Source organism: Melitaea cinxia, chromosome Z (genome assembly GCF_905220565.1).
Source record: "Melitaea cinxia chromosome Z, ilMelCinx1.1, whole genome shotgun sequence".
Classification (NCBI taxonomy): domain Eukaryota; kingdom Metazoa; phylum Arthropoda; class Insecta; order Lepidoptera; family Nymphalidae; genus Melitaea; species Melitaea cinxia.
Genome location: NC_059424.1, coordinates 11891651 through 12035829, shown reverse-complemented (window position 1 = coordinate 12035829; position 144179 = coordinate 11891651). Strand labels below are relative to the sequence as shown.

The following is a 144179-nucleotide window of genomic DNA, read 5'->3' as shown; positions in this document are numbered from 1 at the left end:
CACATTGAGGGGTGTTACCGTATGAACCGGACTCATTACAACCACACGGTTTGCAACCTTGTTTCGAAAACTCGTAGTGATTTGGTGCACACATATCACATTTGTCGCCCGTGACGCCAGGTTTGCATTGGCATTTGCCTTCAGCATTACACTGCAAGTTTCTTGAACCTATTAAAGAATTTTACATTTTTATTAAGTAATGAAATCAAAAATATCTATACGTTTAATGTAATTAAAAATGGGTTGTCTGTAAAGTTGGTTTACGGACGATAGTTTAACGTGACAACGTCGTAATAAAACATCTCCTCGGACGTAGAGGCAAATCAAGTGATAGTATGAATCATTATCACTAAGTGTAACGCAATGAGTCATCCTTTTTCGTGCATGCCGCCGACGTTCCTCGATTTATTAGACGTTGTCCCGTCAAAAGAAAAACATAAAATACACAGTAACAGTAAAAATATTAAGAGAAATCGGATATGGGACACAACGGCAGCTCTATAAATTTTTATACTATAATTAAAAACTCTTCCATACCTATTGGGTTGCAGTTACAAGGCATACAGATGTCTTGTGTTCCTTGGAAAAAGTTTTCTCTGCAACGTTCGCAGTTTGCCCCGTCCCTGTTCTCAGCACAATCGATACAGTGACCGCCATGGCCGGTTCGCTCGTAAAGGTCTTTGTCGAAGTAACATTTGTTCGAGAATCCATTACAATTGCAGGCTGAAGAAGAAAACATATACTGAACATTTTTAAAAATACATTTGTAAATTCATACACTCAAAGTATAGTATAATTACTTAGTTTTTGATTAAAATATTTTATTAACTTTTCTACAAAGCACGCAAAGCAAATTATGCGTATCTCATCCTGATCAGGTCCAGACCAATCATCTGCGTTACATGCCCTAGTCCTGATCAGGCATGCCTGGTCCGGTCCTTCTAAGGAAGACGAAAAAATTTCTACTCGGGGTGGATTCATGCATAACACTTTGCTGAACATCATGACATGATCAAATGCATAGTTTACGATTCTATAAAGGACATACAGACAAACATTCAGTTTTAATACATATAGACCGTATTTGCCTGCCTGCGGTCACCAACCCGCCTGCCCAACGTGGTGACTATGGGCAAAACACATGAGTTCACGCCATTTTCGGAGTGAACTTGTAGAGGCCTATATGCAGTAGTGGACTGCGGGAGGCTGATGGGATGATATGTGATGTGATGAGACCGTATTTCCGTCAACAGTAAGTAATTATTAACATTAACAAAGACAAGAAAAAAAAATATTGAAATTTTTTTTGATGAAAACTGGTTACAGAAATTATTTCATAAATTGTATTACAATCTAGTAGTAGTCTTAACGCGTAGTGTAGATCCGATTAAACTTAATATTAAAGCATTTCTGTATTTAAAGTTATAACCAATTAGTTCCTATTTAACACAACGATATTAATTTTAAATCAGTATACTCACTTACGACTAAAGGTAAAGAAAACATAACATGTTACAGCCCATCATAGTAAAAATAACATCTCGCAGTGCAATTAATGATTAAAACTAAATAATTAATACATTACTGACGGACTATATTGACATAAACGTAACGTTCCACACTCAAAGTTCCTCAATAGGATTTTCTCCGAATGCCCCGACAACGGCAAACTGTATGTGCAATACAAACGTCTGCCGTGAGCGGATCGATCCCGCAACCGCCAGCCCAACAGCCAGTGCTGTGACCGTTGCACAAACGCGTCACATTTGTCGTTATAACCAATTCGCATAGCTTTATTTGAAAACATATTAAACTGGTATAAAATATAACGTTAATCAAAGTTAACAACAGTTTTCTCAAAAATATCGCATTCGCTTTTTAAAATAGTATAGTAGTAGTTTTAAATTCATTTTTATAAAAATATATAATTATTTACCTTTGCACTCGTGCACTTTCGTAGAAGAAGCGCGACTCCACGGTATGTCGTTATAGAAATCTAGACATTTCTCACATTCTCGTCCTGCCGTGTTGTGTTCACATCTACAACATGTATCAAATGTAATTATTTCAAAACTTAATAAATAAAATTATTGTTTATAATTTAAATTTATTTAACTAATATTTTTTATGTTTTACTCTGATAACATGAGCAATATTATGATTTTCTATTTATTACCACATGTAAAATAATTTCCAAGAAGAAAAATATACACTTCATCTGACACAGATGCAAAATAGCCGTAATAAAGAAATACACGTAGCATAAATTCATGAATGACGAATACACAAAATATACAAACCTGCAGTATCTGGTCCTGGTTCCATCAGGAAGCTCCTGCGTGTCACAAATAGACGCGTGTCCGTTGCACTTGCACCGCGCTCCCACAGACACATCAGCTATAGCGTACCAGTACGACTGCAGTACTTGTACATCTCCAAAGATCTCGTCACCAAAAGTATTTAAACGATCGAGTGATATACGCAAGTCGGTAGCCGTCACCCATTGCTACAACCGTAGAACAACAACTATTAAAATATTGTTAAATTAAAAAAAAAATAATTTCGTTGTATTACTAGAGATGCTATGACACTAATCATGGCATCTGAGATGGCCCGCAAATTTAATACATACCTCTAAAATTCCATTACTTATTCTGAATAATAAGTATAGGTACACATAAGTTAATTTAAGTAATAATCTTGGTATAAAATGTAGATCAGTACTGAGTTCTGTTAAATGCGAGTTACTGATAGTTTAATTAACAAAAAGGTTTCTACATGTACCTGTAGTTCAGGACTACTGTCAAAAGTGTAGGCTGACGGTCGTCCCTCCAGCGTAGAAAACAGAACGTTACCGCCAGACAGCGGAGAAATGTCAGAGTATTCGCTTGTACAGAGAGCCCTTGTTTCAGCGCCCAGTTCTGCAGCTCGCTGTTCCAGAACGCCATATGTGTCTCGGCATGATGCACTGATAAAAAAACAACATTAAATAAAACCTTGTAAAATATCGAGTCATATTTCAATCATTCAATAATTGTTCTCATATGTGCACATGGAGGTAAATGTTAATGTTAATGTTCCAAAACTATTTGCATATAATTTTGTTTGCTGCCAAACGAAAAAAAAAAACCGACTTCAATTACATCGATAAGTAATACAACGTAGACGAAACAGTATGGTAGACGAAAAAATAGTCAAGTAAATACGCATTATCAAAGATTACTCCAAAAGATGTAATCAGACCTCGACGAAATTTAAATGTGACCACACGATAAACATCGGCTTTCGATTAAATTAAAAATTATCAAAATCGGTACACCCAGTAAAAAGTTATGCGGATTTTTGAGAGTTTTCCTCGATTTCTCTGGAATCCCATCATCCTGGTTTCCTTATCATGGTACCACACCAACTTTTAACTGAGGTAAGGCACAGCAGGAATTTCCTGCTCAAAATATGGAGCAGCCTGACTGGGGTAGTACCTCGACCTTACAGAAGATCACAGCAAAATAATACTGTTTTCAAGCAGTATTGTGTTCCTGTTGGTGAGTAAGGTGACCAGAGCTCCTGGGGGGATTGGGGATTGGGTCGGCAACGCGCTTGCGATGCTTCTGGTGGTGTAGTGATATCTCCTTTTCAACAAAAAAAAAATTATCAAAATCATAAACGACGGAGTTATCTCCGAACATACATACAATCAATATATGAAAAGTAAATACCTGAAGTACTGATAAGGTTCCCAATCAGATTCTTCACTGGACTTCTTGTAAATTGCGAAACTTTGGGGTCTTGGAGAATAGAAAACAATACGAACGTAAGTAATATCATACGCTTTACCTGTTGAAAAGTATAGTATTCTCTTTATTACATAATTACGTCTTTATTTTTAACGATATATTAAAACATATGTATATCTTACCCAAGTGCAACGTTAAATTGACTTGATTGGGATACTGTATGCCTTCTTTCATGGTTTCTGATTGCCACCATGTTTGATTGTCCTGTTCATAATGTAAGTCCGTTAAGTAGTAGCTTGAGAACATTCCTGGTTTGCAATAATCACAAGACCTAGATGAACAATTATAAGGATAATAAAAAAGAAAATATCAAATAATAATGTGAATAAATCCCAATATACCTAGTTGATGTACCCGCTGAGGTTTGAATACAATACATCTTTTCGCCATTGTCGCCACATGTGTTAGTTGCTTCCATTTGTACCATGAACGCCGCATTTTCGAACTCCGGTATACATCTCTATAAAATATAAGGGAAAATTTTTAAATTTTCTGCACAAGTACATTAATCCTACCACACATGCTGCATAATAAATTGCATGTTGTAATTAATTCTGATCTGTAATATCTGTTTTTTTTGTATTATTTATTATATCATTCTTCTTCTTCTTCTTCTTTAAAGTCTATGGCTCCATCAGCTTTTCGCCGATGATTTTGCCAATGACACGTACCTACTGAAAGTGTATAAGTCCGATATTATATCATTAAATATCAACGGATAAGACAACGCTAAATGATTGATACATGTGTTTTTACTCGAAATGAATAAACTCTTTTATTGCAAATATACGCTTAGTTGTACATATAAAATAAGAATTGGGACGTTATTGAAAAAAGTGCGTACGTAAAAAGTACACATGTCAGAAGTGAAACTTCTTTGGCAAACTAATTTTTAAGTTTGACAAAAACGTCGCCGTTTCATCCGTAACAATTTTACCCTCAGGCGCCTAAAGAAGTTCTACTTCAAAAATAAAGAAATTAATGGTATTATTTAATGATACGAAAACAGGAATAAGCTTATCCCAGATGGCAGTTATGCCGCCCAAAATAGTTACGCTATATATAGAACGTGTGCGACGCAGGACGTTCACATTACATGGTCGTGCAATCCTCCTTGTGTTACGCTACTTGTGTTATGTTATGTTATGTTTATGTATTTTTTGTCACTACACTTATTAAAACTTGACCTTACAAGTAATGACATTGTCATTTACTATTTTTCTATCAACAAACATATTAAAAATCCTTATATATAAAATTCTCGTGTCACGATGTTAGTTACCATACTCCTCCGAAACAGCTGTACGAATTTTTATGAAATTTCGTGGGCATATCGGGTAGATCTGAGAATCGGCCAACATCTGTTTTTATACCCCTTTTAATTTCTTTTTTTTTACGTGGGGAAAATCCATCATGGATACCCTCCGGCGCGGAGGCGCCAGAGGGTTATGTCAGACTCCTACTGACTAAAAACCACCACGTGTGTGCAATCGTCCGCCTAAGGTAGGGCGAGATTGGGTCGCGCTAGCATTCGCCACATCGCCCCGGCCATAATTTTTTATACCCCTCACTTATAGGGGGGGGGGGATTAAGGCGGCTAATAATATATATGGCATAATCACGTTTGCGGGGTCAACTAGTAATTATATAACAGAAATCTAGTTAAAACATTAAGTTACAAATATAAAATCATAGTATGGAATGTGCTAATGATACGTACACAATCCCAGCCTTGTTTGCTGTTATGATCATCAATTAATAAAAATATTTTAATGAGAAAATAAAGTTATTACAAAAAAGGCTCTCAATATAATTATCGATATATTGTATTGTATAAATAATTATTTCGATCTAAAAAACTGGCGTGAAAAAATGATAATGGTAGTTACATTGTTCTAAATATTTTTGTGAGAAAAAAAAATTGTTTATCGTTATATTTATTATATGATATTTTATAAGTCGCTTTCAATGTATTGATTAGTAATTTTTACAATTTAAATTACACTGTACGTCCATACATGCATAAATTTAACTATAACCGCCATCGTAATATGTATATGGTATTATGTATAATATGTATATGGTATATACGACATTTATATAAGGGACCATTTTTTATCAATATAGGAACGTTCTTAAAAGTTTTTTTAGTATGTTATTTTTTTTAATATAGATTTGCTTTGTTCCTCGTCAACGTAGAGTTTTACTTACTAATTTTGTAAGTAAAACTCTACGTAAGCATAGATGTCAAGTTAGGTATTTTATTGATTGTAAAAGGCTTTCGTGATTGGTATTATAAGTATTTGTGTATTTACTTTAGATATAAATATGTTCATAATCAATTTGTTTTAATTACAAAAATATAATATTCTTCTTCATTCATATGTGATATTTCTTTTATCTGTTGTTTTTTTATAATTACTAAAAAAATTAATTTAGCATATAGTATATAAAATTTTGCCTAAATTTATATAGCTAAATTAATTATAATTTTAATAAAAGTTGTAATTTTAAAGATACACAATGTTACTGGGTAGTATATAACGGATGTGGCGATAAGCTCGTTCCGTTGGCCCCTGATAACAAAACATTAGGCTCTGAGAGTAAACGGACTCATTTATAGTACCAATGGTCTTACAACATCTATTTTATTGTACTTCGATAACCTTACGATAATCTGCCAAAACCGAATCTTTACTGATGTCATCGACTCTGTCACTATCGTAGAATACATAGTTACTAGTTTTTGATATTACCAGCAAAATAGCTAGTATAAGATAACACATATAAAATGAAAGGGCCTCCATAAAATATTACCAATATTATTAAAAGTAAATGTTGTTTTTAAATTCAATTGTTGACAACACTATAGACGTACATATATAACGCATAAAATTTCTACAGTCTACTAGTTCATTCGACTCTATAAGAGCTCAGGGCCTAAATCACTCTCTTTAAGAGTATTGGATAATTCTATCTAATTTCATGCGTACGTATCAACAAATCTCACAATTCAACGTTTCTTACTAATTGATAATAATTAAATAAGTAATGTTTTTTTCTAACTGGTAACTATGGTGTAAACTAAGTTTGCGATTTGAATACTACTTTGTAAATTTATTTGTCAAATGAGTTTAAATCTGTTTTGAAATAATAATAATAAGAAAGAAATAATAACACTCATATATAAGATCTATGATTCTCAAACTCAACTGAATTATAAATTGTAATTTATATTCGAACATAGATTAAAACAACTTTACATGTCAAAATTGACACAAACAAAAAGTTTAAAAAGCTCCCCTTAGACATTGTACACTCACTTGTGGCTCTCCGTCGCTGTTGTAGCACGAAGCGAGTTTTTGTGATCCAATCCTGGGTGTGTGGTAAAAATCCTGTGCCAAAATACCAGCTACAAACGTTAGAAAGTATGTATAAATGGTAAGCCGCGCCATTTTGTTGGAGCGCATGAAGCTCGTGTCGACGTGCCTGCTGGTCGGCCGAGCACTGACGCTCCGCTCGTTTCACAACACAACTCCAAAGATGAGGTAAATAGGCATTACCTCGCGCACTACTTTGCCTCACCGAGGACATGAAAATAATTTATGCAGTTTAGTTTAATTTGTCTTAGTTTTTCAAATTTTATGGATAATAGGTAAAATTAAATTAAACTTAAATTTTTTAAAATTTATATATATTAAAATAATATCTAATATATCAAGAGCGATATGCACATGGCATATCGCTCTTGATATTTAAAAAGTACTCTCTGAGATTATACACCTCACGATTGTGGAGATTTTTAACGTTTAAAAAGCCACGACCTCCACATTTTCGTGAGTTGTATAATCTCATCAAAGACGACCGAGGATATATATATAATTATTATTATTATTAAACGAAGAGACCAGGGAGCTTTTACCGAAAACGCAGTCTACAGGAAAGGACGTAATGGTAAAAGTAAACATATTATTTTTTTAAGAATATCTTACTATAACTATTCGAACTTATATAAAAAACGGTACGTACAATGCGTAATTGGAAAGCTACTTAGACGAATACACTATCAACTATTGTTAACGTAAATACTTCAGTTACGTTAAAAATTCACACACATTATCACCATAACTCGCTAACAATAACATTAAACTAGAATATATGTAGTCATTTACTCAATAAATTGTTTTATTTTAAACTAGCGACCCGCCCCGGCTTCGCACGGGTGCAATGCTGATACTAAATATACTACAGTATGTCTTTATTTATAGTGTGAAGCTAGCTTATAGCATGGTTGTTATTAACATAATAACAACAACGTTCAAATATGCGTCGTTAGATTACGCGTTGTTACAGAATGCGTTGAAGGAATAAAGGTTCACTGCTCGTTCCCCGTTGGTTCCCCGTGATAATATGTAGCCTATATATTACCCGACTCCTTAATAATATTCGTGCCAAATTTGAAGTAAACCATGCAGTACTTTTTGATTTTATCCCGGATATACATACAGACAAACAGACAAATAGACAAAAATTCTAAAAACTATATTTTTGGCTTCGGTATCGATTGTAGATCACACCCCAAGTATTCTTTAAAAAAAAATATTCAATGTACAGTTTTGACTTTGTTACCATTTTATTTTATTTTATTTTAAAATCTTAAATTTAAATATTTAAGATAAATTGTTTATATATAGAGCAAATTACAGTCACCTCTGTTAGTGGCACATAATCTTTGCTCAGAGGCGAAACGCATTTCTAAGCACGGTGCGGTGGCCTCATAGCGACCGTTTTTTGTGAACGAACCTGAAAAGGTTTGAGCTTTTGTTTTCTGCTAGAATGCCACCATGTGCGATCATCTAAGCGAGTAAAGTGCAAAAAAAATGACTGAGGTTTTATACAGATTCACTAAACTCTCGAAAAAAAGTTTATTTTAGACTTCTCTGTAATTGTTTGGCACAAATTTATTTTCATTAGAAAAAAATAATTATAACAAATTAGTTTCAGTCAAGTGTGTGTTATTTTTCTATATTGTTTAATAAAGTTTTAATACAAAACTGTTATTATTACTAATACAAATGATTTATGAAAATGTTAACAATATTATATGTGTAGTTGTGTACACAAGATTTTGATTACGACGACCATGCATGCTGACGCAGACGAGTGCATTAGGTCATTGAGTAGCTCTTTCCCTTTCTCTCATCACTTTATTTCACTCGCTTGAAGTCTTGATGACCGCTTCCTTTGATGTTTTCTATCTGACCCTATAGGACAACAAAGTAATCTGTCACAAGCTTTTTAGGATTACTTGACATTTATTACTACAGTTGGTATAATCAAACAAGCAGTTTTAAGCAGATAATAGAATTTAAGACAAATACTCGTATTTCAAAGTTGACCTTTTTATTAAACTTTGTTACGAATCCGAAAACTTTAGTTCGAGATTTTTAATATCAATAGTACAATACTATTCTCCTTCAATTTATTTCCAGCAATATACAATAATTCATAATTATATCAAAGCATTTTTGTTGTTTCTAGTTTATCGCGAAAAAAGAGGATATAGTTTTTAATAATGTAGAAATAATCTATACAAATAAATTAAATTGGAGTGTCTGTTTGTAATATTAATATAACCACTTTTTACTATGTGCATATGAATGTATACACGGTACATATACCAAAATAACATTTTTTACAATTTTTGACTGTCTGTCTACTTGTTCCAGCTAATCTCTGAAACAGCTGGACCGATTTTGACGGGACTTTCACTGGCAGATAGCTGAGGTGATAAGGAGTAACTTAAGCTACTTTTATTTTAGTTTTTTTTTTTAATAACTTTGCGAACTGAACAATATCTTTTTTGTTAAATTCCATGCATTCTGTAATAAAATATACGAATGTAAATTAAAAATTCTTCAAAATTTAAGAGGTCTTGATAAGGTTAGACCAAACGATATTTACAGATGTACATTGTACTCATATATTACAAAAAAATTAAACTATTGCAACGTTTAGTACAACCTCTAAATTTCCAATTAACTTTGTTATCGTTTTTAATTTATTACGGAAAAAATTAAGAATTGGATGATATGATGAACACCAATAATAAAAAATAATAAAATGATGGTAGTTGCTCAGGGTAAAAAGATTTGCGGCACCGAAACTTGTCATCATCGAAACTTTACCATGACGGTTCTTGCTTACTATTATATATTAAAGAGATGATAATAGTGTGATGTGGATCATGTTGTTTGATCACGCTTCGACCAATAGGAGGAAAGAATCAGTGGAAAATGTTGCAAAAACGTGGAACAAACAACGTGGAACAAACGTGGAACAAATTATTCTTATTTGAAGGCTTCCGTTGCGCTGCGTGAACGGTTCAAGTTACCCAAAAAATATGTATGTAAGAATTCCTCTTTAAATGATCTAAAAAAAAATGTACGGGACAGTATATGTATATTTTAAGATTTACTCACTATAACCTTTTTATGGTAATCAAATTTGGTCGAAATTAATGCATTAATGGCAATTATTTGCCAAAGAATTTTATCAACATATGATTACTCTTCAGCCTGTAATATCCCCTACTGGGCATAGGCCTCTTTCCCCATGTAGGAGAAAGGTCGGAGCTTAATCCACCACGCTGCTCCAATGCGGGTTGGCGGATATATTCCTTACTATGAGTAACGATCGCTACCAGGTGTACATGATAACAAGCGGGACCGACGGCTTAACGTGCTCTCCGAGGCACGGTGGGGAGACCCACGAGGACTGCACAAACACCCAGACCACTGCAAACACCTGTATGGCCAATACAAATGTTTGTCATTTGCGGGGATCGAACCCGCACCCAGCAGCGCAACAGGTACAATCCATGACTGTGACCGTTGCGCGGCGTCATACAACATGTTATTAATCCTTATCCAAATAAATGTATTGTTGATTAAGAGTATTTAATTGTAAACAAAATTGTCCTTGACATCACTTAATTTCAATTAACGTCTTAGAAGATAATACAATTTTAAAATCACTCCGCAACAAAATTAACACGCGCGCATGATGCGCAAGTCAAGAAGATGCGCTGGCCGGCGGGCGAGGGGGAGGCAGCAGATATAGTTACCTACACATCTATTGATAATGTAATGGATTAAGAAGATGTGGTCCATTACCCACAGGATTTTCTTAATTCTTTGAACCCGAGTGGCCTTCCCTAACATTCCCTCAAGTTTGCCTCCACTGGTGACAAGAGTGCTGGTGCATTTTTTGCCCAGAGAATCGGCATAGCGATTCAACGGGGAAATGCTGCCAGCATTCTTAGTACAATTCCACGCGGACATGATTTATACCAAAACTATCTGTAAATATTTATTTCTTAAGTTGTGAATTGTAAATATGTATAATGTTTTTTAATAATAGTCAATTTTTATATACAATATGTGGAAATAAAATTTATTTAATCAACTTTAAAAAAAAGTTAAAAATAGGTGCCTCAATAATCTAACTTAGAAATCTTAAACCACCAAATTTATGTAACGAGACCCGACTACGGGTCAAATTTCTGCGCAACAACGTGATCGTAGCAATAGTTTTGACTGGTACAGCAGTTGGTCACACAGTGCTTATACCTCGCATCCCGATGATTCCAAATGATTTACCTTTTAATTTTAAAAGAAACCAATTTCTCGTTAAGTTATCTTTTCCCGTAACAATTAATAAATCATAGGGGCAAGCATTTAAATATGTAGGAATTGTCAATTGTCAAACTATAAGTCGCGTTGTCAAGATCGGGTTGCGGAGAATGTTCTTCCACCACAAGAAAATAAAACTAAAAATATCATTTACGTAGAAGTACTTTAAAATATATTATTTTAAAAACTTCTTCATTGCGATAATAATGACAGAAATTGACGCGGACGAAGTCGCGGGCATCAGCTAGTCTCAGATAAAAATACTTACTGTTATAATATTTTCATTGAACTTATTATAGTAAATATGTAAATATAAATCAAATATATAAATGTAAATTTGTATTTATTGCTTCACATTAAAAATTTGACAGAACCAAGCCTACTCAATAATTTATTAGGAAGCGAAACTCAATGTTATACTAAAATTTATCGGAATCGAAATCTAGATGATTCTAGAATTAATAATTGTGTTTGCAGGCAAACGAAGAAAAACCGACTTCAATTATATCGACAAGTAATACAACGTAGGTAGACGAAAAAGTAGTCAAGTAAATATGCATTATCAAAGATTACTCCAAAAGTTGTAATCAGATCTCGATGAAATTTAAATGTGACCACATGATAAACATCGGCTTTCGATTAAATAAAAAATCATCAAAATTGGTACACCCAGTAAAAAGTTATGCGGATTTTCGAGAGTTTCCCTCGATTTCTCTGGTATCCCATCATCAGATCCTGGTTTTCTTATCATGGTACCAAACTAGGGATATCTCCTTTCCAAAAAAAAAGAATTATCAAAATCGGTTCATAAACGACGGAGTTATCCCCGAACATACATAAAAATATATATATACGGTCGAATTGAGTAACCTCCTCCTTTTGTTGAAGTCGGTTAAAAATAGATATTTTTAAGTAAATTAATTTCATAAAATAATCAAAGATAAATTAAAATAATTTTTTAACTTCTTTTTGGTTATTATAGAAAATGTGAATTGCCTCTTAAAATTGACGCGAAATAAATAATATAAGTCAATACCTTTAACTACAATAATATCTTTAACTGTTTACCAAAATTTTTGCAACTTGACCAATACAACAAACATATACACAAGGAATGAGAACATCGCTATTTCTAAACATTATAATACAAATAACAAAATAGCTTACTTAGTCGTCCCATGTGGCAGACATCTGGAGGATTTTTGTAATGTGTTCAATCTTTCAAATTTTATTGTTTCCAATTACGTAGGTACTTAGAACTTTGATGCGACAAATAATACAATAATTTAGCAATATATATTTTTACACCTGATATAGAGACGAATACTTATCGGCTTGGTTTTATATGCGGATATATTAGTGGAAACATGGCTTAAATCTATATTAAATATAAAAACGTACAACATATTACTGATAAAGCAAAACCTAATTTACTCCCAGGAAGCTGGTTTTGTAATAAAATGTGTAGAGAACATCCAAAATAAAGATAACAGGGTTCAAAGAACTCTACATAACGCACCCAGTGAATTAGATTCATTTTAATCGCCTTCTTTATGATCTTCAAAATAACGTTAAAAAAAATTAAAAGGTTTTAAGTCGTTAGAGAAGAGGCCTAAAATGTGTTTTTTTTGTACCCTGTATGTATGGATGCATACATGAATATGTATATTCGTGAATGTATGAATCTACCCTATTACTACTTGTTCCCAAAAGGTGGAACTGTGACCTGAGTATCGCTACATATGTAAATACAATAAAAATTTAACTAAGGTAAATGACACCCAATTACAAAACAAAATACAACTATAAAAACTTGTATTCATATAGTATGCAACCTATTTTACGGGTTTATCGCATAAATAAATAAACTATATTTGTTTTTAATATCCTGCTCATTCAATGAATTCATTTTTAAAAAGGTCAGGACAATAGTATCAGGATTATTAGGATGAATCTAACCAAAGTTATAATAAAGTAACAATTTTTTAACTAATAACAGTGTTTTCAGTTTTATTTCAGTTAACCTTCAAGCACCGACGTGTAATCTGACAGACACTTGAGATTTCAATAACTCTAGTTGTATATATTATCAAAAAACGGATTCCCCTTCCGCTTTTCTCTACCCTTCGGTCTACCATGTGCCAAAGAAGAACAAAGCTGCTTCTTCTTCTTTCATCGATGAATCACAATGAAGAAGTATATGAAGAAGACAGTAAGTATTTTAAACTATAATTCCACAAAGTGGCGGGAATGGGGTTGATGAAATAAATGAGTGTTCAATTTATACATATAACAATGGAAATATTTTAACCTTAGCGCCATAAATACTTCCATAAATATGACAATTTGATGCCTTGTATTAAACAAAATGGTTGATTATGTATTAATTTGTTTTTTTTTTTTTTGATTAGTTATATAGTTTTTATTCTTTAAGAAAATATCATATTCAAGAAGGAAATACTGTTTAGTAGATAAATAAATATTATTATATTTATTAAGATAACAGTAGTGTTTTCCTCAAATTGTGTGAGACTACAATGCTTTCTATCTTTTATTTATAATAACTATATATAGACATATATATAAAAATTTAAGAAGAATATAAAAAAAAACGTAAAGAAAAATGTGTGCGTATACTTAGTGTACACACGTAAGAAGTGAAACTTCTTCTGATTTATTATGTTTTTGATGATTCACTATTAGAGTTTCCTTCTTTTTCCGAGTTCTATACTCTTGCATTCTCTCTGCAGCTGTTTTTGGATAACCACGGTGGATTGAAGAAAAATCACTCGTTGCTTGAGTTTCATTCCCACAGACATGGCTTGCTGTAGTGATTGATGCACTGAGTTGTGAACGATGCCGATGATGGACATCAACTTGTACAGTAATTGCATTTGAAGATTCCTCAGGATTTGTGGATATTTCCATCGTTGAATCTAAAAAAAATTAGTTAAATTACAAAAAATATATAATATATTTCAGAATTTATATTTCACTAGCGACCCGCTCCGGCTTCGCATGGGTATAAAATATAATTATAGCCTATGTCATTCACTAAAAAAATGATTAAAATCGATCCAGTAGTTTTGATTTATTCATTACTGCCCGTGGCCCGCACGCGTTAACTTTAGGGTAAAAGCCGGCCGGAACCGCCGCAAACGTTACGTACCGCAATTTTTAAATCAGTAATATCTTCGAAAATATTCATTTAAATCAAATGCTATAAAGGGGCATATAGATCTATATTAAATCAACAATGTATTTAAGGTATTTAATTGGATAAGGATTAATGCTGTATTGGTTAAAATCGCTTTGAAAATTAGCCATTATTTGTCGTAAAAAATAAATGACAAAAAAATGTTATAGTGGGATATCCATAAGAGATAGACCATAGCGGAGTTTTCTGTAGACCTTTTCAATGTGTACAATACTTAGTACATTATTTTGATAAATATCGTAGGGTTCAGGCTGCGTTTGCAATGTAAGCGAATTTTTTTTTTATTATTTACGGACATCACATTAGAAACCTCAAAAATAACAATATTTCTCCACTATTTAATGGATGTTATTATACATATAAACCTTCCTCTTCAATCACTCTATCTATTAAAAAAACCGTATCAAAATCCGTTGCGTAGTTTTAAAGATTTTTTTTAAAGTTTTTTAAAGATTTAAGGATACATAGGGACATAGGGACAGAGAAAGCGACTTTGTTTTATACTATGTAGTGATGATGATAATTAATTGATGTTATTAAACTAACAGTCGTATTAGTTAATAATAACTAGTTTTAAAGGAATTATATACATTGACCGATAGTTACAATCTAAACCTGAGGTTAACCTTAAATAACTTGAAAAAAATAAATACCATAACTAAACCCACGTGTGTGTTGAAAAATACAAAACTGAGTTTATATTTAAATAACTTAGAAAAATAAATACCACAATCACACCCAAGTATTAAAAAAAGAGATATAATTACTTACTTTTTTTAGAAATTCACTGGAATTAGAATTAAAATAAACCCTTTGATTTTGCTGATCACTTTAATACCTATAATATATATTATTATCATTAATCACGTCACTATAGAGTGTTAAAAATAAATAAGGATGCAATAGAAAAACGGTCACATGACAAACATTTGTATTGGCCATACAGGTCTTTGCCGTGGTCTGGATGTTTGTGCAGTCCTTGTGGGTCTGCCTACCGTGCCTCGGAGAGCACGTTAAGCCGTCGGTCCCGGTTGTTATTATGTACACCTGATAGCGATCGTTACTCATAGTAGATAATACATCCGTCAACCTGCATTGGAGCAGCGTGGTGGATTAAGCTCTGATCCTTCTCCTACATGAGGAAAGAAACCTATGCTCAGTAGTGGGATATTACAGGCTGAAGCGAGAAAAACGTCAAGTCTAGTGGTGGGAGTAAGTTCGCTTAAACGATATGTTGTCCCTACTCCGATGGAGAAAGTACTCTTCGAATCAACCGTGGTAGGGACAAGAAAAAGATGGCGCGTAACGGAAAAATGTGACGCGTAACCGAAAAATATGATGGTATTTTTTTTCCAACGTCGATAAAGAAGTTTCACTTCAAAAATTCCGTTACTAAAGCTATGGTGGTCTACCAGACCTCAGGTCGCTACGTAAAGGTTGCGTAAAAGTTAAGTTGTGTTAAAACAATAGAAAATTTGGTTAACGGATTAAAGTGTTAAAAAAGTTATTGAAAACTTCATGTAACGAAACGTAAAAGCATAGCAATAAATATAAGCGCGAATAAAACCACAGTCGTTGTCTAATAGGTATTATTAGACGATTAGTCTTAAAAGCTTATCAATATAATGCGTTTCATGATTTGTAGTTAAACAATTGCAAGAAATATTACTAATTCCACATAGAATATTAATCAAATAAAGTGGCCTCATAACACTTACGTAACGCAATGTTTGTTCATTGCACTGCACGTAATTTTATGGGTGTATGAAGTATGTAGTCTATCTACAAATCATTAAGACAATTAGACTCTAGAGAATATAAATATACGCATTCGTTTTCGATATAGCAACATGTACTAAGCATTTTTTATTTTTAGATTGTAATTATTTTATATGAGTAACAATCTCATATTAAATAAAGGATTTATAACTAGCATGTGCATCAGTTATGAAATGTTGTATTAATGACTTTTATTTGATCAGTTTTGGTTAGTTTTATAGTTGTTGAAAAGAAATAATAGCCATACTAAAATGACTAGCTTATTAGATTTACAGATAAACAAAAAAAATTGCAGTAACGAACTCAACTTTTTTAACCAAATTAAAAACCACTACGAGCATCTACTCATATATATATATATATATATATATATATATATATATATATATGTTATAAATATGTTTTATTTTTGCAGCTAACTAAAGAAAGAACTACTATTAAAAATCACAGTTCCAAAAACTTTCAAATAACATTACCCAACGAGGCATTATCTCAAATTAGCCTGTCTAGTTGTTTATGGGTGTAAGTAGATAGATAGAGGTGTAAAGTGACCTGCGTTGTCTCACCCCTTTTGACAGCCCACCTCTGCGCAGCGTTTCTCTCTAATTAGTAACATACTTACAGTAAAACTGTGCAACCACAGTTTTTATTTTTTTTTATTTATTTTTAATATAAACACTTATAACTTAAAAAGCCGACCGATGACGGGATAACCATCCAACTGCTGGCTTTAAAATACACAGGCCGAAGACGGGCAGCAGCGTCGTCGGTGCGACAAAGCCAGTACTGCGGTCACCAACCCGCCTGCCCAGCGTGGTGACTATGGGCAATACACATGAGTTCACGTTATTTTTGGCGTGAACTTGTGGAGGCCTATGTCCAACACTGGACTGTATAGGCTGTAATGGTGATGATGATTAAAAAAAACATTGCCTGTACCACGTTTTATACAATTTTTAATGTGCAGTTGGCGGGTTCAGCCATACCTACTTAAAAATCTCATGTCACAGTGTTTGTTATCAATCTCTTCAGAAACGGTTTTACCGATTTTATTATTATTTTTGTGTGTATTTGAGAATAGGTTGGCTATTTTTTATACCCCTGGATGCTATTGGTGTCCCATTCGTATAATAGAACAATGTTTGCTGGAGTAGCTAGGAATATGTATTAATACCTAAACGTAAATTCAGAATGCACCTACACTTTAGTTTAAGCTATTTAACCTACCAAACTTTAATATTAACCACAAAAAAAGTTATAATAAACACATTATTTAGTTTTTTATATGTTTCATATTTCTAGGTCAAATATAATGTAATTAATAGCTCTTGAGTTCTCATGTATTTAAATTTAATGAAGCAGCACAATGATGGTAGTAATTTTAATATAAAAGAATGTAAGTAGTAATTACAAGTAGTCATTTAGTGACAGTAATTACAAGACAACAATAATAACACTATCCGACTCAATCATGTAATTGCTATAATAGGTTTTGATATTCAGTAATGAAAATAAAAAGCGTTAGGACATTTTCCCAGTGGACACCCAGGGCACGCAACACTTACAATAACCCCAGTCATTGTCAACCTCTGATGGTGATCGCCGGTACTGAAAACATGGACACAAAGGTAATTTATTGTGCTTTTCATGTAATCTATATTTTATTAAATTACAATTTGAAAATTTAACTCTCTTACAATTTTTTCGTTTTAATTAATTTATTTAGTCATAAACTAAACAAATATTATCACTTATTTTTCAAATTGTCATTATAGTTTGCCTAATAAACAACAAGCTTACTTTGGAAAAGACTAAATGAACTAAGGAATATTTAAATATAGGGTTTTTCAACAAGAACTTTGTTTTGCCAATAATAATAACTAAATAAAAAAAAAAACAAATAAATTTATATGAAAATGATTAAATTTTTTATTACCTTAAAAAGAGTAAGGATTGGTTGGTAATTATGAATAAAAATGATTACTTATAAGAGAAATTAAATGATAAAATTTTATATGCAAACAATTATTATATTACAAAGTTTACAATTTTATTGTCTCATGTAATTCCAGTTTTCAACTACAAAATAAGTCGATTTTTAAAATAAGAGACGGAAAGACTGACGTGCCTACTACAGTACACTATAATTACTTGCACATGTACATAAATCTAGGAACCACTAATGAGCTATGTTCGAAAGAAAAAATATCGACAAAACCTATTTTTATTGAAATTTGAATTAAAACATTTTAGCTTTTAATACCGTTTAATATTATTTAATTTATGAACCGCTCTAGTGTCGTGGTGCGTAGAGACGTCTAAAACAACGGTTGGATATTTGTATTTTTTTTAAATATATATAAACTAGCGCTTGACTGCGATCTCACCTGATGGCAAGTGAAGATGCAGCCTAAGGTGGTGCGCGCTAGCCTAGAAGATGCCTATTCACTCTTGATTTAAAGATACTTGATTTAGATAGTTAGATAGGTATTTGTACAAATATTTCTTTCCGATTTGAATGTCTGTCCTTGTGGGTCTCCCTACCGTGCCGCGGAGAGTACGTTAAGCTAACGGTCCCGGTTGTTATCGTACACACCTGATACCGATCGTCGCTCACAGTAGGGAATATATCCGCCAACCCACAGTGAACGAGCGTGGTGGATTAAGCTCCAATCCTTCTCTATATGGAGAAAGAGGCCTATGCCCAGCATTGAGATATTACAGACTGAATCTATCGTTTGAGTTATTTTTGATTCTTATTAGTCATAGTATATTTGTAGCCTATAAATATATTTACCAAAAAGATTAACTGATATAAAAATGGAATTGAAGTAGACCGAGAACGGTTGAAAGCAACAAACTTCAGTTTTTTCTTCAGTTTCAGAAAAACACATACCTAGCGTTTCTTTTATCAATTTGCGACTGCCGATTTTGAGAAATGACATACATATCTGTCACTTCAAATTATAGTAATCTCCAAATTATTAAAAAAAATACCGGCCAAGTGTGACTTGGACTCGTGCACAGAGGGGTCCGTACCATTATCTATACAAAAGGCCAAAAATCATGTCTGTTATAACCTTAAAATTAACCCCCCTTAAATATTTCTTTTATTTTAAATTTTATTATTTATTTTTAAAGTGAATATATAACTAAATATTCTGTGAACATTTCAAGCGTCTATCTATCTACCGCTGTTGCCGTTATCAATATGTTGTATGGGAATTTTTTCAGTAATTGTTGTTATAGCGGTAACAGAACACTGTCAAGTGATTATCGTGGGTAGTCCAAAACTAGTCAGTAGCATTGATTGGTTAATTGTACTCTTCAACAATGTTGTTTTGAAGGTTAGCGATAAAGTGAAAAATCTAGGAATAACTTTCGATCGTCATCTCTCTTGTTCACCTCAATTAACTGAGCTCAGCCGGAAATTGTTTGCTGCTATCGGTTCACTCCATCAACTCCAGTACTTTCTTCCCTTGCTACCGAAATTGCGTTAGCACAATCACTACTTTTACCAATCCTTGACTATGCAGATACGTGTTTTCTGGATCTCAAAGAGGAGCAACTAAATAAGCTTGAGTGCTTTCAAAATTTCTGTATAAAGTTCATATTTGGTCTTCGCAAATATGACCCGGTCTCCGATTTTCGCAGTAAACTCAAGTGGCTCCCAATTCGTCTTCGCAGGAATACCCACGTACTTACTTTATTCTACTGCGTTCTTTTTAACCCTAATTTATCCTCCCTCATTACCTTAAATAACGGTTTACGTTTCTCTGCAATTCCCATTAACGTCCCCTTAGATCTGAATCAAATTTACTTATGAAAATTCCTCCCCATTCGACTTCCTTCTACTCCAATTCCTTTACTGTTAATGTTACTCGTCTGTGGATTTCTCTCCCGCTTTCAATAAGACAAGCTACAAGGAAAGCTTGTTTTAAGCAACGCCTTAAAAAGCATATGTCGCTCATTAAGTCATAACTGTCGTGATTTGTAGTTTACTTTATATATATATATGTGTGTGTGTGTGTGTGTGTGTGTGTGTGTGTGTATGTATATATCTGTGTCTGTATGTGTGTTTTATATATTAAATACTAAAATATTTACTTATTTATTTATAAGTTTTTTATATTTATGTAAGTCTTGCATATCGTATCTTGTATATCTACGTATGTTTGATAATGCCTCTTATATTTAGTATTGAACATGTAAACAATTTGTTTTTTAACGTTATTGTGCACACTTCTAACCGCTGCTACTGTATCGTGTCCAGTAAATCTAGTCTCTAGATAAAATGCAGAATCTGTCATATATGATCTTAAGATTCAACGAATAAGTTACATATCAAAAAAGTTGAGTCGTATAATGACGAATGTACATTAAATACATAAGCTCTATTCTTTATATAAGACTTATTTAGTACCCCTGTTTTTACGTGGGGAAAATTCATCATCCTCAGGCGCGAGGGTGCCAGAGGGTTATGTCAGACTGACTAAAAAACCACCACCTGTGAGCAGTCGTCCGCCTAAGTGGGGCGATATGGGGTCCCTCTAGCATTCACCAGCTCGCCCCTACGCGGCGGTAGGCCCGGACGAAACTTCCAGGCTCCGGCACAGTGGTTATTTAGCACCCCTGCTTTATGCAAAGCTCTCTTATAAGGAGAATGGATTGATTCCGTCAAACTACATAACCTTTTTATAACAATAACTTCGGTAGGCATCATATGGTAGGTAGGTTGGTTGCTTGGACGCGACAATCTAAATAAAACCAATTATAGACCTCTTGCTACCATAAATGTTTCTACTCTTATTGTCCCTACTGGAAATAGCAGTAATGATAAAAAACGCGATAGTTTGATTCAACCTGTTGTTCTTATATAGGCAGGGAGGCAGCCTTAAGGGCCTTAAAACGAGGACCACTTCAGACATTCATCATTTGCCATAAATCATATCTTAATGCCTTTTAGTCAAGTCCAGTGAAAGTGTTATATCTTTTACAATTTTGTGTTATAAAATGGTAAAAGATATATCACCCAACTTATAGTCTCAATATGATTAAACTAAGATTTTTTGCCTTGGATATGATTTTGAAATTCGATTGCTTTAGTATTTATTAATATTACATTGTATTATATTTAACACCATACTGCATAATCGTGCTCTTCATTCAAATAAGAATATCCACAACGCTGTTTTAATCTGCTTTTTATAAGTCTGTTTGTGGTAGATTTTTTTAAGCATATGACAGATACTTACTTGCATTCAGTCGCATATGTTTTTTTTAACAATTTATTGGAATAAATAAAGAAATAAAATTTCATATTAATATATTAATTTTAACAAATAAAATTAAAGTATAAAAATTAAAAGTAGAATATTGTATTGTCACATTATTGTTACTTTATCAATATTTTTTTCAGGGGAAAGAAAAAGGAATTCTGAAAGTTGAACCACGACAGCGATCTACCGCTGATACCAAATTGGAGTTAACTCCGCAGGTAATCTATTTGCCTACCTATATTTATTTTAAACACTTTATGTCAATGATAGAAACACATGTCAAATATTGTATGCATTGCCGGTAATAAATTATTAATCACTGTAATAACTTATTCTTGAGTGAGAAACTTAAAATATATTTTAGAGCTTCGTTTTTTACCGTTAGTCTACTTGAAGTAGGGTTATAACCGACGTAATTTCTCTAAAATGTAACTTTTTAATGAACAAAGTACATTTTTACATCGGTTCAATAATTTCACGTAATATAAAATATTATATTTACGATATCAAATAAAAAATACCTTCGATCTCGTTAGAAAATATTTTCTATAGAATAAAATGTAAATTTGTTATTTACTAATCGTCAAAGTAAACTCACATACAAAACAAGGATTCGATCATAACATTCATTAATAGAATGGTATAATGGTATCACACGTATTATTCTGCAATTTAGATATATGTTATATATATACAGTGCATGAAAATAAAAGTCAGGTATTCTTTTTTCTCGTTTCGAACACATCAACGAATTACGCAGTTTTCTGTATTGTGTACTTCTTTTAGCAAGTCGTCGGAAATAGTCGCAATTAAAATCTTTTGGTTGTATTGTTTATAACTGGCTGGATTTAATACCTTTGAAAAAGCGACATTTTAAAAATGAAAGTAAAAAACAGTTTCCCGCTACTTTTCATTTGTTTTTTTTTTTTGTGCCAAAATGTGTGAATCCAACGAAGAAATTCGGTACATTTTAAAGTTAACTACTTTAAAGAAGGGAAAATGCGCTCAAAGCGCGAAAAAAATTTTGTGACGTTTATCGATCTATTGCAGTGTCAGTAAGAGTGGCACAAAATTGTTTTAAGCGTTTTCAGTCAGAAAACTTTGATGTCAAAGATGCATTTCGCTCTGGTCGCCCAGTTACCTATAAACGTGACCACATTTTTGAAAAAGTTGACCTAGATCGACATTTGAGTAGTTACGAGGTAGCTGAAGATCTGAGAATTGACTATAAAATAGTTTTGATCTGTTTGAAAAAGACTGGCTATACAAAAATATACACATCAATATATCGATATTGATGTGACATGAACTCACTGAAAGAATTTTAAAGCCTACATAGCCTTGCTAGGCAAATGCTTAGGAAGACTATAGGCTAAATAACATTTTAGAAACTTTTTTCTCAAATTAACGCGGCAAAACCGCGACACAGAAAGTTTTGAAATATATGGGAACACACACAGGAAACAATAAGTTTCTCATTTATATAATTTGTGTGCGATATTTAATTAAGATAATATTTTCATTAATTAATATATTTGCTATCGATCAGAACTGACCTTTTGTTCGTAAAAAATCACTTCTTAATTATTATGCTGTGTGCTATAAAATAAGAGGGTGGGGAGGGGCTAGTTAATGGAACGAGCTACAGGGCTGCGGTTCGAGTTACAAATTTGTTAAGATTTACGTACCTTTTAACTCATTATTTAGTTTTGATTATACGTCTATCATCACTAGTCCATTAACGAAGGCGTTGTCGCACGATATTGTGGTATGAATAATATAGTATTCAACCCATTTTATTGCTAAAATATGCTATTAGTGGTTGGTTTTATGACGTGTAAAAGTGAATTAAAACTATAAAAATATACTGTAACGAACATAATATAAAATAACTAGCAAATAATTTAGCGAATAATTTGCACTAAATCAGTAAAAAATTTATCGACCGTCACTTATTGATGTCAATAATTTGATAATCGTCAATTATCAATATACTAACTGTATGCTACTCGCGTTGCTACGCTTTTTTGTTTTGGTCGTACCACCGCAGAAACCTTTGTGGGCTCATGCATAACACTTTGCTGATGATCATAACACGATTAAATGCATAGATTACAATTCTATAAGGGCCATACAGACAAAAATTCATTTATATATATACAATATTTTACCGTTGACGTTCGCGTTGTTTCAAAATTAAAGCCGTCATATATATAATTTTAATAATTAACCAATTTACAAAAAAAGTATTATAAACTTTTTAGTTGTGAATGCTGGTAGAGCAAGCAATTATCTATAAAATGATATATAATTTATGTGAAGCAAATGTGAGTTCTTTTCTAAAAAGGGAGGTAAACAACCTTAGCGTATTATATATTTGTATATATATAAATGATAACTGAATCAAAATCTCTGATCCTTCTCCTACATGGAGAAAGAGGCCTATGCCCATTAATGGGATATTACAGGCTGAAGCAAATCAAAATATCTACGAGTATATACATATTTAATAGATAATGTGACGTTTTTTTTTTATACCACTAGGTCGACAAACATGCGTACGGCTCACCTGATGGTAAGAGATTACCGTAGCTTACAGCCGCTTGCAACACCAGAAGCATCCCAAGCGCGTTGCCGACCCAATCCCCAATACCCCCAGGAGCTCTGGTCACCTTACTCACCAACAGGAACACAATACTGCTTGAAAACAGTATTATTTAGCTGTGATCTTCTGTAAGGTCGAGGTACTACCCCAGTCGGGCTGCTTCATATTTTGAGCAGGAAATTCCTGCTGTGCCCTACCTCAAACGTGTCGATGTTTCTAAATAATGAAAATTCATAAGAACTTTCAAATACCTAACTTTTATATTTAGTTATAAAAATATTCGTATGTCTGTATATCTACTTGTTTAAACACGAATCACTTGTTATTTTATATCTTAAACGTTATACGCATAGTCATATAATATTTAGTCTTTTATTTGTTTGTAGAGAACTTCAAGTATATAAGAATAATTCACAATACAAAGTATAGAAATAAAATAAAGTGAATTATCTAAGAAGGAACTTCCTCTTGTTATAAACGCATTCATTTTGTATCTATGCACATTGTTGTATCTAGCACATTGTTGTATCTATGCACATTGTTGTATCTAGCACATTGTTGTATCTATGCACATTGTTGTATCTAGCACATTGTTGTATCTATGCACATTGTTGTATCTAGCACATTGTTGTATCTATGCACATTGTTGTATCTAGCACATTTAGTAATCAATTCATAATTTTTAACTGCAGCATTAATACAACCTACATTAATATTTATCTGTGTATCGTCCGAGCCTATTTCACCAGCCCTGAATGAATAGCTAATCAAAACGAGCGATTACCGGTCAGACATTGGTGTTAGAAGACTGACTGTTTTCTGTCACGGCACTCAGGGTGTGTTTCTACTTCGAATCTTTTAATGTGCGTTCTTCTCTACACATTTTTAAAACTAATTCGGCCTTTATGGCTTTTATTACATAGGTACTATCTAACCCCGCGTGATTCATACAACCGTATTTTTTTGTGAATATGTCGATGTTTTTTTTTTCTAATTTTTAATATCATAAGAACAGAAACAAAGTATTGGATAATTTTAGAAAAACAAATTGGCAAGAATCGATCCAGCCATTCTCGAGTCAACACATTTAGTTAGCTATTCGTTTATTTTGCTTTTAGTTAATTTCTTTTATCTAAGAATTATTTATTATTTTCATTTTTATTTATTTATATGGGTATAGAATACGAAATACTATATGTAATAAGTGTAAAGAAAAAATATTAAAATAATATTTGTCTCAGATGTGGAAACGTCCTTAGACTAGTGAGCTAGTGACAAATAGTTAGACTTTCGAAGGACCGGATTTAGAAACAGATACAAAAATAAAGTACTTACCAAAACAACTTAAACTACCTTAAAATAGTAGTACCTTAAGTATAGTACTTTAAATATTGTTTTCAATCAAACTAAAATCTCTGCGATTTGATTAAAAATTTTATACATATGGCAAAAAAATCTATACTTTATATAATTATATAAAATCGTTGAATCATCAAATATAATATATAATATTGAATCATGAAATCTCAAAAACCGCTGGACGTATAAGAAATAGGTTATGGTTAGTAGACGTCCGCTAAGAACGGCGTTTTCAATAAGGCCGGATTAAAGGGATCTAAGAGCTCTCATTGTATGAGTCCTTAAATTTTTTGTGCTTAAAATTAGACAGAAAGATAGTTAATAATTAGTAGACGTCCTCTAAGAACAAATTTTGCGACTAGGGCCGCATTTAAGAGGTCTAAGGGCTGCCATAATATTTTACAAAAGTTCTTAATTTTTTGTGCTATAAACTTAAAATTAGACAGAGAAATAAGCAATAGTTAATAGACATCCCAGCAGTGCGACAAAACCAGCCCTGCGGCCATTAACCCTCCTGCCCAGCGTGGTGGCTATGGGCAACACACTTGGGTTCACGCAATTTTTGGCGCGAACTTGTGGAGGCCTATGTCCAGCAGAGGACTGCGATAGGCTGAAATAATGATGATGAAGATGATAAATACACATCCATCAAGAACGGATTATGTGACAGGGCCATGTAAAGGTGACCACCTTAAATTTTTAAATGCTCTTAATTTTTTTATTAGTGATCTTACTTTTATGTACTACAAACTTGATATTTGGCTAGTTGATAGTTAGTAGACGTCTACTATGGACAAATTTTGCGACAGAGCTGCTTTAAGCTATCTTAGTGCTCTCGAAAGATTTTATAAAAGCCATTAAATCTTTGTGCTACAAACTAGAAAATTATCACTTAGGTAGTTTATAATAAATAAACATCCACTAAGAACGAATTTTGTGACCGGACCAGATTAAGGTGTTCTAAAGGTTCGAGTAAGTTTATATGTAACTCCTAATTTTTTTTTGCCACAAACAAGAAATATGGAGACAATTAATAATTTTTAGCCCACCTAGAATAAATTTTGCGACAGTCCTGAATATGGTGGTCTAAGGGCTTGCACAAATTTGTATGAAACACACACATTCATTTTTTTGTGCTATAAGCTTAAAATTCGGCAGAAATATATAGTAAATAGGTAGTTAGTAGACGTCCTATAAAAACGAATTTATGACTAGGGTCGTATTAAAGAGACTTAAGAGCTCTCACAAGTTTTTACAAAGTCCTTCAGTGTTTGTGCTGTGAGATTAAAATTTGACAATGAGATCATTTCTAATTTGAACACGTCCACTTAGAACAGGTCCACTTTATTTATTTTTTTGTGCTATAACCACTACAAGTTTATAGATCTAGACTTCCACTAAGAAAGATTTTGAAATATACTCTTAAGGGGGTAAAATAGGAAGATTTGCACGACAACTCTATCCCATTTTAAATTAGAAGCATGAAACTTTGTTTTTTGGGACCACTGATTAAAAATGAATTAATAGCTATTTCAACATTTGTGAACAATGGTGAATGTAACCTGTTATGATCCACAAATGGAGACTATAAAATTATACTTTTAAGGTTGAAAGTTTAAATAGAATTAATTACCTTTAAACGGATAAGATAAGAGAAATTTGTATGAGAGTCAGTCAATTCTGTAATTTGAATATTGGACGACTGTTCCTGAAGCGTGATCGAGTGTGAGCCCTGCGAAGATGCAGCCTGGTAGTTCTAGTGCATGAAAGGTAGACTGTAAATGTGGTATACAAAGAGATCTAAAATCTTTATATTAGAACAAATTAGCTGTTGTAATATAATGATTATATAAAACTTTAGCCCTACTTAGCTTTACTCTTAGTAAACATAATAAATTTTTACGCGACCGAAGCCGCGGGCAACTGCTAGTATGAACATTGCTCAAAAGCAGCAATATATATAAAAAGAATTATTTTAAGTAAATATATATAGACTATCAAACTTACATGTTTTGCCCCCCGTTTTCAGCCTTGCTTTTTTTGCTAAATCCGGCTCTGATACTACGCAAAACAACTGAACTTTGCCATAAATCGTCTAATTAATTGTCACGCGACCCTTGTTCCTTCTAACTACACTCGATACAGAACAGTTCGATTGTTAGCCTCTTACCGCGAACGTGCTTGTCCGTAGCTTGGGTAAAACTTTCACTTGATAAAACATAGTTTTTTTTTAATTATTCAAATTTTAAAAGAAAAACAGTAAGTTATGTGACAGTGATAGAAGCAGGATAAATGTGAAATTTTCAATTAGTCCAATATGACCACTCAATTTTATTAACTTAATTATAACCATGTTTAATTTTTTTTTAATGTTTCACACAGGGTTCATATGACCGACCATTGTCTTCGCCGCAGCCGTCCGTAGATCGTTTGTCAGTTACGTGGGCAGACCCCGGTAGTATGACTTCCTCCGGAGTCAACCTCTTCCATCTGCCATCAGAAACAACCAACAACGAAGTGAAATTTTCGCCGTCCACGGGAGGTACGCTTAGTCTTAAAGCGTAATAATGTTTGAAAAAAAAATGTAATAAAGTAACATAGGTGTAAAAACCACTGCTAAATTTATTTTAAGATAGTTAATTGTTCTGTTATTATGCATTGTTACTTAATTTTTTACTTATTTTACCTAATGTAATGAAGATAAAACTCATAACATTTTAAAGAGCCCCAGCCCGTAAAACATATCCATATCGTAAACACATCCATATATCACAAAGCGTATCTTCCTTTAAATATTTTGGTAATTTTTTTTTAAATTTTTTGTGAGCAAAACTAGCTATCACCTAAATCATGTGATAATTTTATCAATAATATTTTCATAGTGACCCATTTAAAGATTATACAAGCTTCGCGTACATTTACATTACCCTCCATGTTTGGGACACTCGTTGATTGCAACGCGATTGATTATACTTCTTGAATTTGCGAATTAAGCACATAAGCTATTATTTGTCTTTATATACATAAAGTCATTTTTCTAAATAAAATACATAGATGGGTCGGAAGATGAAGATTATTCTGCAAGTCTCAGTGCAGTTCTTCGTCAACGTAGAGCAAGTGTAAGGCGGTCTCGCAAGGGACGAGCACGGCGCTCATCATCACCTTTCCTTACGGATGAATCTCGTTCAAGACGGCGTTCTTCGGTATTCACTACAAGTTCTGGCGAGTGAGTCAATTTTAGGTATTGTTTGTGGTGATCAAGTTTATGTTTACATTATTTCAAATAGAATCTATTATTTTTACAGTACCGCTATATCTATTGAGGATCAGCCGATCGTAACACAAGAACAAATATTCGAAAATATTCACTTGCATAAAGAAGTTCTTGGATCTGTGAAACAACAGCCATTAGGAATGAGAAGAAAATTAAAAATCGTGCAGCAGGTTTTTATTTTATATAAAATTAAAATTTTATGCAAAAATAATACTACAAAAATACAGCAGGCATAATTTTTAAACGCACTATTATAAAGAAGCCGGTAGCACATTTATTATTCGATTTATTACGTAATATTATTACGTTATAAAAAAAACTTATAAAAAAATCTTACAGGCTAAGGGCTACATTAAGCGCCATGAAGGACAGTTGCAAGAACGATTGGCACAGTCTAAAAGTACAAGGGATATTTATGCAAGGTTTAATATCTTATTGGCTACAGTAAGTTCGACAACTTTAGAAAAACAAAAAAAAACTAAATTTTAAACTATACTATCGCTAAAATCGTACGATTATTTATAATTTTTGTAAATAAAATTAATTTTTAAGAAATGGCAGCAATTGAAACGTGAAGCGGCAAATACTTCAAATCTTTTTATACCCTGGGAATTACGAATTAAAGAAATTGAATCACACTTCGGATCTGTCGTGGCATCTTACTTTACCTTCTTGAGATGGCTCTTTTGGGTCAATCTAGTTATTGGGTTTATATTACTCGTTTTTGTGATAATACCAGAGGTATACATTTTAATATTTTATTTAATGAAGTATACTTATTATAAGTCATTTTAAATACTAAATTTTGCGTTAAAATATTAAAATTGCATGCAAGAAAATACTTAAACTAGATTTTATAAATTTATTTACTTTTTAAGTATCTGACAGCAAATCCCGCAGAAGATGGAGAAAGAAAAGCCATAATGGATGATGAATCCCTAAATGCTACTAACCTTTTAACACTTTGGGAGTTTGAAGGAGTCCTAAAACAATCGCCGATATTTTATGGTTACTATAGCAACGTCGAACGGCCGGAGTACAGAATGCCTTTGGCCTATTTCCTTACAGGCTTAGCCGTATATATTTACAGCTTTGTAGCAACACTAAGAAAGTAAGTTATATTTAGATTTTATGACAACTCCCGACGTCAGTAAATCGTCTTTATAGATATGTACCTTTTTATTTTTCTTTTTGAATAGTCTAGTTTTTAATTATTATTGAAATGATAATTTTTACGCTATCATTTTTTGCAACCTAGAAAAATAATAAAAGTCAGTAATTTTCAGAATGGCAGAAAATTCACGCATGTCTAAACTATCAGAAAAAGAAGATGAATGTATATTTTCTTGGAAACTCTTCACAGGATGGGATTTCATGATTGGAAATACAGAGACCGCACACAACAGAATTGCTTCCGTAATTTTGGGATTTAAAGAAGCACTACTAGAAGAAGCAGAAAAGAAGAAAAACTTGAGGAAGTGTGTTTGTACTGTTATTAACTTTGCGTATGCAATTTGCGTAGGCAAACTTGCGTAAGCATACAATAGACTTGTGTTGATTTTCTTTTTAATTTAAACTAAAAACTTTCAGTTGGCGCATAATTTCTTCACGTACTTTAGTAAATATCTGCGTTATTATTCTTCTTGCTATGTCAGCCTATGCAGTAGTAACCGTTGTTTCTCGCTCCGATGACAATCTTAAAGTTAGAAGCTGGTGGCGTGAAAACGAGACGACTATAGTAGTTACCGTGATATCAATTATGTTCCCGGTATTGTTCGAACTCCTTGGCTTTTTTGAGCATTATCATCCTAGAAAGCAGCTGAGATTACAACTGGCAAGGTATTTTATTATATAAACAAACAATATCCAAAGATGTTAATATTATTGACTATTTTTTTTTTGTCTTGGTTTTTTAGAATCATGGTACTAAATCTTTTGAATCTGTATTCTCTAATATTTGCTCTATTTAGAAAAATTGAAGGGATGAGTAACGAGCTAGATAGACTACAGCCCAAATTACATATGAATGTAACAATTGTCACCGAGAATACATATAATAATAGTGAACTTTTGGGCCTATATAAAGCATGTTTTGAGACAGCAGTACCGTGTTTGCCATGTGACATGTTAAATGTACAAAAACCCGATAAAGAAAATTCAAGAGTAAACAATAAAAATCAAAGTTTTGATTATGCTTTAAGTAATGTTGGCATCGTGACTGAGAATGTCAAAAATAAAACAATGATTAAAAAAAGAAACCTGCGCTATATCGAAATTGCTGAAAATCTTACACAAAATAACAATAATAATTCATACGCTGAGGAAAAAATATCTCTTTTAAAAGAAATTGAAAGAATTCATAATTTAAGTAAATTGACACAATCAGAAGATTATAATGATACTTTGGAAACAGAAGATACGGAATCATATGATTTTAGTGACGACTTATATCACTCAACTGATACAACTTTAATAACAGAAACAGAACATGATTATAAATCTAGTGTTTCTACATTAGATTCTACTTATTCTGAACCTAACATTAATTCAGAGACTAATAATATATTACCACCTATTACAGAAAGTTTTTATAGTACGCAAACAACAGAACCACAAGTATTTTTGATTCATAGCACGCTAGATACAGAAGTGACTTTTACAGCTACAAATACTGATTTATATCAAGACACTTATACAAATGCAGATACTACTAACACTAATATAGGTAGTAGTAGTAGTAGCAGTAGTAGTAGTATTTTCACAGATTCTTATGATATAACTGAAACAATACAACAAAGAACACCATTCCAAAATTCAGACAATACCTTAACAAATGAGATAGCTTTTTTTGATTCTACAAGCGAAATGAGTTTTACTAATGACAAAATATATGTTTCTACCTCAACATCCATATCAAGCACTTCAAAAAATCTAACCATTTGTCCAGATTTGTCGTTTAACTGTTCAATAAATTGTGGTGACAAAAATATCACCCAAATATTTTATATGTCTAATTGTACAATTATTGATATAAAGTGTTACGTTACTGTATGTAACACTATACAAAATCTCAATCTAGAAGATTTGAAAAAGAATAACACCAACTTTACAATGATTGATACAGTATATTTTGACAAATGTCATAGAAAAATGTACAACTTGACTATTGGTACCAAGAAGAAACTACTAAAGTTATGCTGGGAAACTATGTTTGGCCAAGAATTAGTTAAACTGACTATGATGGATTTAGTTAGTATTACAGATTACACTTGTCATAAATTACTACTAACTTTTATTACCTTACTAACTACTAAGGTTTATTTTTCAGGTTTTTGTGTTACTAGGAACACTTTTTTTGGATTTTTTTCGGGCTTTATTTGTAAGATACATGAATAAATGCTGGTGTTGGGATTTAGAAAAGAAATTTCCTGAATATGGTGATTTTAAAATTGCAGAAAATATTTTACATCTAATTAACAACCAAGGAATGGTTTGGATGGGAATGTTTTTTTCACCCGGTCTTGTAGTTTTAAATATTTTCAAATTGATGATAATGATGTACCTTCGATCGTGGGCTGTAATGACTTGCAATGTACCTCATGAAGTGGTTTTTAGGGTATCTAAAAGCAACAACTTTTATCTGGCGCTTTTATTGACAATGTTATTTCTATGCGTCTTGCCGGTTGGATACACAATTGTATGGGTAACACCGTCATGGCATTGTGGTCCATTTTCTGAATATGAAAAAATTTACAAAATATTAACAAACAAAATGTATGAAGTCTTACCACAAAGTCTTAATTTTGCTTTAGAGTATATAGCTTCACCGGCTATTGTAATACCTTTACTTGTTTTGTTAATACTCATAATATATTATTTAACTTCACTAACGAATTCTCTAAGAGAAGCTAATAATGATTTAAAGGTAAGAATTGTATTTATAAATTTAGATTAGAATTAAAAATAATTTATGTAATACTTTTTACTTAAACGCTGGGTATTTTTTTAGATTCAGTTAAGAAGAGAGCGTACAGAAGAACGAAGGAAAATGTTTCAATTAGCTGATACACGTAGGCGTGCTGGATCATCATCTATCGAAAATACACCATTTACAAGGTGGAAGAAAGCCTTGCCGTATCTTCCATTAACAAAATCTATAGAATCTGATGATCGAAAAACCACGATTAATGACACTATTGAAAACAAAACAATCAAGAAGAAAGGTAATTATAATTTTTGTCATTAAATTAATATACAGCAAAATAGATAATAGCATATTTGTTTTTGATTAACAGGTGGAATTTTTGCAAGAATTGTTGGATTAGCAATAGACCGGAAGTCAAATGGTGAACCTGTATCAGACGGCCACCCTAGTTCACATAATATTGATGAAGAAACAGATACGGACTTTCATGAAACCTTACCAAAAGAAGTTTTAAAAATAAAAGATATTACTTTTAATAAAAATGTCGAAGTAAAGAAAAAACCTAATGTCGAATTCAAAACAGAAGTTAGTACCGAAAGTAAGCCGATAAGTGAGATCATGGCCAAAAATTGTATACCTGAAAAAATAATGAAAAGAAGTCCTGACATAAATGACGTAAAAGACAATATTGCGAGTGATAAATGTGTACTTAAGAAAAAAAAATCAAATGACCACTGTATTCAAAAGAAACAGAGTTCGGAATCAAGTAATCTATCTAAACAAACTGACTCAATCGGATCAGTAATACCAGTTATAACCATTAGTACAACAGAGAGCGATGATGAAATACTACAAACAATTAATAACGAACAAAAAATAATTAATGAAAACCAAAATGAAAAAAATAACGAAAAAGTAGCAGAAAGTGTTACAAATAAAAATCCAAAAAGCAACTTAAAAAGAAACAGAAACTGCTCAGATTTAAAATCTCTTCAACGACAAAGCAGTGTTGACAGTATAAATGAAAACAAAAGTCCTAAGGAATGTGAAGACACGGGGCATAAGTACCAATACTCACTGTAAATTACTATCTGAGAACTTTTAAAATTGAGACTTTTTAAATTGAGTTAATAAATATAAGAAAAACAATAACTTGATTTTTCATTTACTTAAAAAGGGTATACTTTTTGTTAGAATTTAATCAACAGATTACATGTAGGTACTCTGCATGTAGTTTAAATCCTTATAACATGAAAATCATTGAAATATTAAAAAAAAAAATGTTTGTTTTTTAGTAACGACATATATGATGACATATTTGGTTATCCTCTACTTTTATTATTAAACATATCAAAAAACATCAAAATAGTTTATTTAACTGTAAAGATACATATTACATAGAAAGAACAGTGATTCCCACACTTGGCAATACCTGTGTCGTGGGATTCAACAACACAAATAAATAATAATTACCAGGCATAGTGCGGCTTAAGAAGATAATAAGTATATGAACTAATGATAAATTGAATTACAATACTATATTATATTTCTAAATCGTGTTGCTTTATGTAATAATTTTTTTATGTATTCAATTTTAAGCATCATTAGATTTTTGCTGTGTGGTTACGGCAATGAAGAATATAGCCACCCTCTCTCTTCCCGTAGGTGTCGTAAGAGGCGACTAAGAGATAACACAGTTCCACTACCACCTTAGAACTTAAAAAGCAGACTGATGGCGGGATAACCATCCAACTGCTGGCTTTGAAATACACGTAGGCCAAAGACGGGCAGCAACCTCTTCGGAGCGACAAAGTCAGCCCTGCGGTCACCAACCCGCCTGCCCAGCGTGGTGACTATTGGTAACACACATGAGTTCACACCATTTTTGGCGTGAACTTGTGGAGGCCTATGTCCAGCAGTGGACTGTGATAGGCTGAAATGATGATGATGATGATGATGATGAGATTTTTACGCGTAGGTGCTTGCAAATATCGTGCTTGCAAATGAATGTTACGATATTATTTTTCTTATTAGTTGACTAAACTTTTTAAAATATACTTAATGTAAACATCCCCACATGTGTTGATGTAGTTTTTGAAGTGTCTAATCTTATACAATCAACAATAAAAAATCTGAATATAGCTACATACGCATTTAGACTTTCATCTCCTCTCTCCAGGAAATCTTCAAATTTCAGCATAAAAATTATCTAACTAGATAAAAGATAGCACTAGATAGGCCTTGAAGTGTGAACTCAAATTGTGCCCATTTACATTTAAATTCAAACAGAAATTTTTGCAATTAATATATATTCAACTTCAGTCAATCCCTCACACTAATTCGTGCTAAAAATTTCAAAGTAGCTACAATGTACAATGTTGGATCTATAGTTTTATTACAAATATAGATGATAAGAGTATGAGATGATTTTGCGTTTTTAAACAACATCAGTTTTGAAGAATCATAATCAGTTTATTTCGTACTCTAAAATCAGATTCACAATCATCTTCTTGTCAAATAATTTTCCATATAACAAGTCTGCTTGAGAAATGTGCCACACAAAGTCACGTGTTTTTAAATTTTAAGCACAAAGTTAGACAAATTATTTGATTGATTACAAAATCTTTTAAAACTTATTTTGAGCAAATATACTAAAACTAAAACCTTATCTTTGTATTTTTAATGTATCAAAAATATTTGACATTATTATATTCAAGTCACATGAAAATGAAAACTATTGACAAAAGTTGGAGGTACCACCGATTATACTTTATTTTTATAATTTTTATTCCAAATGGGTTATGTTCTTTGTTGTCTAGGTTAAAAAACCGTTACGAATACGTACAACAACAAAACAACGTTTACACATTAACAGATGACTTGTATGATTTTGAATTTACAAGCATTTACTACCGAACATTTGATGCACATTCAGAAAAAAAATACAAAAAATTTGACGAAAAAAATGTCAACTTTAATGTTACCGATGGTTTAAAAAAAAAGGAGTTCAAAAGTTACGACCAAAATGATGAACTTATTAGTGATAATGAAAGGAATAATCTATGGTCTGCTTCTCCTTCATCTCACGTACTTGCATACAGACCTACTATACATTTATCTTTACCTGCTACAGTCACAACTATTAAACGAAGAAAAACATGGGCCACATATTTTACTAGAAAAACTTTACCGGAATCAACAGGTACGTTAAAATATTATTAATATAAATTTAGTAACTACAAGAATTTTATTATTATACATATTTATTATATCTTAACAATTGCTTAGTTAGAAAAGAAGACACCAGGTTTCAAGAATTATAAAAAAATCCATAACTTTTACAGCGAAAGTAATAGCTATAAATGTTAGCATCGAAAATATTTTTTTACCAACACGAACACAGGAAAACGCTGCAAATAATTATTTTGTAAATTTGACAACTGTAAAACATAAAAATCTTAAAACAAAAGCCTATTTTGTCGGAAATGAAAACAAGTATAAGTCTATAAGAACGTCAATTATGTCAATATCTTCAGAGACAAAATACGTTCCATATAAATCGTTAAACGTTACAAACAATGAATTAAATACTACTTTCATAAGACAAACTATAAAAAGACAATCGGTCAAATCCCGGTGTTATAGGTGTGGTCTTAATGAAACAAAAATTCCAATGCCCTACTGTTATAACATATTTACAAGCAGTGACCATAAGCTTAGAAGCCAAAGAAATCACTTTAAAATAAAATGTATTAACAACTCAGAAAGGAAACAAATAAGAAACACATATTATGGACCTTGGTTTAGAGGTGGATGTTTTAAAAGATTTTTAGACGTAGGAACCGAATATACTGAACGAGGCTGTAGAACATTCAAACCAATGAAAGGAAAAAGTTTTGCTTCAAAGCGCTTTGTTAAACTAGAATCATTGCTTAATGAATTTGAAGATGGTTGTGTAATAAGCCCACACGCATCGATAACCCCCTTTAGTCGGGCAATTTCTTTATATGCTCGCTATCACGTATGTGTGTGCAGTCAAAGATATTGTAACTGTGGTAATAAATTACACAACCCACCCATAATTCAGTTTATGTTACAATTAATCAGTATTTTTTGCATATTATGCTATAATTATGTTTTATACCATCGCGCAAATTAATAAAGACATTTTTACATAAATTAGACCATGCTAAATTCACAAGATAAAATCACTTCACTTTCGTTTTGCAAAATAATGAAACTAAAAAACAATATTGATGAAGAATTAGCTGCATTCGCATACAAACAGGTCGCGGCACGCCATCATCCGGCCCAGCGCGTGTATCTTCGAATTTTGTTAAAAAAATTATCTCTACCCGAAGCCGCCGCCACTACATGCTATCTCGGATTCAACTTCATTCTGTGACGGAACGGCGCGCGCGCAACATGGCGCGTATTGTCGCGCTTCTTTTATTGTATATAAGCGTCGCGTGCGCAGAAATATTGACACCCCCATACTTTAACTTGGCGCTCGGTAAGAAGATAACTGCAACCGCAACATGTGGTGATGAAGGGCCTGAATTGTACTGCAAATTAGTTGGCGCTAATGCTGATCACGATGAACGTGTCATCCAAGGACAGGTAATTTTCTTTTTTTAACTTAATTTGTTTTAGAAATTTCAATATTATGAAATATCTTAGTCAGTTTAATATACATTTTAATTTTTAGTTACTTATTAACAGGTAGAGTCTGGTAGTTTATGTCAAAAAACACAACAAAATCTCTAGTATTTTAATGAAAACAATAAGAAATTTTGTGTTGCTTACTAAACAAACCTTGTTAAACCTAAATAAAACTTTCTTCTCTGTTTAGATGTCTGTCCTTGTGGGTCTCCCCGCTGTAGCTCTTAGAGCACGTTAAGCCGGTCGGTCCCGGTTGTAATCATGTTCACCTGATAGAGATCGTTACTCATAGTAGGGAATATATCCGCCAATCCACTGGGGCAGCGTGGTAGATTAAGCTGTTATCCTTCTCCTACATAGGGTAAGAGGGCTATGCCCAGCAGTGTGATCTTACAGGATGTAGCGTTACTAAACAAAAACAAATGAAGTTTTATATAAAAGTTTATATATGAAGATATACTAATCTAATATATAAAATTCTCGTGTCATGGTGTTAAACATTGAATTCCTCCGAAACGGCTCGACCGATTTTAATAAAATTTTGTGGGCATATCGTGTAGGTCTGAGAATCGGCCAACATCAATTTTTCATACCCCTAAGTTATAAGGGGGGGGGGGGGGTTAAGCGGGTTAATAACATATATGGCAAAGAAACGTTTGCGGGGTCAGCTAGTGTACATCTAAAAACTTGACACCGTTTCTAAATCGTAAAAAAATGTTTCTTTAATTATTTAATAAAACAAATGTATCGAATTTAGTATTCGTAGGTACCGTTCCTCTAAAACAACCATATATTAAATGTTGAATGTGTAGGCGGGCCAGATTCAAAAAAAAAAAAATGTACTGAATTATAATAACATTTTATTTATTTAACCTTTGACATCACTACTTTAAATGCTATTCTTATAAGTATGTCAAATATGTTTTGTTTAATTAAAAATAACGTATATGTTCCCATTGAATAAAGCCGACATTTCACATTGGTAGTCTAACTACCTTCCGTGAGATAAATAAAGGGTATGATAGCTTATCGCGTGTCCTGTTGGCTCACCATCCTGCGATAATTTCTTCCACATTTGTGTAACAACATATTAACTGAGTTTTAAAATAAAAAATAAGAGCAAGCATGCTTGGCAATTTTCGGAAAACTCTTATATAGTGTAGCTGTTTTGTTACACTACGTAAATGTCTGCAATTAAGTATTCTGTCATTGAAATTTTATTTCACAGACTCAAAGCTTGTTTAAGTATTGAGTAACTGTATGAGTTTTAGCATACTAGCATCCCGCCCCGGCTTGGCACGGGTATTTAACAAAAATTTCAAAATATTTTTTTCCCTCATTTATTTAATAATTATAACCTATGTTACTCGCGAATAGTGTAGCTTCCTAACAGTGAAAGAATTTTTCAAATCAGTTTAGTACTTTCGGGGCCAATTCAATGCAAACAAACAAAAAATCAAAACTTCACTTTTTGTAATATTAGTATAGACAACAAATATGAGCTTTCATATTAAATTATTTAATATTTTTAATATGTAAAAAATGAAAAAAGCTTGTAAAGTTTGTTTTTAAACAGCTTGGTACGCACAAATATTTACTCTGTATTAATAATATATGGTTCATTCATCGCCACTAGACGATACTAGGTTCATAGGTCACGAGATTATTTTGAGCATACCGTGTAGGTCATTAGTCTTGTTTTATCAAATACGTTGTCGTACATCCGGTATTTTGTAAATATTTTACAACTTTATTGTTACATTAAAAAAACATCGAAAACACGCGAATGCAGTGAGCAACTGTTGAATACAATACCTATTTTTTTTTCGTCAGTTTATTTTAATCTAGTTCAAATTTTCTGATTAATCTACTTTTTTTCTATACTAAAGTTAAGAAAGACGAATAGTGTGTTTATTTATTCCCTTACTTATTGCGAGCTCGTCTTGTCGTTAGAAAGATTTATAACATGCTCAAATTCAATTTCGAAAAATCACTGCTGCTGTTACTTCTTTAGAGAAAATTTGATTTCGTGTATCATAGTCACAAAATGTTTTTTTTTTTTTTTAACGAAGGAGATTGTGCTATCTAGCGGTTTCTTTTTTATACGTACAAACCAGTAAATTAAATGTAGGTATTCCCTTTAAATCCAAAGTATATCAAGGTTTCGCTAAAATATGTTGATGATTTGATTTGATGTTGATAAACTGGACTGTATGAAATATGTACGATCTAAAGGTTATTCTTATGATGTTTATTTCATTGCAAATAAAATATTTTATATTACAATCACGACCAGAAACGAACAACAAAAGTTTGTGTTATTGTAGTACCCGACCCTATTCCTAATAAAGCAAACGTGTAGGAAAATAAACGAATATAAATTATTTTATCTTTATAATTAAATCTTCGTTACATTATTTCACAGTATCCACTACGTTATGCCTGTATATTCTATACTTCTATATCCATACATAACTTACCTACGTATTTTATACTAGAATTTACGTAGCTCAAATCGCTATTGTACATGTACATACATATATATTAAAAAAGTACTGGTTGCTTATTAACATACAATTTTGAATCTTTTGAATCAAAAACAATTGTAATATATATGTACTAAAGCATACGACATGTACATTATAAAATTGTTGTGCAATTTGCAGTAAAAGCATCCAATAAACAACAAAAGCTTTGAAAGAAAGAAATGAAAAAACAGTATTGCGAGCGATACTCTTAATGCAACTTCCAATCCGATTGTAATAAATACAACGTTTGGTCTTTTTTGACTCAAATTGCTTTAAATAAAAATAAAAAATAGTATACGCAAACACCTGGACTGGAAATCACATTAATTATAATTAATAAAGCGCTATATCAGAAAGTTATGTGATATTAGAGTCTCATATTTAATAATATAAAGTTCGTTTCACGTGAAAATATTTTAGAATAAAAATATGACGATAGTCTTTTATCCCTCAATTCATTCACAACTCTTTCATTTCCTGGATATGCAAAGAAATAATCAAATGAATGAAGTCACGTGATCTTACGTTCTCGCAACGACAAATTATTCTTTAAAGCTGTTGTAATTTAGAACCATTTGACTACATCTCGCACAAGTTCGACAAGCTTCGGCTCGCTTCGAGTAGTTTTTATGGACATGTGGTAGCCAAATGCGCATGCGCATCCCGACTCCAGAGCGTTCTTTTGTTTCACATGGATTGTGCACAATGGATTCCAAAAATGAATGTGTTTTTTGTCGGTACAAGCTCTTCGTTTTGCAGATCTAAAAAAATGTTTATGAATGGGCGGATTTATTGGGTGTTTTAAATGAGCCTTTGCTGTTACGAGTTCCATTGAATATTAATTCACGTTCTGCATAAATAATGCGGTTGTAGTTTAAGAGTGGTTTAACTTAATGGGTACTAAAAATAATTAAAATTGCTTGGATTAGGATATAGCCTTACTACTGTTTCTGGAAAGTATAAAATTAACTTTTTTTTTATTGTTTTCATTAGTTTAAAAATGTCAATAAAATAAGTACGTGTAATTAAATAACAAACGCTTCACACTCAACGGATACACCTAGTAGAATGTGGGTCCAGTGATGGGGTTCTGGAAACACACACAGTACACAACTACAAATGCACAGACCACGACAAACACTTGTATGGCCCGAACAAGAATTTGTTTTATGCGAAGATTGAACCTGCGACCTTTAACGCGTCAGCCAGTTGTGCACATTCATCGTTGCATGCGGATGCATTGTGGATCGAATGTCCACAAAGGCTTCACTTGCCTATTGTTAGAGAAATTAAGTTGGTAGTACCAATTTCAAGGCGACCTTGCTTTTGTTTAAGATTCATCTCATTCTTGACGATAACTAGATGGAGAATCTAATCTAATCATATTTCTTTCTCTTGTTACTACTACTTCTACTTGTTATACCAGTACCTGTGTTAGTTGTAGATTTTCCAACTATATATGCGTGTTCCAAAACGTCGCTTTCATGCTCCTCGTTGTCTCCAACTATAATGACCCTTTCTATTTTTTATTTCTTAACATATTACCCGAAAGATAAAGTGGTAATTTTTAACCATTCGAGATCCTCAGATCCGTGTTTTGTAGGGGCGGGATCCCGAGGGAATGCCTAATGTAGATTTCCAAAAAAATCATATGATCTGTATTTTTTACCTGCCCAGAATGAACTACGATGGTGAGTTGAGCCCCGTTAGGACTGGATTGGATCTGCAATTACATGGGTAAATAAAATAATGCAAGGCCTCCACTTTAGCAACCGCCGGTAAAACCATTAAAGTTACATCAACACATCGCATCCGCTGTTACAGATCATATAAGGCATAATATGTAATCATAATCTTTTAATGAAATGGGAACATATAAATGGTATTTCAGATATAACAACTTAACATAGGATTCACTAATACTTAATATACATAATTCTTCTGTACGTGTTTGTCACCTAACTTCTCCTAAGCAGATTTGATTGAGATTTTGTGTGTAAATTTCAATTGGTTCATGGATGGTTTGATGACGCGATTGGACCCGGTAGGTGGCACTGCTTTCTGTATGTCACATTAATGTGAAGATGTTATTCTGAGTAGAAATACGTCTGCCGGCTCCACTAATCTATATATAAAAATCTAGAGGTCATTCACTCATCATTTAATTTAGTTAAAGTTACTAAACGTCCGCTAAGTACGGATTTTGAAAAATCTACCTTTAAATTTGAAGGAGTGAAATAGGACTTAAAAATTTATATGGAACTCCGTTATTTTGCTAGGAAAATAAATTTTATTTTCGGACTACAGATTAGACATAATTAAATATGTATTACAATATTTGTGGAAATTTGTGCGGATAATCCATGAATTTTGAGGTGATTTAAGACGCATAAAATTTTATTTTTAGACTACTGATTAATAAGTAATCTAGCTCTTGCGAAAATTCTGGATATTAGTTTTTACGCGAGCGGAGATGCAGGCAGTAATGCAGCTAATAAATGAATAAATTTCACATGATAACATTAATAAACGTTGTTAGTAAACTATCAGCCGTCCGTAATTGATATTTTGTTGGTTGATAAAGAATTATATTAGTTTCCTAGAAGTATGTTTATCAATAACTTGTATCTTGACGTAATGAATATCTTAATGATTCTTAAAACACTTTTGTCACAGGTCTGCGATTTTTGTGATAGTACAAACGAAGCAAAGAAGCATCCGCCAGAATTTGCCGTAGATGGAATGGAAACGTGGTGGCAGAGCCCGCCTTTGTCCAGGGGCATGAAGTACAATGAAATCAACTTAACCATCGATCTTGGACAGGTAGCCATACTTATTTATCCTAGTTTACAAAGTTTTTTTTTTTGTCAATAGTAAAATTTTTCAGGAACTTGAAAACTTATTGAAATCTTAATATTAACAAATAAAGTTTCTTAATAAAAGAAGTTTTATTTTCACAAAAAAATATATACTTTCGATAAATTGACACATAATATTTATTAAAGATTTCTAAATTTAAAAACTATTAAAATAACGATATCAATGATCGATGTAAATCATAACAGATTTTCAACTGCAACTAATAGCAAAACAATCAAAACAATAACATCGTTTACTGAAATAAATCAAAAAGTATAGTCAATATAAAAAATAATTTATTTTTATAAAAAAATTAAAACACTCAAGTTGGAAAGTTATATAATTATTTTAAATAAAAGCAAACGCAAATTAATGACGACCAATATCAAGCGTAACTAAACTCAATCATGACGTTAGCTTTGAATTCTCAGTCCACATTTTGCGTCTAGCTGGGACTCGATATCCTAGTTCCCGAAATAGTACTATTATGTTACCGAAAGTGCAACGACCTGCACCTTACTGGAAACACGCAAGAGGACATAAAATAATTTTAGATATACTTTAAAGTAAGCGATCATGTCACAGATTGATCTTTATTCAGATTTTAGTGCGATGCGAATTTGTATGTTGCTTTGCAATTTTTATAAGTTACCCATATTGTATAATTATATATTAAAATTTTTAGATATATGTGAACTTAACTAATAAAATATTTTCATATCATATTGCACGTTAGAATCTATTATAAGATTATACATATGCAAGAAGGTTGTTAACATTTTTGAACAATATAATTTTTCATTTGGCAAAAGGTTGTGAATATTTTCGTCACAAATTATAAATTGTAAAAATTTATTATATACTACGTAACACTAATTATGTAAAATGATATAGTGACAGCTCAGCGAAATGTAAGTTGCTCTTGAATATAACTAACTGTGCAAGACTACTTGTTATTGCTATGATAACATTTTGCGAATATAAAAAATGTGATCAACGGTAAATGTGTGTGCTTAATAATAATAAATTTAAATAGTTAAATTTGGTTTCCAATGAACGTTTTATATTGTTGTACTTCAAAAAAAGTATGATTTTTTTTTATTAATATGTGTATTATAATTATTTATTTGCATTGCGAGTTACGCGATTTTGAGATTCGTATGTCTCACAAAATTGCTTAAAATCTGAATAAAGATAACTTCATTGTTTTAAAAATCACATAACTTGTGACGAAAATTACAGAGAAAACAGAAATTACTACCCAATATAGAGGTCAATAATACTATTCAAACAATGAAAAATATCGAATAAAAACAGCAAATAACATAAAACTACAATAAAAATAAAAACTATTCAAAATAATAAAAAACACAAAATAAGAACGATAAATAATATAAGACGATATAAATATATATATATATATATATATATAATATTGTAATATAAAAATTAGAAGTACCAATCCGTTTAAGATAGTATGTCAAACCTCCAGGCTTGTCGCCAAATGATATCCACAGGCCACAGGACAGAGTGGGTGTTGATAGCAGGCGCAGATAATAAAAATTATTCGTGGAACTATGACGAAAGGGCGAGGTCATGACGCCAGTAGCTTAAATAAATGGGCCGAAATAATAGTAGGCATTATAGATATAATAATAGTTATTTTAACAGTTGAAATATACTATAAAGAAATTTTATGATTTTATTTTAAACTATATTCAAAGCTTACATAATTATAATTAGTACAATTTAAATTAAAAAAAAGCCTATCTTATATAAGTTTTGTAGCATTTAAATATAAATTAAAACATTTATATTAGATAAACAAATCATATCTAATACAAAATAATACAGTAACATTAAAATAAGCACTAGAATTTTGTTTGAACCTATATGTAATAACCGATAAATGTTATAATTTGTGTAAATTCATATAAAATACCAATTCGTTTCATGTTTTTGTAGGAATTTCATGTAGCTTATGTCTTCGTCCGTATGGGTAACTCTCCTCGCCCTGGTGTATGGTCACTGGAGAAATCTACTGATTACGGGAAAACATACAAACCTTGGCAACACTTTTCCGACTCTCCACAGTAAGTATTCCAACTAAGTACCACTTTTAAAGCATCCAACATTAACATTATGAAATGGAAACATAATAAAAGATGTCATATAATGAAAACGTCAATTAAATGTAATATACTCGTAATACATAAGGACTTTGCCTTTCACAGAGACTGTGAAAGATATTTTGGAAAAGAGAGTCTACAACCTATTTCAAGAGACGATTCTGTTATATGCAGTATCGAATACTCTAAAATAGTACCATTAGAGGGTGGAGAAGTAAGTTTCCTATCTCTAGCTTTTCCATAAAATTATTGTCAATAAATAATCTCTTTCAAGTACATATTATTATCCATCACGAAAACTAAAATTTTAGTTTGATTTTGTTTTCATGACAAAAGTATTGAATTCAACATTATAAACTTTCTTAAATATAAGGTAATGTGTAATTTGTTACTGTCTAGATACCTATATCACTGTTAAATTACCGTCCCTCGGCCAACAAATATTTTAATTCGTCGGTGCTTCAAGAATGGACAAGGGCAACTAATGTCAGGTTACGCTTAATAAGAACTAAAAACTTACTAGGACATCTCATGTCGGTGGCTAGACAGGATCCCACAGTCACTAGGAGGGTAAGTTAAACCAACTTACTGTATTATACTAATGTAGATAGTCAGATTTTTTTTAATATTTTAAAAGATTAGTGTTTTAATATATACGAGTATACATATAACAGAATAACTAGTAAATCCTTTAAAAGCTCGAAAGATGAAACTTTTTAAATAATGCTCTAAAAGATGCATTAGAATGATGTACTTAGAAAAACGATCAATAACAATCAGGTAGACAATCGATATTAATCATAATATCAATAGAAAGGCAAAAATAAATGCTATTAAACATATGTAATTAAGATAGTTACGATTATGTCATAACCTAATTATTATTTGCTTATGTTACAAAAATGTATACCATCTGCATGAATGATATCATACTATTTTCAAGCATATGATAACGTACATCTGCAGTGTACTAATTTATTAAAATAACATAATATATATTAATTTTCGCAAACGGATTTTTTTTATTACGAAATTGAAAAAAGGTATTTACTCAATACTATTACTTTTCTTGATAGTATTACTACAGTATTAAAGACATCAGTATCGGAGGTCGGTGCATGTGTAATGGTCACGCTGACACGTGTGATCCAGCGGATCCTGAAAGTGACACTAGCATTCTGGTCTGTCGCTGTCAACATAACACTTGTGGCACTCAGTGCGCAGCTTGTTGTCCTGGATTCGAACAAAAGAAGTGGAGAATATCTCAAAACTGGGATAGATTCGAATGTGAACGTATGTTAACAACAATACTTTGAACATAGTTGAAAATTACCAGCTTAGCAAATACGTAATCATATACAATATCGATAATATCTATAACTACAAGTTAATTATTATTAATTTAATTTTTGTTATAAATCTTCAAAAAGAAGGAGTAGTCGTAAAACACGAAAGAAAGCTAATGCGTGCGATTCTTAAAAAAAGAAATGTATACAATTACACATAGTACATAGTAATATATATATATATATATATATATATCTTGTATAATGAACTAATCTTCGTTTCGTCATATTTTAGCCTGCAACTGTCACAACCACGCTACGGAGTGTAATTACGATGCAGATGTTGACGCTAAAAGGCTCTCTCTCGATATTCATGGCAATTACGAGGGTGGAGGTGTTTGTAAAAACTGTCAACATAATACCGAGGGTATAAACTGTAATAAATGTCAAGCTACGTACTATAGACCGTACGGAAAACGCTGGGATGAACTAGACGTATGCCAACGTAAGTATTGGTGCATACGTTATTGTGAAACCACTACCCGTATCTTTCTAAACTTGGACTTTTTGGCTAATCTTAATTTTGCAAACAGGCAGATATACTATAGCTTTAAAAAAAATTTTTTTGGGTTAAATTATATTACTTCAATATTATAATAACAGGTTCTGCAGTTTTATAAACGTGTATAAATATAATACATACTCGGTGTTCGACTCCTTACTGCGTTCCTTCAAATTGGATTTTCTTTAAATAGACGAGCTGATTTGATAGAGTCGTTCCATGATACCTTTCTTGAGCGCATAAGCACGGCTACAATGAAAAGCATTCTACGAGAAAAAAAATTCATTTCCATAATTATTTTGTATGCGACAGTTGGTATATATGTGTATCTTATATATAAAATTCTCGTGTCACGGTTTTAGTTACCATACTCCTCCGAAACGATTTTTATGAAATTTTGTGTGCATATTGGGTAGGTCTGAGAATCGGTCAACATCTATTTTTTATACCTCTAAGTTATAAGGGACCCCCTTTATAACTTAGTGGTATAAAAAAAAGGTTAAGGATGTTAATCTAATATATAAAATTCTCGTGTCACAGTTTTCGTTGCCATACTCCTCCGAAACGGCTTGACCGATTTTGATGAAATTTTTTGTGCTTATCCGGTATCTATGAGAATCGGTCAACATCTATTTTTCATCCCCCTAAATGTTAGGGGTAGTCCACCCCTAATTTTTTTTTTTTTTTTAGACAAAATTGTTAATTTCTATTTTTTATGATACAACATTAAAAAATACATACAACCCTAAATTTTCACCCTTCTACCACCAACCCCTATTTCTTAATAGCGTTTAGCGGCAAGGCAACGTTTGCCGGGTCAGCTAGTAATATATATGGCAATGACGTTGCTAGAGTAGCTTGTATATTAAGACAAAGTAAAACTTTAAAAAGTGCTAGCATTTTATTTTCACTTTGAACGTTATCTATAACACCTGCAGAACCCCAATTTGATGGAGTGTGGAAGAGTTAGGAGTCGAACATCTCTATAATCGACTTCAATAATATTTTTAGATAACTTTTTTGTAGAAAATGTTATAAGATAATTAATTTTACTACAATTTAATATAGCCTGCAATTGCGATCTGCACTACTCGACGGGTAATTGCGAAGAAGAGACTGGTCGTTGTGAATGTCGCGTAGAGTTCAATCCACCTAACTGTGACTCATGTGCATATGGCTATTTCGACTACCCCAACTGTAAACCATGCACTTGCAATCTAAACGGCACAGAGGGACAACACTGCACCCCAACCGATGGAATGGTGAGAATATTTATCTTCATATCATTCTATAGGTATTTCTAGTAACAATACTGTGTATTTATCGGTATTCATAAAAATAATATTTTTTACTTTTTACAAAACCTTTTCAGCGATGTAAAAGACATTATTTGATTATATAAAATTGTGTATAATTTACGTTTACATAAAAAGTATGTTTATGTATAAAATAAATAAATGATCATCTTAAGTTTAACGTACGAGTGCCTATAACTTAATAAGACAAGATCTGTATCACTAATACGGATATCACAGACATGTGTCTACTAAGGACTACTAAGCCACTAACAATACTAACCAACCAACTGATTTTACCCGTGTTGATATTTTATAAACTTAATGATTGAATTTTCATAAACGTCGAAACAGGCATTTCTTTGTTTTTATTGAAAAACGTGAGTAAATTCCTATTCAATAATATTCTTTCACTGGTAGAATTGTCCACTACAGTTAAACGTCATAGAAAATTCAATTTCGAAGTAAAGATTTGAGCTCGATTTCTATATTCAGATACCTATTCTTTTTACTTAAGAAAAACCTTACAATCATGTTATAATTTAATAGTTACTGAGAAAAAAATCGATGTCTGTCTCTAGTAACTTGGTATTAATGAACTAACTCTTTACATGCATGCATTCAGATAGTCTCGAGCTATGTTCGAACCCACAACCATAGACACTTCGCCATCAACTAGCTATGCGCACGACTTTGCCTGCGTGTAATAGTCACTTTGGACAGCATTTTTTTTATATATGTGTGTGTGTGTTTATTTTGGATTATAAACACCGTCGTTTTGATATTTACAAGTTCAACGTGATTCTTTAAATTGGCATAATTTTTTTATTTATGAACCGATGGACATGAAACAAACACTAAATGTTAAAAGTACAGCTTACCACAATATATTAGTGATAATTATAATTGTGTTTGCTCGCAAACGAAAAAAACTGACTGCAATTACATCGACAAGTAATACGACGTAAGTAGACAAAAAAATTAACAAACGCACTAGTCGTCACTACTATTTTCGAGGGATTCCTTCGATATCTGTGGGATTCTATCATCAGATCCTGGTTTCCTTATCACCTGGACTATCTGCTTTCCAATAAAAAAGAATTATCAAAATCGGTTCATAAATGACAAAATTATCCCCCCGGAAATACATTAAAAATATATATATATATGTTAGACCGTATATATATACATATATATATAAACGGTCTAATTGAGTAACCTCCTCCTTTTTTGAAGTTAGTTAAAAACCGCATCAAACCGGATTGTTACAATCGGATACATTTACATTTTTATTATACGTTTTGATTATCTACTTAAAATAAATATATTTTTAATTCTTCAGTGTCCCTGTAAATATAACTACGCCGGTAAATCATGCGAAATTTGTGCAGATGGATATTATTCACCAGAATGTAAAAGTAAGTGAAATTTTATGAATTTTAACTCCAGCTCTATTGTAAGTTTTTTATGATCCTACAACATAATATAATTTAAAATAATGGTAAACGTGTAAACTTGTCTAGTCAATACGTACGTATATTATATTATATATATTAGTAGTTCGTTCATATTAAGTTTACGAGTACTTTTTCCCGCAATTCCAATAAGGTCGCAACTAATGCTATATAACAGAAAAATATACTTTTATGTAATTTAAATTTATAGACAAAGTCTCTTAATATTTTAAATACAATGTATTAATAAATCATTCCCAAGCCTAAGAAATACGATTATAAATTTACTACACTGTATTTGTTTTTTAGACTGCGAATGTAACTCTGTCGGTTCGGTTTCCCAAGTGTGCGATAAAACCAGCGGTAACTGTACGTGTAAAAGCAAGTACAGCGGTCGAACTTGTAATCAATGCGAAGCCGGGTACTACAATTACCCTACCTGTAAACGTAAGTAAAAATAAAAAAAAATCAAAATCTGGATATAAAATATTTTTAGAAATTGTAAATACAAAAAAAATCTATATGTACAGATTGTAATTGCGACACCAGTGGAACTCAACCCAACATCTGTGATGACGTCACGGGTCAATGTATTTGCAAATCAGGCTTTGGAGGTCCTCGATGTGATCAATGTATTTCCGGGTAAGAACCCTTAAATTTTTAAACTATGCAAACCTATTTTCGCCAACTCGCAGTGGAGCAGCGTGGTGGATTAAGCTCTAATCCTTCTCCTACGCGGAGAAAGAGGCCTATGCTCAGCAATGAGATTTTATAGGCTGAATTTTCAAACCTAATTACAAATATATTTTAACAAATCTTAAGCAAAAATTTAAGTGGGTGTCGTAAGAGGCGACTAAGGGATAACACAGTTCCACTACCACACTGGAACTTAAAAAGCCGACCGGTGGCGGGATAACCATCCATCTGCTGGCTTTGAAATACACAGGCCGAAGACGGGCAGCAGCGTCTTCGGTGCGACAAAGCCAGTACTGCGGTCACCAACCCGCCTGCCCAGCGTGGTGACTATGGGCAAAACACATGAGTTCACGTTATTTTTGGCGTAAACTTGTGGAGGCCTATGTCCAGCAGTGGACTGTATAGGCTGTAATGATAATGATGAAGCAAAAATTAGTAAAATCAAATAATATTGTCTAATCGAATTAAATTATTGTTTATCAGATGCATGCATCATTATCAGAGGTTTTTTTGTTATTTTGTTAGTTTTTATATCACAATTCTAACCAATTGCAATTAAAATTAAAATATATTCGACAATCCTGATTTAACTGAGTTATTATTATTATTATTCTATATGTGATACGGGCTGATGTTGCTGTCCACAACTTGTTACTGAATGGACTCCTAATATTCGAATAGATACTACATGGAAGTCCGAGGCCGGGAGAGATCGTGTGTTCCCTGCTCCTGTTCCCCAACGGGTTCAACATCAACCAGCTGCTCTGCTGATGGAAAATGCAATTGTCTCGTTAACTTCGGCGGCAAGCAGTGTGACCAATGCTCACCTGGATACTACAAATACCCCGAATGCTTACGTACGTATAAATTTAAACTGAGCTTAGAAATTTCAAAAGTAAATATAAATCTGTTAATTTAGCAAAATTTAAGCTCAAATTCTACTTCATAAAGATGATAGATAATTATGTACAATTTTTATAGCTTGTAATTGCGACGAATCTGGTACCATCGGTTCGACGTGCGACGATAATGGTCAATGTAACTGCAAGCCTAACTTCGACGGGATCAAGTGCGATAAATGTAGGGAACAGTTCTACAACTATCCAGCATGTGAGGAATGCAACTGCGATCCAAGGGGTGTCATTGCTTCTTTTGCTGGTATGTTTTAAACTTTTATAGATTCTAATATAAAAAACTGTCGTGTTTTAACCAAATTCCTCCGAAACAGCTCGACCGATTTTTACCCATTAATGATAATTGTGGCCCACCCCAAAATTTATTTTTTATTTTTTTGGCAATTTTTTTATCTTATACATACAACCCTGAATTTTCACCCTTTTACAAGCAACCCCTATTTTAATAGCGTTTGGCGGCAAAACAACGTTTGCCAGATCAGTTAATTTTTTATATAAAAATATAATATAGCTAACTAGGTCGGCAAACAAGTGTACGGCTCACCTAATGGTAAGCAGTTGCCGTAGCGGTAGCCGATCCTATTTTTATACATGGGGAAAATCCGGATACCCCTCCAGCTCGAGGGCACCGGAGAGGTTAGAGAGATGGGGACGCGCTAGCATTCGCTACCTCGCCCCGGCGGTAGGCCCGGACGAAATTTTCAGACCCCAGCATAAAGTTGGGGTATCCTCGCTCACAACAAGGCCACCGCTCAGATATGTGGAGTCGTGTCATACAGCTCGTCGAAGTCCCTCGACTGTCGGCCAGCGACCCCATTATTACTAGCGGGGGTGTGGGAGACAAACCGTCTCCTCCTTGCGTCTAACGTCTGCACCGGAGCGGTTCAACAGCGACGTCTTCCTTCCTAGTCCGCTCCGCGGTCTCCTTCTGCGTCATTACCCGCCCGCCACGATCTCTCACTGTCGAGCATAGCCTTTACGACAGCCGTAGCTGACCTTTTTTTTGAACGTGGGGAAAATCTTCACGGACACCCTCCGGCGAGGGGGCACCGGAGGGGAGTCAGATTTTTACTGAATAACAACCATCCACGTGTGAGCAGACCTCCGCCTAAGTGGGGCGAGATGGGGTCGCGTTAGCTTGCACCACCTCGCCCCGGCGGCCAGCCCGAATGAAAACATCCAGGCCCCGGCACCCAGAGAGGGGCGGCACTCACAAGACCACCCCTTCCAACGACGCGTGGGGTCTCAAGCCAGCTGAAGGTCCCCCGACCCTCCAGCCGGCCACCCCACGTAAGGGACGCTCAACTGGACCAGTCTACCGTCTACAGAATAGGGACACATGTCCAGGAGCAAGCCAGGCAACCAAGCAAAGCTCCAGGGAGCCCAGCGCGACCCGGCAACTACCCCACGAGTGAGACGGACTGCACCGACAACCGAGTTAAAAGCTCCAGAGAGCCAGCATAGCCCGGCCCTCATGCAACTGGTCTGCCGGATTGCACCAGCAACTGAGCAAGCTCCAAGGAGCCAGAACAGCCTGGCCAGCACACCGCGCCTTAGCGCTGCAGAGCGGGCAAGCCAAAACCCAAGTCCCTCCCGGCTAGGCAAATGCCACACCTCCAACGCCGGATCACACCGAGCAACCGAGCAAGCTCCAGGGAGCCCAGCGCGACCCGGCAACCACCCCACGGGTCCACCGGACTGCACCGACGCGACTGCTGCAGTGGGATATTACACGCTTCAGCCTGTAATATCCCACTGCTGCGCATGGGCCTCTTTCCCCGTGTAGGAGAAGGATGAGAGCTTAATCCACCATCCTTCTCCAATGCCGGTTGGCGGATATATTCCCTACTATAAGTAACGATTGCTATTAGGTGGACATGATAACAGCCGGGACCGACGGCTTAACGTGGTCTGCGAGGCACGGTGGGAAGACCCTTAAGGACTGCATAAATATCCAGACCGCCGTGGTCGTCTGTATGGCCAATACAAATGTTTGTCATATACGGGGATCGAACCCACAACCGGCAGCACAACAGCCACAAACCAGTGCTGTAACCGTTGCGCCAACGCATCGCATTTTGTAAGTTTAATATTAACGTGTTTTTTTTTTGTTAGTTTCTTGTTCAAAAGTGATTTTTTTTAGTCTACTCCAGTTAAGGTAATTTTAATAATGTGTCAAGTAACATGATGCTGTAACTTAATAAGATACTATGGTTACCTAAAATATTTTTAATAATAATTGTGTTAGCTTGCAAACGAAAAAAACCGACTTCAATTACATTGACCAGTAAATGAAAAAATAATGAAGTAAATGTTTATTATTAGAGATTATTTAAAAAGGTACTTCTCAGATCTCGATTAAATTTAAATAGTTACATCCAGTAATGAGGTATATTACGACATAGGTCAATAAAAAAATTGTCAAGTAAATTAACTTAAAATGTATTTATTTATTTATTTTACACTTTGTTGTTACACCAAACAAGAAATAAAATAAACAAGCAACACAATAATAATACACTTCAACATAATAATAATAATTAGTAGAAAATGTACAAAAGTACTTGTCAGATCTCGATTAAATCGTAATGATAGGTACCACCTTTCGATTAAAAAAAGAATCATCGAAATCAGTCCACCCAGAAACAAGCTAACACACATAACACATACAGTCGTATTATGAGCCTCCTCGTTTAGTGAAGTCGGCTAAAATTTCTATCAACAGGCTGTGGATCCGTACCTGCTGGTGAACTCTGCCAATGTAAGGCTCGTGTCCAAGGAAGAATTTGTAACGACTGTAAACCATTGTTCTGGAATCTCCAAGATTACAATCCACAAGGATGTCAAGGTACCACAAAAAAGCTACGAAGACATATTATAAAGCAAACACTATTTGTAACTTATTTTTTTTTTATAAAGCCTATTATTTTCTTATCATTTTATACTTAGATCTTTAAGCCTTGACTGTAAAGACAAAAGTTTAAATAGCATAAAAATTGTCTCACGTATATTGTAATAATACATAAATAAAGTTTTAATTGATTTTTTACGAAATGTTATAATAATGTACATATATTTTTTTAATAAGTGAACACATATTGGTCAGAGTCCACGAATTATATGTATATTCAATATCTTTGATAATTCATAGAATGTAACTGCGACCTCTCCGGAACCCTCGGTGGTCTCGGCGCTTGTAACACTCGCGATGGTCAGTGTATGTGTAAAATGCACGTCGGCGAGAAACAATGCAACCAATGCCAGGATGGCTTCTACAAGTTGGAGACGTACAATCAGTTTGGATGCACAGGTAAAGGAAACGAATGTAATAATATATGCGTTATGGAACTGTGATTTATAATTTTTAATGTGACTAATATCTATCAAATATTTTACACCAAAAATTTTAATTTTTTTCTTTTGATAAGAAAAATTTTAAATCAGTGTGTCAACAATATCCTCAAAACACAACATTTCTTAATTTCTATCTCCGGAACAAGTCATTATATGTTTATACGTTCATGTCTCAGCCTGCGACTGCGACATCGGCGGTTCTATTGACAACAACTGTGACAAAATCACCGGACAGTGCCGCTGCCACTCACGCGTGGAAGGCCGCCGCTGCGACAGACCCATTCGCGCGCACTACTTTCCAACACTGCACCAATTTCAATACGAAATAGAGGAAGGTCTGACGCAGTCCGGCCCTGTCAGATACAGGAACTCGGAAGAAGTCTTTCCGGGATATTCGTGGAAAGGATATGTCGTGTTCTCGCTACTGCAGGTTCGTCTGCTCAATACTAGGTATATCAAATTACTCGTATTATTTTTACTGGCATCAAAGTATTTAATATTCAATCAATCGTAGGTTTTAATTCTATTGTCCAGTTTTTAAACTACAAAAATTTTAATTAGCTTATATTTCATTTTTAGAATGAAGTAATTAACGTGGTTCATATTGGCAAATCTTCCTTGTACCGTATGGTATTAAAATACGCAAATCCTCTTCGTGATCCAGTTAGTGCAACCATTGTCATAACACCGGAAAGCGTAATTGAAACACAACAAAGGTAACGTTACTACATAATACTGTAGATACACTGTGACTATTTAAACCAAAAATGATTAATATAATATTCACACTACCCGTAGTTTCAATGTATATTTGAGGCCGACAATTCTACCACAACTCCTGACAGTTGTAGTGGATAAAGGGAACGCACCTGCACCGTTCGTCATGAATGCCGGAAATTGGACAGTTACCATCAAAACAACCAAAGAAATTATGATAGTAAGGCTTTAATCAAAACTCTTTTTCTTGTGTCCTATTTTTTTGTAAGTAATGTAACTATTGTGTATTTTATTTCAGGATTACTTTGTTCTCATACCAGAAGCTTATTATGAGGCTACAGTATTAACGAAACTGGTAGATAAACCGTGTCTTATTGGTGATAATAAACTCTGCAGGCACTTTGCATATCCCAGTGTAGAAGGAAGACCCATCTCGAACGTGTCTCAATTGGTAACAGCGGTTACCGAGTTTGTTAACGACCCTGAGGTATGATGGTTATAAAGCTTTTTAAATAAATATTTTTAAGAAATACCGTGGCTTTATTTACGTACAATTGAATCATATGTAAACTCAAACTTCTACTTCTAACTACTTACTTCTTCTAAATTTACAAAGAGACTGGAACAAAAACTTCTAACATGAATACGGTCTACTAAAGTACTAATGGACTCTCAGAGAAAATATTTTCTTATTAATTGTACACAGTTTCAGCTCAGTGATGATAAATAAGTAAATTAATCTTATTTTATAAGTAGTAACAAGTTTGATATAATATTTCTTTAATTTCAGCAATTGAGAGAATACAATGTAGGACCACAAGATATACCAATAATTAATCAAAGCGAACAGAACGAACTGCAATTCAATATGAAAATAGATCCCAACGGACCTTACGTACTCGTGATCGAATACGTCACACCAATTAATATAACTGGTTTGCAAATTAGTGCAACCAGCTCCAATCCTTCCAGTGGGATGTATAACTTATCATCGAAGGGAATAATTATTATAAGATTTCAATCCGGAGACGATTCTGAATCATTCGCTTTAGCTAATCTTAACGACTGTCCATACACGTCGCCCTGCAGACAAGTAGTTATTGACGACTTGTCGAGGATCAATTCTTTCCACGTTCAAGATCCTAACAATGTTATATACATAGATGTAAGTTAATTAATATAGAATACTAAACGTAACTGATATGATTTCTGATAAAACTCTATGTAACAATAACGCATTCAAATATTTGTTACAATTGTTTGTACCTACATACTATTTTTCTTACCTATTCAGGGCGACACGAACACACTCGCTGGTATCAAATCAATTATTGCGATACCTGAATCTGAATGGCACTTGGATTATATAACACCTCGGCCCTACTGCTTAAGGAAGAATGGTCGATGTATTCCTGCCGTTTTTTCAACTGCTGTGGATTCTAAAAAGGTATAAATCGTTTGAAATCAACGAAATTACGTGACACACATTTTTTTAAAAACTAGTTCTAAAACTTTTTGACAAATTAGTAATGGCAATAATAATAGGTAATAAGCAGATAAGTAAGTACATTTAATTGTGTATAAAAAATTCTACTTGTCTAGGTCGAAATAGAGTCTGGTACTGGAGGAAATCGTGATATAAGACCACCGATCCTTGACAACTCCACAATAGTAGTGTATCTGGCCTCAGATTTTGAACCGATCAAAATAGAATCTAAAGTTCCTTCCCCTGGAGACTACATGTTCGTCTTACACTACTACCAACCAAACCATCCGGGTATGTTATTTCAAATTGAAAAATAGTAACTGGGTTTTGTTATTATTAATAATAAATATTGTATTTATATTGCACCATAGAAAGCAGTATTCGTGTTAACCTGACAGCTGACGGTCAGCTTTATGAGACTATAATACCAATCAAACATTGCCCTTCAAATTCTGGATGCAGAGCGTTATTGACACAGGGGGATGGAAATACACAATTTGCTGTGAATGAAAACGTTACGATCGCTTTCAAGGTATAAAATTGTATATAAAAATTGCTAATATTTTAAATATAGATAATTTGATTTTAAATTATAACACAAATTATGGTATTAATATCTCGTTAATTTTTCATGCTCAGGGTGATAAAAGTAAAGGACTCTGGCTGGACTATGTTCTGATTATAGCTAAACCAGACTTTGTTGAATCGGCTCTATCAGAAGTGAATAGAGTTGATTACACTCGTGAATTTATAGATAAATGTGCTGTCAATCATTACTACATAAGTGCTAATGAGACCGGTAAGTTTGGTTTGTCTAAGTACTCTAAGTTAAGCTTTTTATTTATATAAAATTATCGTGTACTTATGAAAACCTTTATTAACAGCATTTTTATTTACAGGCTTCTGTCGCGATGCTATGTTTTCTATCACTTCTGAATATAATAGTGGTGCCTTGAGCTGTTTCTGTGACTTCATGGGATCTACAGAGCTTGAATGCAATACATTCGGAGGACAATGTCCATGCAAAGAAAACGTTATTGGTAGAACATGTACCTCTTGCAGAACAGGATACTATGGTTTTCCTAATTGTAGGCCGTGTCATTGTCCAGCAACTGCAATTTGTGACGAAAATGGTAACAATAAGTCTATAAGAACTTAATTTCTATTGTTCTCAAAAAAATTATTTAATTAATTCTTTCAAACTTTTTTAGGCGAATGTATCTGCCCTAAGAACGTCGAAGGTGAAAATTGTGATCGTTGCAAACCTTACACTTTTAACTTTGACGTGCAACGTGGATGTGATGACTGCAACTGTAATCCGTTAGGAGTAATCAACAACCAGTTACAATGTGAAGCTGACAGCGGAAATTGTCTGTAAGATACACTGTAGTTCATGCTATCATTAACGTTCAACATTTATAGCACATGACAAATTCATTAATTAATATTAATAATTGATTGAAAGATTATTTTAAATATTTTGAATTAAAATTTTTAGAAGTGAGTAATATTATATTTCTCATCATATTCGAAATATATATATATATATATATATATATATATATATATATATATATATATATATATATATATATACGTTATTGATAGAATTTCGTAATTATTGTAAATTATTTTTTTGGCAGATGTAAAGATAACGTTATCGGACGTATTTGCGACCACTGCGTCCCCGGACATTACGCTTTCCCTGATTGTCTTCAATGTACGTGCGATCTCGATGGTACTACAGATGATGTTTGCGACCAAAACACTGCTCAATGTTACTGTAAGAAAAACGTCAGAGGACAGGTACGTAGCAGACTTTTTAGACTTTTTTCTCCATGTAGGAGAAGAGACGAAGCTAAATCGCGGGAAATTAACCAACGGTTTTGATATTACATGGCGCACGCACCACTACACCAGAGCGGCATAAATTTATTTTAATAATAAAGTTAAAAATTTATTTTAATAATAGAGTTTATGTGATTGTTAACTTTATGCTTTGTATGTTGTGTTAGCCCGTGAGTAAGTGTAACTCGCACATGTTTTTGTATTTTCTATTATATATAAAAAACAATGTATTGAATTGTAGGTAAGTAATTAAAAAAAATCACTTACTGTCAATGTAATTGTTGATAGGCTTGCAACGTCTGCAAAGATGAATATTTCAACCTTCAACCGGACAATCCTGATGGCTGCACGAAATGTCATTGTTTCGGTAAAACAACAAGATGTAGCAGTTCGTATTTGTCATGGGCTGAGGTAAGATATAAATACATAGTCTTGCCCTAAATATTGTTACAAAGAAAGAAAAAATGTTTGCTATTGCATATAAACATTTATTTATTATTACAGAATGTTAGTTTAATGCATTAATATAAATACATTAAAAATATATAAAGCTTATTCGAAGTGGTCTTCACTGGCTGCAATACAGTCCTTTAAAAGTTGAGGCCAGTTATCACTAGAAGAAACACGCATTCTTCCCATGGGAAAATTCTTTACCCTCCTCCTTTTGCGTACCGCTCAATGACGTACCTACTGGTGGGCTAGACGGGGCAGTGCCCCGGGCCCCCAACTTCAGGGGGCCCTCGGCCTCTGACTTACAAACTATAAATTGAACTAATAAAAATTTCCAAGAACCAGATTCCATGAACGCGAATTTAATCATCATCACCATCATTTTAGCCTATCGCAGTCCACTGATGGACATATGACCCCCCAAGTTTGCGCCAAAAATAACGCAAACTTATGTGTTTCGCCCGTAGTCATCACACTGAGCAGGCGGGTTGGTGACCGCAGGGCGGGCTTTGTCGCACCGAAAACGCTCTGCCCGTCGCCAGTCTGTGTATTTGAAAGCCAGCAGTTGGATGTTTATCCCACTTTCGGTCGGCATTTTAGGTTCCTAGGTGGTAGTGAAACTGTGTTATCCCTTAGTCGCCTCTTACAATACCCACGGGAAGATAAGGGATGGCTATTCTTTACTGCCGTAAACACACACCAGCGTGATGACTATGGGCAACACACATGAGTTAGGTTAGGAACTAGTGGAGGCCTATGTTCAGTAGTGGACCGTAATAGGCTGAAATGATGATGATGAATCATGAAAAATTTTAACCGACTTTCAAAAAAGGAGAAGGTTCTCAATTCGTCTTTTTATGTATTTTTTTATATACCTTAGAACTTTTGACTAGGTGGAACGAATTCGATGATTTTGTGAGTGATGAGTGCGTGTCATGTGATCCTGTTTAAATTTCATTGCGATCTAACATGTATTGTTCGACTTATATGTAGCTAGCTGACCTAGTGAACTTCGTATTGTCTTATTTTTTTCTTAAATATAATAATTACACATTATATCAAAATAAAATATAGACTATCTTTCAAATTGGATCAATTTGCACACGGTGTGCAAATTTGATTACAATTGGATATGTAGTTTAGGAGTCCATCGCGGACAAACAACGTTACGCGTAATTTATATATTAAGATACTGCATATTTTACTTGACTATTTTTTCGTCGGCCTTGGTTGTATGACCGCGTAAGTATATAATCAGTATACTCAGTGAAAACTTTATATACGATATAACGATATATATTAATGATTCTTGTTTTATTCGAAAGATGATACTTGCCTTTGCTTTTCTTGTATTTTTATTTAAATTTTATTGAGATCTGATCGCTACTTTTTGAGTAATCTTTGATAACACGCATTTACTTGACAATTTTCTCGCCTACCTACGTTGTATTACTTGTCGATATAATTTAAGTCGGCTATTTTTCGTTTGCGAACAAAAACAATTATTACACTGTATGTAGATAAAACCAAAGTATTATTAATTTTGTTAAAGTGTTATTGTTGAGTATTGTATTTAAAGTGTTGTACACTTTATTACAAAAATGTGACCAATTCCAACATAAATATTCTTATATAATAGACCCTAACTTTTCCCTTCAATTTCTTTTCTATAAACCACCTGCTTGTACTTGAATTAACTAAGGTAACATGCAAATATGGAGCGTTGGAATGTGACCTAAAAAAAATATTTACTGCTGTCTGTTCTAAACAATTCCTGTAACTTCTGCACAAGCTGAAAAATCATTTAGCAAATTAAAAATAATAAAAAATTATGTGAGGAATTCTCTGAAAGTTCCAGATAGATCCAACTAAAAAACGATGATTGATGGGAAGTTATTGTAAACTATTGTGTGTTTGAGACAAGGATTCCAAATTCTTTATTCAAATTTGATACGTTAAAATACAATTTTTATTTGAGCATTTTTCGATCCAGATAGATCTATCAGGATCATCAATGAAACTTAACATTTTATATCGGAGTTTTTCAACAGGGATGCTATGGGTCAAGCTAGATTCCGACGTTCGCTGATAACAATTGAAAACAAAGTTGCGTCAAATTTAGATTTAGCCGAAATCACCATAAAACGTATAGTCGGTCAAGAAAGTGGTGTTATTAGTTTAAAAATGTCTACTTAATTAGGATTCCGTAAAAGTAAAGGATGCTCGACGGGACCATATTAACGTACCTCCGCTGTCTGTGTGTCTGTTACAGGACAGTACTGTACTGTTTTGAACAGTTACATAGATATTTTCTTTTATTTTCATAAAATAGTTTCAATTTGTTCATTAAAATAAATTACAATTTGTATTTGTTTTTTTTTTTAAATTTTATTGCGGAGTCGACTGTATTACGACAAATCTGGATTATGTCGTATGTGGAATTCGAATCACGACGACTACGGAAAAAACGATTTTAAATAGTTTAGTTGGTTTTTATATTTTGCTCCTGGGCTTTTGGTTACCTAGCTACGCCAGTGGTACCGCTTTAGTAGTTGTTTTGTTGTTACCAACCTATTTTTTTTAAATTATCAGTTAAAAAACGACTAGTGCGTCTCTTATAGTGCCACTCCTAACTGATCTTTTAAAATACGTGACATGGTTCTAGGTGCTATCTTCATCACCCGAGATAAAATCTTTTTCTTCTTTACTCTTACTGCTTTGATCGCCTTTTTCGTACGAACACTACGGCGATGGCCAGACTTTGTCACAAACAGAGAAGTTTCATTGTATCAATCAATAGCCCGATACACAAACATTTGACTAATACCAAGCATATGGAGAGTTTTAAAAATTGTATTTGACTTCATACCTACTTTTTGTAATGCAATCACAGCAATTCGGTTCTCTTTATCACCATGTCCATGTCACTGCATTTTAATAACACAAAATATTTTAAAATGTATTGGCGCGAAAATGAGAAAACACAATGAACAATCATATGAAAATGACAGATTTCAAATTCAAATGTAATATTTTGTTTATTTTTAATTGTAACAGTATTTATGGCCAGACGATGTAAATAAATTTTATAATAATGTAAATAAATTTTGTAAAATCTCACCTTGAATCTTTATACAAAATACGAAGAAACTTTTGCTAAGAACTAATAATATGTACTTGAACACAGATATATGATAGAATATGGGACAGCACAATTGAGCAATAATCGTTCTAAACGGTATTCGTCAAATTCTGTACAATTTTTTTAAATTTTTTTTTTACAATTCATTTTTTACAATTTTAAGAACAAAATTATATTTACAGATAGTTACAGATGTTACAAATCATGTCCACGTGCAATAGTGCCAAGAATGCTGGCAGCATTTCCCCGTTGAATCGTTACGCCGATTCTATGGGGAGAAAATGCAAAAATAATGTCATTATATATACATTTTCTACCGGAATAATTTGACAAATAATCAAAAATCAGTTAATGATCTACGTTATTTTCAGATAAACGGCATGATTGACTGGTATCTAGCTAATGTAGAAGCTAATCGCTCTTTGAATATTTACCCCATTGCTGTACCTCCTACATTACTAAACGACTCAGTCATTGGAGCTGAACTTGCGAGCAGTGATGATTCTCAAAAAGTTGTGTACTTTGGAGCACCTGAGTATTATCTAGGTAATTATTTAAGTAATGTTATTTATGGAAAAAAAATGGATTAAAAATTATTAAGTATTTAAATTAAATTTTGAATAAATTACTATCTTATTTAAAACATTTTAGGAAAACGTCTCACATCGTATGGTGGTTACCTCACCTACTCTATCTTTTACACCACGCAAGGACACGGACATGCCACTGACGCTGCTGACGTTATCATCGGTGGTCCTAACGGTTTCATTGTTCACAACAGTGTTGAACAACCGCCAGCGCACGAGAACTGGATACACAGTGTTAGAATGTCAGAAGATGAATTCACAAATTTAGATGGTTCCGCCGTTACCAGAGATCAGTTTATGAACATTTTAGTCAACATAACAAGTATTTATATTAGAGCAACTTATTGGCATGAAGCTGTTTCGACAAGGTGCCTTTAATTTTAAATAAAAATTAAACATTACATAGATAAAATATAAGATAATAAAAACATCATTGTTACAGGTTGATGGCGGTAACTTTAGATGTCGGAGTTGAACAATATGCTGAAGGCGATAGAAGGGCTTCGTCTGTGGAAGAATGTCAATGTCCGAAGGCTTACCAAGGACTGTCGTGTGAACAATGTGCAGAAGGCCATTACAGGTTGAGTTCGGGACCTCATGCAGGATTATGTGTACCATGCCAGTGCAACGGACACTCCAGAGAATGCGATGTACACACTGGAATATGTCTGGTAAATATCATAACTGTGTAACATCCTAAAATAATGTCCATATTTGCGTAAATATCGTGTTATACATTTTCTTTTAACCACGCGATAGATTTTAGTGCGCTTTCGAATAACATTTAGATATTTCATATTAGAAGAAACCTTTATGTATCTATGATGCTTTTTTTGAGTTTTGATATTAAAGAGTATATTCTCTAATAAAAACTACTTACGGTTAGTGACCAAAACTTCAAAACTAAAATTTCGAGCATTCACTTGGCTGAAACCAATGGTAGCGGTTCATATAAAATTTTAAGTTAACTTGAAACCTATTTTACTAAAGGTTCAGTATTAACAACTTACGTATTTGACAAGGGTTGTACTGATAATACAATGGGTGACCACTGCGAGCAATGTATTATCGGTTACCACGGCGATGCGACTGTCGGCACACCCAGGGACTGCTTGATTTGTGCTTGTCCTATCCCATATGCTTCTAACAAGTATGTACATCTTTTTTTGTCAATTTTATTAAAAAATGTGGTTTTCAAAGACAATAATATTACATCACACTCAGCCATATAATTAGGTACAATGTATCATAAATAGTCAAAGACAGAAGATTTTTTGTTTCATTTGCATTAAATGTAAATATATCATAACCAAGGTTTATTTTCATAGCTTCGCAGTAGGCTGTGATTTAAGTGAAAATGGATCGCTTATATCGTGCGTTTGTAAACCTGGTTACGGTGGCGCAAGGTGCGAATACTGTACCGCTGGTTATTATGGAATTCCAGAACAAATTGGTAAGTAATTTATATTAATAATTGTCTTTTTAATTATTATTTTTGGAACGAAGTTCCTTACGGCAGGCTTGACATTTGGCTGGGCGACCGAACTGAAAAAAATGTGGTACTAAAACCGTAAGAAAAATATATAACGGAAGTGACGTAATATCAGTCACACGACTGTATAATATAACGTTTGTAAAATTAAAATATTACTAGTAAAGTTTTTTTAAATTATTTATGTAATTTTATACTGTCGACAAAAATAATACATAAGATACATGCATTTATTTCCCTTAATAGTTTGAATTATTATTATTATTATTTTGTTTGATTTATTTTATTTTACGGTATTTGTTATTTTCTAAACTACTAAATTTCTTAAATAATTTTATGTACTTAATTAAAAACCAATCAACAAATTTAAAAAAAATCAAGAACTAGAAAATATATATAAAATTCAACATTTTTTTTTTCAAATTTTGATGCTTCTATACTATCCGAAGGAACTTCGTTCCTACCTGGTGTCCCATGACACCACATAATTTTATTATTATATACTATTTTTGCAGGAAAGAAATATAGGTGTTATTCATATGTATATCTTAAATTCATTATCGTTAAATTAATTGAAATTAGCCTACTAACTTTTTTGAACTTAAGTGTAAATCCATCGTACTACGATGAGGTTTTGAGTATAGAGTAGGATAAACGACCGATAAAAAGAATAAATCATTGACACGTTTAATTATCTAGGTGACTACTGTAAGCCCTGTAACTGCTCTGGAAATATAAACACGAACGACCCTGGCTCCTGCGATAGTATTACTGGCGACTGTCTGAAGTGCGTGAACAACACAGCCGGTGCCGCTTGTAATCTATGCGCTCCTGGTTTCTTCGGAGACGCTATCTTCTCTAAGAACTGTACAGGTGAGCCACAGAATGTCTACTTTTTATCAGAATGTCTTTCTTTTTTTGTAGTTCTTTTATTTATAATAATTGTACACAAAAAATAAAACAACTAAAATAATAAGAGACTATTTTGTGTAATCTAGCTTGCGTCTGTGATGAATACGGTATGGAAAGATGTGATCCAACTACGGGCACATGTATCTGCCGGCCGGGAGTTATCGGCGAAAAATGTGATCGCTGCGCACCTAACCACTACGGACTGAACAGCGGACAAGGATGCACTCCTTGCGACTGTGGAATCGCCTCAGAATCCACCCAGTGTGACGATAACACTGGACATTGCAGGTACTTTATGCATTTACATACATTTCAGGTTCATTATATAGTTTCCTAACATTAGAAAACAAGCTTTACTCTCTATTTCGAACAATTTCTGAGTAATTGTTACTTTTTCATTCTTATATAATTCATTACGCTTATTCATCTCGCTGCACCCTTAAAGAACTAAAACAGTTCTACCTGTAAATTTATCTGTGTTTTTTATATTGTTATTGATTCTTAATACACATATACTAGCGACCTTTGTCCGTCCATACTTTTTACACGATAAGTAAACCTTCTCCGAAACACGCTGCATCTTATGGTATAAGTATTATTCTGATGAGTAGTTGAGTAGTTTCCGTAGTATAACTGAACAAAAAAACCGGTACTCCATTTATTAGTATAGATATAGATATTTGTAATCATGAATATCGTTTAAACCCAATCTACGCGACTTTTTTACGTTATATTTAGGTTAAATTAATCAAAATCAATAAATATATATTTAATTCACCATCAGATGTGCAAAAGGAGTTACTGGAAAACACTGTGATCAGTGTGCTGCTGGATATTGGAACTACACGAAGGAAGGATGTGACCGTAAGTTACAGAAGACGCAAAGTACTAGAATTTTATAATAATATAAATATACAACTTATATAATGACTGCACGCTCTTCTGTTATAGATTGCAATTGCAACAAAGGTTATTCAGTTGGATTTATGTGCAACGCCACTGGGCAATGTGAATGCCTTCCCGGTGTGATCGGTGAAAAATGTGATCGTTGTCCAGAAAGGTTTAGATGAAATCTTTTATTACTTGTTCTTCAAACTATGTACGTCAAAAATATTTGTACATTATTACAAAATATTCATTGCAGATGGGTATTAATTCCACAAGAAGGTTGTTTAGAATGTGATTCCTGTACAGACGCCCTTATATTTACTGTAGAAGATCTAAACGACTTATTAAGAAGTGAAACCCTTGATTTCAAGGTATGGTTTAAGCTCAACTTGTATATTGTATCAAAAAGTACTTTATTTTTTAGCGAACTTACCCTTTTTTTCTTTTAAGGACAAGGCTGATACATTCTTCACCACACAGCGACTTAATTACATTTCAAATCAAACTGAATTACTAAAACCAAGAATCACAGAGTTAAGAAATGTAGATCTACGAGAAGTTACTTCTGCTGTTAAAGGACTTGAAACTAATGCCAAAAATCTCTTACGATCGGTAAAATCAGTAGATATATATATATATATATATATATATATATATATATATACAAATAATATTTAATAGCTTTCTTGAATATCGTGTAGGATATATATAAATCTTATAAAAATTTATAGGCTGAATTTGCTGCAACTGACAGTGATAAACAAATTATAAGAGCTGCAGATTTAAAGAATGCCGCAGATGAAATCCTCACTTCAGTGCGCGAAAATGGACGAAAAGCCAAAGATGTCGTATCACATGTCGCCGAACTTGCTACCGGTCTTGAACTTAGTCAGCAACCGAAAGTCGATAGTGCACTACAAGAAGCGAGACAGATCAAAAACGATATAGCTGGTAAAAATACGATAATATTAAATATTTTTCGAACTCGGTAACCGTTCTCAGTACATTACAAATAATAATTCAACACAATTGTATTTTACATAAATTAATATCAATTTTCAGAAAAAGATTTAAAACCTAAGGAGGAACAGGCATTCAATGCGTATGCAAATGCTTCGGAACAAATAGAAAGAATGAATCTCTTTGTGCAACCTGTGAATGAGCAGATAAAGGTAGTATTTTTTGTAATAAAATATAATATTATTAAAATTAGTATTAAATAAATTTTGAAAATACTACTAATAAAGCTTTGTCTATAATCTTCTAGAAGTTTGAGTCTGTCATTAACGCTACTCGAGAACTAAAAGAGAAACTGCACGAAATGCTTGAATACACTGATGTTGCTCACCATACTGCTTCAGAAGCTGAAAAACTTAACGAAAATAACAGGTATTAAAATCCAAAATTCACATTTCTACTAGCACGTTTTTCTAAATATTAAAATACAAATATATTATTTTATATTCAGAAAATCAAAATTCGGAAATAAAGTTCTGTCAGTTACAAAATTAAATGGAGCCGCTATGAAGGACTTAATTGATGCCGCTATTGATATCAATAATGCAACATTCTTCACTTCAATAGTAGACGGCATTACAAAAAATGCCGTAAATGTTTTAAAAGATTTAAGCTCTGCTAACAACGAGACAGAAGATAGCTTGAAACGAATTGCAGATGATTTACCTAATTTAACTAATCTAACAGATGAAGCTCTAGTACATGCAAGTAACATAAAAAATAGGGTGAGATTTTTTTTAATGAGTTTTTATGTTTAATGTACACGTGTAACATAATAATGTATATCGTTTTTATTTTTCCACTTTAGGCTGATAGTCTAAGAGCTTTAGCTGAACGAGAAAATAATAACACTCGAACTCAAGACGCCTACAGTGCAGCCTCTGCTTATTCATCTATTGTCCAAGAAATTTCAAATGCAAAAAAAGCCAGTGATGAAGCTGAAGCAGCAGTCGCAAATGTAACTACAATTGTAAGTGATTTGATAATAATTTATTCTTCCAAAAATTTTAAAGTCCAAAAGTTTATTATTTTATTAAACGTGCTTTATAATATATATTATTACAGAATAACTTATTAAATGCAAGTGTATCGCCAGCCCGAGAACGCTCTCTTGAACTTTCAGAACGTGCTAATTTAGCACTTACAAACGTGGAACAAAAGCTACGACCCAACCTAACTCAAGCAGAAAAAGGACTACAAAATGCTACTTCTACTCTTGCTTATGCTGATGATGAAAATAATGCTATACAATTGTGAGTTTCGTAGTTATAAATATTGCAAAATTTACTTTTTTTCATTAATTTACAGATAAAAATTACATTGCCAAAAAAGTATTTACTTAATTTCAAAAAATTCGTTCTTTATTCCATAAAAAGTGACCAATGTGGTTTAATTTTAGGTCCTTACCAAACGCTCCACAGACATCGCTCGATAAAGAGAAGGAAAAAGTTAATAAAGTTTCTGAAACCGTAAAATCAACCAAAGAGATTATGTCGCAACTGGGAAAAGATTTAGCCTCTAGCAAGGAATGGGCTCAAACTTTACCGAAACTGGCCGATGATGCCCAGAAAATGACTGCAAACATTGAAAATTTACGTAAGTATACTTTTAAATAGTATTATCGACATAATGTAAAATAACAACCAAATCGTTATTTTTGTAAATGGATAATGGGTGGACTTGATTGATTAACTTTGACTAATCAGTTAAATGATCTATTCAAATATTATTATTATTACTACAATTATATTTGTTTATATTTACTCAATTCAGCCCACTGTTTCATCTAAATTTTACATTTAAATTTTCAGTTAGTAAAATAGGTGAGATGGGACCAAATATAACTTCTATTTATCGTACCGTTAAAATGAAACAAGAAGACCTCGAAAACCGTCGTAAAGTAGCCGACGAAAAACTTCAAAAACTTAAGTCTCTTATTGAGCAAGTAAGGATTTTTTTTTCGTTTTTATATAACTAGGGCGATAAACAAGCGTACGGCTCACCCGATGGTAAGCGATTAACGTAGTATATAGACGTCTGCAACACCATAAGCTTTGCAAGCGCGTTGCCGAACTTATCCCCGATTCTCCACCGCAGCTGTAGTCACCACCAGGAATATAACACTGCTTGAAAACAGTATTATTTAGCTGTAATCTTCTGTAAGGTCGAAGTACTACCGCAGTCGGGCTGCTTCATAATTTGAGCACGAAATTTCTTACTATGCCTACCTCACTTAATTGATAAAATATCATGACTATGAAGGGAAAACTAGATGTTAATAACCTATTGAATTCGTTTCCATAGGCACGCACAGTAACTAATCGTATACCAGTAGGAGTTACATTCGACCGCCTAACAACTCTACAGCCTCGTCTACCTGATACCGTAGATGAAATGTCCACTTCTACGCACGTGTCTGCGTATTTCCGGACAAATGAAAAGAATGGTTTCATTCTATACTTAGGTAATCCGAAAGACACTATGCTCAGAAGAACTAAATCGGTAAGTTATCTTGTATTACTGCTTTTATGCATAATCTGTTACTTTCGTTTTTAAGACATCGTGTCTAATAATATTGTTATTCATTGTAGGATGACTTTATGGTCTTAGGAGTACAAAATGGCTATCCTTACTTAGTGATGGACATCGGTGACAGCGCTGAGTCAGGTCGCGAGCCGGCCCGAATTGGTAGTGAGAAGTTTGTGGCTGATAACAGATGGTACCAAGTTATTGTTGACAGGTAATTAATACAATAAGTAAAGTAAAATACGACAAGCCTTTTGATTATTTTAGTTATTTCTTACTTTAAATATTTTTATATTTGCAGAGTGGGACGCAATGTCAAATTATCGATTCGCGAAAGTCTCGACAATGGTACTGACAAAATACACGATAAAGAAGCAGTTTTACCCGGACAACATACAATATTCAATCTAGATCGAGAAAAATCCAAACTTTATATCGGTGGAGTACCATCAGATGCAAAATTGCAAGGTATTAATTTCCCAGCATTCGAGGGTCAAATTGAAGAATTGATGATAGGCGATACACCCGTAGGACTGTGGAACTTTGTTAATGCTGCTAACTTGAAAGGAGCTAGACAAAGGTGCATTTAATAACTAAATTATTATTATTTTCTTGTAATAGATATGTAAATTATAATTTTACGTGTTTTTATAGGGATAAGTTAATATCGTCTCAATCGGGGCCTCAAGAATACCGATTTAATGGACGTTCTCATATTATAATGCCAGGCCGAGGATATCTTGGATCGCAGAAGAACCAAGTGTTGCTATTTTTTAGAACATACGCTCCAGATGGACTGATATACTTAGTGGGTGATAATAAACACTTTTTCTCTATACAGATGCAAGATGGTCATGTTTATCTGCAGGTCAGTTATTGTAAGTAAATTTATTTATTAATGTAAAATACAAAATACTGTCAATAATTAACTTCCTCAGGTATCACTCGGCAATCCCGATGACATGGTGATTATTGGCACTATGAAGACATACAATGACGGCAAATGGCACAGACTTGATGCCGGCAGATATTTCACTTCTTGTTCATTAAGAGTTGATAACGAAATATTAAAAATGGTATCGACATCAGATGTTAAGGAAATTACTTCGTTAGACACAATGAACTTCGGCGGAAATAATAAGGGCATTATACATGTAACGAGTAAAGGTTTCGATGGATGCTTAAGACAAATAAGTATAGATGGCGTTAATATTGATTTAAGTGATAACGTCGAATCAGTAGGAATAGCTTACGGATGTCAGGTATATCAAAAAATCAAATACTTTAAAAATTGTTTATGTTACAAGTACTGTACCTATGAACATATATATGATTTGAGTTCAACAACTATTTGAATTTTATTTTAGTTTGCATCGCTCGTATCCTTCTCTGGAGAAAATAGTTACCTTCGCTTTGTCGATATAACAACGGAAAATCTACAGTTAACTCTTAAATTCAAAACATCTAGTCCAGACGGTTTGCTATTTGTTTATGTGAGTCGAACTCAAACTATGGCCACACCAGATAGTATTTCACTATCGCTTATCAAAGGTATCATTTATTGCTTTTATACGAACTTTAAATTTTTAGCTATTTTAACAAATCATTTGATTTTACATTGAAATCATTTCAGGAACTCTAGTCTTGATGAGTCAACGTGAAAGTCTAGATACGGGTCTGAGCACCTACAATGACTCTCAATGGCACGTTGTTACCGTAACCCACAGCAGTAAAGCCTTAAGACTTGTCGTCGATGACTTCGACTACTTTAGGTACGCAAATATTGTACATTTTTAACCATTTTCAAATTAACAAACAGAACACCTTAAAACTTTCATAATTATTTTAATACAATGTTTTAACAAGAATTTTTAAAGTAAAATACTTGATACATATTTTTACTTGTTTGTTAATGTCTTCAACAGTACTGATTCCGCCCCAGCACCGCTACATATATTAGACGGAGTGCTATTCGTGGGCGGTGTCCAACCCGGCTACGTGGTAGGCGGTAAGGTAGGATCTAAAACGCCGTTCAAAGGATGCATCGCAGATGCTACCATTAATGGAAGAGTTTTGAACCTACTAGAACCATTCAGTAACCACAGTGTCACCTTTGGACGGTGTGGTAAGACTACAACCACGGGAGGTGTTCCACCTGGTTAGTATGACTTGCGATACTTATCTAGAATTATTTATTTATTTATCTAATACTATTAAACGATTATATATATATATATATATATATATATATATATATATATATATATATATATATATATATAATCTGAATCTCGGAAACGGCTCCAACAATTTTCATGAAATTTAGTATGCAGGGGATTTCGGGGGCAATAAATCGACATAGCTAAGATTTATTTTTAGATAATGTCGTTTTATCCCTGTTTTTAGACAATGAAAAAATGGCTACAATTTCGTTACAATATAAAGGTAAATTTTGCAATTGTTAATAAATTTGTAATAGCTCAGGTGGGAAATCGGCCGGTTGGAATCGACCGACAAGACCGGTTCAACGGACCACGGTGTCGCCAGATCGATTTTTTTTTCCTTTTTTGCTAATTGCACTCATGATTTTTTATTTAAATACCCAGTTCATATTTTTAATTGAACATATTCATATTTTATCAATCAAAAAACCATATTTAAATACGAATTTTATAAAATTCGTATTTAAATATGATTTCCACAAAACACGATTTACTCGGCCACCCAGGTACTAAAATATATTATTCGGTATACAGACGGAATATTGTCTCTCTAAGCTATTTGTTTGGTATCTTATTTTTCCTATCCGACGCAAGAATAGAGTTTACTCCTTCAGATCAACTGTCTAAATAGGCATAAATAAGACTTACTATATATATATATATATATATATATATATATATATATATATATATATATATATATATATATATATATATTATTAATCGGGTTCAGATGGCGTAACATAAACGAGAAACGTAGCGAGGTCATTCGTTCAGTAGGTTTTACGCCTCGTACTTTTTTTTTTCATAGCGAGGGGCCTTATATTGAAAATCGATTGTTAAGGAGTAAACTCCAAAAAGAAAGGGACAGAAACTTTAAATTTTTAGTAACTTCGCTCGTATAATTAATTGATTACGTAGTAATATAATATAACTCCAAGATTAATTAAATTGAAAAACTATAAAAAATTTCAACTAAATATGAATAATATTTTTATTTTCTTTTCAAAACAACAAACATGGCACTCCCGTAATCGTCTGGCCAGATTTAAGAAAGCTGTAGTGAACGACACCGGCGCTGATCCACCAAACGCTCACAAATAACTTTATTGAGTCAATTTTCGCTTGAGGTAGGATTTGACTGCCTCGCCAGGGTTCAGCCATTGCGATGAGCACTTCCGATTATCGTACATGACCCATCTTTGATGACATATATATATAATGATTCTATTTAAAATTTCTTCATTATTGTGCCGGTTGAGTAATGTAAAGCAGCAGTCTAAGCGCGTTTGTCAGTTTGCTTCACTCAATTCATGAAGTACCCACCTTTCAAGCTTTTTTTACCTTCCCAATTTGCTTCAAGTGAATTAAATCAGTATTATCACTAACGGCGCAACCTGCAGCTAACTCGGGCGTGTTTGTAATAGACCCACTTCCACAATAGCCTTCAATTTTTTATTATCAACTTTGGTCTCCGACCGTCCACGGGGGCTTCTGCGTGTCAAAATTTTCAGAACGAAAACGTTGGAACCAAAAATGTACTGTTTTTTTTGAAACACCGTAGCAATACACATCATTAACCCTTCGAGCCATTTCTGCAGCACTGGTGCCACGGTGGAACTTGTACTCGTAAATAACACAATATTTCAAGTTTTCCATTTTGTTAACTGACGCAAATTTGAAAAACAAAAGAGGAAAAAACTAATACGGTTTTCGAAACGCAAATGCATGAGTTAATAGCTGTATAAATTTGAATTTGGAATTCTTAACTAAAGAGGAAATATTTGAGATCAAAGTGGCCAGTAGGACAAAATGCCAATTCATATTCATAAAAGAAAGGTTTTATATGGTTTAATAAGTCAGATTATTTAGAACATTTGGGACTCATCTGCAGAAGATTTATTTAGAATTTACCAAGCTTTTTGTAGAAACGTTGTGCGCCTATGAACAGAGATATGCAAAGACCGCTGGAACGGTCGATTTTTGATATGATTTTAACAAATGTTTAGAATTTCCTAATGTGTGGGTAACACAAAAATAAAATCGCACAAATTCTAAAGATTTTCAAAGCTATTAAAATTTTGCCTAAAAAATTTGTGCGGCTGTTAAGAATAGTAGTCTTGTATATATAGTTCGCGAACAACCTAGGTGAGAAGAGCGCTCCTTTGGTGAACTATGCCAACTAGTTCATCGATAATCTCGCTCTTAGTTCTTTTTATATTTTTTTAGGGTCCGCTTTACTAGACAACAAGTTATTTACTTTCACTGTGCGCGCCTTAATATTTCGATATCACTATTATTGATACTAAACAACGTCACATCCTCATCATAAAAACGGACTTTTCTATAGAGACTAGCTGACCCTGCAAACGTTGTTTTGCCATATACGTTATGTCCATATATGTTATGTCCATATATGTTATGCCCTTATAACTTAGGGGTATAAAAAATAGATGTTTGCCGATTCTCAGACCTACCCGATATGCCCACAAAATTTTATTAAAATCGGTCGAGCCGTTTCGGAGGAGTTCAATGTTTAACACCATGACACGAGAATTTTATATATTAGATTGATAAATTTAAACAAATAGATTCCAATGCATGGCCCGTACCCCAACGGGGCGACGTGCTACCCACGCCCAGCATCGTTGATTCTGATGAAGAAGAAGTCACTAATAAAATTGGTAACTTGATGTTATTATATTTTAAACAAAACCTGCTGTGAAATATCTATCTATATAAATACAAATGAATGTTGCTAAGCGCATAACTCAAGAATGGGTCGATTAATTTGGCTAATTTTTTTTTTGTATGTTCCTTACCCCACGGTAGATTTTAAATGTAATTTTTTTTTTTTATTTAATTTTTACCAGAACGAAGTCTGCCCGGAGAGCTAGTTGTAAATAAATATAAATCATCATATAATCAAAATAAATATTTAACAACAATTTAAGCTCATAAAATTGACTTCAGTACAGTTAACTAAAAACTTTTGACTAGAAGTGTCGTGTTAAAATGTAATCAATTATAGTATTTTTAACAAGCAAAAATTAACTCATAGCATGGTTAAAATTATAAACAATTAAAAATAAACAGATTCGCCGTTCGTATACGGTGAGGAGACAACAGTTACAATCCCATCGACGACTATAGCCAGCGAAGCTCCACCAATTCAAACAACGACGAAGGCACCATTTGTTACTACTACAACGGCAAAACCACCAACTACCACTAAACTGCCACCTCCGCTACCTGAACCTGGCTGTGCACTTGCGTACGACCAACAATACACAATTGGTGATCCTGAAGAAGGATACAGATTTGGTAAGTTCAATTATCGTCCAAAACGTCACACTCGATTTACTTTTAATAAATCTTAAAAGTGACTATTTCATAGTAAATAATATACTTAATTAATTACACAGAGAGCACAAAATTAAATATTACAAAAAAAAAAAACCTGATATACTATTTCTGAATCATATACAAATCATTGTGGTTGAGTCTTCCTTGTAAGAAGTCCAGGACACTGGTTTGGGGAACGGCTCGTTACTTTCTTTTGACAACAAAGGTTTAGAGATTTAACATGATGTAGTTACATATATTAGAAAGAAAATTGTAACATAATTAAATTATTTAAATTTCTTCCCTTCTCGAGTTTAAACGATTTTAAGTGCATATGTTAGTCTACGTGTATGTACTTGTGTGCGTCTGTTGTCTATGTATGTGTGTGTATGTGTTTGTGTGAATGTGCGTGTATTTGCATGAGAGTACACGATTGTATTGTGTGTTATGGAATAACTGTAACCACTGTAATAACTGCTGTAATTATTTAATTTTATAAGTATCTTTTCTACGCAAATAATAAAATGATTGTCACAAACATTTCAGATATATTTTTGTTAATATTAGAAAAAGCGTGACACGATAATTAAATTTTTCTAGGCACGAAAAACGACAGTCGCATCGAGTACGCCAAGCTGCCAGGCCGTCAATTGGAAGGTTTTGACCTAACAATTACACTGCGCACGTTTGACGAACACGGCGGTCTCGTGTTCTACGCGGCAGCGGAGCGTTCACCCGGACAGTTCCTCGCCGTCTATATGAAGGAAGCTAAGGTTTACAAAACTTTGAAAGCGAATCTGAATAATAGTCCAAAAACAATGAAAATAAATAGTTATATATCTTGTATACCTACCCATAACAAAAACTATCTTTAATTTGTTAAGATTTACTTCACATTCAACTGCGGTGGCGAAACTGGTATGGTGGTATCGACCCAAACATATAACGACACAGAGTGGCACACGGCAACGCTGGTACGGAACGGTGGACACGGCAAGCTGACTGTAGATGGCGAGCGGATAGGGGAGACGAGCGTCACGTGCCAAGCTCCCGCCGTGCTCACTCCGCCGTACTACTATGGAGGATTATGGAACATCAGCAATAGTATTAGCGAACACCTTATGGTAATTATCTATACATATTAAAATTACAGGCAAATCTAAAAAAAGGCAACCTATGATAATAAAAACTTTATTTGGAGCGCTCTTTCAATATGATTTGAAAATAAATATAACAATACTCTTTTCACCACCAATCTTCCTCAGGACGTTTTATCTTAAAACATAAAACTGTGTTTTAAAATCAATTTCATGCCTCTCTAGAGGAGCATACTTCAAGTTTGAATATATTCATAACAATTAAAGTAATCTATTTGATTATGTAAACGCTGATAGAAGTGTTTCCGTATTCATTGAGATAAAAACTTTAAACGTTTAACATACTTATATTAATGTAATACCTACCTATACATTAATATTTTTCAGGATTTCTACCAACCATTCAAAGGCTGTCTAAAGGGTCTAATGATGAACGGACAATACGTCACTGACATTTTGAATAGGGTCAACTCACTGCGATGCATTGACAACGTTGAAAATGGAGTTTACTTCGGCCCATCGAACAACGTTCACAGCAACTATTTGAAAGTTAGTCGCTTACCAATTTATTGCACTTTAAAAAACATTTTTTTGCTTTTACAAAGGTTTTCATACTTTGAAAATAACAAACTTCATATGAAAAACCTTAACAGGTTAAACGCCGCCTTGATTTTTTAGTTTTTCTGTTTGGGCCATGGGGGACAACGTGTAGTCGACACACAATTGTACCTTTGGTGCCGCGGGGGACACCTCATAACCGCGAGCCACGGTCAATTTAAAAATATGGCTTAGAAAAATATGTCATATAGTGCAAGGAAAAATTATCATAAATTCTTTGTAAATAAGAACTTTTAAGCTGGCCCCATGGACTTAACAAGTGAGACCCACGGGTTTCCCTCATAGCGTTCAACATGTTAAACATTTTTGACTAATTTAAATTAAGTAATGCGGTATTTGAGAGACTATTAAGTAATAACTTACGTTTTTATTTTTTCAGCTACTCGAAAACTTCAAAGTTGGCTACGAAATTTCCATTTCAATGGAGATCAAACCACGTAACTCTACCGGTTTATTGTTAAGTGTTCACGGCAAAAGAGATTTCATGATCTTGGAGCTTGTGGAGAACGAAGTCATAGCAAACGTAGAGAACGGCAAAGGACCTTTCCACGCCAGCTACAAATTGGGCAATAAATTTTCACTCTGTGATGGAAACTGGCACAGAATACATGGTATTTTTTATTTTATTTTAATTAACGATTTATTTATTATTATTAACGATTGTGCTGTGTGGCTACGGCACAAAAAAAAAAAAAAGAATATAGCCACCCCCTTTCTTCCCGTGGGTGTCGTAAGAGGCGACTAAGAGATAACAAAGTTCCACTACCACCTTGGAACTTAAGAAGCCGACCGATGGCGGGATAACCATCTAACCGCTGGCTTTGAAACAACAGGCCGAAGACGGGCAGCAGCGTCTTAGGTGCGAAAAAGCCAGCCCTGCGGTCACCAACCCGCCTGCCCAGCGTGGTGACTATGGGCAACACACATGAGTTCACGCATTTTTGGCGCGAACTTGTGGAGGCCTATGTCCAGCAGTGGACTGCAATAGGCTGGAATGATGATGATGATGAACGATTTATTTGAAACCGGTTTTTTTTTCTTAGCGAGCAAAGACAATTTTTTTAATGATAAAAAATCAAAAATAATGAGTATCAATCCGTTCGCCATTATTAAATTCCTACAGTATAGATTAACAGAAAAGGCAATTTTTTTACAAGACCTACGTAGTATGTCCTACGTTAAAGTATTTTAATTTATGCATTTTAATTGTATTAGCGGTGAAGTCCCGTCATGTGGTGTCGGTGGGAGTTGACGGACACTTCTCGGACGCGGGTCTTGGCCAATCCGGTTCCACAGACACGCGGTCTGCTCTCTACATTGGGGGCCACGAACGGTCGTTATCACGCGTCAAAGGAGTGCGTTCCCGACGGGGATTCACCGGCTGCATCAGGAACATTGTCATAAAAGATGTCCCCGTGCAAATACCGCTCACAGCCGCGCGCAGGAACACGCATATCGGAGTGTGCCCTAATGATTAAATGCCACGTAGTATTTATTTTGTTTTATATTACATTCAAAATACATAAATAAAAATCAACAAATCTCTTAAATTACACCAAGTTATATCCAATTTAATATCCTTTTCTCTTACAGTATTAATTATAAGGTAAAGGGAATGTGAACCTCAATAAAATATCTTTATTACAAATTAACTTTAAATTACTTAAATAACAAACAATGTACAAATCCCCCAATCATAGAGTAATTACTTTTGTCAATTAGATTTCAATTGACTCTTATGGATACCAAAGAATTTTTATTATTTATTTCCATATAATAAACAATAAAAAGTACAACAAAAATTGTCTTTCTATTCAACCTCAAAATCTTTTTCTATTGTTAATTTTATTTAAAACATTGAAAACCGTACAAATGTAGAGCAACAGTGACTAATAGAGTTTACATCTAAGTAAATTTTCCTTATCACGTATTCGAGAATATTTTATTTATTAGTCTACATTCGATGCCGACTCTATATAATGGCCATAGAGGAGACTCAAAAATTTGCTGAAGATACAACCCTGAAATTTTTGAAAAATCGTATATATCGTGTAAAATATTCGTAATATATACTATCTATAATATTGACGAAATTATAATAATCGGAATCGACGGTCAGTCTGAAAGAACGATCGGAGTACCGTATATCGATAAATAATAGTTTGAAAAAAAACTAAAAAAACACGCTTTTATAAATAAACTAAACTAAAAAGTAGAAAATTCTACCAAATTAGGGTATGGTTATCGGTCCTCGATTGGTCTACTAAGTTTAAATGAAATCTGAACGTTTGAAGTGGGTCAAAATGAAGTCCAAAGGAGTCTGTTAAAACATACAGGTAAAGTTAATATAAAGCGTGTAAAAACCCGAGCAAGACTACGAAAGAGACTATAACATCTCAGAGAAGGATAGGATGGGAAGATTACTCCCCGGGGGCGTGCAACTTGCAACAGAAGGACATCAATATGCAGCAGGAATCTCCGATTAACTGCACAACAACAACACAACAAGGTTAAATAAATAAAACGTCATGTAGGGTTGTATTTTATATTTTCAAAACATACGTACATACGTAATTTCGAAAAAAGATTATTCTCTGTCGTTTTGTGTATTCTTTCCACATAGTGGCCCACTCTTACTGCAGATTTTTTTTTTTATTATTTTCAAATAGCAATTACCTGCCTGCCTGCATAGTGTGAATTGTTTAGTAAAATTTCTGTAATGATGCTCATTTTCTATATTCGAAAATCAATTCGTTTTTATGGTTTTACTCGCACAAAAAGAATTTAAATTTTGAACACATGTTCGAAATCGAATTTGTGTTCAAAATTTAAACTTTGACGGTTTGAAGAACGAATGACGAAAGACGAACGAGAAAACGAATTGTATTTTCAATTTAGGAACAGAGCTTTGAATGGAAATATCAGCCCCAGCTTAATGTAACTTCTATACCATACTTTATACCAATGAGAAGCGACTTAAAATTTAAAAACAAAAATTAAAAAAAAGTGTGTGTGCAATTCATAAACGTCAGAAGTGAAACTTCTGAAGTCATAGGAATGTAGGCCGTTGCGATTTTTTCTAACGACCATGAGGTCTCATTTTGAGCAGTAATGTATTATGTCCCATTCCCTCCTATACATTTATGTTTGTTTCTTTATAGGATTTTCGTTTCATTGAAGTTCAAATCACAACGATTCTAAAGAAGTTTCACTTCAACAATAAATAAAACTAAACTATCCCCCAGATTGATTCAATATTATTAAATGGTAATATCTATTACCTTTAGAAGAACTAAGTACTTTCCAATTGTTTATGAAATTCGTTCTTCAATAAGGAAATAATGAAAAAAGTAGTAAAAAAAACAAGAGCAACTTACACCAATTTAAAATAACATTAAACGAAAGTTAAATAACAAAATGTAACATCGGTTTAACATACGTATCTTTGGATTATTATCAACTACTTATATCCTAATATAATTACATACATAATCCCCTAGTGGGTGACTTTACTTACTCGACTTTCTTTGTTCACTTGTTTACAATACCAATCTTATTATTATAAACACCTACAAAAATGTACATTATAATGTTTTACATTTTAAATACCCTAATGTATAATTAGACAAATAATGGACATTCGCCAGTGTCGGAGTTTCGAAAATTATGGTAAAACATTTGTATATTATTTATTCGAACTTTAAACGTCATTTATTATTAGTGATTGATGAATGACTCAAACACTCGCTTTAAGTTTAACGTAATCAGATTTAGAAGTGGATTAAAATTTTATTAAAAACACTGCATTGAAATATTACTCTTATTTTAGTTTTACTATTGAATACTTAGTTATTTTTACCCGATATAACCTTAACTATCACTATTAATTTTCAACATTTTCATTATACACGGTATTTAAACACGAGTCTACAAAAATAAATAACCTAATTTTATGTATTAATATCTATATTACATTTACACTGAAATATTGATATCAAATAACAAATACATACATATTTATATAAATTACTTTTAAGATAAAATATTAATTTTTACATAGTACAATTATTTAATTCTTTACATAATACAATTATTAAATCCATTTGGATCAGTGTAAATAACAACTTCTGCACGTTTTAGATTTCTTTCAGTTTTGACGTGATAACGTCTTATAAATCGATGAACATCGGCTGCTGCACGTACGAAAAAAGTCACGAACCGCCTGAGCCTGAGCGTGCAAGCGAGAGCGCGGATCAAGCGATCAAGAGGCACGATCGGCCCAAGCGTTGGCTTGTGACATATTTATCTCTCTTATCGCGTGACGTCAAAGCTATCAGTTCGAATAGTTGCTACTGGTACGTTATTGGAGGATCTTAAATATAACACATGTATATAAGTTGTAAATAAATTGTATTAATCTGTATAATTTAAAAAAAAAAATTATAATTAAAAATATTTTAACTCCTTCTTTGTATTATACAAAATAATAATTTTAGTAATAATTAATTCGATTCATAACAGTATGCAATATTTTTTCATCAATGTTCTTTATGACGTTATCACGTAAACTATAGTCCGTAAACAGAGTTATAAAGACAACCATTTTTTTTTTATAAATAAATTAATGTAATATATGATAAGCATTTGAGGAAAACGGCACTCACACTATTTGGAAGCTATTATTTTTTTCTGAACCATACATGCATATAGACAAACTCATTATTAATATATAGTTGTTTTGGTAATATATTCGGTGTAATGTTTTAATTATACTGATTTTAACTAATTAACCTGATATACATTTTAAGAACGTTTTATTACACGGGAATAACAAAATATTTATTCTACGTCTCTAAATTAGTAAACTATTATGTTATTACTTTTAAACTGTTAACAAAAAATTTTAAATATACAATCTACAAAAAATTATTTTATTTTTACACTACAATACTTTAACAAACACTACAATTTACAGTTTAAACATTAAAGGTATCTGTTAGATATAGTAAGCTACAAATAGCATTTTTGGTGTCTCTTAAGGCCACGAAATGCCGTTTAATTGTAGCCATTTTTGTACATTTCATACTACATATTTACTAAATATAACATAGCTACATATTACATACTACGACAGTACAGTCGTACAACGTTTTCCGTTTTTTCAAATAAACCAACATTAACTTCTTAATAATTAAAGGAAATTATTCCCGTTTGTTTTTACACATTATTTACACTTTGCTATTTATTTGTAGACCATCTATAAAGATATCGAAGTACCCGATAAGAAGACTGTTTCATTGCCCATAATTAAATCGCAATATATAAATAATTTCATAACACATAAGTAAATAATCTTTACTTACCTAGTTATGTTGGACCAAAGCATGAGAACAATACAAGTAAATGCTTAATCAGCGGAATAGGAATAACAAATGATATCTCACGTTGCCTCATGCTTTGGGATCATATGTCTTGAGAAAGTTTAATTAGAATTAAATCAACGATTAATCCAGAGCATGTAATTCTGCTCGGACGTGTCCACTGTAATTTTAATTAATTTTTAATTAAATAGTTTTAGTTTAATTAATGTAATATTTTTTTAAAAAAGCCCTTTCGCGCTCCCGTAAACTTGTCTGGCGCAGCCGGTAGGATTGTTTCAAAATAATTACAGCCTTCGTTCTTAAGAATTCGTCTTCAAAATCAGCGAATAATTGGGCTTTCGAAGGTCTGTAAGAAACAATCCCGAACCAAATAAATAAGACAGTGATCGAGGAGTCCAGGAGCTGGCGATGCTGGTGACCGGTTGGTGAGTAGAACTTTTCACCTTCCTTCTGTCTCTTGTTATTTTGGGATAAGACTTCTCCTATTATAACGTTTTCTGGTTTTCTTATGTATTTTTGTTAATAATTAATTTAAATATTAAAAATTGTACTTGTGATAAAAATAATGTGAATAAATTGTTTAATATATTATTAATTTAATATTTCAATTCAAAATCATTGAAATATTATTAACATAATTTGTGTGTAAAATTAATAATTATAATTTTAAAACTTTTATTTTACAAAAATAAAATGGAACAAATAACTCTGATTCCAAACGAAATATTAAAATTAATTCCTCTTTTTGGTGGCGATAAACGTCAATTAAACTTATTTATAAGAAAATGTGAATATGTAATTAATAAATTTAAAGGCAGTGATGTACAAAATGTCTATATTATGCATAGCATAACGAGTCGCTTAGTCGATGACGCTGCCGCGCTTATCAGTGAGCGTGAGGATATTGTTTCATGGAGCGAATTTAAAGATTTATTAATACAACATTTTGGAGATCCGCGAAGCGAAGAATGTATCGCAATAGAATTAGAAAATTTAAAAATAAAATCGGGAGAAAGTTACCTTGATTTTTGTAATAGAATTCAATCAGTGCGTTCTGTTTTATTATCTAAGGTTAATCAAATATTAAACGAGGATATTAGGCAAAGTAAAATAGTCATTTACAATAATACATCCCTTAACGTTTTTCTTTATAATTTACCCGAAAATATGGTTAGAATAGTTAGATTAAAATCACCGACATCATTAGAATCTGCGTTAAGTATTGTTTTAGAAGAATTAAACTTTTACGAACAGTATAATCAACGTAACGAATTTTCAAATTTATTACATTCAAAATTAAATTTTGCTACTAAACCTAATATACCTATGCCATTTAATTCACACAATCAACAACCTCAATATAAATTTGGAATACCTCAAGGAAATCAAAAGGTACATATGCCAATGCTTACAGGCTTTAGTCCAAATTTTTATAAAGGACCACAAATACCAACACCAAGAGTTAATCCTCAGTACGGACATCGTCCTGTACAACAATTAGGGTATCGTCCTTCATTTAATAATAATCATTATAAACCCCCGACACAATTTGGTTATAAGCATAATTTTAGACCAGACGGACAAGGACAAAATGACGTTTCAATGAGAACGGTAACTAATAATAAACCGAGTTTCCCGATTAATAAAACATATATTCATGATTATAACTACAACATGTATGACGTAACATACAATATAGAACAAACAGACGAGCTGACTGACGAAGGAAATTCTAGTGACCTTGATAATGATGAACAGGAAGAAAATTTTTCCATATGTATAAAATTAAATGCAATAGAGTCAGATGATAATACTTCTTTGTCAGTAAGTGTTGATGATAGAGAATCTCAACTTCAAGAACATTTACGTGACGTGACAGAGACAGACACAATGTTAGAATTATCCCCAAAATGTAATACAGACGATTCTAGAACTTTAACTGTAACTGACTCGGAGGCGACAATATCAGCAAGTCCTAGAGATTTATCTGAAATCGAACCTCCAGATCATTCTGATTCTAGCACTAGTATTGAGACAGTCCACTCAAATGTAGAACGTGATTCTTCTAGTATTCCAATTTTACATGAAGCTATCAATACTAAGCCTAATCAGATATTAGTATTTTCGTGGCTTAAAAACGAAATTCAGGTTAAAGATTTAACAAGGTCAAAACAGAAAATTCTCGAAGTTTTCTTACCCTTAAATAATTTACAATTAATAAAACAATTCCTTAAAGAGTATATCCGGCCCAAAATTAAATATTTTATATATTTTGAACATCAGGAACATAGGAAAGATTTCGCAAATATAATAATTTCCTTATTTAAGAAAGGCACTATTAATATAAAAGAATGTATCAAACGTATAATAAATCGTAATTTAGTGCCTGTAAAGATTAGAAAGCGGAGAACTAAGGTTCCATTAAAAAATATAAAACGACCTCCACAGGTGATGCTTAATCGCCCTGGCGATGATGAAGGAGACCCAATCCCTTCAACTTCAAAAGATTGAAGGTAACCCAGGCCTGTTGCCTGTCAAACAAGGTCAGGCCTATAAACAAGAAAATAAGTGGTTAATCATAAAAGTATTAGATTTAAGTTCTATATTTGTCGATTTAGAGTTTAATATAAATAAGTATAGTGATTTTAATAGAGTAATTAATATAGATAAACCTTATATGTATGAATTTAGTAATATGAAAATGCAAGTAGAATATTTAAAAGATATAACTATAGAAAAGGCAAAACAGATAGCACCAACAAAAAGATTTCGAAGAGGTTTGCTTAATCCCGTAGGTTCTATTATAAAATCGATAACTGGTAACTTAGATCACGAAGACGCGCTTTACTATGATAATCTTATTAACAAATTATATAACAAACAAAATTTAATCGATAATAAAATTACCCTGGTTTCCAAAATGTTGGATTATTCTATTAATAGTACAGAAATTTTATATAACAATTCTTTAATTATTAATGAACGTTTAAAACGCGTAGAAAGTATGTTGAAAGACATGGTGACAAAAGAAGAAAACTCAATATATTCCACTTATGTTCTAAGTATGTATAGTACGTTTATTAATAATTTCCGTTCAATATATATAACACTCAATGAAATTGAGACAGCCTTAGCCTTTAGTAAAATTTCTGTGCTACATCAATCAATAATTAATTCTACTGAATTGTTTTACATATTTTCTTCTATAGAAAAATATCATAGTTTATTGTATCCTGTAACAGAAAGTAATATAATTAAAATAGAGCGAACATTGTCTGTTAAGGCGTATGTAAAAGGAAACCAGATAACATTTATAATAGAAGTTCCTCTTACAGATAATAATACGTATAATTATTATAAAATTTATTCATTGCCTATTTTTGATCAAATTAAAAACAAAACTTTCATTATTATTCCCGAATATCCCTTCCTTATGGTGAAAGGTTCGAAGTACTTTCCGGTCGCGTCTCCGTGTCAACATGTGTTCGGCGATAATCAGTACATATGCACTGAACATAATTTTATCCCTTACTCAACGATAACGTGTATGGAACAATTGATGCAATTTCACAATGACTTAACTCAATGTCATAGACGAGTAGTTAATATCGAAGAAGTTAAAGCACAACGTCTTTCTTCTGCCCGTTGGATAATATATTCACGAAATAAGGAAGTAATGTCTTACAAATGTGAAAACGATATAACAAAAACATCTATGATGGGAACTTATCTCGTTCAAATAGATCCTGGCTGCGAGATTCTACTTAATGATCTTCATTTATATTATCTTCAACACACATTGGAAAAATTTGAATACAAGGTGACACCTATTATTAATTTACCTCACCCAAAGAAGGAAATCCATATTCCTGTCGATCCGATTGATATTAAGGGAATTAATTTGGATGACATAAAGTATCTATCTGCGGCCTTAAAAATGAAAAGTTCAAGTGAAAGTGAAAGTGAAAGTGAAATTAAATCAATAATAAAAGTTAACAGTGTCAGTGTAGGAACTCTAATTTTATATCTTATATTAATTACTATTTGTTTAATTTTAGTTATAAAAAGTGTTAAGAATAAAATTTTAAGCAAGGGTCGAAACCTTCAGAAGTCAAATTCTTCCGACGGTTTCGAACTTAAGGGGGGAAGAGTTATGTTGGACCAAAGCATGAGAACAATACAAGTAAATGCTTAATCAGCGGAATAGGAATAACAAATGATATCTCACGTTGCCTCATGCTTTGGGATCATATGTCTTGAGAAAGTTTAATTAGAATTAAATCAACGATTAATCCAGAGCATGTAATTCTGCTCGGACGTGTCCACTGTAATTTTAATTAATTTTTAATTAAATAGTTTTAGTTTAATTAATGTAATATTTTTTTAAAAAAGCCCTTTCGCGCTCCCGTAAACTTGTCTACCTACTTACTACAAAGTTAGATTATTATTATGATTATTATTATTATTCTATTTAAAATTTTAATAATATTTTTAAGAGCTATTTCCTTTAATATTAACTTTCACTCAGTTTTTAATATTAAAATATGATAATTTTCCGAAATCTGGAAAGAAAAAGTGGAAAGAAAAAAGAGGCTTTGCAGTAAAAATAATGTTATTATTGCCGGTTGATTATATTGGGTATTAAATTATTATAAAATATTACCATAACTGTAAAAGGCGGATTTATATTTGACTGACGTGACGACACGTGTGTCATAACGTGATAGCTAGCGTTTACATTATATGTCGTGTTCTAGCACATCAGAACAATATTTTGAATCAATACAGCTGCAGCTGTAGAAAAGGTCAAACGTTTGAAATGTTCTTCTATGAGTCATCGGATTCTGATTCAGATTTTGAAGAAATTATTGAATTTTTGAATGCTGGCACCTCTTTTAAAAAAAAAGGAAGAAAGAGAAGGAGATTTGGATTAATCCAATCATTTTACAATTTACGTAAATAAACAAACGTCGCTGACGCATCATAACACAGCACTGCCGTCCGCGCACATTAATCTGACGTGTCGTGATGGCGCCGTTTCAGCACTCCCGCTAGTCTGACGCGAACCGGGACCGGTTCTGATGCGACACATCAGAAGCCGTCACGACATGTCCCCACACATCACTGTAAACGTTGTTATACAAAATGATATGATATCGATTCTGTTCTGATCGATCGACACGACACGTCAGTCAAATATAAATCCGCCTTAAGTAAAGACAGCAAAATTAGTTTTATGGTTTTACGTAACATTGTAAACTTCAATTCGACTAACACTAAATATTATCAGTGTTTTTGTTAAAAGTTATAAAACCAATGAGCGCAGAAGTTTAATTTACAAGAACAAAAAATATATATATGCTTTTGTCAATAAACGAAATAATTGTGTTTGCGACAAATAATACAACGGAGGTAGATGAAAAAATAGTCAAGTAAATACGCATTATCAAAGATTACTCCAAAAGTTGTAATCAGATCTCGATGAAATTTAAATGTAACCACATGATAAATATTGGCTTTCGTATAAATTAAAAATCATCAAAATGGTACACCCAGTAAAAAGTTATGCGGATTTTCGAGTTTTTCTCGATTTCTCTGGGATCCCATCATCAGATCCTGGTTTCCTTACATGGTACCACACCAGAGATATCTCCTTTCCAACAAAAAAAAGAATTATCAAAATCGATTCATAAACTACGAAGTTATCCCCCCTAACATACATAAAAAAATATATACGGTCGAATTGAGTAACCTCCTCCTTTTTTTGAAGTGGGTTAAAAAAATATACGATCGAATTGAGTAACCTCCTTCTTTGTTAAAGTCGGTTAAAAAAGGGACTAGATTAGTGTAAGTTCAGAGTGGTCGGTCTTCTTATAAAGTATCAAACAAGTTTAAATATTTCTGCATGTGTCAATAAATACGTTCATTAATAACGGATTATTTACAAGATGGACGAAACTTTTTAAGTTTCCGGCTTATAAGTTGTAGCAACCCGTTTCTTCTCGACTTTCACGGCACACCATGCTTGGCGCAGTTGCGAATGCAAAGAGGGATGTTATGAGGCCTTTGCTTCGTTTTAAAGACTTTTAACATAAACCACAATAGCTAGGAAAAATTAGCCGAGAACAGAGACCAATGACGTGTAAGCGTGAAGGATGATCAAAAACATCACGATGAAGCCTGGTTTGGATTCTTATCGGATATGAGAAACAAGAAACATCAAAACAGCGATAATAATGACACTAGCGCATATTTTCCCTGTTCGGTGTGTGATAGAGTCTGCCGCTTCTGTATAGGCATGTTCAAATATCAGAAAAAGTGCATTTCAGGCACCGCTTGAATCGTCTGGAACAGACTTAAAGGACTATGATTGACGAAACTAAGTGTAATATATATAGTTTGCACGGTAGAAACATTATTTCTATATATTTAAATCGGGGGGGTATTTATTTAGAACTTGTTTTTTTAGTACTAATAAACGGTCAACCAAGTGCTTACGTGTGTTTCCTTTGTCCCAGTTAATTAATATAATATACGGCTAGATATTTCTCAGTGGCGACGAGTGGACTTACGCATCTTATAAAATTATTATTAGTGTTATAATATAAAAATGTCGATCGGTAAAATCGCGGAATTTAATGTGCGGTCGGACAATTGGCGGTTATATGTGGAGCGTCTAGAACAGTATTTTATTGTTAATAAGATAGCGAGCGAGCTAAAAGTGCCAACGCTAATCACCGTAGTCGGATTAGAGTGCTACGAATTATTGGTAGATTTGTGTACCCCAGACAAACCGTCATATAAAACATTCGAACAGTTGACTAAAATTCTAAAAAAAACACTTGCAACCCAAGCCGAGTGTTATAGCAGAACGGTTTAGGTTTCGACATACGAAGCAAATGAACGGTGAATCGTTAGCGGAATATGTAGCTGTGTTAAAAAAACTGTCTAAAACCTGTGAGTTCGGGACGTGGTTGGAAAAAATCCTGAGCGATCAATTTGTATATAGTATACAATGTGAAGCGATACGGCAGCGTTTATTTCAAGAGGATCATCTCGATTTTTCGAAGGCGTATCGTTTGGCCGTCAACATGGAAACAAAATTTTTGTGCAAAGAAAATTACATTCGATCATCCAACTAATTCATTTTTTTTTTTTTACAAATTTATTTTTAAAATATGTTGAGTAATCTTCACTTTACTAAAAATGTATGCAACATTTTACCTTCTATTATTATAGAATCTAATGTGTACGTTGCGAAAATGAATTAACAAAGTTCTTAAAGTAATAGAAAGTATCCAACGTTTGATAATTTCACACCCCCCAACACCGTACATTTATTTTTACTTATAATTAAATAATTCACAATAATTTTCATGTGTAGGTAAAAAAATCTACATGGGTGCTACCTACTACCTACCCTACTAGTTTACCTACCAGGTAGTTAGTGTGTATTAGAAATAGGAATTTATAGTTACAGAGCTAGGATAATTATTTTATTCCTTTGTAATATTCTAAAAGCCCAGATCGCCAATTAAAATAAAGAAACCTGACTAACCTCTGACTATTTATGAAATAATGTAACAAAAAAAAAAATTAGCCTTAATGCTAAATTGGTGCTACTAGTGCAATATCCAGTGCATTACTATGTAAGTAATTATATAACCATGATAGAGCTAAGATTAAATTTAAATTGAAATTATAATTTTTAATTCATTATCAGAGAAATAATAGCCATAGCTACTTTTTTTTTTCAAAATTATAAAATTGTATGTATGTAGGATTATAGCAAAGAAATATATATATTTCTATAATTATAATTAAATTTTGCAATAAAGGTATTACGAAATCTTAATACATGCTTTTCATTTAAACGCAGATATTTTTGTCTGATTTAATTATTTCTAGGTGCATAAATGAATCTGAATTTATTAATGTACAAAGATGCACAAAGCGTTTAAAACGGTAATTACTACATACAATAAATGTAGCGCTTCAATCTGTAATATATCACTGCAGGACAAAGGCCTCTTTCCCCATGTAGGAGAAGAATCAGAGCTTAATCCACCACGCTGCTCCAATACGGGTTGGTGGATATATTCCCGGCTATGATGAGTACTACAATCGGTATTAGGTGTACATAACAAATGGGACCGACAGCTTAACATGTTAATTAATTAAATAATTAGCTTAACGTACTCTCTGAGGCACAGTGAGGTGACCCACAATGAATGTAACACTAACAACTAAGGGTCGACCGAGATCTCGGTCTTCTCGCCGAACTTCTCGGTATAGGATAATGGGATTCAAATCTACGGCGCACGTCCACATTCGTCACTTAGTGTCAGTGCGTTAGGGAGCTATCGATTGTGATAAGTCAAACATGGCTGCAACAGATAAATCCAACTTATGGGCAGCTTATGATTTCATAGACTTTGGAGATGACCCAATGACCAGTGATGAAAGCAGTTCAAGTGCTGTGATAGAAATAGCTCTTGATAGCCAAGACTGCAAAGAAATGCTAATATATTTGAGTATTGGTATTCGTCACCATATCAAGTACTTAGGCCTGCAGCAAAAAAGTTTGGACGACGACGTGAGGCGACACTTTCTGAAGGGTGAAAACGGAGAAAAATTGCTTTTTATGTACTACAACATCATGTTGTTTCACCCGTAGTCACCACACTGAGCAGGCGGGTTGGTAACCGCATGGCTGGCTTTGTCGCACCGAAGACCGTCTTCGGTCTGTGCATTTGAAGCCGAAGCCGAGCAGTTGGACGGTTATCCCGCCATCTGTACGCTTCACCAGTTTCATGATGGTAACGAAACTTTGTTATCCCTTTGTCGCCTCTTACGATATCCACGGGAAGAGAGAGGGTGGCTACATTCTAAGCTGCCGTAGCCACACAGCAGCAGCATGTTGTTCAATTTTAACTATTAAAACTATATAAAAAAAATATATTATTACATTCTTAAATATAGTCTCGGTCTCGACCGAGAACGAAAAACCTGTCTCGGTCGACCCTTACTAACAACTATATATACATACATTAGTTATCAGAATGTACTGCAAAATAAAACTTAATCATACATATTTACATTAACAACTAAATTCGGTAACACTCTCGAAATTAACCCAGAAAGTGGGTAATTTTACTATCTTAAAGTTTGCCTAGCTAAATACTAGAAAAAATCACCATTTTACAAATGGTGAAATAAAAAAAATGTATTATAACAATATTATAGTAATAGCTTATTAGTAGCTAAATTTAAATGTCTTTATAACTTCTACAGCGAATTGTCCTTTTCAATGACCGATCTCAATAACCTAACCTACAGGTACAGTTGGGCAGATTTTTTTTTTATTGATGAGCAAAGTAGGCATTAGTCAGCTGCTGATATATCTATATGGCATTTAACAAATTTTTACTTTAATTAAAATATTGTTTGGTTTAATATTTGAAAATTGATTGATAATATTATTATTGCAATGGCAGTCAGAACACAGGTTATTACCGACCATAAAGCACTACAGACATCAAAACAAATAATTCAATTTACAACGAATACTATTTCTTTCGGCTATTACAAGTACCAATCATTTTATCAACACTTGTTGGTGATTTTCACACTTTTCAAAAGTATGTGTGTAGTTTTGATTTAAACTATTTGCATAAAATAGTTTACCTCGAAAGATCTCGTCATATTCTTTTTATCACTGATTCTTGTCGAGAGCTCGCTGGAAAGAGAAATTAATCATATTATTTTTGTACATACAATATAAACAAAAGAATTTCACTGCCATAAGCAATATAAAAATTCAAAGCATACGGTCAACAAAGTATTGTTGCCGACTATGGTTTGCTTTTGCTATTGCTGTCATAATGATTTTAAGATGGTATACTAGTAAAGTAAAAAACTATAATAAAAAAAAAAATTATATCATTGATTTTTGTATTAGCATTACTGGTAGAATTTCACTACCTTTTGTCATTGGAATAATTTTCAAAAAAATATTTTATTGCTTAGAAAGATTTGGATTGACAAAATGAATTTTACAATGTGTACAGTAATGAATAAACTAATACTAAGATCAGTGGTCTAATATTAGTTATGTATTTACTAGCTCACCCCGCAAACGTTGTTTTTCCATATATTAACCCCCTTAACCCCCCTCCACAACTTAGGGGTTTGAAAAATAGATATTGCCCGATTCTTAGACCTACCCGATATGCACACAAAATTTTATAAAAGTCAGTCCAGCCGTTTTGGAGGAGTATGGTAACTAACATTGTGATACGAGAATTTTATATATAAAATTTCTATTTTTAATCCAAAAAAAAATTAAAAATCCTACAATTTTATGATTGTACAGAAGTTTTCAAAGTATAAAAACAATCTGAATGGAAGTAGAAAAATCATACATAGATCATATACAGAATTTAAAGGAATAGTTTCACTTGCTTAAATAATCTTACTTAACTTTACTTTTTTTCTTAAAAAACAAAACCAACTCCTGTTAATGTCCTTTTCTGTAAGGTGTTTCATAACCATTTTTAAAATTACGAGGGAGCGTTTTTATGTTCGCAGAATGAAGGGTAAGGGGTTGAAATAAAAAAACCAAATTATTTTTCCTTTTCAATATATTCACCTGCAAGACGGACACATTTTTCAAATCTTTCAATTAATTTATTTATACCCTCATAAAAAAATGTTTTATCTTTGTCCTCAAAGTACGCTGAAACTGCCTCCTTAACTTCACGATCGGAGGTAAATTTTTTACATCGAAGCTCTTTTTTCATTTTTGGAAACATGTAATAATCACTCGGGGCCAGGTCTGGGCTGTAGGGTGGGTGGTTCAAAATATCGAAGCCCACTTTAAGCAGCCAACGCAACGCGGCTCTCGTGGACGGGCGCATTACCGTGCAAAAGCAGCACACTTTTCGGCAATTTTCCCCGTCTTTTCTATTTATTGGCTTCTTTTAATCGCTCTAATATTGAAGCGTAGTATTTTCCAGTTATAGAAACACCTTTATCTTTATAATCAATCAATAATATTCCTTCTGAGTCCCAAAAGACCGTTGCCATGACTTTCCCAGCTGACTGTGACACCTTTAACTTCTTGGGAGGTGCTGTGACCTTTTTATGCCACTGCATAGAGTCTTGATTCGACTCAGGTTCATAATGATGAACCCAAGTTTCGTCTCCAGTAACAATTCCGACTCAATACACCATCCTTGTCTTCATTGCAGAGGTCCAAAAATACACGTGAACACTCTACCCGTTGTTGTTTTTGCGGCGGCGTGAGCATTCTCGGTACCCATCTTGCGCTGACCTTAGTCATGCCAAGATGATCGTGCAGGATTTTAAAAATGGTTGTATCGGATACGCCAACCATTTCTGCGAGTTGTTTCTTCTTTAGTCGAGCATCGTTGAGTACAAGTTTTTCGACTTTTTGGATAAGTTCTGGCGTGGTCACCTCGATGCTCCTGCCCGGCCTCGGGTCGTCTTCAAGGGATTCCCTTCCTTTTTTAAACAAACTGTGCCACTTGTACACCATGGTTTTTCCTGGACAAGAGTCACCGTAAACCGATGACATCTCATCCATTATGGTCGCAACTGATTTTCCGTGCTTGGTAAGGAACTTTATAACGGCACGATATTCAATTTTTTCCATATTTCACTTTTCACTCCTGATTATGTTGCTTGGTTGGCGATAGCTCAAAGACTAATAGTCTAATAACAATGAAATCTCGTATTATACTAATTATGAGTCACTAAACACGTTACGATCCTTATGAACCTAATCAACCCCCCCCCCCCTTCAACCCTCTCATTCCGCGAACTTAAAAACGCACCCTCGTATGTTAAAACATCAGTTAGTATAATCAATTTATTGATATGCAAAAATAACAAAAATGATACCAACTTGGTAACATAAATGTTAATTAATAATATTTGACCCATTTGATTGTCATTTACAAGAAATATAAGTATGTTTAAAATATAAAACAAAACTTAGCAAACAAAATTATATTTTACCAGGTGCTGAATACTATTGATGTTGACTCTCAACGATGAGCATGATCGACTGGTGTTGTTGTGAATCTGTGTGTATTGTAGGCACAGAACGTAAGCATTCAATCTGGTGAGATGCCCAATCTTTTTTCTGGCAATATGTAGAGCAATATGGTGTCCTTCTACACAGTGAACATTCTGCCGATGCTTCACGGTTGCAATTAGCACACTAAAATTTAAACATTTTTAATTAGTTTTACACATTTTTCTATTTCAAAAACCGGCCAAATGCGAGTCGGACTTGCGCATGAAGGGTTCCTTACCATTGAGTAGGTAAAATATTAAGACAAATTATTTTTGTCTAAATATTTTTTTTTATTATTTATTATTAAAGTAAAATACAACTGAGTATTTTGTAAATATTTCAAGTGCCTACCTGTTGATATCGAGCAAAAAACGACGGACGGACGGACGGATGGATATATTATACATATAATAAAAATGTAACCACACCAGTCCATCTATAGGGATCATTGTTGGGTTTCTTTAGGAAGTAATATCCTTTTTACTGTAAGAACAAATCCAGTTTAACTCCATCCAAAAATAAAAGTCTTATTATGTAAACAAACCCCTTACCGGAAGAAAAATATGCATTCCCTGTGTATTCACACACAATGGCTACTAGACAATTATTGTAGCATCTGGGTAATCACATGAAGTACCATTATTTTTGTAATTATACGTCTATTTTATCGTCAAACTAATATTTTTAGCAGAAAACCGAATTTGCTGCTACCTCAAACTTACAAGTGACATTTATCATTACTGTATTGTCTTTAGTTTTTAATAATAATAATAATAAAATGAATTTATTGCCACATATATACAAGTTAAAATAACACGTTAAGTAAACATACATAAAAGAAACATGAAAACATAACATACATTAAAATTTGACAAAATATAAAATATGAATAGGCAACAGGAAGTGGCTCAGCTTCAGCTGACACAGGACTAAAGTCCCATGCAGCGCTGTTTTTCAGCCACTACCTTCTCCCTGTGATATTGGGTGGGAATAAGCGGTGTGATCCCCGGTTTCCGTACAACTTTGTAAATGTATCCAAAGCAGGACATTGACCAAAAACGATTGTAATATGAACAATAATATTATAACATGTAAAAAGGTTTTAGGGCTGCAACGTTCTTTCATATCGATAAAAAGTCGAGATCAATGATATTCAAACAAAATAACAGCGTTTTAGCTCGAACTTTTTTAAATCTCGTTGTTTATGAACCGATTTTGATAATTCTTTTTTTGTTGGAAAGTAGATATCCTAAGTGTGTTAGCCCACCAGCCCATCACGCAAAAAAGGCGCACCAAGACGTCGAGTTGCGGAAAAGAGCCCGTGAACAACAACAACAACAACAATCCTAAGTGTGGTACCATGATAAGGAAACCAGGATCTGATGATGAGATCCCAGAGAAATCGAGGGAAACCCTCGAAAATCTGCATAACTTTTTACTGAGTGTACCGATTTTGATGATTTTTAATTTAAACGAAAGCCAATATTTATCATGTGGTTACATTTAAATTTCATCGACATCTGATTACAACTTTTGGAGTAATCTTTGATAATGCGTATTTACTTGACTATTTATTCGTCTACCTACGTTGTATTACTGTCGATGTAATTGAAGTCGTTTTTTTTTGCCAGCAAACATAATTATTATCAATAAGAACGTTATGTCTTCATCTGTGGTAACATTTGCTTTTAATCTTATTGAAAATACTTTTAGTGTTTCATGCATATTATTTATTATATTATAAGTTATTATTTCAGTATTTTTAGTTTTTATTTTTATTTTTATGTATTCAGTTTACTATTTTTATTTATTCGCATTGTAAGCAAGATATAAATGAGCATCTGTTGTGAGTCGAATCAAATTAATTATAATAATCAAATTATTTTTTTAATGAAAGGGACTATGTGATTATGCTTTTATTATCTATTTTTATTATTTTTTATTATTATTTCTATGTTTAGTGTGTTCTTATGGCATTTGACATCTGATGTCATCAATGCAGGCTCTGACAAAAGCACAGCGCCTTAGCAGTAAACATTTGCTTCTAAGCAATGCTGAGGCAGAGACCTGGTTGGCCTTCTTGAACTTGTTTTATGTTTTTAAATTTATAATCTTGCCACTGTGTTCGTTTCTTTCTGGTTTTTTATTTTGATTACTTTGTTTTACTGTGCAGGATGTAATTGTTTATAATGAGGCCAATAAATAACTTTTCTTTCTTTCTTTCTTTCTTTGTCATCAAATTGCAAATACTTTTTTTAAAGGAGTTAATATACGATAGTGTGGAGCCCCAGCTAAGGCATAGTGCCCCGAATAGAAATTATACTTTAAATATTGATTTCCCCATTTCCCTGTACTTTCATTAGTTTCTAAGTAGAAAATGTTTTAATGCGATGGCGATGCATGAAAAGGCTGTCACACCACAAGAGTAAAATTTGTCACAACACAGAGTAACCTCAAATAGGTACCGAAAAGTAATTTCAGAAATCTAATTTGAAACGTGCATGCAGACTGCACCCTCTAAATCCAAATGCCAAATCGAAGGAAATGTGGCATGGTAGGAAGAACCAAAGAAGACACCTGTAATGGTAGACTAGCCAAGAAAATTGTCATACATGACAAAGTAATATAGGCCATCAACAGTTTCCTACCAAACAAGTCGGCAGGACTGGATAAGGTATTTCCAGGCCTGCTAAGATGGAGTGATAGGAAACTAATCGACCACTTTGTCTCCATATATAGGAGTTGCCTAGCTTACTGCTACACTCCTAAGGCATGGAGTGAAGTCAAGGTAGTCTTCATACCCAAACCCGGGAAAGGAGACTACTCGCAACCAAAATAATTTAGACCTATTAGCCTTACCTCCTTTCTATTGAAAGTTCTGGAAAGGCTTATAGATCGGGAGCTGTTGAGTTGGACAACCTCTGAATCCCAACCAGCACGCCTACTCAACGGGCAAATCAACAGACTCTGCCATACATAAGGTTATATCCTACATAGAGGGCAATCTCCACCACAAGACATCAACCCTAGGCGCCTTTATCGATATCGAAGGGGCCTTTGATAAAACTAAGTTTACCAGCATAAGCCGGGCCCTTACTATGCATGGAGTCAATAACACAATTGCCAGGTGGATGGACAGCATGCCAAAGTACAAGGCCATCCAATTCACTGTGAATGAAACAACTAGAGGCGTTGTAGCGAGAGGATGTCCGCAGGGAGGGGGGGGGGGTCTTACAACCGTTAAAAATAAGCTCCAGCGGTTTCAGAGAATAGCATGCTCTGCAATAACTGGCTGCATGCGTACCGCCCCCACGGCAGCTCTTGAGGTTATGCTTGATCTGGCACCGCTTGATCTGTTTATACAACAGAAAGCGACTATGTCAGCTATCAGGCTAAAACACTTGGGCTTGTGGTGTAACCAGGAGGGTCCACACAATAAACTGGAGCAGCCTTGTGAGCTATGAGCCACTATTTGCTGCTCCATGTGATAGGATTCCCAAACAACATATTTTATAAGAAAATACCATATACAACTATTTGAGGCTGAAAGACACCAGTCCGGCATACGCGAAGTCTGCATTTACACTCCAAAATGGGGTCTGGGACCCGTGCCGGAGTGTACCACCTTACAAGACCTTAATATCAAATTATCACTAACGCTGGGTCAACACAGCTCCATCTTCCAATGCGAGTGTGTTGCGATAACCCACGCAGCCACCGCCGTCCTGTCAAAAGGCATTAAGGATTGCAACATCCATATTCTGTCGCACAGCATGGCTGTATTTAAAGCACTAGGGAGCAATTCGATTAACTCTAGTCTTATATACGAATGTCATCAAACCCTGGAAGTATTGGCCACACATAAAGAGTATCCTCCAGTGGATAAAAGAACATAGCGGATCACACGGAAAGGATGCCGCCGATGAGCTTGCAAGACAGGGGTCCAATACAAAGGTTGCCGGCCCAACCATCTTAATGCCGCTACCATTTGGACAACTGTGCTCGTGAGTAAGACAACGCACACATGCAACTCACCCCTTTGGACAAACCAAACCAGCTGTAGACAGTCCAAAATGATACTCACGGAAGTATCACCGCACTTATCGTGCCGACTGCTCAGTCTAAACTGTCTGGACAACAGAATAGTTGTTGGCACGATTACCGGCCACATGGCAATCACTCACCAACTATTTATTATTAATGGAACGGACAGTCCTCTTTGCAAGGGATGTCTGGCTGCTGAAGAAACAGCCGCCCACGTGATCCTGGAATGCGAGGAAGTGGCCGCACAACGGGCGACCATCCTTAGGGAAATAAGAACGTTCCGAGAAGCTTGTGAATGCCCCAAGAGGCTTCTGAGCTTCTGGAAGAAGCTGGGCTGGCTGAACTACTCAACACTTTTTTCACGCATAATGGACCACCTTTGTGTCTAAATGCGGAAAACCGAGGCCACAACATAACATAATATAGTCTTATATTGTTCATTTTATCAAAAACTATTTGTATATAAAATTACCGACATCTACATTTATCAACATATATCACAGTACTATAGTAGTCTATGGTTACCATTACCCATGGACCAACCGACGGTATAGATAGTGTATAACAAAATAAGGCGTAGACCCCAAGGGCAATGAGACCCTGGCCCAATAGGGACAAAATGATGTGACCCCGGAGGTGAAGCCCCGGTGAAGATAGCCCGGGTAAAGAGGGCAACCTCGAGGCCTGTACCTGGACAGACCCTCAGGCCTGTCAGGAAGACCCACACACACACACACACTATGGTTACCCATTCCGCCATATTTGTTTACAAAATAAGACTTTTATTTTTGGATGACTTTAAAAAGTTTATCTATTAGTCCAGCAACCGCTGAATCTTTGTGAATAGTACTGTCACTAAAAAAAAGTTTGGCTACTGCTGGACTATCTTTTGGTGTGCAAACAGTAATTAATAAATAAAGATATCTAATTTCTATCTCCACATATAAACAGTATGGAGTTAAAGCTAGTTACATACTTAAAGTAATATATAATTTACCTTTTTGGACTCAGATTCATCAACATTATGCAGTGAGACTTGCTCAGCTTCTACTTGAGCGTCCACACTTGCTGCAAGTATAGCAGAAGCACGTTCTTGTTCGAGACGCTCAAGATGCCTGGTACTCACTAGTCTAACATCTTCAACACATTGCTTAAATTCACTAGAAAGTCGTGATAAATTCTGTCCAATATCCTCCAGGCGTTTCAAAACTTTACTCATATCCGGAACGACTAAAAAGTTAAAGGGATGCTTTCGTAAGGCACATATAGCTTCACAAAATTATATTCATATGAACAGAAAAATACAAATAGAAATACTATTAATTGTACACTATCAGAGAAAAAAAATTACATCAAAAGAAAGAAAATATAGACATGTACAAAAGGCAGTCTTATCGCTAAGAGCGATCTCTTCCAGACAACCTCTAGCATGAAAAGGGCATGGCAAAAGAATTATACGGCATGGAGGTGTACGTACAAAATATATACATATCAATCATACACGTATGCTTTTTGCGAAACTCAGAAATATGATCATATTTTTTAAGTCCAAATATGAAGAGAATAAAGTTCGTAGTTTATGCATTGTTATTTGTTTAAAGCAGATCGCATTGCAAAAATGTCACATGCCAAACTTTCATTTTGGGGACAAATGTACCTTTAACAGCAACAGCTTTGCATTCAGTTTTGGCTAGATGCAATGTAATGCAAATATTCTGTATTTGTACACATATCTATCAGTCTAAGTATTTATTAGACTCTAAGAATTAAAGTTTCTATATAATTAGGTTATAAATATTAGTTTTCCTTTAGTGACCATATATCACAATTATGCTATAGATAATGATGATATACAACTATTAATATTTAAGTTTTATAATAATCATTAGTTCTTATAGAATAAAAAAAGATTTTTTTATTTTATTTCAGAAAACAAAGAATATTTTAACTTCCTATGTTTGACAATTCGCATGGCAACATAACACAAGCCACAAAAATAGTACAAAATATACAATTTAATAGTTTTGATATAAATTTGTATTTTTGCATGATTATAATGTCGACGTTTTAAAAAGTGCAGTATAATATATGTCAAAAAGTACAAAAATACACATATGTTCTCCATATTCAACAGTGTGGGACTTCTTATTAAATTTGAATAACTAACAGTGATTGAATTAAGAATAATTTTAAAATGAAAGTAGGTAAACTTTTTTTAAAAACAAGGTATTTGTACATCATTATTAGATTTTATAAAACAAAGTCGCTTCCCGTTTAGATATTTAAAAATATGCAATGTATTTTGATGGTGGTTTTCTTTAGTAAAAGGTAATTCCAGAGGAAGGTTATATGTATAATACATCTATAATATAAAAATGAGTCGCTGAATGTGTTGCTAAGCGCAAAACTCGAGAACGGTTGGACCGATTTCGCTAATTATTTTTTTAAAATATTCCTTGAAGTACGAGGATGGTTCTTACGGAAAGAAAAATTCTAAAAAAAAAAATTTTAAATTTCCTGAAAAAGTCTAAAAACAACACTTTTCTATACTCCCATACAAAAGATTTGTGATAATACTTAAAAGTCAATTTGAACTTTAATACCATAAGATAAAGTTTGTGTTAGGCGATACGAAGTTCGCCGGGTCAGCTAGTTTATAATATAGCAGAGGAACACTGATTGTTTTTGCAACTGTGAGATCCAGAGCAGGTCGCCAGTATATAATATTGCACAACATCTTAGAAGCCAATACATGTCACATAGCTCAACATAGATATTGTATTTTATAGATTAACCCAAACCTAAATAAAAAAAATAATACACTTCTTTGCCAAATTAAATCAGAGACTATGTCTTAGATTTTCTTACATATTTAATTATTAATGCTTAGCCTACATTATAAATTCATAAACAAACAGAATTACAATGTTTAAAAAACAAGTTAAATCGCAAAACTTAGCATGTAAGCAATTTCTTTACATTTTATTTATCACACTATGGAGTTCATCAAAGTGTAGTAAAAAATTATAAAAAATATTCTAGACTTTTTTAATGCAGCTGCACATATGACCCTTACAGAACAAATATTACATATAATTTTTAGATATAGTTTTGAGAATAAGTTATCGAACTAGTGCTTCTAAGTTTAAAACAGCATATTTATATTCCTAAATTTATCATAACATGATGTATTTATGTTTTGTGAAATAATGAACATTAATTTGTATATACTACCTGCAGTAGAATCTTGATTAGTTTCAGGACTAGCCAACAAATGATAATCAGAGTTAGTCTCCAGGCCTTCGGCAATTGTCTGCCATGCTTCTTTAGAGTGGCTGTTACTACTTGTTTGATGGATATTGTCAACTTCAGCATCGCTAATACTTTCTAATTTGACTTTTGCTTTCTTTTCATCTGTTCCTACAAAATATTATTTTTTATACAAAAAAAGTTTATATCACTTTTAATTAATATATATGTCCACAATCATACCATCTTGGTTATTTCTTCTTTTCCTCTTGTAAGGCGTAAAAAGCCTCACAGGACCCATTGCTGAAAAATATCACAAAAGTTAATTATTTACAATTTCTTAAATATGGATACTATTGTACTGTAAAACTAATTACCCGTCTGATCATCACAGCATGCTCCACACGTACAACTTGTTGCATGGGGAGTTAATATACCTTCATCAATTAATGCCTGTATACTTCTGCCTCCAAATCTTATTGACCTTTTCCAGTCTTTACTTGAAGCTCGACCACAGAGCGCTTCAAACTCACTAGGTGTATACCATTCCATTCCATATCTAATACATCTGCCACGACCACCAGAACCTAACCTTTGTTTATGAAGCTCCGCTGATGTATTTTTACATCTTATGGGGAGAACAGGCATATTCGCAGTTTCAACCCACGACCGATTGCTAGTAGATCTTGATGAAGAGGAATTGGATCCTGTATGATCTTTCTGTTCACGAATGGGTGGCGGGGATGGAGTGTTTTGGATAACTATATGAGTTGGTTTTATGTCTTCTGGTACGGATCCGCCTGATATAAACCCATTGTCGACGCATATCATAGGCTTAAAATGCTGCAGCTGGTCGGAAGTGATAACATTAAAGGCCGTGCCCGTAATAAGGGTGCCGACTGGTAACGACACGGGCACAGTAACAACTCCATTGGTATCACTGGAACGTCGAACCGTTTTTATTCCTCCAGACAAAACAGAACTGCCTTCAGAACAATCGGCATCGCGCTCGGCTGCTGTCGCCAGAGGATCGGCGTCGTGTACTTCGGTAATGTCCGGCATAACGACGTTGTCCGAACTTCTATTCTCCGCCATCGCTTTTTTCCGCCCACCCCTATGAACCCCGTTGCGTAGTGACCGAATTTTGAAACAATTACATTAATATTATGAAATCAAACTTTATTAAGAATGTTGAAAATAATCTTCATTTTACTTCGTTCCGCCATGATGAGAGTGACGCGAGATAATGGCGGCCAGTTTAAAAGTTAGATTTTATTGTAAGTAATAATACAATTGGCAATAATAATAAAGATGTCGTTAATAATTATATTTTTATACCATTTAACTCTATGTTTTAGATCGTTATTGAAAATAGTATTTATTTACATTTTAATTTTTAAATTTAAACTTGGATTACATGTTTTACATGTAAAGTATAATCTCTTTAATTTATGTATATGTAGCCAACCCATTATCTATTTTTTTTTTTTTTAAATAATTTTAGATAAATTTATAACTTTAAAATATTTCAAATTATTTATATTTTACATCATAAACCTTAAGCTTTTATCATTCTAAAAATTTATTAAATTGAAATATTTATTAATTATAATTATGGCCAACATCAAAAGACATTCAGTTAATATCTTTTTTTTAAAGTAATTTTAAATGATACGTACACTAACCACTTCGTAATAACCAAACTTTGGCAATTATTAGTTTTCACTATTTTGACTGAATTTTTTACCTTTCTTTTTTGTTAGTTCAGTTGGTTGAGTTGGTTGTGTTACTTTATCAAACACCGATTTATAGTATGTACTATTTTGACTGAATTTTTTACCTTTCTTTTTTGTTGGTTGTTTTACTACTTACTTTATCAACCACCAATTTATAGTATGTAAACCATATTTATATTACTACGTTATACAAAAATTATATAATAAACGGCTTGAATGCAGGCATTTTAATTATTAATTAGCAAGTTTTACATTTATTTTAATGAACTTTAATTAAAGTATTATTTTGAAATACCAAATTATTCGAACTCAAGACTTGATTATTGGTTTAATGTTGAATGAAAAAAAAAGATTTTTTTTTTTTTTAAATTTTTTGATGCGTCGCAATTTTTTTTCCAGTACGATTTTAAAAACATCGTAAACAACTTTGTTATTTTGCTTTTAAATTTTAATGCGTAGTATAATTTTAATTTATACTATTTGGTTACTAATAATAGTAAACCAAAATAAATAAATAAACTGTACATAACATGTTTAAAATATGATTAATCAAAGTATCAAACTGAGCTAAATTGCCATTAAATAGTGTTGTCCTGAATGAATGTCCTGGTGCTTTTGTGTCAAACAAAAATAAAGTGTTCTAAAAAAGTCTTGTTATTATTTACAAAATATATTTAAGGAACTAAAATGGTTTAAATATATAGTTCAGAATATATGCATACAACAATAATATATTTGCGCTTAGGCGCTTAGTGTATACAACGCTTTATTTATTGATTTTTTTGTTTCTATTACGCAATATTACACGGCCAAATTGAAAATCACATCAACACGCACTCATATAAGGCTTTGTACGTATCATTTATATTAATATAGTTCTTATTTGCACACATTTCTGTCGTGGTTGCTTGCTAATTGTGTTTTGTGTTTCAATACTGTACTAAATTAGGAGGGAAATATCAAAATTATTCACATTTTAATATTTTTAACTGCTGAGTGTTTTACATTTATGTGTACTATTAAATGTTAATTAAGTGTATTGTTAAGTTGTTTAAGTGTTATTGTCTTATTTTTCCTCTAAGTTATTAACTAAAATTTTTTTTAAATAAATCCAAGGAATAAAAGAATGGAAGAAATATGGTCTAAACATAAGTCCATACAAAATGCAGCTCATCACATCGCTTTAGATTGTATTCACCCACAGGTTTGTAATTTTATAAATTAAAATGAAGAGAAGTTGCTATTATATGGGTGTTGTTTCGGTTGTACAAAATAAAATAAATTATAATTTTATTAAATTATCTTGTTCGTTACTCTTAGTAATCTTGAAACGAAATGATGGTTTGAATTTTAACCTGTATAAATTTGTTTGTTTTTTGCAATAAAGAGAATGTCAAGCACCGGCACTTGTTCACAGTGTGGTTTGTTTATCTATGTCTGTACCATTGGATTGCACAGTCGGCGCACGGCTCGCCATACCACGTACACCCATATCCCTCTCCTGTACGCCTGCAACATGCCTTTCAAGCTCAACAGAGCCCTCAAATGTTTTATCCCAAAGGGCTCAAGCCTCATATTGTAAGTATCATATTTTTTAATTACTTTAAATGTGTTGTTGACAACATATTTTTGTATGGTAACTATATAATCTTTTCTACTATCAAATAATACTAAAATTTCTAATTTATAGGATCCTAGAGCCTATGCGACTCCGAGTGAAAGTCCTATTTTGGGGAGAGCTCTCTGCCTTACACCTCGAGGCAGCCCTTTGCCTGGTCAAGTTTCTCATCTCAATGAAAAGTTTCAAGATTCTCTCACATTGAACTCTGATACAGATGTTCTTGTTTCCAAAATAAGTGCAATGTTTCCAACAGTTAGTGAAACACACATCAAGATTTTATTGAAAAAGTAGGTATATAATTTTAGTTTAACAATTTTTTTTATAAAAGTGTGTATTTGTAGTACATCGTGTCAGATTTGACTTACAGTTTATAGAAATATAAGAAAAATAATGTAAAAATATTAGATACATGATAAGGCAGTTTTTACTTGTATTAATGTAATTATTAGGTATTATAATCGTGAAGCTGTTGTAATAAGTGCTTTACAAGTAGAAAAGCATCCTATCACTACCCCTGGACCACTTACATTGTCACCTTCAACAACACGTTTACAAAAGGGAGCCCTTGGAGTATATTCAGCATTGCAGTTGGCTAAAGGTGTTTCAGCATCCATGCATAGTTCTAATCATTTAACACCTATGACAGGAACTCCACAGGGTAAGATGCATCATAAATAAAATGTAAAATTCTTAAATGTTATATTTAGACAAATCAACTTATAAGCAACTTTGTTTAAGGCTCGCCATTGTTACTTCGACCTGCATCAGGGGCTTCAAGTTATTATGTTACTGTGAAATCAATGGATGCCCAAACTTCCTCAGCACCAAGACATCAGTCGCCCAAAATGAAACTAAAGTAATCATAATTAACATTGCAGAACTGTTTATAAAACATGTTTAATAGTAAATAAATAAATTTATGTTGATGTTGTGTTCATCATCATCATCATCATCATCATTTCAGCCTATCACAGTCCACTGTTGGACATAGGCCTCCAAAAGTTCATGCCAAAAATAGAGTGAACTCATGTGTTTTGCCCATAGTCACCACGCTGGGCAGGCGGGTTGGTGACCGCAGGGCTAGCTTTGTCGCACCGAAGACGCTGCAACGCCCATCTTCGGCCTGTGTATTTCAAAACCAGCGGTAGGATGTTTATCCTGCCATCGGTCAGCTTTTTAAGTTCCAAGTTGGTAATGGAACTGTGTTATCCCTTAATCGCCTCTTACGACACCCACGGGAAGAGAGGGAGTAGCTATATTCTTTAATGCTGTAGCCACACAGCATGTTGTGTTTATTGTGATTCATTTTTTATACTTTACAGGTACTTAAAAAGTGTGTTTCCTAAAGCTGAAGAAACTTTAATACTGGATGTTTTAGCAAATAAAGATAATAATGTGCAAAAGGCAAGCGAAGAACTGATTTCTATGGGATTTACTAAAAAGGAAACGTTAATTAAACAACAAAAAAAGAAAGATAAGGAAACTCCACCTCTGCCTAAAAAAGTGGTAATCGTGAAAACTTTAGAGGAAAAAAATGATTGTAAGTAAAACAATATAATACGAAAGATGTTATAAAATAAATAAAGAGTGAACTAAATAGTATAAATAAATGTGGATGACATATTTTTTTCAAATTAACATTATAAAGACAGAAAATTTATAACTAATTTATCAAATGTATCTTTTATAGTGAAACAAAAACTCCAGAAGAGATATGACAAACTGGCTGAAAGAGTTGTATCTATAGCATTAGAAAGTGTGGACTACAATGAAGAGCGGGCTGAACAGATATTAGATGCCGTTGTGCAAGAAGAGGAGGCACCTAAATTAACAAAACCAACAGAATTAAAGGACATGAGAAGACCAGATACCATGGACGTGAAAAAAGGGTAAGGATCACGTATACTTTAGCTCTAAATTATTTATTATCGTTCAGTAATATAAAGTAGCATTCAAATAAATTTCTTAATGTTACTTAATAATGATTGAGTGTTAGTATTTGTATTATGTTATGAGAAAATTTGACTTTACACACAGTATAATATGTAATAAAAATAAAACAACTTCAATGATTTTATTACAAAAATTTAATAATTTGAATTAACTGAATATGAAAAAGAAATTTAGTAATCCTAAAATTATAATAAATTTGTAATTAAAATAAAAAATTCTTAACTGAAATTACAAAATAATAAAATACCTAAAAAATTATTATGGGTAAGTGTGTTTTTTTAAGAATCCTAAATATAGAAAATTCGCATCGTAAATTAAAACTGACCCACTGCTTTTTAGCTTCTCATATATCAAGAGCGGCAGAACTATTTTAAAGCATATTCACAATTATAAAAATATTTAATAACTATGTCAATAAAAAGTAATGTATAATTGTTTTTAAGAATATTTTTGCAGCTCTTATTTAATATTATAGTGAGATTGGTTATGCTATTATTTGTGATACATCTTCTGATGTAACTATTTTGAAACTGTGTGATAAAATTAATATAAAACTGTAGGATAAACAGTAATTGTTACATACAGTTGGTATTATTTACCTTATCATTAAATTTTAAAATGTTTTTTTTTTTTTTTTTTGTATATTATTTTCCTTTTATACTACAAATACATATTGGTTTTCTAAATATTATAGTTTAAGTTACGGGCTATTTATTTATTCCTTATATTGTTTCTGAAGTACAGTATAATGTGAATAGATAAAAAATGGATAAATTTATTTAATAAAAGGAAAACAAAGTTAGCCAATCCAAACATCGCCCTTACCCACTTCATTTGTAACTATATATATATATATATATATATATATATATATATATATATATATATATATATATATATATATATATATATATATATATATATTATAGATTTATATAAAATGGGGCACTAAAAATCATTAAGTAATGTATTTATATTAATATCATACGTCATGACCAATCTCACTGACCAACATCAGTCATACTCACAAACATTAAACGCCAGCGCCGTCAGCCCCGTGGAGCCAGCACGAGCACCAGCCGCCGTCGCGCGTCGGCTCAAGACTTGGACGGAGCATTTGAAGTACGTGCTCCTTTTTTTCTATTTTGATTTAGGATTTTTTACAGCAAGGCTGAAATTGACAGCCACATTATACCTTAATCACAATGGACACGCAACAAAGTGCGTGCTTGCATGCTTCTACTTCTTTAGACGTAGATTTTAATTGAATAAATTACTACGTTAAATTTATTTATATCAATTATTTTTTTTTTTTTTTTTTTTGGTGACGAGTCTCTTAATAAAGTATTTTTAGAATTACTTACTATGGCAGAAAATTTCCGATTAATTGAGTTTGCTAGCAAACGAAAAAAGAACCGACTTCAATTACATCGACAAGTAATATAACTTATATAGTGTATATATATATATATAATACTAGCTGACCGAAGTCATGACAAAATAAAAATTAGGGGTGGACTACCCTTAACATTTAGGGGGATGAAAAATAGATGTTGTTCGATTCTTAGACCTAACCAATATCTACACAAAATTTCATGAGAATCGGTCAAGCCGTTTCGGAGGAGTTTAACTACAAACACCGCGACACGAGAATTTTATATATTAGACTAGCTGACTCGGCAAACGTTGTCTTGCCGCTAAACGCTATTTAAAAATAGGGGTTGGTGGTAGAAGGGTGAAAATTTAGGGTTGTATGTATTTTTCAACGCCAAATCATAATAAAATAAAAAATAAATAATTTATCTAAAAATTAAAAAAAATTAGGGTGGACTACCCTTAACATTTAGGGGGGTGAAAAATAGATGTTGTTCGATTATCAGACCTACCCAATATGAACACAAAATTTCATGAGAATCGGTCAAGCCGTTTCGGAGAAGTTTAACTACATACACCGCGACACGAGAATTTTATATTTTAGATATACATACGGTCGAATTAGTAACCTCCACATTTTTTTTGAAGTCGGTTAAAAAAGTAAAAGAAAATTTATCTTTAAAAAAGTCGCTTCGAATAAAGCCTCAGAAGACAAAAATTGGCCTGCAGCCAACGTTGAGAAGACCTGGTTTTATGGGAAGTGACCTGTTGGACGCCGCGTTAGCGCAACGGTTACAGCCATTGTACCTGTTGCGCTGGCGGTTGCGAGTTCGATCCTCGCACATGACAAACATTTGTATTGGCCATACAGGTGTTTGTTTGTGCAGTCCTTGTGGGTCCCCCCACCGTGCCTCGGAGAGCACGTTAAGCCGTCGGTCCCGGTTGTTATCATGTACACCTGATAGCGATCGTTACTCATAGTAGGGAATATATCCGCCAACCCGCATTAGAGCAGCGTGGTGGATTAAGTTCTGATCCTTCTCCTACATGGGGAAAGAGGCCCATGCCCAGTAGTGGGATATTACAGGCTGAAGCGACCTGTTGGAAAACCCAATAGATTTCGGCGAATAGCGTATTGTTTATTGTTTGCGTCACCGCTACCAATATAAAATTAAGATTATTATGTGCCTACATCTTGATACCTTACAAGCAAGAGTGAAACGAAGTCATCCCCTTATAAGAAATACCCCAGCCAACAGTCATACTTCGGAATAGTTATGATGACGAAGTTATGATGACGACGAAGTTATCCCCGAACATACATTAAATATATATATCGACTGTCCCTATGTAAGTATCGAAACTGAAAATCTTCGTTTTTTTATTGCATGAAAAAAACTACTTGTTATGTATATTTTCATAGAAAAAAGGGAAAAAGCTATAAAATACACTCGAGAGCAAAGAATTCGCACACCCCTACATTTTCATTTTGACCGCAAGTATTTTTTAAATTTAATGTTGTTTGCAAATACAACTTGAATGAAATTAAAGTACACATTGTTAGCTTTCTAAAAACCCATTATGTGTAGCTTTGACCTTCGAAATCATTACAATAGCAACAAAACAATAGAATTACCCAAATTCACTCGGTAGTGCGGTTTGTAAGATTTTGAGAAGTATAAAGGGTTAAGGGGTGATTGAAATGACATCATTTACATTTCAACTCGCATTCAGAAAGGACTTTTACCGAATACGTCATCATTCTGAACAAGAAAATGAATACCAAGTCAAGTGGCTCATCACTTAAATTTGAGCAGATATGCTGTTCGACGTGTATACAAGCGATATTAACATACTGGTAGCTTTACCAGGCGACCAGGAACAGGCCGAAAACGTGCGACAACTCAGCGCGATGATCGTTATCTTGTGACGATATCACTGCAAAATCGCCGGTTAAATTCAGTTCAACTCGGACAGCAACTCCAGAAAGTTAGAGAAGTGGAAGTTAGTCGATGGACGGTAAGAAGAAGACCAGCCGAAGGAGGCCTGACAGCCCACAGAGCAGCAACTGGGCCAAAATTGACCTCAGTGCTGTGCAGTTTGCACGAAATCACCTAAATTGGACAATGGAAAACAATACTGTTCTTTGATGAAACCAGGATTTGTCTCCATGGTAACGACGGACGGGGTAGAGTCTATCGAAGATCTGGTGGGCGTTTTGCTCAGTGATGCATCTCCGAACGGGTCTCATATGGCTGTGGTTCGTGCATGTTTTGGGGAGGCATGTCACTGGAAGCGAAAACCGAACTCGTGTTCATCACAGGAGCCGATACCGACCGTCGATCGGGAGGATTGACTTCCGTCCGTGATTGCCGCTACATCGAGAAAATCCTGAAAGAACATGTTGTTCCTTTTTCCGGATTTACCGGCGCAAATTTCTTTTATATGCATGATAACGCAAGACCACACACCGCCGCTATAGTACGCCAGTACTTGGAGGAGGTTGAAATACCCGTTATGGCGTGGCCTGCTCGAAGCCCTGATCTCAATCCTATTGAGCACTTATGGGATGAACTAAAGAAAAGAGCAAGAAGGGCAAGAAACGCACCGCCTACAGGTCTAAGAGAACTCCAAACCGCAATCAAAGAAGAATGGGACAGCATACCGCAAGAGTTTGTAATTTTTTTTATTTCTACAATGAAAAATCGAATGGAAGCGGTTATTCAGACTAGAGGGGAGGGGGGTGTGCAATACCTCGTATTAACAAATCATTGTCTTCGAAAAAATAATTTTTAACAAAAAAAAAACGACTTCAAACAGGAAACTAAAAAGTGAAAAATAAATTTACTTAGTACAAAGTAATTCGTATTTTGATTTGGTTAATCAGAACACGGATGACGACGAAGGACGGACGGATAACAAGGATGCTTTTTCTCTTGTGTCCGGGGTCCGGAAACATACACAATACGCAAGCACAAACACTCAGATCATGACAAACATCTATATGGCCAATACAAAAGGTAACTGCTGTAAATTGTTGAGAAATTCCCTCGAATGTTTATTGGCTCCATCATCAAACCTGGTCCTGCGACACAGATGACCACACAGCAGGTAATTGCTATAAATCGTTGAAGAGTTCCCTCGACTATCTTTCGTCTCCATCATCAGACTGAAATGGCACTTATAACTCATATATATGCAAAGTTCTCATTAATAGAAACGAATTAAGATCAAACAGCAGGTAATTGCTATAAATCGTTAAAGAGTTCCCTCGACTATCTTTTGTCTCCATCATCAGACTGTAATGGCACTTATAACTCAAACAGGTGCAAAGTTCTTATCAACAGAAATAAATTAAGTTCAAAAAGCAGGTAATTGCTATAAATTCTTGAAGAGTTCCCTCGACTATCTTTCTTCTCCATCATCAGATCGACTCCAGACCTTTATAGTAGTGCTTTATAGTACTTAATGAAAACATGAGTAAATTTACTAGTCACCCGTACGATTATTGAAAGTTTCCCTCGATTTGAATTGTATTTTTTGAAATTTAAATGTGATCACATGATAAACATTGGTTTTCGATTAAATTAAAAGTAATCAAAATCGGTACACCCAGTAAAAAATTATGCGAATTTTCGTGTTTCCTTCGATTTCTCTGGGATTACATCATCAGATCCTGATTTCCTTATCATGGTACCACACCAGGGATAGCTCCTTTCCAACAAAAGAAAGACTTATCGAAATCGGTTCATAAACGACGAAGTGATCCCCGAACATACACAATATATATATATATATATATATATATATATATATATATATATATATATATATATATATATAATTATCTCGACTGTCCCTACGTACAGTATCGAAACTGAAAATTTCCGATTTTTTTTTTATTGCATGAAAAAACTACTTTTTTATGTATATTTTCATAGAAAAAAGAGAAAAAGCTATAAAATACATATAAACCACATTTTTCATGAGCTTATACTCAATATCGATATTTAACAAATCAATCAGCGTAAAAAATCTAATGTTTAATTTCGGTACTATACACGGTTACAAGGAGCGTGCAAGCAGGACGAAATTACCGCTTTCTTGCGTCTTCTTCCGTCGCGTTTCTACCGTCTTTGTTTTATTTAAAATCGTTCAAGAATATCATTATTTTTCTTACCTAATAGTTCAGAATTTACAGGCCAAGTATCAAAACGTGTATAGTACCCGGCACTAAATATTGCACGGCTTTGGCATTCGGCTTCGTACAGCGTTATCTCTGTCACACGAAATACAAACAGTCCGGTATCTATTAGGAGCTGTTAAAACAATTATGAGTTGCTTCTTTTGATATTTTTTTTTAATCTTTGTATGTATTAAATACACCATTTTTTTTAAGTGTTGGCTTTAGGTTGGGGTAAAATAAAACTAAAATAAAATAAATGTTCACATTATGTTTAAAATAACAGCTGTAGTGTATATAATAATAACAACCATTATACCTATTGTTAAAATGAGACATAGACATTGTAATAAAAATAATAATAATAATTCTAATTCTCTATTACTTCCATTTCACTATATGTGCTCTCAAAGAGGTCTATATCACTGTCACTGTCAGCCGTATTTATCACTAGTCTATCAGTGTAATTGTCGAAACCGTGTTAAATGCTTCTATATTCATTCTCACATTTGATTGCATGATCGCAAACCTTTTTCCACTCTTCAGCCCCAATCATGTTTACTTTTTCAGTCAAAAATGTTTTTACTGTAGTTAAATTCATACCCACATTTCTAGAGGCTACATAGCCTTTCAGTTGAGACCATATATTTTCAATTGGATTGAATTCCGGATGATATGATGGCAATCGCAAGACAGTGTGCCCATGTTCGGCAAGTATTTTGTCCACGGAAAACTCTGTATACCTCTCCTTGTGCTGACATATAATAGCTTAAATCTGGGCTTTTGTTAATTTTGGATCAACTGGAATTTCGTGTCTGTTTAACCAGTTGATCATTTCCTGTTTAATGGTGTTTGAGTGACTTTCAACATATTTGTTGTTGTTGTTTGTGATAAGGTGCGTTGTCGATAACTAGAACAGAATCTCTAGGTATATTTGGAATTAATTGATTAACCAACCATTTTACGTAGTTATCATTATTCATTTCATTGTGATAGTCACCTGTAGTGTCCGTGGATTTATACGTTAAAAAGGCACCGGGTACAAAGCCTTTTTCATTTCCCGCATGAACTAATATCAAACGTTGACCTTTTGGAATTGGCTTTTTTACTCCTTTTTTCTTATCATCACTCCAAGATTTCCCTTTAGTGTGGGATGTGTGTATGTAGGACTCATCCATGTAGACGATATTTTTTCCTGATTCGTGATTTTTGCGTATTTTATCAAGGTATTCCATTCGTTTAAGACTTACATTGTGCTTTTCCATTAGAACTTTTCGATTATCTTCCATTTTAGTGAACCGAGATCCCATCTCGTGAAGTACTTTTCTCAACGTCTTTTCAGACCCATTGTAACTAATAGCTTCAGATAATTTAGCTTTTAATGATTTTATTGTTGGCAGTTCATTAAATTTTAAGTGAAAATCATACACCATTCTTCGAACAACATCATAATCAAAATCGTCCATACCCAAACGAAATTGCTTTTTTGGTCTCCCTATTTTTGGAGTACTGAAATTAATTTCAGCAGAATGTGTTTCAGTACTAACTTCATTTAATATATTGTTCAAAGTTCTTCTTGAAATTCCAGTGGCAATTGCAACTCGCTCTTAAATCTTCTTAAAATAACAACTTACATTTTTATCTTCATTTTTTTTAAATCTGTCAGCTTCGGTTACAAAATATTTATAAACATTGTAGATAATTTCGCGTGACTGACCTCATAAAGGTTTCCCTCTTTTTCCTAAAGATGCCATAATACAACTTTAAATTATTTAAATTTGGGGGTGTTAACAACTCTAAATATATATTATGAATTGGACGCGACCGCACTCTATCGCACTTGAACAACGACTGACAGTGATGTTTTGTCAGTCATATAGGTAGTGTGCGACAGAGATAACGCTCTACGAAGCCGAAATTAGCCGATTGTCTCTTTCCAAAGGTCGGTGTGCAATATTTATTGCCGGGTACTGTAAAATACTTTGACGTACTGTATCGAAAGTGACACTTCCGATAATTTACTAAGTAATATATATATGTGTCGAAAGAGTCACATTCGATAAACTTTGATAAAATTATTCCCAAGTAAATAATCGAAACTGTCTGTTTCGATTGTTGATGAACATAGTAAAGTATTGAAACTAACAGTTCTCAAAAACTGAAGAATTTTGGATAAAATGACATTACATTTAATTGTCGATAAAAGTTTAGCATATATCTGAAATTATTTGCAGATAGCATAGTAAATGACAATTTGGTACAAAAAATTAACTTCATAGTGCTCTCCTGTAAAGTGCCTTTTTTCAATTTCGATATTATACGTAGGGACAGTCGATATATAGGTCGAATTGAGTAACCTCCTCCTTTTTCCAAGTCGTTTAACCAAAAAAAAAATATTGAACATAAAGTAACTTGTCACTTTGATTTTAAAAAAGATGAAGATGCTTTTAAAAGAAGCATAAAAGAAATTGGAAGATTAAATTGTTTCACATATTCTTCATTGTTTAAGGCTTAAAGGTATGTATTTCATAATATACATTTTCCAATAAATAAAGCATTTCTATTTTTTCCCTTCGTTTACAGTCAGAAATTACGATCCAATTCAATTAACTGATTCATTAAAATTTTATTTACATTGTGAATATTTATTGAATATTTTGAAATATAATTCCTATAAAAAATAACAACATTTAAATAAAATTGAATAAATATGCATAACAAATGCAAAAAATAATGTTAAAAAATATTATTAATGTTATTTATTTTATATCACTAGTCATGATGAATTGACAGGTGTCAGAAACGCATTCATGATTGATTGATTGGTTTAATAGCTTTCAATTGTCCCAAAGGAGCAAGGTTGATTCCGCAAATGTCACATAGAGTGAAGAATGCGCGAAGGAGATTGATTGGTCGGTGCAGTTGAGATAAAAGACTCAATTTAATTTTGAAAACAGGCAAAATAGACTTACATTGCTACACCATAACCTAAAACAACACAAACATTTAATGTTGAACTAAGACTACAGCTGTTAATAACTAAACTATTACAAACTAATTACACTAGGACAGACACATGATTTATTTACAACTTAATTTTATTTATTTCAAAGTATTTACACAAAAATCTACAATAGGGACTAAACACCAACATTAACAAACATTGAACATTTATAGGGCGGGGAATATTACAGGGAAAGATGTCGTATATAGGACGGAGGAGTTTGGGACAGGAAGAAAAGATGTGGGAAACCGTGCCTTCGTCAAGGTCACATTCACACAATGAGTGGTTACGAACTCTGATTTTGGCCAGATGAACAGATACACGCATGGCCAAGACGTAAGCGACATATGCTGGATCTGACCCAGCTACTAGCATGTCTATGAAGAGAATACCAAGGGCGTCTTGGGATGTCTGTTTGTATATTTGAGTAAAATTTACCTTTTACCAATTTTGATGAACTCCAAGATAAATTCTATGACTTGTCCATATGGATTTTGGCTAGGGAATGAACGTCTTGGCAGGAGTTTTTGTAATGATCAAGGAATGCGTTTGATTGCAGCTTTAGCACATGAATCTGCTGTCTCATTGCCTACAATGCCTGAATGGCCTGGAATCTAGACGAGCAGAATATGCAGACCCTTTTGACTGCAAGAGAGCAAAGCCTCTCTAATCTTAAAAACAATAGAAATTTTCAATTTGATACGAAAGAGACTTTCCTTAATGGCTAAGAGACAACTTAGTGAATCCGTTAATATTACCGGCGGTCCTAAGTCATGGGCAAGGGCAAAGAGGATGGCTTTCAGTATAGCAACAGCTTCACCGGAAAACACAGATGTTTCAGGGGGACACTTAAATTGGAGAATGATTTTAAATTTAGGGATCCAGCAGGCAGCACCAACACTGCTGGACAGGGAAAGTTTTGTTGCATCAGTATATATATGATGATGATTTAACCAATTTTGATGAAGAATTTCTTGAAATTTTAACTTTATACCAGGATCTCCTTATTTCAGACCCAAATCTGTGATGATAGGAACATTGTAGGTGAGGGCTTTGAAAGAAGTAGAGAATAAGGCATTGATACAAAAGGTTGAGAGAGGATTTGGGAGGTTTGAAAATTTGGTGTAGCTGATTAAAATGTAGGAACGTGGCCGGTTTGGGTTGCAGAGTTAGGAGAGCTTGTTGAGTTTAGGCCAAAGAGGATGGAAAGACAGCTGTAATGATTTTATGACAAAACGATCGCTTAAAAATTGTCTTCTGATTTGCAAAGGAGAGTCAACACACTCAACCTGTAGGGCATTAGTAGGCGAAGATTTCATGGCACCTAGAATAATCCGTAGGCTTTTGTATTGGTTTTTATTTAACTTTTGTGATAGCGACTTACTAACAGGGTCTAAATCAAACAGACAATAATCCATATGACTACGTACAAGGACATGATAAATTAATTTTAAGCAGTAGGGATGTGCACCCCACTATACACTTGATACTGCTCTTAATACATTAAGTGAATTTTCACACTTTTTGGAAACATATTCTATGTGGGAAAATTCGTTTAGTTTGCTGTCGAGTATTATACCAAGAAATTTTACCTTGTCCACCAGGTTGTTGCGCTCACCCTCATAAACCAAATCATAGACAGGGGCTACTCTTTTTCTGGTAAAGGTGACAGCCTGGCATTTGTTTATCGATAAGGACAAACCGTTGTCACACAGCCACTGGCCTAGGTAATGCAAAGCAGAGTTGAGTCGAAAAGATAAATTTTCTACGGAATCTGAACTATGATATAAACCTATGTCATCTGCATACTGCAAAATGTTACAAAAGTTATCAACAGGCATATCGAGATCATGTGTATAAATACTATAGAGCAAGGGACTGAGGACAGAGCCTTGAGGGAGACCCTTCTAGATAAATCTGGGAGGACGCACAAATAGTGAATGCCTCACAGATATTGTTCTGCAAGATAGCATACTACATAAAAAATGAACCATTCTCGGCGGAACACTCAGCTGGTGCATTTTCTGCCTGAGTACCGGAAGAAAGGCACTATCGTATGCAGACGCTATGTCCAGAAAAATGCCTACAAGATATTCTCCCTTAGCAAAAGCTAATCGAATGTCTGTTGTGAGTAAACTTAAACTATTAGTTCTACTGAAACCCTTCCGAAAGCTAAATTGGGAGGGAGACAGAATGTTTCTACTTTCCACTATCCATTCCATTTTTCAAAAGGTGCTCAGTAATTTTTGCCAGAGTAAACGATAAAGCAATAGGACGATAAGAATTACTGTCTAGGGGATTTTTACCTTGTTTTAATATTGGGATAATAATTTGAGACTTCCATGATTGCAGGACGATTACTGTCATAAACAAGGTGTTAATTATGTTAAGATAGCAATGTTTTGCTTTATCATTTAAATTTTGGATGAGAGAGTATGGAATGCCATCTTCCCCAGGTGTTGAATCTTTCAATCCATTGAGAGCACACTGAAGCTCAGAAAAAGAAAAGGGGGCATCCATTTCCTCCGAGATAGATGCTGGCATTGAAGTAAAGATGTTTTCCTCACTAGGGACAAAGGGAGGGGCGAGTTTGTCAGCAAAATCATTAAGCCATACAGAAGGATCATTAGAGGATAGGCTATCAGAGGCTAGGAAGCGGCGAAATTTTTTTAAGTTGGTTCTAAGCTAGACGGGGAGAAGAGCGGAGAGTAAGGGATTCACAGAAACGAATCCAACCAAATTTGTTCTTTTTTGACACCAAGTGTTTAAACTTGGCATTCAATTTTTGATACCTGATAAAGTTTTCAGGGCGCATGCTCAGAGAGTTTGTTTTTTCTACTTCCGATCTTAGTTCAGCCAGGCGTTTGCAATCCTCATCCCACGGGGGGTGGAAAGCAAACGTGTTTTTGAGAGGCGCTTTTTAGGAAAATGGGTATTAGCAGAATTTAAAATAGCATTAAGAAAAAGATTATAACAAATTAAAATATTTCCATCATCTTGAGAATCAGGGAGGGTGTCAATCATGCTATCAACAGATTCGGCATAAGGAGAGAAATTAGCAAATTTCAATTTAAATTTAAGAATAGGGATAGGATTAGAAAGCAGGGAGGGTCGTAAGTGCATAACAAGGATAATGGGAAAGTGATCACTGCCAAAAGTGGATGGGAGGACTTTCCAGGACAACATAGAAGCTAAGGAAGGGGAGGCTAAGGAAAGGTCTACAGCAGATTTGGGGTTCTGATTAGTATAAGCTCTCCGAGTTGGTGAACCATCATTGAGAATGCAAAAGTTGTATTCGTCAGAGACGTCCAACAACAGGAGAGCAAAACCACCAGTAAGGTGGGATCCCCGGGAGGCGTCATGGGAGTTAAAATCTCCTATGACGAGAATAGGGTTAGGAAGAGAAGAAAAGATAGAACGGAGTTCAGGGATAAGGGAAGGACTAGGATGGGGAATATACAGAGATAAAAAGGAAATGTCACAGGATCTAACAGCAACAGCATTGATGTACTGGCTGTGGGAGGATATGGAGATTTGGGAGAAGGGGATTTTGTGCCGAATGAGGATGGCACTACCCGCATACCCATCACTTCTGTCATCTCTCAAACAGAAGAAGCCCAGAACCCGAAAATGAGAACCTGGAACTAACCATGTTTCAGAGATGGCAATAATGGCAGGATTTTGCAGGTTGATGAAGGATAGGATTTCATGTTTCTTTGGGCGGATGCGATTACAGTTCCATTGGAGGAAGCTGAGTGGGGCCATTTTTAAGAATAGAAAATAGTTGAGAAAATGATGCGGCAACGTTTGGCGGTAAGGACATATCATTATATGTAGTAACAATACTGAGGATCATTTCGACGAGGTTTTCTAATAGGTTATTACTATAACGGGTTAAGGGACTATGAGGGTTGTTTAGTGCACAACCATTAGGGAGAGAGGAAGGAATGTCACCAACAATAGACTGTTGGGCTTGTTTATCATACCCTTTGCCTAGAGCGGCTACAAGACGAGGATTGTGTGTTACCCTTTTACGATAGGACTTATTAGGTGAAGAAGGAGGTTGTGTTGAGGAGGTGGAAATATATACGGGGGGAGTGAACTTTTCCTTTGTCATCTCTGCATATGACCGACGAACAGAAGGATAGCGAGAGGATGCTTCTATATAGGATACTAGCTGATCCGGCGAAGTTCGTATCGCCTAACACAAACTTTATCGTATGGTATTAAATTTAAAATTGACTTTTAAGTATTATCACAAATCTTTTGTATGGGAGTATAGAAAAGTGTTGTTTTTAGACCTTTTCAGGAAATTTAATTTTTTTTTTTTTTTGAATTTTTCCCTCCGTAAGAACCATACTCGTACTTCAAGGAATATTTTAAAAAAGAATTAGCGAAATCGGTCCAACCGTTCTCGAGTTTTGCGCTTAGCAACACATTCAGCGTCTCATTTTTATATTATAGATGTTATCCGTGGACATATCAGTTTTAATTTTAATTTGACGGAGGTATTCAGGACAGTCCTTCTCGGTTGTAAAATGCCTACCAGAGCAATGTAAGCATGTCGCATTTTCTGTAGATACGTCGCAACACTTACCTATAGTAAAAATGTTACTTTAACCACTAATCCCACAATAATCTACTATTTACACTGTAAACAATAAGAAAAAATACACCAAGATCACTAAAACACGTGTGTTGCCCACAGATAATGCAAGCGGATACAAACGCATTCTTATTTGAATTTGAAGTTACGTTATACCAATTTTGTTGATGTTTAATTATGTCATATTTTTTATTTAATACATAGAATTCAAAACTATATCTAATTGATTTAATTGTTATTGGAACGAAGCTCCTTACGCCAGGCTTGACATTTAGCTGGGCGACCGAACTGAAAAAAATGTGATACTAAAACCGTAAGAAAAATATATAGCGGAAGTGACGTAATATCAGTCACATGACTGTATAATATGACGTTTATAAAACTTAAAATATTACTAGTAAACTTATTTTTAAATTATTTATGTAATTTTATACTGTCGACAAAAATAAATAAAGACATATGTTTTTTATTTCACTAGTTTGAATTATTATTATTATTATTTTGTTTGATTTATTTTATTTTACGGTATTTGTTATTTTCTAAAATACTAAATTTCCTAAATTCTTTTACGTATTTATTAAAAAACCAATCAACAAAATTAAAAAAAAAAAATCAAGAACTAGTAAATATATATAAAATTCAACATTTTTTTTTTTCAAAATGTGTTGCTTCTATACTATCCGAAGGAACTTCGTACCTACCTGGTGTCCCATGACACCACATATTTTTATTAAAGAATTTCTTCATGGAATGAGATACGGAATCATTTTTGTATGATACATGACGTCTATAGTTTTACATTCATCAATGCTCAGAAATAGATAGATATATATATATAGAAATAGACATAATATAGGTTGGGGAAAAAATCTTTTCATATTTTCTAGTAACAAGTTGCAATAAAATCTTTTTGGTTGTATTGTTTGCAACTGGCTGGTTTTGATACCATAAAGAGGTGAATGTTAAAATGAAATCAAACAATAAAAAACAGTTTCTTGTCACTTTTCATTTGTTTTTCTGTCCTTCAAAATGGGTGAATGAAGGCGGATTTATATTTACTGACGTGACAACACATGTCGTGATGGCTTGCGTTTACATTATTATGTCGTGTTCTAACGCATCAGGAGAATATTTTGAATCAATACAGCCGCAGCTCTAGAAAATGTCAAACGTTTTGAATGTTCTTCTATGAGTCATCGGATTCTAATTCAGATATTGAAGAAAATATTTAACTTTTAATGCTTTGAGATTTATATTATATATTATATTGTTTATGTAAATAAACAAACGACGTGGACGCGTCATAACACAGCACTATTCCCCTGCGTTCCGAAATGCGATGCAGCCTTCATAATTTCACATTAATCTGACGTGTCGTGATGGCGCCATTTCAGCACTCCCCGCAACCCGCTAGTCTGACGCGAACCGGGATCGGTTCTGATGCGACACATCAGAAATCATCACGACATGTCACAACACTTCAATGTAAACGTTGTCATACAAAATATATATTATTCTGTTCTAATGCGCCACGACACGACACGTCCGTCAAATATAAATCCGCCTTAAACGAAGAAATTCGGCATATTTTAAAGTCTTACGAAAGAAAAAATGCGACTCAAGCCGCGAAAAAAAAATTGTGACGCTTATGGGCCTAATGCAGTATCAGTAATAAGAATTGAACAAATTCGTTTAAGCGTTTTCAGACAGAAAATTTTGATGCCAAAGATGCATTTCGCTTTGTCGCTTTCTCACGGATAAAAGTAACGACATTTTTTTTTAATTGAAGCTAGATCGATATTCGAGTAGTTACAATATAGCTGAAGAAGGTTTATGTGTATAATACATGCATAGTAGAGGAACACTAATAGGTTTAGAGGTTTCTAATGTGATATCATAAATAAACGTATTTTTTGCGCTTACGTTGCAAACGCTGGTTGAACCTTACGAGATATATAAAAATAATGTACCACAATATTGTACACCTTAAAACGGTCTACAAAAAAGTCCAGGATGGTATATGTCTTTCTCCTAGGGATAACCCACAATAACCTTTTTTATCCTTTCTTTTTTACGAGAAATCATGACTTACTTACGAAGCGATTTTAAGTATTACAACATTACCTTATCCAATTAATTACCCTAATTACATTGTACATTTAATTAATAAATTAATATTGATTAATATGGTCCGATACAGCATGCAATTTAAATTAATATTTTTGAAGATGTTAAAGATTAAAAATGCAGGGACAGCTATAAATTCATTATGTAGTATATTTAGTATCAGCATTGCACCTGTGCAAAGCCGGGGCGAGACGCAAGTATATAATATGTATCGTAACTAATACATTAATACATTTTGAAAAATCTTACTGTGCTTGTAATATCCAAATTTTGTAAAATACGAAGAAACTTTTTCCCCGGCCTAATACCTATATATCTACTAAGTGAAGGCATGAGTAATATTAAATATAATTAATCGGATATCGTTACTTTAATTCATATCATATACAAGGTCAAGGCAAAATTTTACTCATTTTATTTCTTTGGTTATCGATACTAAGCTGCAAGTTAAGTAGCACTGTTGTCGATTTTGGACTTTTTCATTTTCTTGTCTTAATTTACGCAGATTCTGAAATAGAACATATGTTTTGATTTAGTTACGAGTACGTTGTATAAGTTAATCTTCACTTAGCATATTTGTTCAGTCAATGCTGCTCTATGAAGCATTAAGTTCCAACTTTTCTTCTTAATAGAAGTATGATTTCGACTGAATATAAAATGTTTCCAGGATGTCATACTTAGTACTCTGTATTATTTTTAGAAGTAAATATCTAATAGTAATCACTATATATTCTGAATAAAATAATGTTTTTGTAAAATGTGATTACATATATAAACATAAAAACTTATCTATCTTTTCCTAATAGTGTTTTCAGTAGCTAGTAGAGAACAAAAATTCTGGGAAATTATCAGTCACCACATTTCATTATCATTGTTTTTATTAGCTGTATTTATATATTTTTTGTGTCTCATCATGTATCAATATATTTTTTTTAATTATTTGTTTAAATATTTCTTTTTCTAAATAATATATGGTTGATTTATATGTATATAGTTTTCATAAAGTTTAATGTATTACAGTGATGATGCGTGGAAACTATTTAATATTTCATGGTTTCAGGCCTATTTTAAAATCGAGTAACACTGTGGAGGTCAAACATAGGTCTCAGTACACGGTAACAACCAGTGGCCCAAATCCTTCACTTCGCCAAGGTCCCAAAGACAATCTGCTTTTGTAAGTACATATTTTATTCGCAAATATAAATATTAGTTGTCTATACTATTTACGTATTTTTCTTATTAACTAATGAAAAATATAAATATTTTATAAATAATTAAAATTAACCTTTAATTTTTTTGATAACAGGGAAGACTACATGACATGGAACGGTCCTAATCCTGAGCTCCGCTGTGGACCGGCCGCGAAACCGGATGGTCCAGAACCGAAAGAGAAAACATTTTCTTTAGCTCGTGGTCCTTTAGGCCTTGCCAGAGGACCCGCAGGCTTAGCTAGAGGCTCTATTTATCAGAAAGTCAACAAAAAATCGGCTAAAATGTAAGTAAAAACAATAAATTAAAACAATTTTAATTAATTGGTAATTTTAGTTTTCTGACACATATATTGTAAGTCTAGCAACATATAATGTATAGCTCACTTTTCCAAGATTTGTTTGATCACAAATATATTATTAGTTTTTTTTTTCAGAATCGCCTAAACAATGATTTCATCAAGAGAAATCAAATTTCGCCAACATTAATTTTAGTAAGACTATATTTTCTTAATATATTTAAATTAAAGTACAATAATCTCCAAGAATTCTATGATCTCATAACATAGGCAATTTAATATTATTTAACACTGCAGTATTACTTTTACTAGAAATGTATACCTATAATATTTAAGGGTTTTACATGTTTTATGTTATTTCTAAGTTAATGTTATTATTATACTAATATTTGTATTAAAGGTGAGGTGTAGCTTTAGGTCTAATTCTGGCAATTTGTAGCAAAGGGTTTAACAGGATAAGGTAGGGTCAGCGCCCCCAGAAAGATATTTGGAAATAACTTGAGTGGCCACATTGGTGAAATACAAACTTAGCATTTTTATGATTTCAGCCACACATCGTTGTGTTCGGGAGGTAATTGATCTATTAGACATTCATTTTATTTCAGTTCAATTTTATTTCAATTCATATTATTCAAATTGTATTGTACACTTATGAAACAGAATCTATTCATTAGAATAATTGTGTTTGCTGACAAACGAAAAAAAAACCGACTTCAATTACATCGACAAGTAATAAAAGGTAGGTAGACAAAAAAATATTCAAGTAAATACGCATTATCAAAGATTAATCCAAAAGTTGTAATCAGATCTCAATGATATTTAAATGTGACCACATGATAAAGATCGGCTTTCCATTAAATTAAAAATCATCAAAATCGGTATACCCAGTAAAAAGTTATGCGGGTTGTCGATGATTTCCCTCGATTTCTCTGGGATCCCATCATCAGATCCTGGTTTCCTTATCATGGTACCATACCAGGGATATCTCTTTTCCAACAAAAAAAGAATTATCAAAATCGGTTCATAAACGACGAAGTTATCCCGTAACATACATAGAAAAAAAATATAATATAGGTTGAATTGAGTAACCTCCTCCTTGTTTGAAATCAGTTAAAAAATATAAGTTTACACTATATTTTTATAGAATTTTTATATTTTATTTACTATTAAAAGAATTTGTTTTTTTTTTTATTATTTCATAGATATATTAACAATAATGATCCAGTACATATGCCCTGCTCTGGGGTTAAGAATCTCTGCTACATTTTAGTAAAAAAAAAAAAAACAAATTGAAGATGTACTTTGAAAGTATTGAATTAACTATTTTATTAACTAAAATTGTCTAGACACGATTTTATTAGGCAACCTTATATATTTATAATAATTGGTTTGGGGCTGTTGCGCTGGCGGTTGCGGGTTTGATCCCCGCACATGACAAACATTTATATTGGCCATACAGTTGTTTGCCGTGGTCTGGGTGTTTGTGCAGTCTCTATGGGTCTCCCCACCGTGCCTCGGAGAGCAGCCGTCGGTCTCAGTTATTATCATGTACACCTGATCGCGTTCGTTGCTCGTAGTACAGAATATATCCGACAAACCGCATTGGAGCAGCGCGGTCGATTAAGCTCTGATCCTTCTCCTACATGGGGAAAGAGGCCTATGCCTAGCAGCCTTTTATTTTACATACAAATCAATTATATAACAAAAATTCTAAAAACTATATTTTTGGATTCGGTATCGATTGTAGATCACACCCAAGTATTCTTTAAAAAAAATATTTAATGTACAGTTTTGACTTTCCTACCATTTTATTATATGTATAGATGTTAAAGTACCTGTTTGTATCTGGCAACTCCATAGTTGCGCAAGGGGAAAATAGACAACACTTTTCTAGAGTATATTCCTTCAGGCAACTTTTCAAATATTATCGGTATATGTATTATTTTGGGTATTCATTGGATCATTATTATTAAATACATGATGGTAAATATTTCTTATGCCGAATCTTGTATTATACCGAGGACGGTCATTTTGATTTTTTTTTTAGGCGGTGCATTATTTTCATATCTTTCTTGGGCCGCTGACCCTATATTATACTGCTAGATTTAGACCTTTTTATTTTTGAATATGACTAACATTTTTTTATCGCGTTTAATGTAATTAGATTAATTTAGGCTTATCGAATAGTGTTCCAGGTGCAGTTCTTAAGATTTAACAAGTAGTAGTAATAGTGTGCTAGCTGATTTGTATGGGCAAAATTGCGTACCTAAGTATTCATATTCTGTACTGAAAAAGAGTTGTTAATCAAAACACTTCTTCAGTGTTATGTGCAGTGGCGTAGCGTGGTCGGCCGCCCGGGGCGGAAGAAAATTTTGCCGCCCTCTTATCTAGGTATTTCAATTTAATCTATACTATACATTACATACAATATTATAGAGAACTTTTCGGCAAGAACAGTCATCATTATTTTGCATTGTACAGGCTATATCTATAGATCTATACAAATAAATAAAATTGGAGTGTTTATTTGTAATATTCAAATAACCGCTTTTTACTAAATGCATATGGATTGATACCGTGTATTACATACATTTGCATACACAGTACATATACCAAAATAACATTTTTTATAATTTTTGTCTGTCTATCTTTCTCTCTGTCTGTTTGTTCCGGCTAATTCCTGAAACGGTTGGACTGATTTTGACGGACTTTTACTAGCAGATAGTTGATGTAATAAGAAGTAACTTAGGCTACTTTTATTTTAGAGATTTATTTAATTTTATAACTGCAAACAGAACAAAAACTTTTTTGTTAAAATCCACGCGGATGAAATCGCGGGCATAGCTAGTTTTAAAAAAAAATCTGCTCGGACGCATAGGCCAATCGAGTGGAAGAGAGATAGATGCGGCGCAAGTGTACAATGAGCGTAACGCTAAAATGAGTCATTATTTTTCGTGCATGCCGCCGCGTTCATCGATTTATTAGACGTTGTCACGTTAAAAAATATTTTAGGTGATATACCGGCTTTTTAGACAGCGCGCCTATGCCGTAACGACCTCGTGGAGCACTATTTTCAGAGTAAAAAAGAATATATAAATAATAGAGAGAGGTCCGGGAGGCACAATTTTTTATTTCCAATAATTTTCCTTAAAATAATAATATTTAATATTCCATAATATAATAATAATAATAATAGGAATAATATTCCTCTTCTTTCGGGATCTTTTTTCAAAATACCTTGAATATTATTATTTTAGAAATTATTAACGGAAAAAAAGTACCTTTTTTATAGTATCCTTTCAATCGGTCCGAATTTGTAGTTGCGATAAAAATAATATGGTTCAAATATTTACAAAATATTTTTATTATTTGAGTATTCTTAAATTTGGCCGCCTCCTAAAGCCGTAAGTGCCGCCCGAGGCGGGCCGCCCCTGCCGGCACTACGCTACGCCACTGGTTATGTGTTGTATTGGTTCAAACTTGTCTTCAATTAAAATACGAAATTAGATTTTTTTAAATATTAATCAGTAAAACGTGAGACTTTAGCATATTTGACAAGCATTTCCATACATAACATACTATTTTCTTCTGTGTAAAATTAGTACTGCCAGTAAGATTATTGCTTTGCAATATCTTTTTAAAAGATAGACTCTATCCTTCAAACTTCATACTCCTACTTGTAGCGTTGGTATTCATGTATACATAATATGCCTTTTGTTTCGTTAAATATTTTTTAATATTATCGAAAAATACGAAAACAAAATAAAGTTCTATTTTAGCTACTAGTTTGGATATGTTTTTATTATATTTTATTTCTGTTAAAGAAACAAGAAATTTGGTAAGAAAATGTGTAAAGTTTGGCTATGACTATAATATTCGAATACTTTAGACAAGGGAAATTATATTTATATTCCATAGATTCATTAAAAATTAGGAATGATGAGTGTTTTCGAATATTTAGCAATAAGTTGAAATTCATTGAAGTTAAAATTCAAAGTATTCTTGTAAACAATTTATAAAGTAAAACTTCACTTCCATTTGATAAAGCCAAACACATGAATACGTATCATATATATTAATACGCTAAGATTAATATGTTTGCCTCCCTGTTTATAAAAAACCTCACAATTACTCCACAAATTATTTATTATTTTATAGATAATTGCTTGATCTACCGGCATCCACAACAAAAAAGTTTAAACTGTTTAAAAGGAAGGTTAGGTATGCTTTAAGATGAAGGAAGGCTAATTTTTTCCTTAAATCATCGTGGGTGATACCGCGGGGCCCAGCTATTTATAAGTATAATATAATAATTAATCGTCGCGAAACCGTCGCAAAAATATATAAAATACGTCCTTTTAATTATATCTATTATCTTAGAATTTAGACTTGAAAATAATGCAACCTTAGGTAGACGATTAAAAAAAGTGAACTGCCTAGATTAAAATATATAACAGTCGATAAAAGAAAATATACATTACTAGCTGACCCGACAAACGTTGTCTTGCCGCTAAACGCTATTAAAAAATAGGGGCTGGTGGTAGAAGGGTGAAAATTTAGGTTTGTATGTATTTTTCAATGCCAAATCATAATAAAATAAAAATATATAATTTTGTCAAAAAAATGAAAAAAAAACTATTTAGGGTGGGTCACCATTATCATTTAGGGGTATAAAAAATAGATGTTGGCCGATTCACGGACCTACCCAATATGCACACATAATTTCGGTCCAGCTCGGAGGAGTTTGGCAACAAAAACCGCGACACGCGAATTTTTTATGTTAGATGTCAATTTTGATGAAAAAAAAATATAGTGGGATGCCGGATTTCGTTCTCTGAACGGATTTTAATATCAAATCGATTTCTAAATATATAATTATTAATTAATCAAATTTTTTAACTGAGGACACTTAATTCCAGGGAAACTTAATTCCAGGAAATAGAAAAATAGATTATTATCTTAAATTGTCATTCAATCATTTTGATTATTTAGGGCAGCCCGACCTTAACCTTACAGAAGATCACAACAAAATAATACTGTTTTCAAGCAGTATTGTGTTCCTGTTGGTGAGTAAGGTGACCAGAGCTCCTGGGGGGATTGGGGATTGGGTCGGCAACGCGCTTGCGATGCTTCTGGTGTTGCAGGTATCTATAAGCTACGGTAATCGCTTACCATCACGTGAGCCGTACGCTTGTTTGCCGACTTAGTGACATAAAAACAAAAGTTAGTAAACTGGGCTTTTGGTAGGGAAAAATCCATTACCTAAGAAGCAAATTTCGTAATGTAAAAAATTACATAATAATATTTTACTTTATAACACATAGAAAAAAATACATTATTAGCGAATGATCTATTTAACGAATGAAGTAATTATAATACAGTGAAACCTGGTTAAGTGGGACCTGGATAAGTGAGAAACCTCTATTGAGAACTACAAAGAGGTCCCGGCACTTTTTCATCGAATCACCTTTGTCAATAGGGCGTTTCGAACACGGTTAAATGAGATTTGATGTCCAGGATTTTTTCGATGTTTACTCTATAATTGGGACTCTGGAGCTCAATTCCCTTTAAGTAAGACAATTTATCAGGTTGGGACATGTTTCGACATGATTGTTTATAAACAGTTCAATTTCTTTCGCACGTGCTTAGTTTGTCAGTACTATCTCAAATTTTGACCTACAAACAATAGAATAAAAGTTCACAAAATGTCCAAATGTATTACAACAACACACACACAACACATTAACACATTATTATATACACATTATTATTTGTAACACATTATCAGCTTCTGAAAAATTAGAGCTTCTATCAGATTATGATTATGGAAAGTCGCGTGATCAAATGTGCTCCGAGTATAAGATACCAAAGTCAAACCTGTGTAGAATTATTCAAAATAACGAGAAAATTCGGTCTCAGTGTATAGATGGAAAAGGAAAACTAAAACGAATACGATCAGCAAAAAATCCTGAACTTGAAAAATGTCTCTCGACATGGATAAAGCAGGTAAGGAATAATAACATTCCAATAAGTGGACCAATGATTAAAGAGAAAGCTCGAGAATTTGCGAGTAAGGTCCATATTGATAATTTTTCTGGCAGTAATAGTTGTTTGGAGGCCTTTAAGAAAAAACACAATATCGCATTCAAAAATATTTGTGGCGACAGTAATTCTGTGGACAGCAACGGATGTAATGAGTGGATTGAAAACCTTCCAGTTTTATTATACGATTATTCCCCCGACGACGTATTCAGCGCCGATGAAACGGGCTTATTCTACAAGTGTCTACCGGATAAAACATTTTCAAAGGTCAGCCTTGCCATGGTGGTAAATTGAGTAAAGATCGGGTCACTGTACTTGTATGTGCGAATATGTCTGGAACTGAAAAGCTGCTACTTCTCATAATTGGAAAATCTATGAATCCAAAATTCTTCAAGGGAATTAAAACGTTGCCAGTTAATTATGAAAACAATAAAAAGGCGTGGATGACTTATTTTCAAATTGGTCAAAAAAGTGAACGCTGATATGAGGGCCCAAAAACGAAAGATTTTTTATTTTAGATTTTTTTCGTTATTCTATATTATTTTAGACTATGTTAAATTATTGTACTTACCGCAGCCCATGGATCAAGGTATTATTAACAACTAAAGGAAGTTGTAAAATATGTTCTTAAATCTATAGAAGAGGATAAAAGTTCTGAAATCAACGCCCTCCAGGCCATGAGATTTGCGAGAAAAGCTTGGTTTTCTGTTAGTAAAACCACAATTAGTAATTGCTACAAAGAAGCTGGATTCAAAGTGACGAATATATCTGAACCTGAGAGCCTACAAGAGGAGTTACGATTTCAGAATGGAACAAAATAATTACCACCTGTACGAACGACCAAAATGACCAGCAGCAGACTTTTCAGGACTTCGTTTCTATGGAGGATGATGTACTCATTTTAGAACAGCTCAATGAAGATGATATCCTTTCGACGTATTCTTCTTTGGACACGGAAGAAGAAAAAGTAGAAGAAGACTGTGATGAGACTTCAGTAAAAAATTTAAAGCGTGAGGCAATAGATATCGTTTCGATGTATTCTTTTTTGGACACAGAAGAAGACAAAGTAGACGGAGACTGAGAAAGAGACTTTAGTAAAAATTTCAAAGCGTGAGGCAATGGAAGCTTTAGAAACTTCACACAAATATTTTGAGATGTCAAATAATGATAATCCTAGTATTTTTGATCAAATTCCATTCCGTCGAGAAATAGGTTCAAGCAACTAGCAATCAAATACAAACAAACCTAACCGATTACTTTAAGTCATAAATGTTACTGTATTGTAGTTTTTCTTTTTATTATTATCAATACATACCTATACTTAATTCATAACACCAAAAATACGCATTTTTATTAATATTTTCACCTTTATAAATGGAATAACGATACATTTCGACCTCTATACGCGAGGGCCTCTGTAAATGAGGCAATTAAATTTTAAACCTAATAGCAAAATTGGATAAATGAATACGTCTTTAAATGGTTCAAAATCCTTGGTCCCTTGAGATCCCAATTAACCAGGTTTAACTATTTGTAATATCTATAAAATATAAAGAAGAATTTAAAACAAATTCTTGACAGCTGTAAAAAAGTATTTTTATATAAAAACATAAAATGGGGTTTGATTATTATTCTGATATAAAAAGTTTGTAAATGTCTGGATATCCACACGATCAACTTGCTTTTTAATATCACTAATCAAAACTTAAACTTCAAATGTCAGTATCAATACAAAGTACAAATTAAAATACTGAAAGGAAACCTAAGTATATTTGTAATTTTGTACAAAATATCAAGCTTTCCCGCTATTCTTTCTACTAACACTGTTTTGATTTTTTCCTAAACTACATTTTTTTTAATTTCGCACCAATGACCATCCTGATCGCTGGTGCTGTATTTATATTTGCAAATGTTTACGTCAAATCATAACAAAAATAATTATTACTAGAGATTTGGAAATTTTGACTTAACAAATTCCCTCCAAGTTGATCGAATCTAGTCTTTGAAGATTTCCATTTAGGGTTAATATATATCACTTATATTTTTGTATATAGTATATTATTGAGGTAATATTACGATACTAATTAGTAAGCTTTATATAATTTTTAAACTTATGTTATTTTTAGATACATATATGATAAACCAAATTCTTACTAAATCATAATTATAACTAATGTAATGCATTGTTCAATATTTTACTATGTTTAAATAATATAAAATGATGATATATAGTAGCACACATTGAGTGATTTGATTATTGTACAATATACATTTATTTATTGTATATTTTTGTCATCATTAATTTAACTAAGAAACAGGTTTTCAATTGTGAATATTAAGAATCTGGTAACAGTATTATTTTTATTAATTATAAGATTTCGATTTATTGCAATGAAGCTAAACAATATAAAAACTACCAAAGAAATTGTGCAATCTGATTAAGAATTTAGCTATATTTTTACTAATATATTTATTCTTTAATAGAGGCCAAATTGTTTGTGTTCAGTATATTTGTTATGATATAATTCTGATAATCCGTTTATAAGCTGGTGTTCTATATAATATGACATATCTGCATTTAGTATTAGAATTTCAAGAAGCTCAATGTTTGTAGTAAATTTAAAATACAATCTAGTCAATTAGGTTATCTTTGTAGCTCAACATTTCCATACTTTTATGACTTTTCATAATATATATTGTTAGTTTAAAATATTGGCAATTTTATTTTTGACCCTTCTATAAATTTAACTTTATATTTACGTAAGAGCTATACGTAACATAAATATAACTAAAAAATAAACATAACAAATAATTATAATACATATAAACATAATAAAAAATTCAATAACATAAATACAATAAAATTGCTTTATTATTCCTATTTTCAAAGTCTCCTGGATTATTGATCTTCCGTATGGAATCCCCAGTGTGTAACATATGTTCAGGTTTTGGAAAAAATTCAACGTAAATTTGTTCAATATTTAAATTTTCGCACTGGACATAGGGATCCGAATTATGATACCTCGTGTGCTCATTATAAAATTACCACCTTGGAAGATCGCCGTAATGTAGCAGATATGATGTTATTACATGACATGTGTTCTAATTCTATTAATTGCATTCAGGCACACGAATCTCTTTCATGTTCTCCTTTGTGGCTCAAACTATAGCAGGAATTCAATAAGATGTCGACTGCCACGACAGTATAACAAGTTGTTTTCTGAGATTGACCTTTTTTCCACATCTAGAAGTTCCTTTATAAGGACTGTAATAGAGAAACTTGCTAGCACGTATGAATAATCTACACAGTCACTTATCCATACCCACACCCACTTACATACAAATATACAGGCATACACTCACAAAATTACACATACACATCTACACATTATTGACCATGGATATTTTAGATTTTATACATTTCTCATTTTTATTGTAACTGTGTTTTACTACCTCAAATCAACTTTGTCTACCTTAACTGTGTAATTTAAATAATGTAAAATACGAAATTGGCTTTTGTTTGGATGCTCTGTATTGATTTAAGAAACATAAAATGTAGCTGTGTATTTTTATACAAATAAATATATAAATAAATAAATAAACAAATATTTATTTACATTTATTACTTACACAGTCTCAAGAACTTTCGTGTAATACCCAACCATGGACATGTCTGAACGAGGCAGGCAGGGATGCAGTACAAGCTGGTTTATTATTAGACTTTTTTGGGAAACCTCTATTTAGAGCCCACTAATTTCATGAGTCATTCAATAATAACAAATAATATAAGAATGTTTTTTAACTTCGCCCAGCTTTGTTATGTTGAACATAAAAACGCGCAAATCAATTACTTAGATTCCACTGAAACATTATTTATTTATAACCCCCTGACGCAAAAAGAAGAACATTAAAGTCTGTCTGTGACATCATAAGCTCTCTGAAGGGATGGATCGATTTTGAGGCATTTTTCTTTAACATGAAAGCTTGTTTGCTGGCGATGGTTCTTAGCTATTTTTGGTCAAAACCGATCAGCATTTAAAGAGTATCGACTCTTTTCCATGTTATAAGGCATTTTTGCCTTAAAATGGAATTATTAAAGAATTTTCTTTTTAGGTTATAAAATTAAAACGCCTTTATATCGGATAATTTTATTGCCAAAGACTATTCGTAACATTATAATAAAAAATAAAACATCAGAAGTACGAATTATTTCGTTATTCGTAAATATAAATATATGGGTTTGATTCAACCAGAGCTATATCTTTTTCCAGTTGTCGTAATTCCTGTTCCATTTTCGTTTTTCGTAGAATTTTAGGTATAGTATCCGTCAACATTGGAAGCTGTAGAAAAGCTTTTTGCAAAATCTGCCAGTTACTTTTTAAATCCTAAAAAATGAAGAAACAGTAAGAACTTGGTTAAAATTTTATATGATAACTAGCTTTGCTCGCGACTTCGTCCGCGTGGAATTTAACAAAAAACATCAATTTAGTAAAAAGCGATTATTTTAATATTACAAACAGACACTCCAATTTTATTTATTTGTATAGATAATAAAACAAACTTATTGAATTTATTTGCTTCACTGTTTATCACATAAATTATTATTACGTTCAGCAATTCCTGTCTTTCTTGTGCACTAATAAGTTTGCATAAACTTTCTTTATGTTCCTCTGCGTATTTAATCTTATCAAGTTGTTTTTGGATTCGTCTATTTCTTTTAACTAAGTAAGCAGGCATTTGACCAAAATCTTTTCTGAGGCAATATTCTGGAATTTCTCCCGATCCTTTTATCTTTTTAATGTGTCCATCTCTCGTATCCACTAGCCTGAAAAATTATGCTTACCTAGATAACATTAAAAAATGAACTCTTATATCGAGCAGCAGTAAGCCGAATCTTCGGCAACCCGTCTCTGCTTCTCTAACTCACACTATAACCTGCCATTATCACTGCCGAGTGCCAGTTAAAAGATATGCTCCTCTCTACCCTCTAGGACTCGGGGAGTATGACATTGTATAACCATATAGTGTGGAAACTTACCTATCACCATAAAACCGAGATAAAGATTACGATTTCATTTTTACTACATTACTACAAGTTATTCAGTAAGTATATTGTTTAAAATCTAGATTTATGTACTACAAGTTCAGAGATTCAATGCAAATTCTGAGAAATTATGGAACTATGCATGGTTCAAAGGAGCAAACTACAAAACCATTTTGGTTACCTTGGTTCCGGAGTTTTAGGTTTTGCTTTTATTACTTTTTTTATATTTAGTACTCTGAAATTAGTGTTAGGTTTTTCGGCCCTTTTTGCGAAATCATTATGTTTAGGAACTGGTGGAAGTTTTCCTGACACATTACATTTATGATCAGATTTTTTAATAGGATGACCGACTCCTTCACCCTGCCTTAAAAACTTCTCAGGAGGGTTAAGAGGTGTTTCTGCATACCCAAAAGTTCTTCGTAACTTCGGTATTTTTAATTCTTTAAGTTGTCGTTCCAGCTGAGATTCATATCTAAGTGTTTCAAATTACAAATTCTTTACAATAACAATTTTACATTAAAGTATTATTAATACGAAACAAAGAACAATTGCTGTTATTTTTTTACGTGTTACGCAATACAAGTAGGTATATTTACCTACCTAGGAGTTTTTGGTGGTTCTGGTGGCGGTTTATCTAGAATTCTATAAATGACTTCATCATGGTTAATAATTTCTACAATAGACATAGTTAATATGAATAAAACAACAAAAAAATAACTGTTAGGACGTATAAAATTAAATAAACGTAAATCAATTCGTTGCTATGGAAATCGTATTTAAAGCTTTTGGTAATGAGCTGCACCAGTGTATAAGTCTAAGTTCAATAACCGTATTTGTATACTCGTATGTATGTCAATAATTTTCATTCAACACGTACTTTCTTATTCAAAGTCCGTAACGAACAAAAGGTTTTTAAAATTATTTCGGTAGTGTAAACGACTTTAAAGAAACATATTAATTCCTCATTTTTATTCAAAGAGCAACACGGACGGAAGTAGCCATAGCCTTTTTTACCGATACAAAACTGTCTGTCATTTTTTGCGGGGGGAAATCATCATGACGCACACTATTTAATTCCCACATAAAAATAATCGTCAGCAATACTAATTTAAAAACAGGCATTTTTCACACATAGATACATTCTGTGTCATTAGAGTTTCTATAAGTATTGCTATACTCTGTGCATTAGAGTCAGAGAGATTTTTTTTCAGTGTAACCATATTGGGAAATTTTCTCATGTTTTCGTGTATTAATTATTACTCTCTTAACTTGAAGTTTAAGTAAATGTACTCAACCGAAATCGGTAAATGAATACTTACGACTTGTAATAACTATTTGTAAATTCGGACACTCGTACTTTTTATCTGAAATGCTTAGACTGCACTAGAGCTGTAAAAAAACGGTTCTTTTTCCGAGATAGAGAGGGTTTTTTTCAATACAGATAGGTTTTCCGAATAATGGGAGATCAGGTTAAACTGGAAATGTATATCCTGATCTGTAGCCGTGTGCACATAATAATATAATACACACACCGGCATATTTAGCGGAACATAAAATAAAGGTTTGATATCAGTATTATATAAGGTTGCTGGCTGGTTTATACGTCATTTAATTTAACCCATATGTGCTCACCGCCCCATTTTTAAAACGGCAGGTTATTTATTTTCTGTGTCGAACTAAAACTGTGGTTTGATTATTGAATGGTACTGTTCGCTTTGTTTACATTTTGACATTATAAAAAAAAAAAAAAACGAAAATTTGCTGGCGCCATTTTTTCTGTTTTTTGGAAGAATAGAAAGTGCAAGTGTGGTGTTCACGATGGCGGGAATAAAAAGTAAGTTTATTTTTTATTTATTTATAAGTAAAACCGTGTAAAGCAGTTTTTTTATATGTATTATTTTATATTTGATTAGTTTTGTGATAAAAATCAATTCTTTCGGTTGAGATTTAGTTTTTTAGAGGCATTATTTATAGCGCCCCATTATTGGGGCGCTGGGCACGTACTTGCATGTTGATTTCAAACTTCATAGTATATGTGTTATATTTTATTTACATTGTTTATAGCAACTTCCAGTTATATTGGTACTTTATATGTTATACTTTTAAATTTATTATGTTGTTTTAGGTTGAGTTTGGCAGAAATTATCGACTTATTGGAGACGGAAGATGAGGACACTATCTACACATAGCCCAGCAACCAAATGTTGACGAGAGACTGCGATAGTGACGAAGTAAATGCGCTTGTAGGTAATATCAATCACCTGACAGGCAATCAACTACGAGCCGAGGCGCTGCTTGTATCGAGCCGAGGCGCTGCTTGTATGTGTGCGCAAATTGGGTTCACTTTTACAAAGATAAGTTATAGAAGTGGACTCGATTGATGACGACAAGATATCCCTATCGGGAGATACATCCACTTCTGCGCCAAAAAGAGGTAGCACAGGTAACACTAATCCCGATCTAGGTGTTGGAGGATCTGTCATTACGAACTTGGCGGCCAAATTGCCTACAGATTTTCGAGTTCATGTTTACATAGACAATTTCTTTACATCGTTTAGATTGCTTATCGCTTTGAAGGATTTTGGTCACCAGGGGACATGAACAATACGGGCCAAAGGGTCGAAAATGCGCTGCTGGAGTCAATCGACGACATAAAGAAAAAGCAGCGAGGGAGCTATGATCAACACGCCTGATGTTTCATCAAATCATTGATGAAACATCAGGCGTGTCCCTAGTGCGATACAACGTCAGTAACGTCGTTACCGTAGCTTCGAGCTGTGAAGGCGTTTCTCCAGTTGGATCCGCAAGCGATGGTCAAGTGCTGTAAAAGAACCCTCGATTTAACAGCCCTTATGTGTTCAAATGTATAATCAATATATGGGCGGAGTAGATCGTCTAGATCAAAATATAGGCTGCTACCGCAATAGCATAAATAAAAAAAGTGGTATTATTCTGATGTGTGGATGTGTATAGATGTTCTTAGATGTAATAAAAATTTCTTTACTACCTCTATAACAGTTATTTTATTAATATTACTCTTTAAAATAAATGCAATTGAAAAAATTAAGGAGTGGTTATAGACGTGATCTGCCGTGCTCAGCGCCCCAAAATTGGGGCGGTGAAAATGTCCAAAACGGCATATTTTTTTTTTATTTAATTTTCAGAATACCTTTATTTTTATGCTTATTGGACTTAGAATATAACGAAAAAAATATCAGTTTTTACGAAAAAAAAAGTTGAGCACATATGGGTTAAAAAGAAATATTTTCAAATTAAGAAAACAACTGAACATCACATTTTATGCCATTGTTTTAATTTTATACAAATACACCTTATCTGGAGCGAACTTCGAGTACTTCTTCCTTCTGAGTTTGATTTAAAATTTCATTGAAATACTGTTTTTTGTTAGTTTTTTTAATCGCGTATCTTTTTGGAGTTGAGGACTGAATTATGCCTGACTTAGCCCTAACGGAAATTGCCAAGGCACTCGAAATGCGAAGAAATTGTCAAACCTACAGAGTGATATCCAGAGATCTTCGTCGACCAGTTTCAACGATCCATCGCAGTATCCAACAGTTCAGGGAGACCGGTACTTATGTGAGAAGAGCAGGACAAGACAGAAAAAGACGCACTTCGAGTAAGGATGATCGTTTCATTCGGCTTCGTGTACGTAGGAATCCCCGTTTGACAGCCGTCCAAGCCCGACACGAGCTAGAAGCAGTGCGGGGTGTAACCGTAAGTGAGCGTACGGTACGAAGAAGGTTCGAAGAAGCTGGTTTGGGTTCATTTGTGCCCGCCAAGGCTCCAAGTCTCGAGGTAAATCATCGTAGAACCAGGTCAACTTTAGCTCAGGACCATCGACTCAGGAACACGGACCAATGCAGTAAGGTATTGTTTAGTGATGAGTGCAGAATTCTCTTAAATCAAATTGACGGCAGGCAAAGAATATACAGACGCAAAGGAGAACGATACATTCAGACAAATTTTGAAACTACAATTGCATTCGGTGGTGGATCAATAATGGTTTGGGCGGGCATTTGTTTGGGAGATCGCACAGACTTGGTAGTGATTGACAGAGGGAGTCTGACTGCAGACCGCTATATCAGAGAAGTTTTAGAAGAAAGTGTCGTACCGTTTGCCCCAAATATCGGTGACGATTTTGTTTTTATGCAGGATAATCTTATCTTAATGATATGAATATCACTGTTATGGAGTGACCGGCGAGATCACCAGATATGAACCCAATAGAGCACGTTTGGGACTTGCTGAAAAGAAAAATTAAGTCCAGAATTCCAGCTCTTACCAACGTGGGTGAACTGCGAATTGCCGTAGTTGAGGAATGGCAGAGACTATCCCAGGAGACCATCGATGACATCATTCTCAGAATGCCTAGACGGGTAGAAACTTTAATAAGAGCACGTGGAGGAAACACGCGATATTAATCAACATTTTTCTAATTTAATTAATTGTTGTTTTAATATTAATTTTCACTTTTCCCGGTTACATGAAAAGTTCAAAAATGTACCATTTTTCACAAATAGCCTTTACTCGCAAAATCTGTTCATAATGTGATCTCATTTTAAGAAAAACAAATGAAACTTTAACTAACAAAAGAAGTGTAGTAAGTAGATTTTAAAATAAAACTATTTTTTTTTTAATTATGGACCCTTTTTTGTGTTCCGCTAAATATGCCAGTGTGTTTATATTTGCAATAGAAATAAAATACATTTTTTTAAATAATTATTTTAATTATTTGATTTACTGGCCTTTAAATAAAACTAATTTGTTTTTTTCATAATGAAATGAATTCTCACCTCAAGATATCTGAGAGCAATTTTGCCTTAATTAACAACGACAGATGATTGTCGAGTGGACTTTGTTAATATCCTCCGCAGTTTCTGCTGCATCATGGTAAAGGAAGGTAAAGCTCACATTCAAACTGACCACTGTACTATATAGTTAAGCTTTTAAGTTTAGAACAAACTTGTAATGATTTAAATAACATTCTCATAAATTACCAATAATAATTGATTGGAATACATCATACTCTCAAGAACTAACAAGTATTTAGATTCATACAGATTTTATACACGACATAACAATAGAAAAATACAGTCAACTAGTACCACAGAAACGTTCTAAGAGAGGTTTTATAAATCCTTTGGGTTCCGTAATAAAAATAATAACTGGTAATCTGGATCATGATGATGCGATTAAATACTATACGTGATTATCTCCAATTTAAATAATAATCAAATTAATATTTCAAAGAAACTAACAATAGTCTCTAAAATGTTCGATAGTTTTATCAATATAACTGAAACAATGAATCAGAACTCTGTTCACTTTCAAAATCGTTTAACAAAAGTTGAAATTTTACTGAAAGATGTATCTAGGAAGCAGAATAATAGCAGAAATGGAAATAGCATTAGCATTAAGTAAACTCTCTATATTATACATCAACCAATTGTAAATTCTACAGAATCATTACATCATTTAAAGGGGTACGAACCTTGGACGAACCTATGGAGCCTGGCATATCTAGCCGCCGCCATCTTGGTTTTTTTTTTGGAATGGAATGTACGCGTAATTACTCGATTTTCAATGATCGCCTTTGGACTCATATGGCGATCTTTACTTCCAAAACTCTCGGAAACGTGACACTTTAGGATACCATGTTATATAACATTTTTTGTTTGTATAAGTGTCCTCTATCCAAATATACCACTTTTAACGTGCTCGGAAATTTTGAAAAAAAATCAAGATGGCGGCGGCTAGATGTGCCAGGCTCCATACAAAAATGTTCGAACCTATTTAATCTGTAATTCTATAAGCTTAGTATAATCCACCAGCAAAAACATATTTATTAAAAATAGAGGAAAGCATTTTTTGTAAAATCACATATTAAAAACAATCAGATAACATTTACAATGGAAATACCAATTACAGATAACTCGACGTATAATTATTTTAAGATATATATATTCATTACCAATTTTTCATGAACCAGAAAACAAATCTGTAACCATTATTCCCAAATATCCTTACCTTTTGGCGAAAGGAATAAAGTACTTACCACTTGTAAAACCGTGCTGTTCATTGTCGACCAGCGACCAATTCCTATGCAATTCAGATAACGCTGACCAAGCAATGTGGTCCTGAGATCAGTAAACAATTTGTATTTGGCACTTACCTGATGACTATCGATGAACCCTGTGACCTAGCAATTCACTGAGTTCCCTTCCACCACCGAGTTCTAAGAGAATCAAATGTCGCTAAGAAGATCCCAATTAAAAACGGATATGACTCTATCTAGTGCAAGTGTACTCAACATGAAAGGAATAGGTTTAGATAAAGTGAAATATATGGCCTTTTCGTTAAAACATAGTGCAGTTATTAAAAGTGTTTGAATGATAAGAAAGACGATAACTTCAGTGAAATTTTAAGATACGTAACATTAGTTCTAGTAATTTTAAGTCTAGTTTTCTTTTTTATATTTTATGTAATGTGGCCAAAATTGCCAAAATGTTTATTATTTAAGTAAAATTATCGGACTAAATCTCAAATCGATCCTTCCGATAATTTTCCTCTTAGGGATGGAGGAGTTATAATTACGACTCGTCCATCCGCCTTATATATTATACATAGACTAAGATACATAGAACAAGGTGCATAGAATAAGATACATAAAATAATTCATAGAATAAGCAAGAGACGCAAACTCAGCGTCTGGTCGGCCCCCCCTGACATCCGCTGGGCCCAAGACTGTAGTAGTTAAGCAGAGACATTAAAGACTCCAAATTTATTTCCAATTAGGTTACATGTCTTTCATTTTATTTTATTTAAATTAAGTTAGTTAATAGTAAATTAATATAAATCGCCGCCTTGGCGTAGCGGTCACAGCCATGGATTGTACCTGTTGCGCTGGCGGTTGCGGGTGCGATCCCCGCACATGACAAACATTTGTATTGGCCATACAGGTGTTTGCCGTGGTCGGGGTGTTTGTGCAGTCCTTGTGGGTCTCCCCACCGTGCCTTGGAGAGCACGTTAAGCCGTCGGTCCCGGTTGTTATCATGTACACCTGATAGCGATCGTTACTCATAGTAGGGAATATATCCGCCAACCCGCATTGGAGGAGCTTGGTGGATTAAGGTCTGATCCTTCTCCTACATGGGGAAAGAGGCTTATGCCCAGTAGTGGGATATTACAGGCTGAAGCTATTTAAATTAATATAAATTGTTTCCAAACGCTCCGAAACCAAAAGTAGTCATACTATAAATAATACTATAAATAAAGATATTCTGTAGTATATTTAGTATCAGCATTGCACCCGTGCGAAGCCGGGGCGGGTCGCTAGTTGTATTATTAGATAAACATTCCTATAAAGGACCTATCTTTTTCCTGAGCCTAAGTAATTATAGTAAAATGTGTTAATACTCGTAAGTATTGTATAACATTTATTTTATTGCAATTTTATTATAAAGTACGTATATTAAATTTAAGCTCACAATATTATATTATAAATAAATCAGAATCTCAAATATGTCTGTCCCCTCTTTTATCTTTGCGGTTTTTATCAATTACTATCTACAAACAAACCGGTACAACACTATCGCTCGGCGACAGCAACTTTTCGGAAATATACTCGGATCAGTCGCTCGACCGATCCGCATATTGTATGAGGGCGAGCGGCCTGTGTTGGTAAACAAATCCGACACAACACGGCCAATGACATTTGTACTTTTTAAGTTTATAAAAGGTTTGAAAAAAGTATACAGTAAAAATGTGATTAAAAATACTTACATATGAAAGGGTAACGCCATTTTTTAGTAAATTTGACGTGGCAGATCTCTTTTGACGGCAGAAAACAGAACAATTCGGCATATTTTGAGGGACGTTGATTCAATCGCGCAACTAGAATTAGTCTAGTGTAGTTTTATTGTATGCGTAGGACCATTTGGACTTATACCTTGACAGAGGGGAACGCCTGTGCATGGCTACTCCCCTCCGTGTTGCTCTATGTTTTTATGATATTGTTACAATCGTCTAGTCTTGAGCTTAATCGGTCGTTGTCAGGTGCGCACCCCATACGTACAATTCGAAAAATGTACTAGTAAACCTTATTAGTACTATTAATACTTAGTAGTACCCAGATTTTTTAACTTAATGATAATAAACAGTACCTGGCTACAAAACAGTGTACAGGTCGAAATACTTATTTTTTCATCATTTTCATATATTTCTTTTTTTGTCTCCTAGCACTAAAGATACGATTGTGAAATAACAAACCTCATTATACACATTATTGGATTTCCATAATATAACGTAAACAAATTCCTTTTACTTAAAAGTGTATTTAAAAGGTTTTTTAAATCACTAAAATTCAAAATAAATGTTTAAACGAGAATATTTTTGTACCGTTCTGCTGTATAGTTCTGTTTCATTTTAGAGCTAACGAACGTCGTACGAATAACATCATCTCGGACAGTCGGACAGTTGGACAGTGTGATACTCGGACCCATAGACGTACCATACAAACTCGTCTGACCGCGGTGAATGTAATTCAAGTAACATAGCTTATACAGTTGATATTACTGTCACAGTGTACGATTAGTCCGATTATATAGGTCCGATAGAGATTGACGTTTGGTACTATTACATTTCGTACCTTACTAAGTAACGTAACCTTTTAGAAATTACAATAGTTTATTAAACATTTACATATTTACAATTCACAACTTAACTAAATATTTACAGATAGTTTTGGTACAAATCATGTCCGCGTGGAATTGTGCCAAGAATGCTGGCAGCATTTCCCCGTTGAATAGCTATGCCGATTCTCTGGGCAAAAAATGCATCAGCTCTTTTGTCACCAGTAGAGGCAATAAGGCAAGGAGTTATCTCATTTACGATTTTTTTAGCACTGCTACTTCAAGGTTCAAGTGATTCGACTGCAAATGGCACAAAGATGTAATTTGGAATTAGTGACGAATATTTGTGCCGTTTAGTCGTTTCAGCTTTTTCCGCTGCGGCTCCCGCTTTTAAGGCTGTTTCCCTGACATGAGACAGAGCAAGTGTGTCAACCTAGGTCCCAGGGAACCAACGTCAATTCATCTGGTCTCTTGTCATCATTGCGACTAATTCCAGTAGGCTCGATAAGAGCAGGAACGTCGATGGTGGCAAGAGCTCTTTT

The 144179-nt window shown here is 33.4% G+C and overlaps 7 protein-coding genes and 1 long non-coding RNA gene across 8 annotated transcripts in view; 4 read left to right on the top strand and 4 right to left on the bottom strand.

Annotated features, from left to right (window-relative positions):
• LOC123668687 (laminin subunit gamma-1) overlaps window positions 1–7249 on the bottom strand; it is a 19635-nt gene extending 12386 nt beyond the window's left edge. The window contains exons 1-9 of the mRNA XM_045602392.1: window positions 7118–7249; window positions 4136–4254; window positions 3917–4065; window positions 3717–3834; window positions 2785–2968; window positions 2301–2506; window positions 1937–2040; window positions 538–723; window positions 1–168 (exon numbers count right to left, since the gene is read on the bottom strand). The exon at window positions 1–168 is cut by the window's left edge and continues 58 nt beyond it. Coding sequence (XP_045458348.1) covers window positions 1–168; window positions 538–723; window positions 1937–2040; window positions 2301–2506; window positions 2785–2968; window positions 3717–3834; window positions 3917–4065; window positions 4136–4254; window positions 7118–7249 — 1366 coding nt within the window. The remainder of the gene's footprint in view (window positions 169–537; window positions 724–1936; window positions 2041–2300; window positions 2507–2784; window positions 2969–3716; window positions 3835–3916; window positions 4066–4135; window positions 4255–7117) is intronic.
• A 20938-nt stretch (window positions 7250–28187) lies between these two features.
• On the top strand, window positions 28188–34078 carry LOC123668803 (transmembrane channel-like protein). The gene is made up of 13 exons (XM_045602496.1): window positions 28188–28269; window positions 28782–28953; window positions 29033–29171; window positions 29341–29445; window positions 29554–29742; window positions 29880–30112; window positions 30288–30479; window positions 30592–30840; window positions 30918–31726; window positions 32081–32250; window positions 32330–32926; window positions 33011–33224; window positions 33297–34078. Exons 1-13 carry the CDS (start codon window positions 28188–28190, stop codon window positions 34007–34009), a joined length of 3864 nt encoding a protein of 1287 aa, XP_045458452.1. The 3' UTR covers window positions 34010–34078.
• A 3250-nt stretch (window positions 34079–37328) lies between these two features.
• Window positions 37329–78814, top strand: LOC123668355 (laminin subunit alpha). The gene is made up of 62 exons (XM_045602093.1): window positions 37329–37546; window positions 42793–42939; window positions 44941–45068; window positions 45210–45318; window positions 45504–45674; window positions 46181–46397; window positions 46686–46895; window positions 48021–48214; window positions 49590–49665; window positions 50011–50148; window positions 50232–50343; window positions 51079–51254; window positions 51379–51555; window positions 54037–54159; window positions 54463–54621; window positions 54842–55095; window positions 55245–55381; window positions 55464–55602; window positions 55681–55869; window positions 56173–56547; window positions 56677–56829; window positions 56985–57159; window positions 57240–57400; window positions 57508–57667; window positions 57768–58001; window positions 58080–58242; window positions 58512–58674; window positions 59005–59127; window positions 62680–62854; window positions 62960–63263; window positions 63338–63566; window positions 63918–64045; window positions 64224–64348; window positions 65087–65260; window positions 65386–65587; window positions 66084–66163; window positions 66251–66359; window positions 66444–66558; window positions 66638–66799; window positions 66919–67138; window positions 67250–67359; window positions 67455–67576; window positions 67656–67929; window positions 68013–68174; window positions 68270–68457; window positions 68604–68800; window positions 69016–69149; window positions 69509–69706; window positions 69796–69944; window positions 70032–70310; window positions 70385–70598; window positions 70669–70992; window positions 71098–71281; window positions 71364–71502; window positions 71656–71888; window positions 74544–74636; window positions 75049–75276; window positions 75898–76070; window positions 76182–76421; window positions 76782–76943; window positions 77392–77623; window positions 78228–78814. Exons 1-62 carry the CDS (start codon window positions 37352–37354, stop codon window positions 78488–78490), a joined length of 11079 nt encoding a protein of 3692 aa, XP_045458049.1. The 5' UTR covers window positions 37329–37351; the 3' UTR covers window positions 78491–78814.
• On the bottom strand, window positions 66369–82958 carry LOC123668356. The gene is made up of 3 exons (XR_006745567.1): window positions 82376–82958; window positions 71235–71239; window positions 66369–66381 (listed from the first exon to the last, which is right to left on the bottom strand). It is a non-coding gene; the product is annotated as an uncharacterized LOC123668356 (long non-coding RNA).
• An 8986-nt stretch (window positions 82959–91944) lies between these two features.
• Window positions 91945–103032, bottom strand: LOC123668599 (deformed epidermal autoregulatory factor 1). The gene is made up of 6 exons (XM_045602324.1): window positions 102167–103032; window positions 102033–102092; window positions 101775–101960; window positions 99538–99770; window positions 94436–94640; window positions 91945–92132 (listed from the first exon to the last, which is right to left on the bottom strand). The coding sequence occupies exons 1-5, from the start codon at window positions 102882–102884 to the stop codon at window positions 94449–94451; spliced, it is 1389 nt and encodes a 462-aa protein (XP_045458280.1). The 5' UTR covers window positions 102885–103032; the 3' UTR covers window positions 91945–92132; window positions 94436–94448.
• Window positions 103033–104405: 1373 nt separating this feature from the next.
• On the top strand, window positions 104406–123892 carry LOC123668998. Its single transcript, XM_045602676.1, has 10 exons — window positions 104406–104729; window positions 104984–105103; window positions 105216–105433; window positions 105596–105804; window positions 105885–106002; window positions 106469–106686; window positions 106837–107025; window positions 108137–108221; window positions 123454–123567; window positions 123700–123892. The coding sequence occupies exons 1-10, from the start codon at window positions 104652–104654 to the stop codon at window positions 123890–123892; spliced, it is 1542 nt and encodes a 513-aa protein (XP_045458632.1). The 5' UTR covers window positions 104406–104651.
• A 5852-nt stretch (window positions 123893–129744) lies between these two features.
• Window positions 129745–130236, top strand: LOC123668802 (tigger transposable element-derived protein 4-like). The gene has a single exon (XM_045602495.1). The coding sequence runs from the start codon at window positions 129745–129747 to the stop codon at window positions 130234–130236; it is 492 nt and encodes a 163-aa protein (XP_045458451.1).
• Window positions 130237–134078: 3842 nt separating this feature from the next.
• LOC123668579 (enkurin) lies at window positions 134079–135823 on the bottom strand. Its single transcript, XM_045602310.1, has 4 exons — window positions 135587–135823; window positions 135168–135458; window positions 134551–134767; window positions 134079–134327 (listed from the first exon to the last, which is right to left on the bottom strand). The coding sequence occupies exons 1-4, from the start codon at window positions 135670–135672 to the stop codon at window positions 134157–134159; spliced, it is 765 nt and encodes a 254-aa protein (XP_045458266.1). The 5' UTR covers window positions 135673–135823; the 3' UTR covers window positions 134079–134156.
• Between the last annotated feature and the right edge of the window lie 8356 nt (window positions 135824–144179).

Bases quoted from the DNA above. Each gene is read 5' to 3' on its own strand.
- LOC123668599 (XM_045602324.1), bottom strand. From the start codon at position 102,884: ATGGCGGAGAATAGAAGTTCGGACAACGTCGTTATGCCGGACATTACC. The intron at 101,961-102,032 runs GTATGATTGTGG...AATATTTTGTAG, and splicing joins AAGAAGAAATAACCAAGATG to GAACAGATGAAAAGAAAGCA. The intron at 99,771-101,774 runs GTAGTATATACA...TTAACTTTTTAG, and splicing joins TAATCAAGATTCTACTGCAG to TCGTTCCGGATATGAGTAAA.
- LOC123668998 (XM_045602676.1), top strand. From the start codon at position 104,652: ATGGAAGAAATATGGTCTAAACATAAGTCCATACAAAATGCAGCTCAT. The intron at 104,730-104,983 runs GTTTGTAATTTT...TGGATTGCACAG, and splicing joins TAGATTGTATTCACCCACAG to TCGGCGCACGGCTCGCCATA. The intron at 108,222-123,453 runs GTACGTGCTCCT...TCATGGTTTCAG, and splicing joins ACTTGGACGGAGCATTTGAA to GCCTATTTTAAAATCGAGTA.
- LOC123668355 (XM_045602093.1), top strand. From the start codon at position 37,352: ATGGCGCGTATTGTCGCGCTTCTTTTATTGTATATAAGCGTCGCGTGC. The intron at 46,896-48,020 runs GTAAGTATTGGT...AATTTAATATAG, and splicing joins TGAACTAGACGTATGCCAAC to CCTGCAATTGCGATCTGCAC. The intron at 66,800-66,918 runs GTAAAATCAGTA...AAAAATTTATAG, and splicing joins CCAAAAATCTCTTACGATCG to GCTGAATTTGCTGCAACTGA.
- LOC123668802 (XM_045602495.1), top strand. From the start codon at position 129,745: ATGTGCTCCGAGTATAAGATACCAAAGTCAAACCTGTGTAGAATTATT.
- LOC123668803 (XM_045602496.1), top strand. From the start codon at position 28,188: ATGACTTCCTCCGGAGTCAACCTCTTCCATCTGCCATCAGAAACAACC. The intron at 28,954-29,032 runs GTGAGTCAATTT...TTATTTTTACAG, and splicing joins TTCACTACAAGTTCTGGCGA to TACCGCTATATCTATTGAGG. The intron at 32,251-32,329 runs GTTAGTATTACA...TTTATTTTTCAG, and splicing joins AACTGACTATGATGGATTTA to GTTTTTGTGTTACTAGGAAC.
- LOC123668579 (XM_045602310.1), bottom strand. From the start codon at position 135,672: ATGTCTATTGTAGAAATTATTAACCATGATGAAGTCATTTATAGAATT. The intron at 135,459-135,586 runs GTAGGTAAATAT...TGAAACACTTAG, and splicing joins GAACCACCAAAAACTCCTAG to ATATGAATCTCAGCTGGAAC. The intron at 134,328-134,550 runs GTAATAATAATT...TTCATTTTTTAG, and splicing joins AAAGACAGGAATTGCTGAAC to GATTTAAAAAGTAACTGGCA.